The sequence below is a fragment of the Chenopodium quinoa genome, unplaced genomic scaffold, assembly GCF_001683475.1.
Source record: "Chenopodium quinoa cultivar QQ74 unplaced genomic scaffold, ASM168347v1, whole genome shotgun sequence".
Lineage (NCBI taxonomy): Eukaryota > Viridiplantae > Streptophyta > Magnoliopsida > Caryophyllales > Amaranthaceae > Chenopodium > Chenopodium quinoa.
Genome location: NW_018743669.1, coordinates 2265804 through 2409982, shown reverse-complemented (window position 1 = coordinate 2409982; position 144179 = coordinate 2265804). Strand labels below are relative to the sequence as shown.

The following is a 144179-nucleotide window of genomic DNA, read 5'->3' as shown; positions in this document are numbered from 1 at the left end:
AAATGTTCGTGGTAGGCTTTAGTTCACAAAATCGGTGCAAGTTGCGAATTAGTAAACTGACCGTTTTAAGGCAAATTGAATGGTTCCACCCACCTAATTGGACTCCCGAAGGGTATTCGAGATCATGGTAAACATCTCGGCAATTTTTATTTCCGGGCAAAAAAAGGTTAAAAAATTCCAAAATTGAAGGCTATTATCCACGCTTTTTGAGGAATTTTTGAGGTTCTTGGGGCCGGTGGTGAAAAGTGTTGAGACCCTAGGGGATACAAGTTAGGGTCATATAATGCCGTTTGGAACCATATATTCCCATTAAATGATGTCATAAATGTCTGTGGTAGGCTTCAGTTCACAAAATCGGTGCAAGTTGCAAATTGGTAAACTGACCGTTTTAAGGCAAATTGGATAGTTCCACCCACCTAAGTAGACTCCCCGAGGGTATTAGGGACCATGGTTACATCTCGGTAATTTTTATTTACAAAAGAAAAAAGTTAAAAAAATTCCAAAATTGAAGGCTATTATCCACGCTTTTTGAGGAATTTTTGAGGTTATTGGGCCGGTGCCGAAAAGAGTTGAGACCCTAGGGGATACATGTTAGGTTCATATAATGTTGTTTGGAACCATGTATGACCATTAAATGATGTCATAAATGTCCGTGGTAGGCTTCAGTTCACAAAATCGGTGCAAGTTGCGAATTGGTAAACTGACTGTTTTAAGGCAAATTGGATGGTTCCACCCACCTAATTGGACTCCTGGAGGGTATTAGGGACCATGGTAAACATGTCGGCATTTTTTATTTTCGGGCAAAAAAAGGTCAAAAAATTCCAAAATTGAAGGCTAATTATCCACGCTTTTTGTGGAATTTTTGAGGTTCTTGGGGCTAGTGGCAAAAAGTGTTGAGACCCTAGGGGATACATGTTAGGGTCATATAATGCCGTTTGGAACCATATATGTCCATTAAATGATGTCATAAATGTCCGTGGTAAGCTTTAGTTCACAAAATCGGTGCAAGTTGCGAATTGGTAAACTGACTATTTTAAGGCAAATTTGATGGTTCCACCCACTTAATTGGACTCCCGGAGGGTATTTGTAACACCCCCAAATTACTCTCTAATATATTCCAACTTTAGGGAGTAACATGAGAATATTATCGCCACGTGATTACGTAATGCTTAATAGAGTTTTGCAGCGGAAAATAGTACTTAACTTTCATTAATAATAATAGTAATAATAATAGTTTGATACACTTTCAAAATAGCTACAGCACTAATACTAAGTATACTAAATTAAACTAGGTGATCACCGCCCATCATTCCCAATGCAGCATATAGTTCACGTTGTCCGATCGCCATCACCTATCTACTTATCTTAATGATAAGTAGGGCCAAGCCAAAACAAAACAAATACGTATTAGCCAAAATGCTAAGTACATACAAATCCTAGACATGTAAAATGAATTTAATTAATTAAACATGCTTTTGAAGAGATTTAACTTTAATTAATCATAATTTATCCAAACCATTCCTGAATAGAAATTCATGTATAAAAACTTGTCAGAAAAACCAATTTCCAAAATAACCAACTTTCCAAATATAATTCCGAATAGGATGGATCAGTCCATATTTTCATAAATCATTTTCCCATCTAAGTGTGCACACCCCCCAAGCTAGTAACTCCTTTACATAGTGCTATCAAGGGGAAAGACTAGGTCATACAAAGTCCATAGTCTTCAACTTACTCCGCGTAGTGGGAGTTAAAAAAATCCAAAGATCCTAGGAATAAATCCTGATAAATAAATTTCCAATATCCCATACTCGGGATAAATTAAAACAATAAAACTTCCTTCTTGAATATCAATACAAGTCTATAATCAACCATATAAAATATTTTAATATTTGAGATTAAACGATTAAAACATGCTTCACCGAAATATATTTCACAATTAAACATTGTTCGAAATCACTTAACATGTAAAACACGTTGCATATAAAAGCCACCTTTTAAAAGATCTAGCCACGTGTACGTACCTTGGTCTTTGCAAAACAAACACGGGGTTCCTAGTTATGAACCGGAAATACCTCCTACAACAAACCAATAATCCTAATCAAATACTTTTCAACCCATAGATACAAGGATTTTGACTATCAACTTTGACTAGTTGTGCATGAACAACTTATTATTATAACCCTTTTATAAAATTAACACTTGTATTTATAAAATAATCTTTAATAATTCATAATAATAATAATAATAATGATAATAATAATAATAATAATAATAATAATAATAATAATAATAATAATAATAATAATAATAATATAGGAAGTAGTAGTAATACGTAGATGTAGTTGTAGTAGTACTACTACTACTAGTAGTAGTAGTAGTAGTAGTAGTAGTAGTAGTAGTAGTAGTAGTAGTAGTTGAGAGTAATAGTAGTAGTAGTATTACAAGTACTTAGTAGTAGTACTAAAATGAGAAATATATGGCTTACTTACGGTGCAACGCAAGGAAGGAGGTGGCGGCAAGGTGGTGGCCAAATGGTGGTAATAAGGTGGCGGCGAGGAGGTGCTCGTGAGGAGCTCAAGACTACAAAATGAAAGCTTAAAAAGGAGGTGAGAATGGAGGAGGAAGGAGAAAGGAGAAGGAAAGTAAGAAGAGAGGTAGGAGGTGTGATGGAATAGCTCATGTTTCATGGCTATATATAGCCCCAACTCAGGCACTATTCCAACCGATTTCATAAATGTTGTCAACCCAATTAATGCGGCTAACCTAATAAATGCTGCTGGCCTAATAAATGCAGCTGACCCAATAAATGCTGCTGACCCAATAAATGCAGCCGACCTAATAAATGTTGTGGATATGAGTAGTAAGGGTTGACCTTGGTTACGGGAGGAGGGATAGTTTGGTACTTGGTAGTTTGACTCGGAAGTAAAATACTGAAGGCTGAAATTCCGACAACTTTGAGTCGACTCATGTAATTACAACGCGTAATAAAATTATATTTTTGTAAAATCATATATGGACTTAAATAAATATTTTTTTGTATAATAAAATATTTCGGAAAAATCCATAATTAATAATTAGTAAATGGCTTAAAAATACGGGGTATTACAGTCTACCCCCCTTAAAAGAAGTTTCGACCTCGAAACTTGAGTAAAAAGTTGGTTAAATAATCCAAGTTAATATAAATTGACTCATGCACAACTTATAATGACTCGAAATGACTCAACTATGACTCAGGCACAACACATAGTAACTCAAGATGACTCAAAACTAACCTAAAAGGGAAAAAGCGCGAAACTCTATTGCATTCTACCCCCCTTAAAAAGAGTTACGCCCCCGTAACTCGACTACTAACCTCAGAAAATAACTCCGGATATCTTTTCCTCATATCTGCTTCGGCTTCCCAAGTAGCTTCCTCGGTTTTATGGTTTGACCATAGAACCTTGACTATCTTAACATCCTTGTTCCTAGTGCTTCTCACTTTACTATCCAAAATCTTCACATGTCTTTCCTCATAAGTCAAGTTCTCGTCCATCTCGATGGTTTCAGGCTGTAAAAGATGGGAAACATCTGGTATGTACTTTCGAATTTGGCTCACACGGAACACATTGTGAACTTTTTCTAGCTCGTTAGGCAAATCCAACTTGTATGCTACCTTTCCCACCTTTTGGATGATCTCGTAGGGTCCAATGTACTTCGGGCTTAGCTTTCTTCTCTTCCCAAACCTCATTACTCCCTTCATCGGAGATATTTTCAATAAAACTTTCTCACCTACTTCGTATTCCTCATCCCTTCTCTTCAAATCTTCATAGCTCTTTTGACGATCTTGTGCGGCTTTTATTTTCTCTTGAATCATCTTTACTTGTTTCACCGTCTCTTCGATCATCTCTGGCCCGAGTGTAACTGTCTCACTTATGTCGTTCCAACATATTGGGCTTCTACACTTCCGCCCATACAAAGCCTCGAATGGCGCCATCCTAATGCTTGCATGATAACTGTTGTTGTAGGAAAATTCTATCAAGTCCAAATGATCTTCCCATGAACCCTGGTACTCCCTAACACATGATCTCAACATGTCCTCTAATGTCTTTATTGTTCTCTCTGTTTGACCATCGATTGTGGGGTGGAATGCAGTGCTCATCAACAACTTAGTACCCATAGCCTTTTGTAAACTCTGCCAAAAGTTGGATAAGAACCTTGAGTCTCTATCCGAGATGATGTCCTTCGGCACACCATGGTATTTCACCACAAATTTCACATACGCTCTTCCCAATTGATCCATCGACCATGTACTCCTCATGGGTATGAACGTTGCACACTTCGTTAATCGATCCACTATGACCCAAATTGTATCATTTCCCGCTCGAGTCTTAGGTAAGGCTCCCACGAAATCCATAGATATTGAATCCCACTTCCAACTAGGCACCTCCATGGATTGAACTGTTCCTTGGGGTCTCTTATGCTCGATTTTGACCTTTTGACAAGTCAAACATCTAGCCACAAATTCTGCCACTTCCCTTTTCATATTTGGCCACCACAATGTCTTTTTCATGTCCTTATACAACTTATCCCCTCTGGGATGCATTGAATAAGGAGAACTATGAGCTTCCTCCATCAATTTCTGCTTAAGATCACTTCAATTCTGAGGGACACACCATCTCCCTTTAAACCTCATGCTTACATCATCGGCTATTTAAAAGTCCAATACTTGCCCTTCCTCGATCTTCTCTTTAATCTTGTTTAACTTTTCATCTCCGGGCTGACTTTCCCAAATTTCATCATAGATTGACGGTCTTCTCAACAAGGCACTCAAGATCTTCTTAACTTCTCCTTGTTCCAATACCTCCAAATTCATCTTTTGGAATTCCACACACAATTGATCTGGTAGAATCATTGCATTAACTGCATGTCTTGACTTCCTACTTAGTGCATCAGCTACAACATTCGCCTTCCCTTCATGATACTGAATCTCTAAGTCGTAATCCTTAATTAACTCTAACCATCGTCGGTGTCTCATGTTCAACTCCTTTTGAGTGAATATGTACTTCAAAGTCTTGTGATCGGTGAAAATCCTACATGTCACTCCATACAAGTAGTGTCTCCAAATATTCAATGCAAACACAATTGCGGCTAACTCTAAGTCATGGGTTGGATAATTCACCTCATAAGGCTTCAACTGTCTCGAGGCATAAGCAATCACCTTCCGATTTTGCATCAACACACAACCTAACCCGAACTTTGACGCATCACTATACACCTCATACTGCTCACTTCCATCAGGCAGGGCTAATGATAACTTGTTATTTGGCATGATTTTAGGGTACTTTTGAACCTTGTTTTCGTTATTAATCGACATAAAAGTTCATTTTTTATCCTATTTTTATGCAAATTTTGTACCATCAATGCTTCACCGGTTGTTTGTGTTTTTGATGTAATGTAGCTATTTTTAGCACTATGGACATGATCAAGCATGAGTGAGCAAGGATAAGGGCAAGCTTTGTTGATAGAGCCATGGAGGAAGAAGGAGGAATGCTTTAAAGGGAAATGAAAAGCTTTTGGAGAACCTTGAAAGGTCGTTTGCGTAAGCGTCAACTTCAACCAACCATAACTTTTTATCTTATCAACCTTTTGAAGCGATTCAAATTGGAGATTAAATTTCGTCTCAAGAGCTTTCCAACGACTGGTCACAAGTCCATTTCCGACAAGAAACGTAGAAGTTACAGCTTCCCAAAGTTAAGCAGTCTAGGCAGGGCATCCTGCACGGACGTGCAAGATGATAGCACGACCGTGCAAGTCTGCACGACCGTGCCAAAAGCTGCACGTCCGTGCAGACCTTGGCAGAAGCTTCTGCCTCCATTTTGGCCCTCCTGCACGTCCGTGCCAAACTTGGCACGGCCGTGCTTAGCCTTGCACGTCCGTGCCAAATCTGGCACGCCCGTGTAGACCTGCAGTCGAACTCCTTCCTTGTTTTCTCCGTCCTTTTTATTTGGGGGTCATATAAATACCCCTTTAGAGCTCATTTGTACGGGGATGCAGTTTTTTTAGAGCTTTCCTCTTAGTTTGTAGTCTTAGAACATTAAATTCTCAAATCATTAGTTAGTTCTTAATTTTTAGCTTGGAAGCATTCAAATTCAATCATTGTAGAAGACAAAATCCACCATTGTTGCTCACTTTGAAGCTTCATAGTAACCATTTCTTACTCATCTTTACTTTGTTGTTGATTACTTTCTTAATTCTTGCATGCTTAGATTGTTAATTAGCTTAATCCTTAGTTTGAACTTGTTCATGAATTGCTTGAAACCTCTAATTGCTTTAACCTCCATGGATTGTGAGTAGTCTAAATTATAGGGTTTGGGTAAAACCCTCAATGTAGTCACTAATTACTTGTTGCATGTGCTAATTTGGTTGTTGTGGGATGATGATTAGTTGAGCTTAAGTGGTTTAATTGCTTAGTTCTTGTATATGGCCATTGCTAGAACTATTTATCCAAGCTTTCTCAACGAAGGATCGAGAGATGAACTTGAGTTAGCTCCCTTATGCTTAATTGACCTGAAATGCCATGAGAATAGGGATTACCGGTCAAGGGAATGTTTATGTCATCGTGATTATGCTTTAACACTTGTTTTATGCTATGTAACCACGAGAGTAGGTTGTATTCACGATTCAAGTAATCCCTCTAGCTTGAGAGAGTAGTTGGGTGCTTTAGATGACTTCCCCTAATTTGTCCCATTAATTTACCTTGATTGTAGCATGCTAATTGTGATTTGTGATGAAGTTGAGTGGTATAACCCGATCCCTAGATTCCTCTTAATATTGTTAATCTCCTCTTAGCTTTAGTTGAGTTGAATTAGAAGAAGTTACTCAAAACCAACCCAATTTAGAATTCATTTAGCTTATTTAAATGGTAGTACTCGGCGTTTGATTCAACACCTCTCTTGGGTTCGACCCTTTCTTACCCTTACTATTGTTAGTGAGACCAAGATAGGAATCATTATCTTTGGTAGGATCGACGACGGCCTATCAAATTTTGGCGCCGTTGCCGGGGAGGAAAAGTCACATTGAATGTATTATTGTTGAATGAGACTAGATGTGTGTATATGTATAGTAGTTTTCTTACCTTAATTTTTGTTTATGTGTGTTTAACTTGTGATAGTCATTGCTAACGTTTTTCTTAGCTTTGTTTGACTTTGCATGACACGAAAGAGTAAGCAATCTCCGCTTATTCCCGTTGATCCAGAGATAAATAGGACTTTGAGAAACGTGAGGAGACTCTTGCAAGGCACACCCGAGTTTTCCATTGTATATTCAGATTTCGATCCGAAAGAGGTTTTTGGAGCTAACGAAGAAGATAACATGGGAGAGAATCCTCCTCAACCATTGTTAAGAGACTATGACCACCCCAATGCATTCCAACTTCGGAGTGGCATACGTCTTCCCACCACGAATGCAAACAACTTTGAGCTTTCACCTCAACTCATCTGCATGATTCAAAGCGATCAATTTGGGGGTAGTCCTTATGAGTGTCCTTTTGGTCATTTGGACAACTTTCTTGAATTGTGTACAACTATCAAGCAAAACAACATTTCGGAAGAGTTTATTCGGATGCACATGTTTCAATTCTCCCTTCGAGACAAAGCAAAGCATTGGTTGAGAACGGTTGAAGAGGGATCGTTGAGTACTTGGGATGAGGTGACTAGAGCTTTTCTTGGGAAGTATTGCCCTCCCGAGAAAACCGCAGAATTAAGACGGAAGATCACAAACTTCCACCAAGAGGTTGATGAAACTTTGAGTGAAGCATGAGAGCAGTTCAAATATTATACTAGAGCATGCCCTCACCACGGTTTCACCTCATGGATCATAGTGCAAAGCTTCTATGATGGTCTTACTCCTACCTCAAGGGCCAACCTTGATTCGGGAGCCGGGGGTAGCCTTAAAAAGCTATCGGTTGACGAGGCCTACAAAATGATTGAGGAAGTGGCTAAGCATTATGCTTATGGAGGTGATAAAAGGCAAGGTCAACCCAAGAAGGGCGGTAAGCATGATCTTGAAGCAATAGATCTTATTGCTTCAAAGGTTGATATGTTAGCTCGAAAGCTAGATCAAGTGAACAATGTGCCCGGTAGCTCCTCCCCACAAGTCATGTCTTGTGAGACTTGTGGAGGAAATGACCACTTGGCATCCTATTGCAACACTACAACGGAGCATGTGGCTTCACTTGGTAGGAATGATCCTTACTCCCAAACTTTTAACCAAGGTTGGAAACAACATCCAAATTTTGGGTGGAAACAACCCAATCAAGCTCCCCCTCCTCAAAACTATTACAACCAAGCTCCTCCTTACAATCAACCCCCTCCACAACAACAAGCTCCCTATCGCCACCCCAATCAAAGAGACAATGTCCAACAAAGACCCCAATACAATCAAGCCCCTCCTCCTCCAAAATCCAACATTGAATCCGTTTTGGAAACCTTCATGACCCAACAAATCAAAATCAATGGGGAAGTTAGTAGCTCAATTCAACAACTCCAAGCACACAACAAGATGATTGAAAGTCAATTATCTCAAATTGCACAACAAGTTGGGTGCACCTCTAACCTCGGTGGTCAATTTCCAAGCACAACGGTAATGAATCCAAAAGAGCAAGCGAAATCAATCACCTTGATTATGGAAGGGGGGTATGAAACTCCAATTATGAGAGAAAATGTTGCCAAAAAGGGAGATGAGGGAGATAGTTGGGTAGATGAAAGTGAGTTTGAAAATGAAGTGAGTGAGGAGGCGAGAGGAAGGTCAAAAATGAGTGATGAGGGTGCCTCAAAGAGAGATGAGGGAGAAGTGAAGAGTCAAGCTCCATTGAGAGCATATGAGCCTCATATTCCAATCCCTCATAGAATGATAGAGAAGAAGCTAAATGAGAAACTTTCTAAGTTCCTTGATGAAATGGAAGGACTTCAATCAAACATTCCACTTCTCCATGCTTTGTCTCAAATGCCTACATATGCAAAGTTTTTGAAAAATATTCTTTCTAACAAGAGTAGGCTTGAGGAGAGTGATTATATCTCTCTTCCAACGGAGATAAGTGCTATTCCTCAAAATGAGCTTCCCGAGAAGTTTGGTGACCCCGGTAGTTTTGCTATACCGGTTAAGGTTGGAGATCTTGAATCAACAAATGCTTTGTGTGATCTTGGGGCTAGTGTTAGCCTTATGCCTCTCTCTATGGCAAAAAGATTAAATCTTGGGGAGATTAGCCCCACCAAAATGTCAATCCAACTAGCCGACCGCTCGGTTAAAGTCCCATTGGGAGTCTTGAAGGACATCCCAATTCAAGTGGGGAAGGTTCTTATGCCTTGTGATTTTGTAATCATGGAGATGGATGAGGATTTCAAAATTCCTCTCATATTGGGTAGGCCCTTTTTGAAAACCGCGGGTGTTAATATTGACATGAAACAAGGGCGGCTTACCTTACATGTTGGGCATGAAAGAATCTCTTTCTCATTTCCGAAAACGTTGAATAACCCCATGGTTAAACAAGTTCATCGGGTTGATGTTTTGGTTAATATTTTGAAAGAAGACATGGAGGAGTCACAAGATGAATCGAATCATGCTCCGGTGGTGAAAAGGCAAGAGAGGGACAAGAAGAAAAAGAAAAACAAGATCAAGTTGATAGACAAGATGTTTGGTTGCATTTATAGTGATGATAGCAATGTGATTATTTTGCCTAAGGAAAATGGCAAGTGTGTGGGAACAATGAGATGGGTCAAAAAGGTGTGCCTTGACCCTCCCTAATTTTGGATAGCGCAATGTCGTCAAGCTAGTGACGTTAAAGAAGCGCTTCCGGGAGGCAACCCGAATATTTTTGTAGTGGATTAACTTAAAAAAAAAAAAAAAAAAAAGAAGAAGAAAAAAAAAACAGCACAAAGTGCATGTCTTCTAACAACAACCAACAGGAACAAAGGTACCAAGGAGGTTCAAGCGTCGAAGAAGACCCGATCCTTGAGTTAGTCTTCTTTCTCCTTTTTTTTTTATGAGCTTTTATTTCTTAACATTGAGGACAATATTTATGATACCTTGGGGGGAGTCATTTGCATGCCTTCTTGACATGTTGGTTTGTTTGGTTGCGTTTGTTTTGGTTGTTTCATTTCCATAATATCCAAGGCCCTTAATCCAATTTAGCTTCCTTGAAATCCAAACCTCTTGTCATGTGAATATTAGTGTTCCCTCTCTAGTTATTAATGTGAATATTTTCGTTTTCTCTTAAAAAAAAAATGATGAAAAAATTGAAAAATGAAAAAAAAAAAATTTGCCCAAGGTTGAGACTCAAATGACAATGCTTATATGTTTTTCTTGCTTGACTCTTGAGCGATGAGTACTAGTTCTCTTAGAAGGGTGTATGCAAGAGATGGGGTCATTTAGAGGTCTATTAATCTTGATTGCATTAGTGTATATGAAATGAAAGCCAATGAATGCTCAATTGCACACCCAGTATAGGATATTGTCTAATTCGCTCAAGTAGGATATGTTATTGCGGTCCCTTGTGCCCTTAATGTGCCTCCTTTCCTCCCCGAAATGAAACTCTATTAGGGAATTGGTTATATTTGTATCATGTGTAATAAGTGGCATAATAAGTCACATGTTCTTAATAAAAGAAAGAGCCGCTCACAGTTAAAAGAGGCGAGAGCATTGAAAGTTGAAAAAAAAAAGAAGAAAAGAAGAGCATAGAACAATGAATAAAAAGGGAGACTCTCGAAAATTATCAAAATTTTCTTCTTTAGAGGTCAACTAGTGGATGCCTCCCACACCTTGTTTACATCATTGTTTCTTATGAAATTCCCGAGTTAGAGTGTTGTTAAGAGGCCTTGGGTGTGCATTTTGGTAAGTGGACTAGCATTTTGAGATTTTATAACCGAAAAAGGGCTTGTTGAAACTTTGGAATATCTAGGTGTGCTCTAATGAACTAGTAAAAGGTCTAAAGAAGTATCCTAGTGCAATCTTGCTTAGTCCTCCTCTTTACCCCCAACTCATGTGCACATTTGTATGATTGGTAATTCTTGAAAGTCGCTCATTTATCTTGCTTGCGATTTATATCTCGATGAGTTGACTTGGGTGATAATAACATCGGAACTTGTGTAGTTTGATAGTTTTGCTGTGGTTTGTGTGAGTTGTGGGTTAAGCTCAATGGAAACCCTCACAAGATAAAAACTCGTCCTCTAAGGCGACTTAGAGGTTTAAATTGCTTCTCACTTGTGCTAAAAGTGATGATGGTTGTCACCATGCGGATTTGTGTATTTATGCTTCCTCCTTGTTGCCTTTCCTTGGATTGATGTTAGCAAGTCGTTTTCCTCCTTTGATTCGACATGTTTGTTTTGCTCGAGGACGAGCAAAAGCTTAGCTTGGGGGGATTTGATAACTTGTTATTTGGCATGATTTTAGGGTACTTTTGAACCTTGTTTTCGTTATTAATCGACATAAAAGTTCATTTTTTATCCTATTTTTATGCAAATTTTGTACCATCAATGCTTCACCGGTTGTTTGTGTTTTTGATGTAATGTAGCTATTTTTAGCACTATGGACATGATCAAGCATGAGTGAGCAAGGATAAGGGCAAGCTTTGTTGATAGAGCCATGGAGGAAGAAGGAGGAATGCCTTAAAGGGAAATGAAAAGCTTTTGGAGAACCTTGAAAGGTCGTTTGCGTAAGCGTCAACTTCAACCAACCATAACTTTTTATCTTATCAACCTTTTGAAGCGATTCAAATTGGAGATTAAATTTCGTCTCAAGAGCTTTCCAACGACTGGTCACAAGTCCATTTCCGACAAGAAACGTAGAAGTTACAGCTTCCCAAAGTTAAGCAGTCTAGGCAGGGCATCCTGCACGGACGTGCAAGATGATAGCACGACCGTGCAAGTCTGCACGACCGTGCCAAAAGCTGCACGTCCGTGCAGACCTTGGCAGAAGCTTCTGCCTCCATTTTGGCCCTCCTGCACGTCCGTGCCAAACTTGGCACGGCCGTGTTTAGCCTTGCACGTCCGTGCCAAATCTGGCACGCCCGTGTAGACCTGCAGTCGAACTCCTTCCTTGTTTTCTCCGTCCTTTTTATTTGGGGGTCATATAAATACCCCTTTAGAGCTCATTTGTACGGGGATGCAGTTTTTTTAGAGCTTTCCTCTTAGTTTGTAGTCTTAGAACATTAAATTCTCAAATCATTAGTTAGTTCTTAATTTTTAGCTTGGAAGCATTCAAATTCAATCATTGTAGAAGACAAAATCCACCATTGTTGCTCACTTTGAAGCTTCATAGTAACCATTTCTTACTCATCTTTACTTTGTTGTTGATTACTTGCTTAATTCTTGCATGCTTAGATTGTTAATTAGCTTAATCCTTAGTTTGAACTTGTTCATGAATTGCTTGAAACCTCTAATTGCTTTAACCTCCATGGATTATGAGTAGTCTAAATTCTAGGGTTTGGGTAAAACCCTCAATGTAGTCACTAATACTTGTTGCATGTGCTAATTTGGTTGTTGTGGGATGATGATTAGTTGAGCTTAAGTGGTTTAATTGCTTAGTTCTTGTATATGGCCATTGCTAGAACTATTTATCCAAGCTTTCTCAACGAAGGATCGAGAGATGAACTTGAGTTAGCTCCCTTATGCTTAATTGACCCGAAATGCCATGAGAATAGGGATTACCGGTCAAGGGAATGTTTATGTCATCGTGATTATGCTTTAACACTTGTTTTATGCTATGTAACCACGAGAGTAGGTTGTATTCACGATTCAAGTAATCCCTCTAGCTTGAGAGAGTAGTTGGGTGCTTTAGATGACTTCCCCTAATTTGTCCCATTAATTTACCTTGATTGTAGCATGCTAATTGTGATTTGTGATGAAGTTGAGTGGTATAACCCGAGCCCTAGATTCCTCTTAATATTGTTAATCTTCTCTTAGCTTTAGTTGAGTTGAATTAGAAGAAGTTACTCAAAACCAACCCAATTTAGAATTCATTTAGCTTATTTAAACGGTAGTACTCGGTGGTTGATTCAACGCCTCTCTTGGGTTCGACCCTTTCTTACCCTTACTATTGTTAGTGAGACCAAGATAGGAATCATTATCTTTGGTAGGCTCGACAACGGCCTATCATCTAACACAGGTGCCGTAGTCAACTTCTCTTTTAATGTCTGAAAAGCCTTCTCACACTCTGGAGTCCACTCATACTTACATTCTTTCCTCATTAATCTCGTCATCGGCCTTGCAATTCTCGAGAAATCCTTAACAAATATCCTATAATAACCTGCTAACCCAAGAAAACTCCGAACATCTAACACACTCCTTGGGGTCGGCCATTCACTTACAGCCTTTACCTTTGCTGGATCCACCGATACTTCCTCTTTAGAAATCACGTGACCTAGGAAAGCTACCTCTTCCAACCAAAATTCGCCTTTTGAGAGTTTGGCATATAATTGATGCTCTCTTAAGGTTGCTAATACCGCCCTCAAATGGTCCTCATGCTCATCTCGATCCTTCGAGTACACCAAAATATCATCGATAAACACCACAACAAACTTATCCAAGTATGGCCTAAAAATTCGGTGCATTAAATCCATGAAAACAGCAGGTGCATTGGTTAACCCAAATGGCATTACAGTGAATTCATAGTGACCATAACGAGTCCTAAAAGCACTTTTTGCAATATCCGACTCTGCTATCCTCAAATGGTGATACCTTGACCTCAAATCAATCTTCGAAAATATTCCCGCCCCTTTCAACTGGTCAAACAAATCATCAATCCTAGGCAGCGGGTACTTATTCTTCATTGTCACATTGTTCAACTCGCGGTAATCTATGCACAACCTCAAGCTTCCATCCTTCTTCTTCACGAACAAAACTGGTGCACCCCATGGTGATGAACTAGGCCGGATATATCCTTTCTCTAACTAGTCGTCTAACTGAGTCTTCAGCTCTTTCATCTCAGCCGGGGCCATCCTATATGGAGCCTTTGAAATAGGTCATGTCCCTGGCACTAAGTCTATGGTAAATTCGAATCTCTTCAGGAAAGACATCGAGAAATTCATTTACTACTGGAATATTTTTCCTATCATCTCTATCTCCTTCTTCTATCCTTTGGACACTACACAAATAAAGTGAATATCCTTTTGCTACACACTTTTTAAGTTGCAAAGCAGATATGATCTTTAGCCCTGATTTCTTTTCCTCCCTTCGATAGGTTACCCTAACTTTTCCCGGGCCAAACAACATGACCTTTTGGGCCTCGCAATCAATTTGGGCCTTGTACTTGCCGAACCAGTCCATCCCCAAAATAACATCGAGATCTTGATTAAGTCTGACGAAAATTCTACTTTTGAAATGACAAGAGCTACACCCTGATGCATCTTAGTGAAACTCACCACTTCCCCTAACGGGTTAGCAATATCTAAGGAAACAGACACCGAAATCTCTAGCTTGAGTATATCTACTAAACTTCTAGAAGTAAAAGAGTGAGACGCCCCTGAATCAAACAAGACGTTAGTAAACATAGAACAAATAAAGAAATTGCCAATTACCACATCAGAAACAGTTGCAGCCTCACGATTGTTCATCACGAACATACGACCTTTGGGAGCGGCTCCACTATTGTTGGGTGTTGACTTAGGAATGAATCCACTGGGCTGAGCTGGCTTGGGATGGTTCTTCTCATCTTGGGGTTTACCCAACTGCTCATCAGAGACCTTCTTATAACACTCATACTCACGGTGACCTAGCTTTTGACAGTAGCGGCAAGTCACTAAAGTTCCCTCACAATCCCTTCCTAGGTGGTTCTTCGTACATCTCTTGCAAAAATAGGTTCTCTTGGGTTTGTCTCCATTCCCTCGGTTCCCATTCCCTCTTTCAAAATTACCCCTGTTGTCCCTTTTCCCATTGAAATTCCCACTCGGGTTCCCCTCAACTTTGGGTTTCTTCTCACTCCCATTGAAAGTCCCACTAGGCTTCCTATTTTCCCCGGAAAAGTTTCCCTATAGCTCTCTCCCTTTGCACCGGTAAAGGTGCTCTGCTCTCCCATAATCCAAGGGGATACATGTTAGGGCCATATAATGCCGTTTGGAACCATATATGACCATTAAATGATGTCATAAATGTCCGTGGTAGGCTTCAGTTTAAACAATCGTTGCAAGTTGCGAATTGGTAAATTAACTGTTTTAATGCAAATTGGATGGTTCTACCCACCTAATTGGACTCCCGGAGGGTATTAGGGACCATGGAAAACATCTCGGCAATTTATATTTCCGAGCAAGAAAAGGTTAAAGAATTCCAAAATTGAAGGCTATTATCCACGCTTTTTAAGGAATTTTTGAGGTTCTTGGGGCCGGTGGAGAAAAGTATTAAGACCCTAGGGATACATGTTAGGGTAATATATTACCGTTTGGAACCATATATGACCATTAAATGATGTCATAAATGTCCGTGGTAGGCTTCAATTCACAAAATCAATGCAAGTTGCGAATTGGTAAACTGACTATTTTAAGGCAAATTGGATGGTTTCACCCACCTAATTGGACTCCCGGAGAGTATTAGGGACCATGGTAAACATCTCGGCAATTTTTTATTTCCGGGCAAAAAAAGGTTAAAGAATTCCAAAATTGAAGGCTATTATCTACGCTTTTTAAGGAATTTTTGAGGTTTTTGGGGCCGGTGGCTAAAATTGTTGAGACCCTAAGGGATACATGTTAGGGTCATATATTGTCGTTTGGAACCATATATAAACATTAAATGATGTCATAAATTTCCGTGGTAGGCTTCAGTTCACAAAATCGGTGCAAGTTGCGAATTGGTAAACTGACTATTTTAAGGCAAATTGGATGGTTTCACCCACCTAATTGGACTCCCGGAGAGTATTAGGGACCATGGTAAACATCTCGGCAATTTTTTATTTCCGGGCAAAAAAAGGTTAAAAATTCAAAAATTGAAGGCTTATCCACGCGTTTTGAGGAATTTTAGAGGTTATTAGGGCCGGTAGCGAAAAGTGTTGAGATCCTAGGGGATACATGTTGGGGTCATATATTTCCGTTTGGAACCATTTATGACCATTAAATGATGTCCTAAATGTCCGTGGTAGGCTTCAATTCACAAAATCGGTGCAAGTTGCGAATTGGTAAATTAAATGTTTTAATGCAAATTGGAAGGTTCTACCCACCTAATTGGACTCACGGAGGGTATTAGGGACCATGGTAAACATCTCGGCAATTTTTTTTTTCGGGCAAAAAAAGGTCCAAAAATTCAAAAATTGAAGAATATTATCCACGTTTTTTGAGGAATTTTAAAGGTTATTGGCGCCGGTGGAAAAAAGTGTTGAGACCCTATCAGATACATATTAGGGTCATATAATGTCGTTTGGAACAATAATATGACCATTAAATGATGTCATCAATGTCCGCGGTAGGCTTCAGTTCACAAAATCGGTGCAAGTTGCGAATTAGTAAATTAACTGTTTTAATGCAAATTGGATGGTTCTACCCACTTAACTGGACTCACGGAGGGTATTAGGGACCATGGTAAACATCTCGGCAATTTTTATTTTCGGGCGAAAAAAGGTCCAAAAATTCCAAAATCATAGGATATTATCCACGTTTTTTGAGGAATTTTAAAGGTTATTGGGGCCGGTGGCGAAAAGTGTTGAGACCCTAGGAGATACATGTTAGGGTCATATAATTTCGTTTAGAACCATAATATGACCATTAAATGATGTCATCAATGTCCGCGGTAGGCTTCAGTTCACAAAATCGATGCAAGTTGCGAATTGGTAAATTAACTGTTTTAAGGAAAATTAGATGGTTCCACCCATCTAATTTGAATCCTGGAGGGTATTAGGGACCATGGTAAACATCTCGGCTATTTTTATTTCCGGGCAAAAAAAGGTTAATAAATTCCAAAATTGAAGGCTATTATCCACGCTTTTTGAGAAGTTTTAGAGGTTCTTGGGGCTGGTGGTGAAAAGTGTTGAAACCCTAGGGGATACATGTTAGGGTCATAAAATGCCATTTGGAACCATATATGCCATTAAATAATGTCATAAAAGTCTGTGGTAGGCTTCAGTTCACAAAATCGGTGCAAGTTGCGAATTGTTAAACTGATTGTTTTAAGACAAATTGGATGGTTCCACCCACCTAATTGGACTCCGGGAGGGTATTAGGGATCATGATAAACATCTCGGCAATTTTTATTTCCTGGCAAAAAAAGGTCAAAAAATTCCTAAATTGTACGCTATTTATTATCCACGCTCTTTAGGGAATTTTTGTGGTTCTTGAGGCCAGTGGCTAAAAGTGTTGAGACCCTTGGGGATACATGTTAAGGTCATATATTTCCGTTTGGAACCATATATGGCCATTAAATGATGTCATAAATTTTCGTGGTAGGCTTTAGTTCACAAAATTGGTGCAAGTTGCGAATTGGTAAATTAACTGTTTTAAGGCAAATTGGATGGTTCCACCCACCTAATTGGACTCCCGGAGGGTATTAGGGACCATGGTATACATCTCGGAAATTTTTATTTTTGGGCAAAAAAAGGTCAAAAAATTCCAAAATTGAAGGCTCTTATCCACGCTTTTTGAGGAATTTTTGAGGTTCTTAGGGCTGGTGGCGAAAAGTGTTGAGACCCTAGGGGATACATGTTAGGGTCATATAATTCCGTTTGGAACCATATATGACCATTAAATGATGTCATAAATGTCCGTGGTAGGCTTCAGTTCACAAAATCGGTGCAATTTGCGAATTGGTAAATTAACTGTTTTAATGCAAATTGGATGGTTCCACCCACCTAATTGGACTCACGGAGGGCATTAGGGACCATGGTAAACATCTCGGCAATTTTTAGTTTTGGGCAAAATAAAGGTCCAAAAATTCCAAAATTAAAGGATATTATCCATGCTTTTTGAGGAATTTTAAAGGTTATTTGGGCCGGTGGCGAAAAGTGTTGAGACCCTAGGAGATACATGTTAGGGTCATATAATACCGTTTGGAACCATATATGACCATTAAATGATGTCTTAAATGTCCGCGGTAGGCTTCAGTTCACAAAATCGGTGCAAGTTACGAATTGGTAAATTAACTGTTTTAATGAAAATTGGATTGTGTTCCCCCATATTTTAAAAATATATTATAAATGAAATTATATATTATTTATAATATTTATTTGTATTTTTACGGAATTTAATTTCAAAAGTTTCAATTTTTAATTTGGGTCGAAAATTATTTTGGTACAAATTTTTATACATACCTTCATTTTATAATTCATGTCCAAATAAACAAAGCCAAACTCATCTTACTTACTTAATTGGCCCATTAATTTTATGAGGCCCAATCTTATTATTTACCCTACACCACACTCTCTCCTATAAATACCCCATACATCACCAAATTTTTCCCCACACAAAAAGGAGGTGATTATTCCCTAGGAGACTTTTAAGTGATTAAAAGTGGCACAAAGGATTGTTTACACGAGGTACGTACATGTCTACTTCGTTGTAAGTAGTATCATGTTTAGGTACCAAAGAAAAGAACTTAGTTTCATTATTAGAGAACACTTGGATGAATATTGTTTGGTTATACATTTAATTAATTCATGTGCTTATGTTTATGAGACATGTTTTGGCGAATTGATTATGTTTGTATGGAATTATGGATGCAAGCATGTTGAATTATATTGGATTAATTGTTTGTATGGAATGTTGATACAAGCATATTTTTATTGGATTGGTTTGTTAACCAAATTTGGATTATTAAAGGACTGGAATTGAATGGTTTAAGTGGAATGAATTTATTAATTATTCCACAAGGTTGTTATTTATTTTATTTATTAATCAAGCATGACTTGTTAGTATGTTGAGTAAAAGTTGATTAAGCCGAAAATGGCTAGGTGAGTTGACTATGTTCAACAATTTGGATAATTTGGAAGTTTAATGAAATTAAAGGTCAATTTGTGATGTGATCACCATTGTCCTAAATAAGATTAAAAGTAAATTGATGTATGATTTTTATGTATGGTCTATTTGATTGAGTCGGCTATTAATTAAAATTGTAATCACGTAAAGTGAAACATGGATGAGCAATAAAACTCTAGAAAGCGTGCACTTCTAGAGTATTGACAATTATGGGTTGGGGTACACGGTGGTAGCCCGTGGCTTTCCGAGGCTTGTTTGATCAACATGTCCTCTTTTCTTTTGGTATTTACATTTTATTTTACAATGAAAGTTAGATGGGATCCTAGACTAACTTTGTGATCTGAGAATGGAGTCGCGCCCATTCTTGCATCGCACTAAACTTTTATTTTAAATGCTTATTCGGGACCTAAATGATTTGGTGGATTGGACAACCTCGTCTATTGCTTACTCCAAATTAAATTAATTAAATTAAATATAAAGAGTCGAGTGTTTAGAATTGGTTAGAAAGTATGTTAAGTCGATTGAATTGTTTAAGTGTTGAGTCTTGATTAATGAATTCGAGTTGTATATTTATTTACTTTAATTAATTGAGCATGCTAGGTTTTGTGCGTTGTAGCTTGTATGTACTCAGCTTTGCTGATTGCGTGCTTTTGTGTGTTTTCTTTTGGTCATGGCCTTCGCCTTTCAATGACTCTGTGATGATCCAATTATTACACTTGTATTATTGGGGAGCAGTATTGCACAAGTTAGCTTGATGATGTGAAGTTCGGGGATTTGACATAGGCATTGTCAAGGGATTGGTGTGATTGAGAGTATTCGTTCTTTGTGTTGAACTTATTTATGTTTTGCTATTTCATTTATGTTTTGGGATTTTGAATATTGGTTTGGTTTTAATAAGGGCCTTTATGGTTCCAATTTGTAAGCTTTGACATATTGGTTTTCTAAATTATATTATTTTAATATTTAAGTTGGATTTCCGCTGCAATACTTTGATAAAGCCTTAACGTTTTAACACGTGGCGGTAACATGCCAATGGTTCTCCTCTATTTTTATTTAAAGTAAGTGGTTTGGAAATGGGAGAATTATTGGGGTGTTACATGGATGGTTCTACCCACCTAATTGGAATCATGGAGGGTATTAAGGACCATGGTAAACATCTCAACAATTTTTATTTTCGAGCAAAAAAAGGTCCAAAAATTCCAAAATTGAAGGATATTATCCACGCTTTTTGAGAAATTTTAGAGGTTATTGGGGCCGGTGGCGAAAAGTGTTGATACCCTAGGAGATACATGTTAGGGTCATATAATGCCGTTTAGAACCATATATGACCATTAAATTATGTCATAAACGTCCGTGTTAGGCTTCTGTTCACAAAATCGGTGCAAGTTGCGAATTGGTAAACTGACCGTTTTAAGGAAAATTGGATGGTTCCACCCACCCAATTGGACTCCCGGAGGGTATTAGGAACCATAGTAAACATCTCGGAAATTTTTATTTCTGGGCAAAAAAGATTAAAAAATTCCAAAATTGAAGGCTATTATCCACGCTTTTTGAGGAATTTTAGAGGTTATTGGTGCCGGTGGCGAAAAGTGTTGAAACCGTAGGGGATACATGTTAGGATCATATAATGCCGTTTGGAACTATATATAACCATTAAATGATATCATAAATGTCCGTGGTAGGCTTCATTTCACAAAATCGGTGCAAGTAGCAAATTGGTAAACTGACCGTTTAAAGGCAAATTGGATGGTTCCACCCACCTAAGTGGACTCCCCGAGGGTATTAGAGACCATGGTAAACATCTCGGTAATTTTTATTTCCAAAAGAAAAAAACTCCAAAAAATTCCAAAATTGAAGACTATTACCGATGCTTTTTGAGAAATTTTTGAGGTTATTGGGGCTGGTGGCGAAAAATGTTAAAGACCCTAGGGGATACATGTTAGGGTCATATAATGTCGTTTGGAACCATATATGACAATTAAATGATGTCATAAATGTCCGTGGTAGGCTTCAGTTCACAAAATCGGTGCAAGTTGCGAATTGGTAAACTGACTGTTTTATGGCTAATTTTATGGTTCCACCCACCTAATTAGGCTCCCGGAGGCCGGGTATTAGGGACCACGGTAAATATCTCGGCAATTTTTATTTCCGGGCAAAAAATGTTCAAAAATTCCAAAACTGAAGGTTATTATTATCCACGCTTTTTGAGGAATTTTTGAGGTTCTTGGGGCCGGTGGTGAAAAGTGTTGAGACCCTAGGGGATACATTTTAGGGTCATATAATGTCGTTTGGAACCATATATGACCATTAAATGATGTCATAAATGTCCGTGGTAGGCTTCAGTTCACAAAATCGGTGTTAGTTGTGAATTGGTAAATTAACTGTTTTAATGCAAATTGGTTGGTTCTACCCACCTAATTGGACTCCCGCAAGGTATTAGGGACCATGGTAAAAATCTCAGCAATTTTTATTTTCAGGCAAAAAAAGGTCAAAAAATTCCAAAATTGAAGGCTATTATCCACACTTTTACAGGAATTTTAGAGTTTATTGGGGCCGGTGGCGAAAGTGTTGAGACCCTAGGGGATACATGTTAGGGCCATATAATGTCGTTCGGACCCATATATGACCATTAAATGATGTCATAAATGTCCGTGGTAAGCTTCAATTCACAAAATTAGTACAAGTTGCGAATTTGTAAACTAGCCCTTTTAAGGCAAATTGGATGGCTCCACCCACCTAATTGGACTCCTCGAGGGTATTAGGGACCATAGTAAACATCTCGACAATTTTTATTTCCGAGTAAAAAAAGGTTAAAAACTTCCAAAATTGAAGGTTATTATCCACGCTTTTTGAGGAATTTTTGAGGTTACTAGGCCGGTGGCGAAAAGTGTTGAGACCCTAGGGGTTACATGTTAGGGTCATATAATGTCGTTTGAAACCATATATGACCATTAAATGATGTCATAAATGTTTGTGGAAGGCTTCAGTTCACAAAATCGTTGCAAGTTATTAATTTGTAAATAAACTGTTTTAATGCAAATTGGACGGTTCTACCCACCTAATTGGACTCCTGGAGGAAGTTAAGGACAATGGTAAACATCTCGGCAATTTTTATTTTCGGGCAAAATAAGGTTAAAAAATTCCATAATTGAAAGCTATTATCCACGCTTTTTGAGGAATTTTTAGGTTATTAGGGCCGGTGGCGAAAAGTGTTGAGACCCTAGAGGATACATGTTAGGGTCATATAAGGCCATTTGGAACCATATATGACCATTAAATAATGTGTTGAGACCCTAGGGGATACATGTTAGGGTAATATAATGCCGTTTGGAACCATACATGACCATTAAATGATTTCATAAATGTCCATGGTAGGCTTTAGTTCACAAAATCGGTGCAAGTTGCAAATTGGTAAACCGACTGTTTTAAGGCAAGTTGGATGGTTCCACTCATCTAATAGGAATCCCGGAGGATATTAGGGACCATGGTACAAATATCGGCAATTTTAATTTCCGGGCAAAAAAATGTTAAAAAAATTTCAATATTGAAGGTTATTATCCACGCTTTTTGAGAAATTTTTGAGGTTCTTGGGGCCGGTGGTGAAAATTGTTGAGACCATAGGGGATACATGTTAGGGTAATATATTGCCGTTTGGAACCATATATGACCATTAAATGATGTCATAAATGTTTGTGGTAGGCTTCGGTTCACAAAATCATTGCAAGTTTCGAATTGGTAAACCGACTGTTTTAAGGCAAATTGGATGGTTCCACCCACCTAATTGAACTCCCGGAGATATTAGGGACCATGGTAAACATTTCGGCAATTTATATTTCCGGGCAAAAAAAGGTTAAAAAATTCCAAAATTGAAGGCTATTATCCACACTTTTTGAGGAATTTTTGAGATTCTTGGGGCCGGTGGTGAAAAGTGTTGAGACCCTAGGGGATACATGTTAGGGTCATATAATGTCGTTTGGAACCATATATGACCATTAAATGATGTCATAAATGTCCGTGGTAGGCTTCAGTTCATAAAATCGGTATAAGTTTCGAATTGGTAAACTAACCGTTTTAAGGCAAATTGGATGGTTCCACCTACCTAATTGGACTCCCGGAGGGTATTAGGGACCATGGTAAACATCTCGGAAATTTTTATTTTCGGGCAAAAAAAGGTCCAAAAATTCCAAAATTGAAGACTATTATCCACGATTTTTGAGGAATTTTTGAGGTTCTTAGGCTAGTGGCGAAAAAGTGTTGAGACCCTAGGGGATACATGTTAGGGTAATATAATGCCGTTTGGAACCATATATGACCATTAAATGATTTGATAAATGTCCATGGTAGGCTTTAGTTCACAAAATCGGTGCAAGTTGCAAATTGGTAAACTGACAGTTTTAAGGCAAATTGGATGGTTCCAGTCATCTAATTGGAATCCCGGAGGATATTAGGGACCATGGTAAAAATCTCGGCAATTTTAATTTCCGGGCAAAAGAATGTTAAAAACATTTCAATATTGAAGGTTATTATCCACGCTTTTTGAGAAATTTTTGAGGTTCTTGGGGCCGGTGGTGAAAAGTGTTGAGACCCTAGGGGATACATGTTAGGGTCATATATTGCCGTTTGGAACCGTATATGACCATTAAATGATGTCATAATGTTTGTGGTAGGCTTCGGTTCACAAAATCAGTGCAAGTTTTGAATTGGAAACCGACTGTTTTAAGGCAAATTGGATGGTTCCACCCACCTAATTGAACTCCCGGAGATATTAGGGACCATGGTAAACATCTCGGCAATTTATATTGCCGGGCAAAAAAAGGTTAAAAAACTCCAAAATTGAAGGCTATTATCCACGCTTTTTGAGGAATTTTTGAGGTTTTTGGGGCCGGTGGTGAAAAGTGTTGAGACCCTAGGGGATACATGTTAGGGTGATATAATGCCGTTTGGAACCATATATGACCATTAAATGATGTCATAAATGTCCGTGGTAGGCTTCAGTTCATAAAATCGGTATAAGTTGCGAATTGGTAAACTGACCGTTTTAAGGCAAATTGGATGGTTCCACCCACCTAATTGGAATCCCCGGGGGTATTAGGGACCATGGTAAACATCTCGACAACTTTTATTTCCGAAAAAAAAAGTCAAAAAAATTCCAAAATTGAAGGCTATTATCCACGCTTTTTGAGGAATTTTTAAGGTTATTGGGGCCGGTGGCTGTAGGGAATATTTCAAGCGTTAATCCCCTACCTTAAACCCCACTGTGATCATACACTAAAGTACGGTGGCATCCAGAGGGAAAGAAGATAGAGCAAAAGAGTCGCCAACAAGTTTTTTTACGAACTTGTAAACCGTTCACGAGGTGAAGGTTACACCCCTTAATGATCTAAGAGATCGTTATCTCCATAAGGTCTTGAACCAAATAAGGGTTCGGGGATGAAGTTACAAATCCTACCTAAAAGAGATTGAACTGCCCTAATAGGCCTCTACTTTATTCTGATCGTATTCATGTGCGCTTTCTAACTAACATGCAAGCATCAGGATTAACCCTAAACCTGTTTATCTATGTTGGTTGAATATTAATGCACAAATAAATCTATTATTGGCGACCACTTGAATTATAATCATAATTAACCCTAAACAAGATTATTAATTATCTTATTAAGCGTGATTACAAGTATCAATTCTCTTTAAACATGTATAAAAGGCGTGATCAAGCAATAAAAATAAATATCAAGCAACATAATAATAATCATAATAATAATCAAAACAATAATCATAATAATAATAATAACTAAAATAATCATAATCATCAAAAAAATAATCATCATAATAACAATTATAATAATCATAATCATAATAATCATTTAAAGCATAATAAAAATAGCAAGTTCCTAGGCATGATACTAACAAGCTAGATTAATAACAAACCCTAGCATGTCACTAAGCATATAAAAATCAGAGCTTTAACCCTAACATGATACTAACAATCATAAATATTAGGAAGAACATAGGAAGCATCATACTTGATATTAAAGTTACCCAAGACATGATACTAGAAATATCATAATAACATCATAATATCAATAAAAACCATTAAAGCCCTTACTTTGATGCCTCATACCTCTTTCTAATAACAAAATACACACGTTAGTAACTTCAAGGAAAATAATAAACAAAACAAAACAATTAAATAATTGAAATAGAGATTCGGGACCAAACCCTCAAAGATTAAACCTTTCATGCCTAGGGCGAAGGCAACTTCGAATATGGCTAGGTGTATCTAGATTTGATGAATACAGAATATTGTATTTGAGAGAAGCTAGTTTAGAAAAAGAGAGAGAGAGAGTGATCAAGAAAATCTTGATGAGAGTTGGTATGTGATTATAGAAGAGAATGAGAGAGAATTGATGATTGTTGATGAAAACTGATTATCGAAAACGGAGTTTTACAACGTTATTTATAAAGAAAATAAGCCAAAAAGATAAAATATCAAAACAGAATTCTGGCGCAGATAAAACAGAGTTGGCGCCAACGCTGGCTATTAGCGCCAGGCGCCAAGCGTAGCGCCAGGCGCTATAGCTGGCGTTTTGCGCTGTTCTGGAAATTCACGCGTTTTCTTAAAATCAGATAAAAATTGCCTTACAAGAGGATAAAATCGTATCTTTCCTCAAAAATGCTCTTTGGTTTTAATTAAAACTCTGAAAAGTCAACAAAAGTCAATTTATTAATGCTAATTGAATTAAGAATGAAAAGAACCTTCTAGAAGAATCTAGTAGACTAAAACCATTCCTAATTGCATTAGGAAAGATAAATCTATATTAGGCCCTCCCCTAGATCATTGAACCGCATATAACGCTCAAACCAGACCCAGTTCAGTAAATTGGCCATAACTTCCTCAATATTCATCGGAATTGGGCTTATAATATATCGTTGGAAAGTTCTTTTCAATCCCCATCCTACTAAACTACTATTGGACCCATATTATGGACCAACCAAACTGGATTGGCTGTTTTCTTAAAATAAGTTTTCAAAAATAGAGAGAAGAGAAAAGAAATTAAAACTATCTACAACACTAGACTTTCCACACTTTCACTTCATTCGATTATGATTCAACGCGAAAGGTACTCATCACCGGGTTTGGTTTTGGGGAGACACCAATGGATGTCTACAGAAGCCCCCACTTTGACTGAGTTTGGAGAAACACAAGTTTCGAAAACATAAGTCAAAGTATCGAAAGGGACGGAGAATGATGCAGAACGTTCTGCGATCCTAAATCACTCTTGTAACGCCGATACCAACAAAACTAGCATTAGCTAAATAGATAAAAGAGTTAAAAAACACGTATCTTGCACCGTCGAGCACACGTCTCTGAAGGTAACCGATTTTCTGCCTCATTCTGTTGTTTTGATGACAGCTTACCAAGAGAATGCCATCCCGCTTGAAAACCGCTACGCTTGTAACTGCTTCCAATATAGAAGATTGCTTCACTTGAAACGATCCTCTTCCGCTTTAATAATATTCCACGTCCAAGGGAATACTATCGAAGATTGCTCCGCTTGAAACAATCCCCTTCCGCTTTATGACCATCTTTCACTTATAAAAGGGAACATGATCGAAGACAACTTCGCTTGAAATCACCTTCAGTTGCTTTTTGACAACTTTCCACAATCTAGGGAACGCCATCCTGCTGTTTTGATGTTCACCCATCTCTGACTAAAGAGCTTCTCTTTTTTTTTGGATATGTTTCACGCGCCTCTGAACAATAGAGCTTGAAATACATGTTCACACGCCTCTGAACAAAGAGCTTATTTTTTTTTTTTAATATGAACTTCTGAATGATATGTCCACGCGTCTCTAAACAAAGAGCTTCGATGATATGTCCACGCGTCTCTGAACAAAGGAGCTTTGAATGATATGCCCACGCGTCTCTGGAGCAAAAGAGCTTGATGGAAATGTTCACGCGTCTCTAAACAAAATAACATTTGAAAGGAATGTCCACGCGTCTCTGAACAAAAGAGCTTTAAATAAATGTCCACGCGTCTCTGAACAAAAGAGCTTTGATGATATGCCCACGCGTCTCTGAACAATAGAGCTTTGATGATATGTCCACGCGTCTCTGAACAATAGAGCTTGAATGAAATGTCCACGCGTCTCTGAACAAAAGAGCTTTAAATGATATGTCCACGCGTCTCTGAACAATAGAGCTTTGATAATATGCCCACGCGTCTCTGGAGCAAAGAGCTTGGATTAATATGTCCACGCGTCTTTGAACAAAAGAGCTTCGAATGATATGTCCACACGTCTCTGAACAATAGAGCTTTGATAATATGCCCACGCGTCTCTGGAGCAAAGAGCTTTGATGATTGAATGTTTGTTGCGATAATATTCCGAAGAAAAATTTCCGAAGACCAATGCTTGCCGATCTCTAAAGCTCGCTTGAACTTTGCTTCCGCTAAAACCAGTATGTCGGTGTCTCCATGACGAGCCAATTCTTAGGCGCTTTAAGCTAAGTGAGACGATCTTTCGTCAGGTCGATCACTTATTGCGACTGTAATCAAACCGACTACTTAATCATGTCAAATTTCTTATAGGGGCTAACTGGTGTACCAAGGAACCCGAAATTGTTGTATGAGATCGAAATCACATTTCTGAGAGGCTTCGAGCTCTGTCGCTGCTGAAATATCTCTGGCGCCAAGAATTGATTCTGTCGCCAGACGCTGGGATCTAACGCCAAGCGCTGAAATTTATTTCCATACGCTAGATGTTGTCGTCTGGCGCTGGAGTAGGGTCTTCCCTATTCTACTGCACCTGCATTTATTTTTTACTATAGAACTTTGCTATTCTCTTTAATTATCTTAGGGTTGACCTAAGGTTTAGCGTTGCTTGACTCATTGACTTGACACGACTCAAGGTATAAACTTGACTCTCTGTGATTGACTCGAGGTTGACTCGACTCGAAGTGAAATGACACGTGTGACCCGTGACCCGTGTGTGCATTGTATTATGATTGTGCGACTCAAAAATGCTAAAAAGAAAAAAAATTCCGTCATCTTTGTGGAGGGTACCGACTTTCTCTCGAAAAAGAAAGACGCGAAAAAAGAATCAAAGGTTTTGAAGGTGCATGTTGAATGAGCTTAGCCAAATGTTGTTTGATACTATCTCTCAAGGTGCAAGGATTAATCCATCCTAGGCTATCTCAATGGTTGACTCAATGATAAAAGTATTTGGGTAACTTAGGCACGGAGGTTAAGCACTTCATACTTCGATGCAATGATGATTATGATTGATGAGTGATTTGATATGACAAGGCATGCTTCAGTGTTATGTTAAGATTTCATGACAAAGGGTTCCTACGGGAAGTATATTCGGTCATGTATCTGTGATTTGTGTGATAGTGACGCTAAAGTTAGGCTGCAAGGGCTAAGTGTGTGGAAAGATATTATTTTTTAGAAGATTCAAATAATGGTGACTCTTAGGCCAAGTAAGCTAATGATGTAGGGATCAAGCCCCCAAGTCTAGCTGTAAATGAATAAGGATGAGCATTGGAGATCCTTTGATATGACCATGATGTGTGAGTGCATTTTTATTACGGCCGCACCTCGATGTGAGGTTGCCTACGTATCCGTTAGGAATCAGGCCGAACGTAGCTCTAGCCGAACCTCGCACAAGTGTGTGCATACCTCAAAAAGGTCTTTTTAAGGGTTGTAACGTGGTTAGGCTAAAGGTTTGAAGAAGAAGGGGATAAAGGCTCAAGACCCTAGATAAGCCCCCAAGGTGTGCAACCTCGCTTTTGAATCTTTATATTTTTATGCTTGAGTTTCTACGATTTTTTAGCTCTTTTTTTTTGCTTTAGCATTTATTTTATTTTAATAAGTGTGGGCAATCCCAGTCGTGCGATCTATCACTCACTTGGCATTCATGTTTCTCAAGCACGATACCGAGCACTCGATAAGAGACGCAATTTGAGACGTGTTCATATCAAAGACATTGGAACACTTGCCTTTTTTTTGTACACTTTTATTTATTTTTTGCTTATTTTATTTATTTTAATCTTTTGAAATCACTCAAGCTTTTGAGATTGCATAAGTTACACACCATCCCATCCCAAGGTTAGGTAGATGTAGGTTGAAAAATGAAAGGCCTACCATTAGACGAGGCTCAAAGTGGTTAATGAAGAAAGGATTGCATATTTGAAAGGCGAAAGGAGATATGATGTGGCTACAAGAGGTGCCTCAAATCATTGGTACACCTTGTCCTTAGTTCGACATGGATTTTTTTTTTTTTTTGATGCAATACAATGAAATGATCATATGTAAGAAATAAATGCTCATTTTATTAAAAGAAAAGAAAGAATCTACAAAATTAATCTAAAGGAAAAGAAAGGTGCCTATGCTAGACTTATTGGGGAAAGGGTAAATAAAGAAAAAAGAAAAAATATGTCATGAAATCTCGTCGTTGATGCTCGCCTCTTGTCTTGTGTTGTTTGCTTTATCATCACTCGCTTTTCTTGTTAACTGGAGGTATGGGAAGCTTGTTATTATCAATTAAATGTTGGATAGCCTCCTTTAGCTTCCAACAGCTCTCGGTTGCATGACCCCTACCTTGATGGTACTTGCAGCGCACATTTGGATTCCAACTAGGCACTCTCTTCTCCAGAGGAGGATCTTGAAGAGGTCTAATAGGAGTAATGAGTCCCTTAGCATGGAGTCGATCGAAAGCATCATCGTAGCTAATTCCAATAGGGGTAAAATCCCTTTTTTGTTGCTTTCTAAATCCTAAGATCTCATTAAGGTCGAAAGTACCAACACTGTTGCTAGAGTAGGTGTTTTCGAAAGAAGAAGGATAGTCGTTCTTCTTTCCTTTACAACCACTGTTACCATCGTTACTTATCTTGGCCTTCTTGTCGCGCGGAGGAACATGAAGGAGATTTGAATCGATGAAGTCTTGAACACGATCCTTGAGGGCGAGAAACTTTTTAGTAGTGTGACCGCGACCTTTACGGTATCGACAATAAGAATTTAGATCCCAATTGGGAAAACGTTTTTCATGTGGAAGGTCTTGACTGGGACCAATGGAGTGAATATGGCCTTGATCATGAAGACAGTCAAAAGCTTCATTGTAAGTTCTTCCTATTGGTGTGTATTCTTCAATGAACCGTTTTGCTCGTGGCTTAGGAGCATTGAATTCTTCATTAAACTCTTGGCGAGAATTTTGTTCGATGGCCATCACCCGATTTGCTAATCCTTCTACCACGTTCAAGAGCATGGCAACGACATCTTGCAATTTTTTAACGTCCTCTTTTATACTTGACGAGTCTTCCCTGGTATTATCTAAGAAAAGACTTTCATTCCCCCCCCCAGTCATGGCCACTTCATCGAGAGAGGTTATATAAGTTGTCTCGATCATGGGCTCACCTACAGGTGTGATAAGAAGTGATGGATCGAAGGATGTTTGATCATCTTCGATGGCTAGAATCTCAGAAGTTTCATTGTTATCGATCAGGTCCTGAATAGCTTCTTTGAGTTTCCAACACTCCTCAGTGTCGTGACCCTTTCCTTGGTGATATTTGCAATGCTTATTGGGGTCCCACTTAGGTTGCTTCTGGAAGTGGATCTTTGACGGGTCCTATGGGCATGACTAGTCCTTTGTGATGTAAATTCTCGAAAGCTATTTCATAACTCATACCAAGTGGATTGAACACCCTTTTTCACCTTTGGATACGTGATTTAGAGGCGTTCGTGGCATGTACCTCATTAATGGGAGAGGAAGAATAAGGATGGTCGTTCTTCTTTCCTCTCGCACTATTATATTTAAGAAGGTCATCTTCAATGTCAATGCCTACATTATAGATAGCCTTGAAAGTATTCAAGTTGTGTTGGTACTTTAAGTGCTTTGAATACTTCCCGTGGAGATTCTTGATAAACATCCTCACAGATTCTTTTTCGGCAGGAGCCTTGACCATATTAGCGGAAGTTTCCCTTCATTTGTTGAAGAAAGAAATGAACCCTTTGTTTTCATTTTGTTTTAACATCTCAAGTTGTCTGTGGTCTGTTTCGTCTTGGATGTTGCACTTATATCTATCTATGAAAGCGTTTGCTATGGACTCCCAGGTGGTGGTTTTTTCTTTGTCAAGGGAAAAGAACCATTGTTGACAAACGGTCTCGAGAGATAGTGAGAACAGAGAGGGGAAAACCTTTTTATCGATACCCTTAATGCCCATTATAGTTTCAAAATCTCTTAGGTGAAAGTAAGGGTTATCTGTTGCCTTGAATTTAGGGATGTCAGTGGCGTTGAACTTATGCGGAAGAAGTTCCTTGTCCAGCGAGACCCCTTGTGAACTCATGCCATGAAATTTATAGTCACTAGATAGCTTTCTCAAACTTTCTTGCATGAGGTTCATTTGTTGTTGCTTCATAGGGTCATCAATTTTGAGGGTTAAAGCCTTTAACACCTCAGTCACGTCATTCAATTGATTCCTAAGTTCATTGACCTCTTCTTGACTTGCCATTATCTTTTTAACCTTCCTCTTTTGACGAATTGGTTTATCAAAAAGTGAAACTTGAATAAAGAGGTTGTACTTGATTAATCACCCTTCTCTCCTCGACCAAGTAATGTGGAAAAGGAATTTGGGGATATTCATTGTTAATTATTTGACTCAAATTTTATTCAACATGCAATGGATGGAGGAAGTGAAGAAAGATTGGAATAGAATATAAAGAAAAAAAAATGTAGATGGAGGGATATGAAGAATTAGGAGTAGAATGTACCCCCAACTTAAATGACGGAAAGACTGACTCATGCATGAACCTAAGACATGGTCATGGTGCTATGTACTCAAAGTGTGTGCTAAGACTAGTGATTGTAGGTGACATGTTAAGACTCGTGTTATGACCATGTGGCTAGACTATGTGACTAGACTCAATTAATGACTTAACAAAGTGTTATTGACCGCGGAATTTAACCAAATTAATTAGTAAACTGGTTAATTAGACACTAGGTATGACTCATTCAATAATCCGAACTGTCGGCGAAACGACAGGACTGGCGTCGCACTGTGTAGTGTAGCGCCAGACGATAGAGTTGTCGCCAGGATCCACACTCCACAGAGTGGCGCTACAGTCCAGACTTTGGCGCCAATGCTAGAGCTTCAATCTGAGACTGTTTTCGGTGTTATTAATCAACAGGGGTATGCCTAAAGTCGTACTAGGTCAATTCTGATTAAAAAAAATAGACTTTCTTTACTCAAATTAATTAATTAATTAATTAATTAGGAAAAGTTCTTTAAGTCATTAATTTATTTAATCTCAACACAAGTCAAACGAACGGTTAAGAAATCATAGTATATGCACAACAAATAATGCACAATTAGTCAAGTAGGCACAATATGATGCAATGAGTTTGCAACCTAACCATGGCTCTAGTTCTCTAACGTTCGGGATATGGTTTAGTCAATAGAGGGTCCATGGTTAATTGTCCGGATGCACCGCGCGGAAGCCTAACCGTGAATTCCCAGAGGGTTTGGTGAATTCAACATTCTCGGATGTACCCTTTGTTGCTCAGAGCGTTCAATCAGGTAGATGGAGCATGAATTCCCAGAGGGTTATGTCCATATGTAGAACACATATGGGTTTCAGAAAAGTGAGAAAAACTCAATCAGGAAGTAGGATCGAGCAAACAATGCGAAAAACTGGTCGAAATTAGAACTCATATTTCTGGCTCGGTATTGGAAGAATTTGGCGCCAGCAAACAGAGCTTGGCGCCAGGTTTTAGCTGTAGCGACTGGCGACAAGCCTGTCGTCTGGCGCTATAGTTAAATGTCTGGCGCCAATGCTCTGTTCGCTGACGTTAATTCCTACATGTCTCAGCAGCTTTCTGTAATCGATAAAATTTTCCGGTTTTGCGCAGTGTTATTTCGGTCCTAGTTGTGAAAGATATTTCTCAAATTTCCTACGTGTAAAATCCTATGTTTTAACTCATTACGGATAGTCTTTCCAATGAGATCTTTTTTTTTATGCATATGACAATAATGTTGATCAAAATTACGCACATGAAATACTTAGAACGTTTCGAGTCTCATCCACTCATTCTAAATCATTGCCGAAACAAATTCAGGAATTAAAATAGAAATCCTCCCCAGTGGAGTCGCCAAAAACTGTAGGGAATATTTCAAGCGTTAATCCCCTAGCTTGAACCCCACTGTAATCATACACTAAAGTACGGTGGCATCCAACGGGAAAGAAGATAGAGCAAAAGAGTCGCCAACAAGTTTTTTTAGGAACTTGTAAACCGTTCACGAGGTGAAGGTTACACCCCTTAACGATCCAAGAGATCATTAACTCCATAAGGTCTTGAACCAAATAAGGGTTCGGGGATGAAGGTACAAATCCAACCTAAAAGAGATTGAACCTGCCCTAATAATAGGCCTCTACTTTATTCTGATCGTATTCATGTGCGCTTTCTAACTAACATGCAAGCATTAGGATTAACCCTAAACCTGTTTATCTATGTTGATTGAATATTAATGCACAAATAAATCTATTATTGGAGATCACTTGAATTATAATCATAATTAACACTAAACAAGATTATTAATTATCTTATTAAGCGTGATTACAAGTATCAATTCTCTTTAAACATGTATAAAAGGCGTGATCAAGCAATAAAAATAAATATCAAGCAACATAATAATAATCATAATAATAATCAAAACAATAATCATAATAATAATAATAACTAAAATAATCATAATCATCAAAAAAATAATCATCATAATAACAATTATAATAATCATAATCATAATAATCATTTAAAGCATAATAAAAATAGCAAGTTCCTAGGCATGATACTAACAAGCTAGATTAATAACAAACCCTAGCATGTCACTAAGCATATAAAAATCAGAGCTTTAACCCTAACATGATACTAACAATCATAAATATTAGGAAGAACATAGGAAGCATCATACTTGATATTAAAGTTACCCTAGACATGATACTAGAAATATCATAATAACATCATAATATCAATAAAAACCATTAAAGCCCTTACTTTGATGCCTCATACCTCTTTCTAATAACAAAATACACACGTTAGTAACTTCAAGGAAAATAATAAACAAAACAAAACAATTAAATAATTGAAATAGAGATTCGGGACCAAACCCTCAATGATTAAACCTTTCATGTCTAGGGCGAAGGCAACTTCAAATATGGCTAGGTGTATCTAGATCTAATGAATACAGAATATTGTATTTGAGAGAAGCTAGTTTAGAAAAAGAGAGAGAGAGAGTGATCAAGAAAATCTTGATGAGAGTTAGTATGTGATTATAGAAGAGAATGAGAGAGAATTGATGATTGTTCATGAAAACTGATTATCGAAAATGGAGTTTTACAACGTTATTTATAAAGAAAATCAGCAAAAATGATAAAATATCAAAACAGAGTTCTGGCGCAGATAAAATAGAGTTGGCGCCAACGCTGGCTATTGGCGTCAGGCGCCAAGCGTAGCGCCAGGCGCTACAGCTGGCGTTTGGCGCTGATCTGGAAATTCACGCGTTTTCTTAAAATCAAATAAAAATTGTAGTACAAGAGGATAAAATCGTATCTTTCCTCAAAAATGCTCTTTGATTTTAATTAAAACTCTGAAAAGTCAACAAAAGTCAATTTATCAATGCTAATTGAATTAGGAATGAAAAGAACCTTCTAGAAGAATCTAGAAGACTAAAATCATTCCTCATTGTATTAGGAATGATAAATCTATATTAGGCCCTCCCCTAGATCATTGGGCCGCATATAAAGCTCAAACTAGGCCTAGTTCAGTAAATTGGCCATAACTTCCTCAATATTCATCGGAATTAGGCTTATAATATATCGTTGGAAAGGTCTTTTCAAGCCCCATCCAACTACACTACTATTGGACCCATATCATAGACCAACCAAAGTGGATTGGCTGTTTTCTTAAAATAAGTTTTCAAAAACAGAGAGAAGAGAAAAGAAATTAAAACTATCCGCAACACTAGACTTTCCACACTTTAACTTCATTCGATTATGATTCGACGCGAAAGATACTCATCACTGGGTTTGGTTTTGAGGAGACACAAATAAGTGTCTACACTGGCGAAAAGTGTTAAGACCCTAGGGGATACATGTTAGGGTCATATAATGTCGTTTGGAACCATATATGACCATTAAATGATGTCATAAATATCCGTGGTAGGCTTCAATTCACAAAATCGGTGCAAGTTGCAAATTGGTAAACTAACTGTTTTAATGCAAATTGGATGGTTCTACCCACCTGATTGGACTTCCGGGGGGTATTAGGGACCATGGTAAACATCTCGGCAATTTTTTTTCGGACGAAAAAAGGTCAAAAATTCCGAAATTGAAGGTTATTATCCACGCTTTTTGAGGAATTTCTTAGATTAGGGGGCCCGGTGGCGAAAAGTGTTGATACTCTAGGGAATAATCTTAGGGTCATAAAATGTCGTTTGGAACCATATATGACCATTAAATGATCTCATAAATATCCGTGGTAGGCTTGAGTTCACAAAATCGATGCAAGTTGCGAATTGCTAAATTGATCGTTTCAAGGAAAATGGGATGATTCCACACACCCAATTGGACTTCCCAAGGATATTAAGGACCATGGTAAACATCTAGAAATTCTTTTTTCCGAAAGAAATAAGTCAAAAAATTCCAAAATTAAAGGCTATTATCCACACTTTTTGAGGAATTTTTAAGGTTATTGGGGCCGGTAGCGAAAAGTATTGAGACCCTAGGGGATACATCTTATGGTCATATAATGCCGTTTGGAACCATATATGACCATTAAATGATATCATAAATGTCCGTGGTAGGTTTCAATTCACAAAATCGGTGCAAGTTGCGAATTGGTAAATTAACTGTTTTAATGGAAATTGGATGGTTCTACCCACCTAATTGGACTCGCGGAGGGTATTAGGGACCATGGTAAAAATATCGGCAATTTTTAATTCCAGGCAAAAAAGGTTAAAAAATTCCAAAATTGAAGGCTATTATCCACGCTTTTTGAGGAATTTTAGAGGTTATTGGGGCCGGTGGCGAAAAGTGTTGAGACCCTAGGGGATACATGTTAGGGTCATATAATGTCGTTTGAAACCATATATGACCATTAAATGATATCATAAATGTCCGTGGTAGGCTTCGGTTCACTTAATCGGTGCAAGTTGTGAATTGGTAAATTAACTGTTTTAATGCAAACTGGATGGTTCTACCCACCTAATTGGACTCCCGGAGGGTATTAGGGACCACAGTAAACATCTCGGCAATTTTTATTTCCGGGCAAAAAGAGGTAAAAAAATTCCAAAATTGAAGGCTATTATTCACGCTTTTTGGGGAATTTTAGAGGTTATTGGGGCCGGTGGCGAAAAATTTTGAGACCTTAGGGGATACATGTTAGAGTCATATAATGTCGTTTGGAATCATATATGACTATTAAATGATGTTATAAATATCCGTGGTAGGCTTCAGTTCACAAAATCGGTGCAAGTTGCGAATTAGTAAATTAACTGTTTTAATGCAAATTAGATGGTTCTACCCACCTAATTGGACTTCCAGAGGGTATTAGGGACCATGGTAAACATCTCGGAAATTTCTATTTTCGGGCAAAAAAAGGTTAAAAAAATTCCAAAATTGTAGGCTATTATCCACGCTTTTTGTGGAATTTTAGAGGTTATTAGGGCCAGTGGCGAAAAGTGTTGAGAACCTAGGGGATACAAGTTAGGGTCATATAATGCCATTTGGAACCATATATGACCATTAAATGATGTCTTATATGTCCGTGGTAGGCTTTAGTTCACAAAATCGGTGCAAGTTGTGAATTGGTAAACTGACTGTTTTAAGGCAAATTGGATGGTTCCACCCACCAAATTGGACTCCCCGAGGGTATTAGGGATTTAGGGACCATGGTAAACGTCTCGGCAATTTTTATTTCCGAACGAAAAAAGGTTAAAAAATTCCAAAATTGAAGGCCACCTAACATGATGGTTCTACCCACCTAACTGGACTCACGGAGGGTATTAGGAACCATGGTCAACATCTCTGAAATTTTTATTTTCGGGCAAAAAAAGGTCCAAAAATTCAAAAATTGAAGGCTATTATCCACGTTTTTTGAGGAATTTTAGAGGTTATTGGGGCCGGTGGCAAAAGGTGATGATACCCTAGGGGATACATGTTAGGGTCATATAATGTCGTTTGGAACCATATATGACCATTAAATAATGTCATAAATGTCCGTGGTGGGCTTCAGTTCATAAAATCGGCGCAAGTTGCGAAGTGGTAAACTGACCGTTTTAAGGCAAATTGGATGGTTTCACCCACCTAATTGGACTCCCGGAGGGTATTAGGGAGGGGTGTTCAAATCCGGGTACCCGGGTTTTCAGGTACTTGTTAGCGTGTCCCATGTCCCGACCTGAATAATCCGGGTACCCGGGTTTCGGGTACCCAAATTATTCGGGTCGGGACATGGGTACCCGGAACTGTTTTTCTTTTAATTAACTTTTTACTTAATATTATGTATTTAACTATTTATCCCTGCTGTAATTTAATTTATTTTAATAAAATAACCTGCTGCATTTTTTTTGTAAAAATTCTAGATTTTCAGATTTTATTTTTTGTAAAAATCTGCTGCATTTTTTTGTAAAAACCTGCTGCCTGTTTTTCCAGAATTACCATGCATGTAATTCTTTAAAGTGTAGCCCATGAAATCAGCCTTGAGTACCTGCTACATTTAAGTAACCTAGTAACCTGTTTTAACATATTAAAATACAAGTCTTAACATGATTAAAGTACTAATTAAAAGCTAAAGTTTAGGGGAAGTCATTAGTTACATAATTCCAAACATACAAATTACAAAGTACAATAATATAACAAAGCCACAATGCAAATTAAATAAGCTTGGAGGTCATGTTTCATTCACTTGTGAGATCCGAAACTTTATTTGTTTCATTTGAATTTGTCACCATCATGTCATCTGAATCTGACATTTTCTGGTAAAAAAACAAACATACATACACTGTGAGACAAATCAGTCCATTCATTTTAGAACTGAAAATGACATTGTATACTAATCACTTAATCTGTCAATGCCTAAATACCGAATTGATAATCTACATATTATCTTGAAACTAAAATAATTCAGGTCGACATGATAATTTAATCATCAAATAATGAAATAATTAAAAAAAATCATACCAATCATACTGTTAAACCTGTTAATTAATGGATAACTATTACCACTTTAATATAATTACAGCTTTAAGATTTGCTTACTACTAAATTACTAATTACTATGAGACTTCAAAAAAGTTGGAATTTTGAATATTCAGACTTCTATTGACTATTGTACATGTTTTCTTCTAGTTTTCTTCTAATCACCATAATACACTATCAAATAAAAATAAGGATTTAAAAGAATTCGAGCATGTATGAATTTGTCATCTAATTAATCACCATAATACACTATCAATTATCACAAAATACACTATCAATTGGATTACCACAAATTACAACGAAATTAAAATAGCATGAGAACAGAAATTACCTAGACTGAAGCCTTGAACTCGCTTGAAGGGCTTGAACGCCTTGAAGAGTTGAAGCCTTGAACAAGTGAAGGGCAAGAAGAACTGAAGAAGAAGGCAAGAATAAGCAGAAAGAGAGAGAGACGGGCAGGAAGAGAGAGAGAGGAAGGAGGAAGTGGCGGAGAGAGAGAGAGGGGAAAGAAGCCAGAACCCTAATTTCGTGAAAATTAGGCTAGGGGCTGGGCTTTGGCCTTTGGGGTCTGACTGTCTGACGTGGTGAGGAGTTTGAGTGGGTTATTATTTTATTTATTTTTTAAAAAATTTAAAATTCGGGTAATCGGGTACCCGTTTTTGAAAAAAATCGGCCAATGTCCCGACCCTAATTGAAGGCAGTTTTCCTGGGTCGGGTACCCGACCCGAAAAAACAGGTTCTTTTAAAAAAATTCCAGTCGGGTATTTGCCGGGACAGCAGGTCAGCGGGTCGGGACATTCGGACGAGTTTTTTTGAACACCGCTAGTATTAGAGACCATGGTAAACATCTCGGCAATTTTTATTTCCGGGCAAAAAAAAAGTTAAAAAATTCCAAAATTGAAGGCTATTATCTACGCTTTTTGAGGAATTTTTGAGGTTATTGGGGCCGGTGGCGAAAAGTGTTGAGACCCTAGGGGATACATGTTAGGGTCATATAATGCCGTTTGAAACCATATATGACCATTAAATGATGTCATAAATGTCCGTGGTAGGCTTCAATTCACAAAATCGGTGCAAGTTGCGAATTAGTAAACTGACTGTTTTAAGGCAAATTGGATGGTTCCACCTACCTAATTGGACTCCCGGAGGGTATTAGGGACCATGGTAAACATCTCGGAAATTTTTATTTCCGGGGAAAAAAGAGTCAAAAAATTTCAAAATTGAAGGCTATTATCCGTGCTTTTTGAGGAATTTTTTAGATTACAGGCCCGGTGGCAAAAAGTGTTGAGACTCTAGGGAATAATCTTAGGGTCATATAATGTCGTTTGGAACCATATATGACCATAAAATGATGTCATAAATGTCCGTGGTAGACTTCAGTTCACAAAATCGGTACATGTTGCGAATTGGTAAACTGACTGTTTTAAGGCAAATTGGATGGTTCCACCCACCTAGGAAGAAACCCCACGCCCAAAGAAGAACCCCACGCCCAAGGTGAAACACCACGTCTATCCTGATACCCCACGCCCAAGATGAAACCCCACGCATAAGATAAAACCCCACGCCCTTCGCCAAAGCTCAAACCCCACACCCAATAAAGAATCCTACGCCCATCATGAAACCCCATGCCTAGGAGAAACCCCACGCTTAATGTATCAACCTTACGCCGAAGCTCACCCCATGCCCTAGGAAGAAACCCCACGCCCAAGCTCAAACCCCACGCCCAAGGAAGAACCCTACGCCCTAGGGTAAACCCCACGCCTTAGGAAGAAACCCCACGCCCAAGTTCAAACTCCACGCCCAAGGAAGAACCCCATGCCCTAGGGTAAACCCCACACCTAATGTATAAACCCTCCGCCCAAAACTCAAACCCCAAGCCTAAGCTTAAACCCTACGCTCTAGGAAGAAACCCCACGCCCAAGGAGAAACCCCACGCCTATCCTGATACTCCACGCCCAAGATGAAACCCCACGCCTTGATAAAACCCCAGGCCCTAGGAAGAAACCCCACACCTTAAACCCCACGCCGAAGCTCAAACCCCACGCACAAGGAAGAAACCCACGCCCATCATGAAACCCCACGCCCTAGGAGAAACCCCACGCCGAAGCTCAAACCCACGCCCAAGGAAGAACCCACGCCCATCATGAAACCCCACGCCTAATGTATCAACCCTACGCCTAAAACTCAAACCCCATGCCGAAGCTCACCCCGCGCCATAGGAAGAAACCCCACGCCCGTCATGAATTCCCTCGCCCTAGGAGAAACCCCCCGTCTACTGTATCAACCCTACGCATAAAACTCAAACCCCACGCCTACTGTATCAACCCCACGCCCAATGAATGACCCCACGCCCTATAAATTAACCCCATGCCCAACGAAGAAACTCCACGCCCAAGGTCAATTCCCACGCCCAAGCTCAAACTCCACGCCCAAGATGAAACCCCACGCCCAATTAACTCCAACCCCACGCCTAATCTCATACCCCATGCCCTAGGAAGAAACCCCACGCTGTTACTCAAACCCCAAGCCTAAAGAGAGGACCCCATGCCCAAGGAAGAACCCCACGCCTAAGAGGACCCCACGCCCAACGAATAACCCCACGCCCATCCCACGCCTAATGTATCAACCCTACGCCCATCCTGAAACCCCACGCCTAAGCTCAAAAACCACGCTTAAAGAGGGACCCCACGACTAAGGAAGAACCCCACTCCCAAGGAAGACACCCTACGCCTATCTTGAAACCCCACGCCCTAGAAAGAAACTCCACGCCCGAGGTTAAACCCTACGCCCAAACTCCAACCCCACGCCTAATCTCATACCCCACGCCGTTACTCAAACCCCAACCCTAAATAGAGGACCCCACGCCCAAGGAAGAACCCCACGCCTAAGAGGGACCCCACGCCCAAAGAATAACCCCACGCCCATCCTGATACCCCACGCCTAATGTATCTACCCTACGCCCATCCTGAAACCCCACGCCTAAGCTCAAAACCCATGCTTAAAGAGGGACCCCCCGACCAAGGAAGAGCCCCACTCCCAAGGAAGAAACCCCACGCCCATCTTGAAACCCCACGCCCAAGGAAGAACCCCACGCCCAAGGAGAAACCCTAAACGAACCAACCCCATGCCCTAGGACCAACCCCACGCCAAACCAACCGACCCTACGCCCAACTAATAAGCCCCACGCCTTAGGGAGGACCCCATGCCCAAGGAACACCACGCTAATATAGGGGCGGGGCCAACGCCCAAGGAAACCCCACGCTTATAGACGGACCCCACGCCTAAGGAAACCCCACGCTCATAGTGGGACCCTACGCAATACTTCTTTTGGGGTGCTCAAAGTTTCCGAGGATAGTAATCTTCATGCCCTAGTTGAACAGAACAATATCTTTTGGTCATCAAATATATCTAACGATCAGGAAAATAATTCAGTAGCTCAGCTTTTAGATATTCTATTTTCAAATGCTATTGGGGAGATAATCTAGCAGAGTTTGGAACATCCTTCACACAGCTTTTAGATATTCTGCTTTCATATGCTATTGGGGAGACAATCTAGCAGAGTTTGGAACATCCTTCACACTCATTGTTGCCATCAATGCACGTTGATTTGCATAGTAGCTCAGCTTTTAGATATTGGAAATCTTATTCTTCTTTCAAATGCTACTAGGGAGACAATCTGGCAGAGTTTGGAACTTCAGCTTAGGTACTCTTCCTCGAAACCTTCCTGAATTTTTCACTTTAGATGGTGATCCCAACTATAAGATCAAACTCAATTTTCCTCCAATGTGTCTGCAAATTCCTGACTGACTATAAAAGGTAATAACTCGGGTTATTACCTTGTCTCTAACAAGGTGATTCCTTATTGATTGGAAAATCCTAAGTGGAATAGCCAGTTGTGACCCAATTGATAATTTTTTTCTTCCTCAACTCTTTAATATCTTCCATTGTGCGACGTGCGCCAGATGACGAGAACGGACACAACTCGTGGTACGATGTTGCTCGTTGGGCCTCTCGGGGGAGTGGGGATGGGGGTTCGAGCGAGCCTGATGTCCCCGTAAGGGCGTTTCAGGTCTACCGAGGGTTTGAACTCCTTTCTTTTGCGATCACTAGCGTTTGTTATGCCCTAGCGTTTGGTTTACTTCTGCGGTTCTGCCCTAGCATTTGTTATGCTACAAAAAATACATTAGCCACCCATCAGGGGAGGATGAGCGTCAGTCATCCAACAATATAACACCATCGTTTTTACACAGCTTCTGCTGAGATACAGTGGAAGAGTTACTGATATAACTTTGAAACCTAAAAACAATTTACTGATTTTGAGCCTTTGAATATATACAGTTATATACAGGGATTAAATTTATCATTGAATTAACCAAATTCACTTATTGCAGTTTTTCAAATTGAATTGAAGGGCTAAAAATACACATAAGTGTTGAATTGGAGTATGAAAAATAAGATCTTACCTTCTTGAATTTGGGAGCAAACGAAGAAGGTCGTCGTTGAGTTGATCAGATTAGCAGAGAAGGGAAGGAGAGAGACAGAGAAAAGTTAGGGTTTGATTTGGGATATGTGATTGGGAAAGTTAGGGTTCACTCCTTTTACAATCCTGATTCTACCTCCACCATTTGGCTGCCGCTCACTCCTTTTGTGATTGTTATTATCCTAATCAATTTCCATGAATTTTATGCAATTATGCATTTTAGAATTTTAGTATCATTCTCTAGACGTATGTTCTGTATGCATCTTTCAGATGCTTGATTGTTCTTGAATTTATAGTATAACAACGTAACAAGCTACTTCGTATGTAATAAATCATTTGGTGTGACGTACATTCTACCTCCCTTGATTTACAACATGAAACATTTTAACACTGATATTTCTCAGGAAAATATAGTTATGAAAGAAAGGGTCACATTAACAATATGATCTCATTAGCTGGATACTAGATCTCTCCTGCTAGTGTTCATAGATTGTAATAAAAAAGACTCAGGTCATATCCTACGCAATGTGGCTAATCTAACGGCCATCAGCCTCTCCCGATACTAACTGCTGTTGGATAGTATTTGTCATGCGGCCTCATGCTTTGCCATTAGCTTAGTACTATTATGTGTTGACACTTGTACCAAATTTGCTGGGGTTATGGCAATACGGCAGATGGCTCAACAGCTCGAGGTCGTGCAATTGATGCAAGGTCGACCAAGGCAACAATTTCAGTAGCTAGTTTTAACATAATTCGCAATACTTACGAAGAACATCCATACAGTATATTGATTCCCGATGAAACAGAGATGGAAGTAAATTGCCCGGAGAGCAGATCTCTTGCATAAAAAAAAATACACAAGTATGTCGTGAAGCTTTAAAACATCAATTTTTTTGTTCGCTCACTGTCAAGTCTTCTCATGTCTCAAAGATAAAAAGAAATGACAAGGTTACCTGCAAGAATGATCCAGGAGTTCATATATGTGCTATACAGTGCAGCATATTAGTACATTGGCAGCAGTAAAATTTAACCTTATTTTTATCCGTATCATTGTTATGTACAATAACATGCTGCATCCAAAGAATGGTAGAAAAAATAAACAAAGAAACATATTTGGGTTCTCTCAAAAATTCCACAAAAGGGGGAACATGATTCCTTTTCTTCTAAAAACACAAAAGAAAAGACCGTGAAGAATGATTACTATGGACAGAATGCTGCAGGAGTCCTGCATACACAGTATCAGTAACTTACCAGCATGAATGTGAAACTAACTCATGAATTCCGAGAGGAGTCCTCAATCATCATGCCTTTAAGACTTCGAGCCAACCAGATGGCAGTCTCCCTTGGGGAAACCTTATCTTTGCCAAAGGGCTTTAAGACAACCGCAAGCTCATCGAGTCTACTTTGCTCCAATAATTCAGCCGACAATTCAAGTAGTCCTTCAAGAGCCTCCGCCCTCTGTCTAAAAGACTTAACATCCATGACTTCCTTAAATGGAGAGTCTCCTTCCTTTGCACCTGATTGGGACTTCACTTGCGGTGGAGTATCTGAGTTTGCCACAGTGGGTTCAGAAAGACCTAGTCTTATTGGGGAATCTGATCTTGGAGTCACAGTCCATGAGCAATTCGAGGGCTGCAAAGAAACAGGAGCAGTCACATTGCTCGTTTCTCTCTCTTCCCTAGTAACATTGACAAGTGTGCCGACATCCATCTTTCTTTCAACAGTTTCAATAAATGGCTGCTCACTTCCTCCCTGGAAACTACCATGCCGAGTGACATGTACAACATCCTCAAAAACTGGAGGTATACAGGGAGCAGGAGCTTTTTCAGGTGATGTATTTTGGTTGGATGAAGATATAGTTTTATTTGAAGCTACTTTATCTTTTCCCTCTGTTGACAAGAATTCCTTTACTGTGAATTTGTCATCACCTTGTGATGGAGACACAGGATTAGAGCTAGGCATAGGATCTGATCTACCACCAGACCTGCTGGGAGAAAAGTAATCTTTATATACTGAAATTTCTTCAGGACTCCTATATGGGTTCGTTAATGATGTATTAGCTTCACTACCCACATTATCAGAAGGCCCAGAATCAACATCCAAAACATCCTGAGAACTCCGACATGGACGTTTTAATGATGCATGAGCTTTAATACCTACGTCACCAGAACCAACATTTTGATACTCAGGGTTTGCATCTGAGCCTTTGGCATCAGTTATATATGACGAGGGCTTAATAAGTCCACAGGCATCTCTTGATAAATTCTTGTCTGTGCCAGAAGGAGAGCCAGAAGGAAAGGAAAATGTCTCAACAAAGCATAATTCAGCCTCACCATCATGTAGTTGATATTTCCCAGCAACATTGTCTGACATCTCAGGATACATATGGGATGAAGATGCATTGCTTGGACGACGTAAGTCTAATTCAACACGCTTTTTTATCCCATAATCACAAATACCCTTTCCTGAGTTATTCTCAGGAATCTCAGGGAACAAATAGGAAGCAGAAGCATTGCTTGGCTGATGCGAATCATACAGTTGGGGAAGGTTCACTGCCTTGCTAAAATTATTTTCAGGCATCTTGTGGTGCATAACAGATGCAAAAGCACTGCTTGGGCGATGCAATTCAAACTGTTCAGCCTCAGTCACTGTAGGTTGATGATGAGTTGCATTGCTGTACGAAATGGCTGCAGATGCACTGCTAGGCCTATGGGAGCCACACTGTTCAGATTCTTCAGAGTGGCTTATTACCTCATAATCATGGGTAGTCTGCTCCAATAAACTCTGGAAGGGGGCTGTCGCATCATCAGAGAGTTCAAATGCTTGCATGGACACAGAGGAAGAGACAGAATTGCTGCTATCAGCTCGTGTTACTCTTCGAGGCACCTTTAAACCTCTTCCTGATTCATGCTTTGTAACCTCTGGAGCATGAGTTGAAGAGGTCTTGCTCACCAAACCAATGCTCTCAGATTCCTGAGCCATTTCACCAGTATCCACCTTAATGGAATCAGTTACTGCATTTGGAATTTCTTGACTTGCTTGCTTTATTCTCCCTGGAAAGGAAGACCGTCTAACTACATTGGTAGGAGGAGTTTTTTGCCTTGGCCTAGAAGCAATTCCTTCTTCAGCAGCTTGTTTGATGGATCCGGGAGAAGAAACTACTTCATGTCTGGGCTTAGTCTTAGGTGAGGATTCAATAACGGGCGACTGCAAAAACAATATCAACCAAATATTAGCAAATTATGCAACTAAACTATTACTCATATACACCCTTTCATTCAGAGAGAGAGAGAGAGAGAGAGAGAGAGCTCTAAGTGACCTAAATTATTGGCCAAAAACAATGAAGCAAAACTATAGGTTAAACAAAAATAAATACCATTTAGTTTTCACTAATTGAACTAAAATAACCCACATCTCATTTGAGAATGCAGATTCCAAAGAAAAGTATGCCATCTTCCCTGTCTCTTCATCTCTCATGTGAGATTAGAGTAAACTTTTTTATGGACTTTCCATTCTCAGGTGAGATGTAGGATTTTTTCAGTTTCATTGCCTGAATTCTAGTTTACTTTCATATGCTGTATAGTTAGGGTTATCAATCATATTTAGTCAGTACAAAATCTTTTTTGGGTAATTTTTATTATACAAGACAATTTTATCATTTTGGACCTGATGTCTCAGAGATGAAGCATGAACTCTTTTCATAGAATCTGGACTGGTCCTTGCTGGCACAACCGAATTAAAATCAGCAGGTTTGACAGTAGGAGGAACAATAGTGGGCTTGGAGACTTTAGGTGATGCTTCAATGTTAGTTCTTTGCACAGTTCTTCCTCTGTTGCTTCGCATAGGAGAGCTGTTCTCTCTAGTTTTACCTTCCCTGAGGTTCATAAGTATATTTTTTATGATCTTTGGTTGCTTTATCTCACTGCTGGATTTTGGCTCAGTATTAGCAGATTTCTTGTCTTGTTCATGCACACTGACCACACATTCAGCAACACATTGCTCTGCATCACTTTGAGCTGGATGCTCATAATCTACATCATCATCAGATGCAATATCTGTCTCAGTAGCCTTGTTCTCACAGTAAACCATGACTGGAATGTTCTTCTCAGTTGATACAGAACTATCTTTATCACTGCAAGAACTGCTACTGTTTTGGCTCTCAATCATGGGTTTCCTTGCTTCACGAAGTTTCCCAGGAGATGGAAAATTAGAGGATCTGTATTGGTTGACATAAGGCTGTAAGTAAGGGTTCTTCAGAATCTCGGATGCCTGCGTCAAATCAAGTACATCATTAAAAAGAAAAGAGAGAAGCCCCTAGATGCCAAATACAACTTTTTTTTTTACCACAGATGAAATGAAAAAAGAGAAAAAAATTCCGTACACTTGGGCGGTGCTCAGGATTTTTGCGTAGCATTCCCTTGATCAGAGTCTTCCTGCAAGTACAATACAAAGATCCGCAGATAAGATATTAAGATAGTATGGTGAAGATTGACAGTAGAAAAAATAATGCTTTATATGAATACACGGCCAAATATGATTATTTGAAGGGAAAAAAAAAAAGGCCAGGATCCAATAGATCATCAACTCAGACAAAATTTCTCTAAGATCTTTCAAAATTAAAATTTCATAATTATTTAGAAATTAGCTATACACATATATTGTTCAATATGGCACCAAATGAGTGATCAAGGATGTAATGACTGGAAGTTTGGGCAGATAATCAAAGAAAGAAGAAGATGAAGTTAATTGATTGAAACAAGAATTTTAAAAAAAAAAATACACAATTCATTTCAAGATTCCTTTCCTTAATCTCTAATGCCTTCTATATATAGACTAACTGATTCCCTTCTCTAATTGTTCAAGTTACCTCTAACGGCTCTAACAGTTCTAACTAAATTATAATGGCAATTCCTGAGGTGCCCTTCCTCTTAATGCATTACACAAGACTAATAGTAAGGAGAGTGAAAAGTGAAAACAAGTGATTATTGATTGAAATGAAACAATTCATTGGGGTTGACACGTGAATAAGATACAAAGCTTGAGATAAGCACAGAAAAAAGAAAAGGCAGGGTATGTACAACAATGGGTTTATAGGCAAATTTGGATATAATACATAGATCCCCAATATATTTCTGAAGTAAAAACACATAATCACATATCACATATTGATAACTGAGAATATTTACACATTGTTTGGGTAGCAAAATATAAGATAAGGGAAGGGAAAGGAATGGGAGGAGGAAGCTGGAGCTCCATTTTCCCTCCAAATCTCACCAATTTTGAAGGGACGGTTTTTACTCAACTCCCTCCCTCTCCTAATCTCTTATCCAAACAAGGGAACTTGTACCCGTCCCACCCTTTCTCTCTACCTCTTATTCAAACAAGTGCTAAGTCCAATCTAAAGTGAGTTTTGTAAAAAAAGAAAATACAAGTCCTGAAGTTTGAAAATCATCAGGAAAATTTTCCCACAGCCAAAGCAGTAGTTTTGTATTCTCAATGGTTACAAACCCCACTAGAACTTATTTTTATTTTTATTTTTGTTTGTGTGACACAAAACCCATTGGAACTTTGAGTATGCAATACATATTCCTAAATGATAACACACACAAGCAAAAAAAAAAAAAAAAAAAAAAAAAAAAAAAAAAAAAATTAGCTAATTCTCATCAAACTTGGTGGTTATAAAGCTCTCATCTACCTGCAGGGATATGGGATGAAAAAGCTTATGAAGAGGACAAAGCATTAACGTGCCAGCAATATTATTAACAGGTTCAACAAACTTCTGATTAAATCAACAAAATCCAATAATCATACAAACACAACAGCAATAACTTACATTGAAGGAGAGTAACAAGAAGGCAAGGGACCCATAGAAGATCGATTTATCTTGCTAATTAATCCTGCCATATCCTGTAATAAAGTGGTTTAATGTTGTGTTTCAATTATGAAACAGAAAAGGAGAGCTAATATGAAACATCTTAGCAGAACAACATGCGACACATTAAGGTAAAAGAAATACTCACAAAAGCTTTAAACGCCGGTCGATGAGCTGCCATCTCGTACATACAGCAGCCTAATCAAGATAACATCAATTAAACCATATTTTTATGCAGCTAGAAGTCCACATACTAACAGGTAACAGCCCAATAAAAACATACCTAAGGACCAAATATCAGATTTAAAGCCATAAGGTATGTCTGCCAGAAGTTCAGGACACATGTAATTAGGAGTTCCAACCACCTAAAGCACAGATAGGGTGAATATCAGTTTCACATCCACTTAGTGTGGTGACAGCAAAAGAGGCCAGAAATGCATGCTAAAGAGTGAGGCCAAAGGCCACACTTCTTTCTGCCCTCTGCCCTCTGCCCCCTCCCCTTTGATGTTTCAAAAAAAAATGAAAGGAAAACTGTCTCATTCCCGCCGTGACAAAATTGAAAAGGAGAACACAGCAAGAAAAGCAATAGACAGCATAGCAAGAATCATTTATCAGTGCAGAACAGACTTTTAGGATGGTGAGTTCAAGGTCCAGCACTACTTACAGATGAAGCTAGATCATCTGCCTTGAGAGTTTTAGCAAGCCCAAAATCACCTGCATTTTTCATAAGATGATTTCGACAACAATCATATACTATAAATAACAAGTACAAACCCAAGCACATTGAAATTTTTTGATTCAGCAGCAGTAATTAAGCACCTACCAAGACGAACCTCCTGATCCTTTGTCAGAAAAATATTTGAACACTGCAAAAATGGTTATACAAAGGATAAGCAGAAAAAATGGCAGTTAACAGCAAGAGAACTTGATGCCAAGTAAAACAAAAAAAAATCCAGTAATGGAGCAGAGTTGCATACTTTAAGGTCTCGATGAAGGACATAATTTGAATGAAGATACTCAACGGCCAATAGTAATTGTGTGAACCACTTGAGAAGTTTCTAAACAAAGATAACAATTTTCAATCAAATTAGTTGTTGAAGTCCAAAATTGAAAACTGAAATAGTGGATTAGAAATTAGATGATCGATATACCTCTTCAGGAAAAGAAGTACCATTAGCCTTTTTCATCAACTCAGCCCTGAAACAGATTCAATCATCAACAACAAAGAACCACCCATAAAACAAAAAATCCAAAACTTTATAAAATTAGTTGCAATCTATATATACTCACATGTCTCCACCTTCGCAATAACCCGTTACAATGCAAACATAGCATCCCTGCATTAATCAAATCCACTTTAATTAACATTGCATTCATCAAATCCCAAAATTAGAAACAAGGAAAAATCCTGGAAATCTTAACCAACCTTTTCAACCCAAGCTTCTTTGAATTCAACAATGTAAGGGTGTTGAATTCGTGCAATTAGTGACATCTACAGTTTACCAAATTAGAAAGATTAAAACCACTAATATTAAACATAATAGTAGTAATAGTATAGTATTAGTGAAATTAACCTCTTGATGAGCGGATCGACGACATCGCTCAGTTTGGCGAGCGAGTCTAATCTTCTTCAAAACGTATCTGCAGAAACCCAGAAATTAAGCAATTGAACGACCAACAAAGATATACTCCGAACAAAGAAAGAGAGAAATGCATACTTCTTCTTCTCTGATTTATGATTGACAAGAATGGCGGCTCCGAAAGCACCGCGACCAATCTGCTCCATGATCTCGTACTGATCCATTCTCGATTCCATTTGTAGTAAACCCTAAATAAGATCCCCTCACACTCATTCACCCTCTTCTTCGAACAATTCAATTCAAATCAAATCAAAACTCCATTGTTACTATAGTTGAAGCTCCACCTCTGGATTGCACAGTCCATTGCAGAACAAAGTGGGTAGTAATTAGAAGTGGGAAAACGAATGAATTTGTTGAATTTGTTTGAAACGAGTAACGGATGCTATAGCAGCAAATGAGTGATGCTACTGAGGATAATTAATTAAGGAATTCCCAGAAAGAATTGGAAGTTGAACAAGTAGTAATCTGGGTTCGATGTGCTTGCATTTCATTGCTCTTTTCGTCTTCTCTCTCTTTCCTTTCCCAGCATACACCCTCTTTCTTCATCAATTCAACCTCACTTATTAAAAAATCTCATACAAGTTTAATAATTCAAAAAAAAAAAAATCAATTATCATACTCATATTTATTTCACTGACTTTAAGACCAGTGGTATTTAATAAAGTTCAACTGTACCCATTTACACAGTAACCCAGTATTTTATTATTACTTGTATTACTAAACAGTGTTTGTTGATCAGGGTTAAGACTTAAGTCCAACTACTAAACCATAATGGTTGGGCTAGGGAATAGGGAGTGTACCCTCTCCTCAAAGGCTCAAACAAATTAGGTAGACTCTATACTTGGAAATTTGCATTTAATTGGGATAAAATACACAATTAAATCAAATCCATAGTTGGTGTGAAATTTAAATGAATCTCATGACTTTAACACTACATTTCCACTTCATTATCAATCTAGGCAATTTTATCCCCTCAAAAAAAACAAAAAAAAAATAAAAAAAATCTAGGCAATTTTATCTATTTGTTTGTTGTACTTTGTGAATATACAAAATTAATATATACGGAGTAATTTTTTATCTTACGATTTAAAAAATATATGTATAAGATACAATCAATTGTATAAATTGTCATATTTTTAAGATTCTAAGTTTGATCAATGAATGGTAGTAAAATCACAAGTCTACCACTCTAGCATTTTTGTGTGTGCAGTGTGGATATTGTTCACTAAAACATATCCAAATAACTAAGGTGATTTCTCAAATACACCATATATTATATCTCCCATACAATCTAAACTTCTAATTATAAATACCTATATTAGTTACATGCACGAATGCGTGCTATGTTATTCATTATCATTGGAATAATTGACATTTTTACGCACTATGAGCATGTTTGGTTAGAGTATTTTTTTGGTAGGAATGGATTTAATTAAACCATTACTATTATTTAAGGGTAATGGTTTCCACAAGTTGTTACTTCTCTAAATGTTAGGGTAACAATTACCCTTACCTTCATCAAATAAAAAGAAAATGAGCTATGGTTAAGTAATTCTTTTTCATGTTTAAACCAAACAAATGAAAAGATAAGTGTTAAATAATTCCTTTTCTCACTCTAAGTATTTGTTTTCTTTTCACTCTATTTTCAATATCTATGTCAAACGCTCCCTACACGGCTACACATCCACATCGGCTTGCAAAGTCACATGAGCAAAACAATACTTTAAAAATACCCTTTAGCTAGCTGCATCAAATGCCTGCAAATACTTGGTATACAGGTTTTGTTTGATATCTTTTGCCGGGGATTATATTGTTTACAAAGTTCAAGGATCTAGGATCTTTTACCAAAATGGCTAGTTTGACAAAAGTATTTACCAAAACGGCTAATTATAAAATTTAATTTCCAAACTAGCTAAATTTATTGATTTGAAAGGATATTATTTATTTCTTATTATTTCCATTGAACCGGTTCGGTTCACTCCGGTTCGATTCACCTTCTTCTTTCTTTTTAGTTTTTTTTTTATTTTGTTTTTTGGGTTTTATTTTTATTTCCTTAAAGATTTTGTTAAGTTGAAAAATTTAAGCAGCTGATTCGTGATATATTAACGTAAACAGTTGTAAGAACCCTAATTTCAATCAAAAAAACATAAAAGCCCTAATTTTTCATCTTGATCAAATCAATCATAAAAATTTGGAATCTCAAGTAATATTGTTCTATCAAGACTACCACAAATTTATACGACGATAAGAGATTTCAAGGTATTGTTCATTTTTTCATGTATATTAATGTCGGCTAATATGAATTTTTTTTTTTTTAATGTGTATGATAAATAAAATTTACATATATTTATGTGATTATAATGGCAGATCAGACAATGGATATGTTCAATGTGTAAAGGTGTAGGACACAATTCAAGGACTTGTGCTAAAAAGAGGAGATATGAAGGGGAGTAATACAGGTATGTAAGAGTGGGTTTTTGTTCAAATTTATAAGCTATATATATTTATCTTATTACTACGTATTTTAGAGGTATATGCATAATTATTAATACACTATTACCTTCTATTTGCAGCTTGATTTGGATGCCTTTTCTCTTAGAAGAAACTTTGATGTTCGCTGTTTTTGGAGCAAATAAAATGATTCTATGGTCTAGAGTTGTATAACTCTAGTTATTTATAATCAAGACTTGATTGTTCCTTTAGACCTTAATATATTTCTATCTTTATGTGCTAAAAAAATAGTTGTATATTTTTGTTTTTTATTTTTTTCTTTTGTTGATTCGAAGTTTGGATCAATTTTTTGAGTAGTTTATTTTGTGTAAGTTTTTTTAAAATTGAGAATTGCTGCATATATATTATGTTAATTGTTATTGTTCAAATTAATAGGATATTTTAAACTATGGCATTAGAATTTTAATAAAACCAAAATAAAAATTAAAAAAAGCAACTAATTCTTTTTAAATAAAAACCAAAAAAAGAAAGAAAGAAAGAAGGTGAACCGAATCGAAGTTAACCGAACCGGTTCAATGGAAATAATAAGAAATAAATAATATCCTTTCAAATCAATAAATTTAGCTAGTTTGGGAATTAAATTTTATAATTAGCCGTTTCGGTAAATACTTTTGTCAAACTAGCCGTTTTGGTAAAAGATCCAAGGATCTATGATATACTCCTCACACTATCTTGGATTTTGAAACCTTAAATGTTCCTACCTGCTAGGACAATTACTGTAATTTCTACCGTAATCCCTTTTTCTTTACTTGTTAAGTCCGTATATATATTGTATTTAGTTTGGTTAACGGGCTACGTTAAGGCCCTTACTTTAGGTTGTATAAATACCGTGATTACTCGTCAATACAAACCAAGGATTCACATTCTTGACATGGTATCGGAGCCAAAACACTCCAAAAACCCTAAAACCTAAATTTTTGTCATTAAAATAAGTATCTTATCTATTCTTCCAAGTTTGGCCCTATAGAGTACTCGAGAACATATAATCATACTTGTATAACAACGTACATAAAAAGTCAAAATAATATACGAATAATATAACTTGAGATAATAGATCCATGGAGTATATCTTATATACTCTGTAGTAGTTATGCATAGAGATAATTCACAATCCCATCATACAATACATATATTAACAATCCCATCATGCAATATAATGTATTTACTAAATACGGAGTACAAGTAATTGATACGGGTACTTGTGATTCAAAAGAAGATCCATGTAATAATTGAAGACTACAAGTAGTGTATGCATGCATGGCATGTATGGACGTATGGTAGCTAGTATCATCATAACTAAGACAAGAAGGTATCCATGTAAGTGAAGACGAGCTGAGGAGGGAAAAGTAGGTTTTCATTTTAGGTATGAGTAGAGCGTATCAAGTAGTTTATAGTATTTTTGTGAAGCAAATCAGGACATTAGGATAGTATCAAATATGTACGGTCACTGGTCGGTCGACAGTCGTCAGTCCTCTCTTCTTTATAAAGAGAGTTAACATGTTGTGTAGCTGTTAATGTTTACTGGCCCATTGCCCATGTGACCTGCACATGTCTTTTAGTCGTCTTGCATTATATTTATATGCATAACATAATCTTAGCTAACTGCTTATTTATTACCATTTTTCTGCCTTACCCAGCCACTCATCACATCCATCTTCATTATCACATGCGTTTTTATTATTTCACGCCCACGTTTTTACTACATGCCCCTTTTACATTTTTCCAAACTTTGGTCCAACCTTTTCTACTATGTAGACACGTAGTATTCTATGGCTTACGATTCATTGTTTGATAATATACTTTATACTTTATAGTTCTAGGTACTCGTTTTCTTTCATCTCTTACATGCATTTATTCATGTATAGCGTGAATTTGAAAAAAAGTGTTACAAGGTTAGTGTTACGGTTAATATTCAAATGCGAAAAACACATTACTTGTAATTGGGTTACTCAAAAAATAACTATTCAATTTGATCTGATTGAATTGATACTAAAGCAAGTGCCTCTTTGCCTTAGACAATAAGACAAATAGAGAAAATATGAAAGAGAGAAATGACGTAATGTAATGAGATGTTACAATAATACAATGAGAACAAATGAGTTTTAAAAATAAGAACCTAATACATGGGGTGAATCAAACAAGCAACACATACGTATAATCATATATTATGAAACATATATATAAAATATACTTCGTGTTATTAGATATCGTCTTCCCTACATGAAGTAAATACAATATAAAGGGCTACACACATTTATTACTCCTTAATATCGTCCTAATAACAATATCAATAATCTTGATGAGATATACACATACAAAAGAAAAATATAATTATGGTATTTTGGTTCTTGCAAGCAACCCATAATTAAGGTTTGGAGCTTATAAAGTTATAACTTGGTAATATAAGTATCATTTGTGTGTATGAAAGGTTAGACACTAGCTTAGTTTAATAGTACATACGTACTTTATTTCATTGTGTATCATTATGAAGTAAGTAAATGCTACATTGGTGGTCCAATACTCCAATATAAGATTTGTATGTACTACGTATGTGCAAGACAGAAGGGAAGTATAACGTAATAATTTATGGCAGTTTCTAGCAAGTAATATAATTAACAACAACGTATGAGGAAATCAGGGACTACTTCTTCATTTCATAGTCGATTATTTGCACCTAACATGCATTTTAAACATAATTAAGTCATACTTGTACTACACATTATTAACCTGAATTGAAGATTATAAATTAAAAATCATAGACAGAAAAGATAAGATATCAATATCCAGGATTTGGACAGGTAGGAAAAATATCCCAACAATGATTGGGATTTAAGTAATTACAATAACACGTTATTATTCAGATTAATTAACGTTACACAATATATATTCAGCACTAATGAACAAAAAGGCAGTTAATATTTTTGCTTTAACAAACTGTTTCTTAACAGCGCTACGTGACCCATTACGTTGGCTCATAATTAACATCAATTATTAGTCTCTCTCATTACTTTTATTTATAATATGATTCTATTATATATGCTCATTGCTTATTGCCGACACTACTTAAATGTTGATGACATACTTGTAATAGTTGTATACTTGTATGAATAATATGCCAAGTGTAATTATTTGTACCACTAGCTAGTGGCTAAGTTTTCTTTGATTGGGCAGCCTCGTTGAGTTTCTGTAACCCAATATATGGTGATAAACTGATAATAGCCAAATCGCCCCATATTTTTAAATGTGACAGTCGGTTGCTCATGGGCTGGCTTAACCCATGCACACTTTTCATATAAGCTTTGAAATTTTAATACTTTTTTCTCCAAATATTGTACTTGTGTATTAAAGATTAGCTCTCCGTTGTAGTCTAGTTGGTCAGGATACTCGGCTCTCACCCGAGAGACCCGGGTTCAAGTCCCGGCAACGGAATTTTTTGAAATACTAGGTTTTTTTTTTTTTTTTTTTTTTTTTTTTTTTTTTTTTTTGGAAATAATGTTAAAATCTTCGTTGAAAGCTAAAATGGTCAAATATTAAGTTCAGTGGATAACCTCTCACCCAATTTGATAAAAGATAAAAGAGTATTCTTAAACACAAAATTGAATACGAGTTACTTTTTACAAATCATATACTTGTAATACACTTCGTATTTAGGAGAATGTAATAAGCTTGGGTAAGAGACATGTGCACGAAAATAATACAAACAAAAAGTGCCACAAGCCTTCAACTTTTATTAAGAAGTGGCATTCCTTGGTTATGTAGGACTATAGGAGCCTAAAATAAATGTTAGCATTGCATAGCCACATATTACAATTTTCTGTTAGTAAATTAGTAATGCCTGATTAGCAAGGCTATTAAGGTTGTGTGTTATACTTCGTATTTAGAAGAGATTTGAACACTCCATAGATGTTTAAATTAAGCCTTTTTTTTAGTTTACATCAAATTGTTTAATTTCTTGAGTGTAATGAGTTCATGCATGACGCCAGCCAATGACTCCACATCAATCAGTTTCCCTTTTACTTAGTCTTTTTGTTACTCCATTAATATCAATTCCATTGCCACTATCAACACCAATGATTCAAACTCATCACATCATCCATATTTAATCGCTACCATCTTTAATTTCAATTGCATATAACATTTTCAGCAGTAAATCCTCTGCAAAACATAGCTTCTCACCTTATGTAATTAGTCAACCTATTCATGAGTTTGATACTCGTTTTACATTTTTTATTTTAAATGCCAAATATTCTATTTCTATAGGATAAATTACAAGGATATCTCTTTTTTCCGTCACAAAATTATGATCTTTACATACAAGTTACTCTGTAGTTTTGAACTTGAATATGATGATTTTTGTACTCAGTTTATATTTTAATAAGTGTTACACTTTGACCAGTACATAGTCTTAGGCAATTTAATTAACTTAAATAAAATAAGAGGTAGTAGGGTAGTTGGAGTATTAAAAAAAAAAAAAAAAGATAGTGGGATTGATAGTCTATTGAAAAGAAAAAGTTTTTTCTCTTCAGATTATTTTCAGTTCATTTCAGTTCTTAATTTTGTTCTCTCGTACTATATTCAGTTCAGTTCAGTTCAATTTCAATAAGTTCAGTTAAGTCAATCAAAACAGGCTTAATGAACGTGAGAGGAAATATATAACAAAAAAAGTAGTAGTGAGTTTAGGTGGGGATCATGAGAGGAGATATATATAATTTTTGCCAAAAAAAGAAGTGTAATACTTATTAAAATACGACCGAATTTAATAAGTGTAACATTTATTAAAACACGGAGAAAGTAACACTTTTATATCTCTTAGCTACCCTTACATATTTACTTTTGCACACAATTATCTTTCATCTGTGTACATTTTTTTACAACCATTTGAGTACATTTTTAATACACAACCTTTAACATCACTTAAGTTATTATTATTTTTTTCATACGTAAACTTCATTGAGAAAAATAACTAATTCAAAAAATAAATTAAAAAAAAATATTGCTACTTTAGTATGTAATCAAATTTGGAGTTATATTAATCGGCGGCTTATCACTACATATAATCTTCGTATGTCTCACCTTAAATTGTACTCCCTCCACCCCTAAATTATATTTCTATTTCTATCATTTATTCCTCACATAATAGAGGAAAATAGAAAGGTAATTTAGGGACGGAGGGAGTACCAAATATGCTAATTTGGCTACATTACTAAATTCAATGCTTAAGCATTTATTATTATACTCCCTCTATTCCATTAAACCTATTGTAGACAGGTTCTATTTTTCCATTAAAATTGTCCACAAATCTATATTTTTAAACCTTTATTCGGCGTGTATTTCTTACTTAATAATCCAAGTGCTTTGAATAAGCAAACTATGACTAAAGTAAGGCCAGGGGTAGTTAAAATTGGCCATAATATTTTACTGAAAGAAAATTACAAATTAAGAAAGAAAAAAAGATAAACAAGTCGTGGAACGTCATTAAAAAAAGATGTAAAAAACAGTGACTATAATATTATGGCCATGGGCACCAAAAGGAGAAGGATCCAGGAAAAGTCTTAATGTAGAAGCTGAGCAGAGGATCTGAGTTACCCTGAACAAACAGAGAGAGAGAGAGAGAGAGAGAGAGAGAGTCAATCACCAAATTAAAACAGCCCAACTCCAACTGTTTTATCAAATCTTTTCAACTTCTTTCTGCCATAAAATCCCTGCACCCCAAAACCCTCATCATTTGCTGATGTCATCTTCTCTCATAACTACTTTTCATCTACTGTACCTCACTAGCTGCCCATCATTAATTATGTGGCTGAGGAGTATGTATGTATCAACACGCTCTTCAACTCACGTGACCACCTTCTTATTTTAAGCCCATTCATCTAATGAATATGGACGTTCACTAATAAATTGTGTTTAGGAACATATTGTAAGATGTTTATATACAGATATACATTTTCACTTCATACATACGAAGTACAACATTACCTATATCAACTTATCAAGGCTACAAATGCCAAGATTATGCCCATATATATCAAGGTTATATAATTGGCCATGATATTTGTTTGATGTTGCTTAATGAATTTACAAGATTTACGTGGCTAAATAAGGCTGGAAAACAAGTTACACTGAATAGTTTACACTATTATCCTAATTAATACAACATATGATCAAAATGTATGAACATATGATTTAGATAATGAATAGTAGAGTCGTATATATGTAATCTAGCTAGATTGTCGTTCTCCAGACTCCACCTGGATTTTATTAAACGAGAATCGAGGAGGGAGATAGATTTTAAAACAGGTATGACGGCTATGCTCAGTGATCGTACGGTGACGTATAAATGTCAATCTAGATATGGAGTTTATTGCATGCAGATTCAGATATCACATATCCCTTCTTTTTGTAAAATTACTTCCCTCATTTTATCAATTTCATTTTTCATTTTTCTGTAAAGTAAAAATTCCTACAACTATTCAGATATGGCCGCACTATGCAATCATTGTATCATACACGTTGTAGTACTCACATTGTAGTATTAATCTTGTTGTACTCTATGTTTATTACTTCCTCCGTTTTTCAATAATTGCAACACATCCTTTTTCACAGTATTTTAAAAAAGTGGGTCTCATATTATTTTAAACACTTCATATGAAGGAGAGAGATTGTTAAGAGTATAAATAAATGGGCCATGAAATTATTATAAGGGAAATAGTATAACTTTTGATATACAATACTTTCCAATTATAGTATTTTGCAACTATTATGACATTTTCATTTTAGAGTAGTGTTGCAATTATAAAGAAACGGAGGAAATATTTATTAATTAATTAGAGTAATGCTTCTAAGATGCACAATATATAAATCAAATTATTATTTATGTAGAAAAAAAATATATATACTTGTACAAATATTTTTGAAACTAAATAAACACTAATGACACATTCAAAAATATATAAACTACGGAAAATATTTATCATATTTAAAATATGATCAATTATTTGGAATCAATACACATGAAATAATATAGATATAAGTAATAATATATATGAAGTATACAGTAAAAGATATGGAATATATGTGAATCACAAATAAATATACTTCGTAGTTTTTTAAGAAAGTGAATCACAAACAAATATTTTCTTAGGAAAGTAAATCTTGATGACTGTTTTAGTTTTATGTTATGTTATTGAACTATTGATTATTGATTTTTAGCAATTTTCAATTCCCACATGTACATTTACTTAGATATAGAAATTCCTATAAAAAGTTACTTTTCACGTTGTAAATCAAACAACTTACTAAAAAAATCCCATAAATATAAAGTAACCAATATTAATCCTGCATGTGAATTTCTACTTTCTTTATTAAGTGAACATTACCTTGGTATTAATAACTAGCCCTAATAGAATCCCACCCACAGGCCACAGCACCCTCACTCCCTATATATATATTGAATGTCGGAGGCAAAGTTAAGCTTACCATCCACCCTAACTAATTAGTTAAGCTGCTTTTTCTCTGTTTTCTTTTTCTTAAAGTTTATTGAAAACTAAGATGGCTACTACTAGCACTACTATTGCTCTCAGTTTGCTTCTACTTTCTGGCCTTTTCCTCATCGATTTGCCTTCTGCTTCTGCTCTCGGTATCTCTTTCTCTCTCTTGTTAAATATATTTCTTCAATTTGTTTTGCAATTATACATCAAACATATTACATATACATACATTAATATAAATAAATGATATGCTACTAAAATATATAAATTGTGTATTGTTTGCAACAATAATGCAGATTGTACACCCGGATATGAATGCAACTTTGCTCAAATGGCTGTTGATGCTCGCCTTGATCTTCATCTTCCTAACAGAAAGGTCACTGCCTAAGTATCACACGTACTATTTATCATATTACCACAATATTCTTCTTCCAAAACTAAATAAATTAAGAAATTGAATTTGCATGTAGTGTTGATTGTTTTTTTTAATGCAGTTTCTGATGAGACATGAGCTTATCAAAAGCCCAACAAAGGCCCAACTATGGTGATGAATTGAGGACAGTCCCTGGTGGACCAGACCCAATACACCACCAAGGCAGTCCTCAAAGAAGGCCCAGGAACAGTCCATGATCTTCTTCTTTTATAAGGGACCTCATCAAACTTCTACATTTTGGGTTTAATTTTGAAGTTGAAAATAGTATTATATACTCCTCTAGTAGCTAAGGATCGGACCAGGATGTTTCGTTTGTGCCATGTCAACTTTTTGTCTACTAATTTTCATCCTTTTCTTGGTTAATGCTTTAATTTGTCTTTTTCAATATATAACAATAGAAATTTTCTGTTAATTTTCTATTAGTACGTAATTACGTATCCTTATAATGTCATTGTATGAAAAGCAATTATGTTATACTTCGTATTATATTAAACTTCCATATAATATCCCTTTTTTTGATAATTTAAGGACAATGCTTGAGTTTAAATCAGAGACCACTTGAGATTAAATAGTGAAAATTTTGGGTATGATGCATGGCTTAATTGTAAATAAAATGGAGAAAACGTAAAGGAAGAAAAAAAGAAAGAGTGTTGCATGGAATAGGAAAGGTGATATGAAATGAATGATAAAAAAAGGAGTTTTGAGTGAAGGAGTGAACTGGACTGCAGGTATCAAATGGAGGTAGAAATTTTGAAAGGTTTAATTTGTTGGAGGAATCTCTAATAATTAAAACTCTGATCCAGGCCAGTGTATTAACATCTCTTAATTATTACGTCATATTTGTACAGCTAACATTACCTTTCAAGTCACATTGAAGTTTGACATATCCATATTGGACATGATATTTCTACATTATTTAACATTTGTAACTTGTAAACTGCACCACACCTAACAACTTAAACCAAGTACTTGTATGTTACTTTAATCTATATATGTGAGTACATGACTATGTATGATTGATTGTATATTTGTATGAATGCATGATCATATGATTCGTATTATCTCCATTCTACAAAATTCCTATATATGGACTTCAATTCATATTGCAGTTTAATTCCTATATATGAACTTCAATTCATATTGCAGTTTTCCCTCACAAAATTTCATCTAATGTAATTTCTTGGAAGTTGATCAATAATATCTTGCTCGGCACACTATCTAACTTTGATGAGCATATTACCTTTAAATGTTATTAGTCCGAGCCCCCTTTCTACTTAATAGGGAGTACTGATTAAGGGTTTTAACCGCAAATTGTACCCATACTTACTAGTTTTAAGATTAAAGTAATTTTTATAAATTTTCACATAACAAAATAGAAACATTGATTTTCCTCAAAGAAAAAAAAAAAAAAAATTAGTCTCAGGGGTGTGGAGTACCTAACATAACAGTCTTGTAATTGGGTAAATTGGCGGGAAACAAAGAAAGATAGGCAGTAGCAATTGAGAAAGGCAATAGCCGCAGCAAAGGAAGAAGAAATGGGTCTTCCTCGAGACATTCCTTCCTACGCTTCGCTACTGGAACAATGTTGCAACACCAAGAACCTCCATAAACTCAGAATACTCCATTCCCAAACTATCAAACTCGGCTTTTCTCACAATGACTTCATTCGAGCAAAGCTCGTCTCTTCTTACTCCGCCTCTTCTCAAATGTCCGATGCTCAACTTATATTCTCTTTTACAAACCGTAAATCCACCTTTCTCTACAACACCATTATCAGAGGTTACTCTTCCACCAATCAATTCCATCTTTCTCTCGCTTCTTTCCATCAAATGCTTCAATCACGCAAATCAATTGACCTCAACACCCTTCCCGCTGTTCTTAAATCCGTCGCCGCCCTTTCTTTTCTAAGACTTGGCCGCCGACTCAACACTTTTGTATTGGTACATGGGTTCAGTTTCGATCTTGCTCATTGCAATGCCTTGATCACAATGTATGGTAAATGCGGTGACTTGCAGTCTGCGCGTAAGGTGTTTGATAAAATGCCTGAAAGGAACTTGATTACTTGGTGTGCCATGATGGGTGCTTACGGAATGCATGGGGACGCTGATGAGGTGTTTTGGTTGTTTGATAGGATGTTGGATTCCGTTGTTCGGCCTGATGGAGCGACGTTTACCACAGTGCTTACGGCATGTAGTCATGGAGGAAGAGTAGAGAAGGGGGAGGAATATTTTGAGATGATGGTTAACAGGTTTGAGTTGAGGCCAACCAAGGAACATTGTACTTGTATGGTTGATATGTTGGGTAGAGCTGGCAGAATTGAACAAGCCAAAGGGGTTGTTGAGAGTATGGAGATGGAGCCTGATGCTGGTTTATGGAGGGCTTTTCTTGCAGCCTGCAAAATCCATGGAAAATATGAGATTACAGTCAGAGGTAAACATTGGACGCTACAAGATTAGTGTGATTACTAACTACACCTTAGTTGTTTTGCTGTTAATGTTTCTCAGAAGAGGGTAGTTGATAGGTTATCCAATTTCCATTGTGTGTACTGTAACTATTTTTGGTGTGAAAAATTTGCTAGACATGGTATTTGCTAAAGAGTATGTTGGAAAATATGTATAAGATTGTACAAAATCAAAAGCAAGTTATCAATACAATCTGGATTAAATAAAATGATGTGTCAAACCAATGCAAGAATTTATGAAATAATCCTGGTATTGGAGTTGAGATCACCTTATAATTCTGGTTTTGAAGCTTCTCGAACATATCCATAATTCTCCAGTTCATATGACAGAAGCTTTAGAATTTCATAGATAGAATCTGTCTCCGAATGAGACTTGTTACTGGCCATGAATTCATGAATACTACCCTCTATTTCAATTGAGCTTACTCCAGGTCTCTTTTGTATCCCACGAGTTTTCATTTTTCTTCGAACCTTGTTTGCACCCTCCCAACTTCCAATAGCAGCATACATATTTGCAAGCATCACATAGTTTGAATCAGAGCTTGGATCCAACTCAACTATATATTTCATGACCACCTCTGCTAAGCCAATGTCCCCACAATCTCTACACGCTGCCAATAATGATCCTAAGACCACTTCATTAGGCTTCATTGGCATGTTTTTTATGACATTTAACGCATTCTCTAACCTCCCTGCACGGCTGTAGAGATCAACTAAGCAACCATAATGCTCAATTCGAGGAGAAAGATTGTAAACTCTTTGCATGTCTTCAAAGTAAATGAGCCCTTGATCTACAAGACCAGCATGACTGCAAGCAGTAAGAGCACCGGTGAAGCTTACTCCATCAGGCTTGAATCCTTCTATCTGCATTGTTTCAAAAAGCTTTAATGCCTCTTCAGCATGACCATTAGCAGCAAATCCACCTAGCATCGTATTCCATGATACCAAAGTACGAGTTGGCATATTGTCAAAAACTTGATGAGCAAAATCTACACGGCCACATCGTGAATACATCTCTATCAAAGTGTTACAAAGACGAATGTTATCCTTAAACTCCTTCCCCATGACAAACCTATGAATCCACAACCCTAAAGTAAGCGCGCCTAAATTAGCACACGCAGAAAGCACGGCAATAATGGTTACATAATCTGGGTCAACCCCAGAAAGTAGCATCTGATAGAAGCAGTCCAAAGCCTTGTCATCAAGACCCTTCTTCACAAAGCCACCAATTAAGACGGTCCAAGAAACCACGTCTTTAATAGGCATTTCATCGAACAGTTGGAGTGCATCATCAACCTTGCCATTCTTCATATAGCAATCAATCATAGTATTCCAAGACAGAGAATTTTTATCAAAAATCTCATCAAAACAGAGTCTTGCGAAATGAACAAAGCCACATTTAGAATACATATCAACGAGGGCAGTACCAACCTTGACGTTAAGGCTATTAAGGGCCAATTTTCGAAGATAGGCATGAATTGGAAGAGCAAAGTGTTTAGCTTGAGAAGGGTAATGGGCAATGGCAGAGAGAAGAGTGATGAATGTAATATGATTAGGGTGAATTCCAGAAAGTCGCATTCGATTGAATTCATTGAATGCTGCAGAAAGGTTGCCGTTTTTGGAATGGCGAGCAATGGAAGTAGTCCATGGAATAATGGGGACAACCTGTTTGTGGGATTGCCTAAGAGAGATGTTGTTATGCTTTGGAGTCAGACTTTGGGTTGAATTTGAAGGCCGAATTGGCGGGTGTTGATGTTGCTGGAGTTGTAATTGGACTTGGAATTGACTTGGAGTGCCTCTGCTAAACCCCATTTCGTAGACTCCTATAATTTGTTCAAAAATACTGACTATATGAGCTAAACTAAAGTTTGAATTATTTCAAAATAACTCATACTTTAGATTATTATGAGTTTATGCACTTATGACAACACCCAGTAAATGTTTTTTTTTTTTTTTTTTTTTTTACCAAAAGAAAAAGGATTTTATTATTAATAAAAGATAGTCAAACGGCACTTACAAACCATTCTTAGAAAATCTAAAATTCCAATTCAAGTACTCCGTACAAATCACCTTAGAACTAGTTGCATCGCAGATTCGATCAACAATCGCCTTAACAATACAAGTACATCGCAGATTATATACATTAACTTTTTATTAAAAAAAATACTAATACTTTGTATATTGTTTTTATCAAGTATCAACCCATCATTTAATATAAACAGTAAAACATCATTCAATTCACTCTTGGTAATTCTAATGAAAACAGACTCCATTGAAAAATAAACCAAAGGTAATGAAACTCCTCAAAATTATAGTATTATTATTATTATCATTATATTAATTTGTACAGACAATGAATCACAGGACTGATATTTTACTACCAAATCCGAGGGGGTTTCTTCTAGATGTACACACTAAGAAAAACAAAAAAATTTAATCAGCCAGATAAAAGCACAAAAATTCTGAACACCAAAATGTGTCAGATTGTGATACTACTCCAAAGAGAGGAGAAACTTCCATATAATTTAATGGAGCAAACTTATTTGCCTGATGTATAAAGGATTTTCTCTAAAATTTAGACTTATCGGGCATCCGCTGAAGTGAAAGAGTCTGCAAATCCAGTAGGCCTCGCAGGTATACTTCCCCTGCTATCATCCATGCTTGCACTGCTATTCCCCTTGCTTTTATCTGCTTCATTTTGCCATCCCTTTAACATCTCTCTCAGAGGCAGATTGTAATCAATCCCTGAGTAATCCTCAACATCTTCATTAAACGGCTTCCATTTGTCTACTAGTGATGCAAGCACACTCACAGCATGCCCCATATCTGGCCGATGGTTCGGGTCTCTTGCAGTGCAGTGCCTGCAAGATCAGCTATTATGCTTATGCTTTCGATAGCATCTTCTTTGATGTCCAGAGCTGAATCAATTGAGGGCATTAATGTCTCTTGGCTTGATTTTATTCTCCAAAACCACTCGGCTAAATACCGGCTCTCTTCAGAACGTTCCTCATCAAGTGCCATCAATCCAGTTAATAGTTCCATTAGTACTACCCCAAAGCTGAAGACATCAATTTTAGTTGAAACCTTCCCTGTGACTGGGTTGGAAATGACAAGAAGCAAAAAGGTTGGTAAAAATATCTCAAGGCCAAATAATACGGAGTAGTATGATTCAAAAAGTCAACCAGCAACATTTATAATTAGATTGACAAAACACCAGAGAATATAACTAGTAACTTTTAAGGTCAGCTACAATTATACACCCCACAGTAGCAATGTATCTTCAAAGAATGTGCATTTTTTCCACAGAATTGCATAATCAAATGAATATATACAACAAATGCTAAGTCCAAACAGTACCAACAGAACCATTTATATTCGGAAAATCTAATGAAGACTTGAGTATATGTGCAACCATTTTTACTGAAGAATGATGACATAATTTATGCAACATACTTTTGCACCTTTAAACTCTACCAATGTCATTACTGTGTTGCATATAATGTTGATAAAAACAAAATGAAAATACGGCTTTGTATTAAAATGATAAATTAAGACAGGCATAATAATTCATACAATGAATGCAACATACCAGCATATTCAGGAGCAAGGTACCCAAAAGTTCCTGCAAGTCTGGTTGCAACAGATTTCTCTCTATCAGGAGCAAGTTTCACCAACCCAAAGTCAGAAACTTTCGCCCTAAACTCGTCATCCAAGAGAATATTGGAAGATTTGAGGTCACGGTGTATGAAGCTTTGATGTGCTAAGGTGTGAAGATATTCCATCCCTCTTGCAACGTCCAAAGCAATAACAAGCCTCCTTTTCCAAGACAGAGGTTCCAAATTAAGATTTTTCCAATGGAACAGATGCCTGCTTAGAGCCCCATGAGGCATGTACTCATAAACCAAAAGCCTTTCATTGCCTTCCGTGGAGTAACCAAAAAGAGACACTAAATGGCGATGCCTAACCTTAGACAAGACTGCAATTTCAGACTGAAATTCATCCAATTGTTTGCTGTTAATCACCCCAGCCTCCATTCTCTTAACTGCTATTATAGTCCCATCTTCAAGTTCTCCCTTGTAAACTACTCCAAACCCACCACGACCAAGTTGATTTTCCGGAGCAAAATCATTGGTCACTTTACGAAGAACCTGAACTGAAATAACCAAATTTCCAGATTCTATTACATGAGAATTAGAATTTTCCATTGGGCTACTGTTTCTACTCCCAGAACTACTACCAGTTTTGGTAAATAAGCTTCCAGTGTTGTTACTCGAGACTGCAACCTTAACCATATTGTCTGGATCATATGGGTCCTTTGGATGAACAACCACAGAACAAGGTGCCTCAACAGTAGCATTATTCTTCTTACAACAGAATACATACATCAGGATCAAAAGAAGAATAACCACAACAGCAGCAGCAATAGCAGCAAATACAATAATGAAGGCAACTCTTTTTGATTTTTGAGGTTTGGTTTGTTCTTTCGAGGAAGCACTTGAACTTTGCTTCGAGGCAACACCAGGGGAATGTTTTTTTACAGGTGCAGGTGCTCTCACACTTCCTTGAGACAAGCCAGGGGATGGAGTTGGTAAAGGGGAATCAGCCACTGGTGGACTACTAAGGGGTGGTGGATGATCAATAGGAGAAGGAGATTTCCCACTATGGTTAGAAATAAGAGAAGGATTTCCATCAATATCTACCTGAACACCAGCATGGAATTTCGGCAAGGGAGGTTTGAAATTGTTTTGGGAGACATCTAACAATGTCAAAGACTTTAACTGAGTAATGTTGGCAGGAATTTGACCAGTGAGATGGTTTCTTGCCAATCTAATTTGACGCAAAGAATCCAAGGTAGCAACAGAAGGACTAAGAGTGCCACTAAGATTTCGATTAGGCAAATTAAGAGCTACAACTTCAGAATCAGAATTGCAGGTGACACCTAACCAAGACCCTTTACAAGGATCATTACCAGACCATTGAGAAGCAAGAGAAACAGGATAATTGATATCAGCAAGAAAATCTAAAAGAGCATTCACATTTGGTGCACATAGTAGTCCAGGTGTTGATTGACAAAACGAATTCGAGTCATAAGAAACATTACCAGACTTGAACTTGGGGATAGGACCCATTAACATGTTGTTATTCAAATCCAACCTCTCCAACTCCAATGAAGCCAAACTTTGAGGGATTCGACCGACGAGCTGATTCCCATTGAGATCAACATCTTTTAGTGAGATTAAAGTACCAATACCCTCTGGAATAGTACCAGTGAAGTGATTCCCATGAAGCCAAAGTTGAGTAAGATAAGTCATTGAAGCAATGACATCAATGGGCCCACTCATTCCTCCACCTTCCTGATCATTCAACCATAGAATCTGCAACATGGAATTGTTGAAACTCATGGGAATAACTCCAGATAGCTTATTATAAGAAAGCCTCAAAGCAGTAAGAGAAGGCAATGAACCAAGAAATTGAGGCAATGGACCAACCAAATTACAATTAGTCAATGAAAAATTAACCAAGTTGGTTAATTGAGCCACATTAGGAGGCAATGACCAGCCTTTTGTTGCATTAAGAGGGTTATTATCTAATTCTAAAACCCTAACACTAGTGAGACCCTCAAAGAAATCAGAAGGAATTTCATCAAAATTGTTGAAATCCAAGTATGCAAATTCCAAGTCTGACAACCCATTAAAAGTTGGCAATTTCCCATGAAATTGGTTCCTTTGAAGACCCAAATTGGAGATTTTGGAAAGCTGGTTGAATTCAGCAGGAAGAGTACCCTTAAGACCCAAACTCTGAACTTGAATTTGAGTGACCCGATTACCCGAACAAAACACATGTTTCCATTTGGAGCCACATGGATCATCATCCTTTGGCCATTCAAGGAGCTGTGGATTTTGCAGACCTTTTCTGAAATCATTCAGAATTCTCAGATCATTTGGATCAGTCACACACCAAACCACATGGTCCAAACAAAAACCCAACAATGCCAGCCACAGAAATAATAAATTCTGTTGCTTTTGAATCATCATCATCATCAACATAAATTGGTTTGCACAAATGAATTACATCAATGGCCAAAAATGAAAACACATTTTGGAGGATTCAATGTATGTTTGAGGATTTAAAAGAAGTGTAATGGGGGATGAACTTAGTGTTACGTAAGGAATTATGAAAAGAAAGATTAGATTCAGACAGAAAAAGGAAGAAGAACCCTAAATTGATTAAGTTTCTTAAATGGGAAAATACAGAATTGAATTGGGTGTTAAGAGTGTCAACAGGAAACTGTAGAAGAAGAGTGAATTTTGGTTGGGAAAATGCCGTACAAATGGATTTGTGTACAGTTTCAGACTTTGAGAGTGTGTGTTGTGTAAACTCAACTGTAATAGAGTGAGATTGTTAATTACTGTGATTAAATTAAATAAATAATAATCACGGAAAAAGCCATATTTGGTGGGGATAACTGTCGCTATTATTATACTACGTAAAAAAAAAAAGGACCCTGAGAAAATGCCGCTTGCTGAGGGTAAATCAGGAATAAATACAAGAAACAAACAATGTTGCACCTTTGTTTTGTTGTGCTCAAGAAGCTTCTCACCGACACACGTCATGCCTCTCTTCAGTTTCATCCTACATTCCATTCCAACTGTTCTTATGTATGCTCCACTTCTAGCACACAATTTGGACTATGTTTTTTTATTTAACCATTTTTCCAACCATTATCAAAGGAGTAAAAAAAATCAACCTAACTCATCCTTCAATTTTAGAAATCAATGAGAAAAATTGTTGTTTCGGGGTTTTTTGATGTGTCCTGCGGGAGAGTTACAATTCCAAGAATGCCCTTCGACGCCTGTGCCTGCAAGATCACGAAGACTCCTGGGGGTAGGAGCTCCGCCTCCGACGATCAAGTTAGTAAAGATACGGGAGGTAGAATGCACGTAATGTAGAAGTTACTTCTCGCGTAATGGGAGAATTCTGCAATTAATATTGCTCGGGGTAAGTGTTTTTCTTTTTGAGGAGTATTCAATGTGAACAACAAATGTTCCAAACCCCATTAATGAGGGTCCTTCCACTATTTATAGTGGGGAAGGGATGGTTCCCCTTTTAGGGTTTAGAGGACACGTGTCAGCAGAGGATTGGAGCCCTGCTGACCAACGGCTGGATGCCACGTGTCACTAGGCCATTGGGCCACGTGTTTAGGGTATTTTCACCCCAAACATTTGCCCCTCACTGGTGCTGACGTGGCAGGGTGCCACGTGGCGCCGGTGAAAGGGTTTTTTTTTTTTTTATTTTTTATTTTTTTTTAACTCTTCAGATTCCTTTTGAAGGATGGAAAAGCAGAAGGCGAAGAGTCACGACTTTTCACCTTCTGGGACAAATTCTATAAATAGGAGAAGATGTCCCCCGAGCTCTCATTTACAAACTTTGCCAAATTTCTGAAGATTTGAGAGCAGCCGGCAATTTGAGAGTTGAGAACATTCGGAGTTGAGATTCGTTGAGAGCAACCGGTCTACAGACCGTCTGGGTCGTTGCAAGCTAGCCAAAGATTTTCGAGAGGGTAATCAGAGAAACCCAGCCGGATTTTGAACCGCCTGCGTCTTCGCAAGCATCCCAGAGAATTTCCAGATCTTCTTCTAGGTACCGTCTCTATTCTTTCTAGCTTTTTCATGAATTTCCGTTTGAGTCTTTTACTCGCATTTTTGTTCATTGGTCCCATAAGTAGATGGACCCCTTATACCCATACCCGGAACCTAGCTGTGAACTCAGCCGGTTTATTAGTACGGCTGAGTCTAGAACTGGGTCTGCCGCCTCTGTTCTTTGGGACAACCCTTTTTCAACACCCATATCGACCGACTCTGTGTCTGTGCAGGACACAATGGCCAGAATCCGGTCTACTGCCAGAGATCCCAACTACAGAAGTGGGAGCTCAGATGAGCAGCCGCCTGAGGTCCCAGCTTCAGGCGGTGAAGTAGAGCATGGAGAGGTAGAGCAGAGAGGCTCACCCGGGGGCGCTCCTAGCACCCCGGGTGATAGCATTTTAAACGAAGAGAGTGCTCCCCTCCAGGAGACCAGAGAGCAGGTAGGCTCTGTGATAGGCTTATCGCGTACCTAACAAAAATAACCTAACTATTCCTTCTAACTATGTAGTAGGGCAAGTAAGGATCGAATCCCAAGAGACTATGGTTCATTCAATTAATCAGACTCAATTAATCACTAAGCACGTCACCAATCAATAATGGATGATAATAATCAACTAATATATTAAATAACACAATTAACTAGAGGAAATATTAATCAATAAACTAAAGCATCCAAGATCAAGCATTACCACGATTATGATTGATAAACTAATAAATCTACCCCCAATATATAAATCAATTGACAAGAAGAAAAGCAATCCCTAATAATAATACCAAAGGTCTCTTCCAAGTTATCAATGGCTTCCCAAATTAACTATCAAGCCTACTTCCGTGGAATCAAGCGAATAAGGGACATTAAACACCATGCCTAGATTCCTAATTATTCAATCATCTACTTCCGTGATGATCTTCAAACCCTTAATTGGAATAACCTAATCCCGTTAATACCCAACTTCCGTTGCAATAAGAACAAAGGGATGATAACAATACTAATTATTCCTAATCTAGTATTGGCATAAACACAATCAATTAAGCATGTCAATTGGGATTATTATTGGGGAATTTAAAGTTTTAATTCATGCATCAATCATAATTGGGCTACCCTAGATCTTGGAATAGAAAATCTACTCACACATATTGAAAGAAACAATAACAATCATGAATATGGAAAACATAATTGAAAAGCAATTATAATTGAAAGAGAATGAAGTAGAAGTGAATACCAAGGATTCTTCAATTGAAAGGAATTAAATTGTTGAAAAACAATGCTCAAATCTAATGGAAAGAATTAAAATTGCTTCAAAGTAATAAACTAGAACTCTAGAGAGAGAAAGAGGAATAATGGAAAACTTAAAACTTCTTTCTAATGAAGATTACAAGGGGTATTTATACCCTTAATGACCTAAAAATAAGAAAATAATAATACGGAGTGTCGCATAACTGTGCCCGGTCCAACCGGGCAAGCACCTCCCGATCGGGCGGTGAGAGTACGGAGTTGCTTTCCTTCGTAGCACTTCTTCCACCACGTGCCCGGTCCAACCGGGCTGACCTTGCCCGATCGGGCGCGTGGGGCGGTCTTCATAAATTGCTTTCTACCTTAGAAAATACCAAAAATCATCGAACTCCTATGTGCCCGGTCCAACCGGGCGGACCATGCCCGATCGGGCACGTAGAGGCTGCAGCAAATAGTTTGTATTTAACTCATCTTAAATCAGTCATAACTTCATATCCGGAGCTCTGTTTGAGGCGTGTAATATATCGTTGGGAAGGTCTTCAAGTCTACTTTCCAATGCAATTTGAATCACTCCATTATCATTTGTATATCAAAAGTTATGAGCATAATAGTGAACAGGTGTCATATTTGTCAAGTATTTCATCAACGTTTTGCTTCATTTTCACTCAAGTTCGTCTCGAACACATGATTTGATATTCTTAAGCAATATGTTTTCATACTCCATGATTATTATACTCAATATTAGCCAACCATACTCCATTTGCATATAAATCACCTGAAATTCATCAAAACACACAAACGAAGAGTAGTAGAGCACAACTTAAGCAAATAATGCAAATATGCACCAAAGATCTCTAATTTTGTAATAAAATGAGCTTAGATACCCACCTAAAACATGTGCAAAATAGGACTTATCAAATTCCCCCAAGCTAAACTCTTGCTTGTCCTCAAGCAAGACAATTAACAATAATCAACAACAATCAACAACCAAACAACATGCTTCACCCCATAATGCAAAATCAAACAAGGATTCAAAATCGAAATCAAACGAGCATGCATCCTAATCAACCAATCAAATTACTCAAACCGTCGATCCACCTAATTAATCGTCAAATGAGACCAACCATTTATAATTCAAGAATCGAAGACTAGAGTATCTCACATCGGTGGTCACTCAACACACTTTTTATGTGGCGAGCTAAAAATGAGCTCGATCTCTCACCATCCCCACCAACAATGCAATCCCCCCATCTCACAACACTCGCGTGTTTAGAGGGTTATAATAACGCTCAACCTAGTCAATGTCGACTTGAAATGCAACATATACTCCAGCATTTTGACAAAAGACTCAATTCACATGAACGCAATGCTATGCACGAAGATCGGAAGGACTTTGTGAAGCTTGTAACGTAGGTCGGGAATAAGAATGGGTAGGACAATAATTTGGGGAATGAGAGCTATAATAGTCTAACCGGGGGGAACTATCAAATGCGATGAGTCACACCTCGATTCATCAACTTCGATCAATGAAACACAAACCCAATTACAATGAAAACACAACCATCATCTCATCCACCTACATTCTCAACTCTTCAACCTTCTTTTACTTGTTTGCTTCATTTCTTTATTTTTTTTTTTTTATCTTTTTATTTTTTTTATTTCAATCCAACAATTTTTCATTTGAAACTTTTTCCAAATATTTTTCTTTCTTTTCTTTATTTCTCTCTTTCTTTTTCAAGAAATGTTACTTTTTTTTTTTCAAGTAATTCAATCAAACCTCCTTTTCTCACTTTTTCTCTTCTTCTTCCTTTTCTTTTCAATATTTTCGCATCAATTGCAACTTGAAACAGAATCACGCAAAAATACCGCATAAAATAGCTCCCCCAAGCTAGACTTGGGAAAAGTAATCAAATTGGGGCCAAGGGGTAATTTTTGTGGAGTTAATGAAAAATATAGTCAAGCTACAACATGGGTAAGCAAGAAGGGAACTGATGTTCTAATTTTGTCTGGAGGCTACCTAATGAACATGGCCTTCGTCATTTCAATGTGCACGTGCAATGCATTACGACACACTACTAAGAGTCTAAAGTCAAAACTAAGATCAATGCTACACCAGGAACTAAACACACACAAGAATGAATATATAAGGCTCAAGCCTCACGGTTAACACAGTCAAGCTCCTGAATCATACATAGTTAAATAACCTTGACTCCTACTAGGGATCAACAAATTCAAGGTCAAATCATGATCTTTTAGTCCACTATGCAAGTCTTTCAATCGAAAATAAATCAAAACCTTTTGGCATAAAGGATAGGGGCACAGGGAAGTAGTTCAATGGTCGTTGGCCGTTCATTATCATGATTCTTTTATTTTTCATTTCTTTTTCCAGAAAAAAGCATTAAACCTTACTGCTAGTGAAAACACACTAAAGTAGAAAGAGAGAGTGAAAGATGTACCTTGTGTACACAAGAACTTCCCCCCAAGCTAAATCAGACAATGTCCTCATTGTCTTAAAGGGAAACTTGTAGTCAAACCTCATCTTCATCATCACCCAAAATAATGTCACCAAAGCCTCGAGGATTGCAATGCATCTCTTTGGAACAAAATTGAGCAAAAACGAAACAAAGTGTTAGTGGGAAAAAGAATAAAATTGAGTCATGTGCACTGTTTTGATCATAACTTTTGATGTATAAAATATAATGCAGTGATTCTAATTGCATTGGAAAGTATACTTAAAGATCTTTCCAACGATAGGTCACATAAAAAAAATCCGATAATTAACCAGAAAGTTATGGCCTGTCGAAATTGAGCAGTTTTGCTGATCCATACGCGCGCCCGATCGGGCGAGCTCTTCCTGATCGAACTCGAACGCAGTCCAGCGAATTCTTCTCCTTTTAAATCAGCCTTTTAGATCAAAATCTGCACCAAGAGAACTCCCACAAGCATAAGATGTACTCTCCTTACCTCTCTAAGAATCAAAGAAAAATGAAAACACACAAAAATTAGAAAAGACTAAAATAAAAATAATGAAATACGGGTTGCCTCCCGCAAAGCGCTAGTTTATCAAGGTCTTAAGCTTGACCATTCTCCTTCCATCAGAAGAATTTAACGCCTTGAGTAACTTATCATACGCTCCTGCAAACATTTCATTAAGCACTATATAGGGCTCAATTGCAAGCACAGTAATCCTTACATAGAAAAGATTAGGAGCACACAAAGATAACTCAAGGTAAAAAGAAAAATCAAAAGAAAAAGATGAAGATACACCACAACCTTCTGCTTCCTCCGCTAAAAATTTAGAATTAATAGAACGAACATGGAGGTAGTCTTGTTCTTTATCATCACCCAATAACGTCTCTATTATTTTACGCTCACGAATAAGTTCATTAGCAAAAGAAAAAGAATTTTCAACCATTGGTTCTACAACCAATGACTTTTCAACCAATGGTTCTACAACTAATGATTCTTCTTCTATTGGAACCAATGATACCTCAACCACTGATTCTATAACCAATGACTCTTTAACCATCGGTTTTTCAACAAATGATTCTTCCTCCGACGTATTATACAAATTATGATAATATTCATCATGAATCCTCCAATAAATTTCATTTAGAACAAACCGTTTTTTAGAATAATCATATATGAATGGAAAGATTCTAAAATCATCCGGAGCTCGAACAAAATACTCACTATAAGGGCAATCAGGGTTTTCATGATAAAGATAATAACAAGAACAATGGCCAGATGCAAGACGTGACAATAAATCATCCATCTCCAAGGCATGTATATCATCAACTCATAAGAGAAAAAGAAGTTAATAATAGCCAAAGCAACAAACCAAAATCTTAGCAAAAACGAATCACAAATAATTAGATGAAAACCGTTAGTCCCCGGCAACGGCGCCAGAATTTGATAGGCTTATCGCGTACCTAACAAAAATAACCTAACTATTCCTTCTAACTATGTAGTAGGGCAAGTAAGGATCGAATCCCAAGAGACTATGGTTCATTCAATTAATCAGACTCAATTAATCACTAAGCACGTCACCAATCAATAATGGATGATAATAATCAACTAATATATTAAATAACACAATTAACTAGAGGAAATATTAATCAATAAACTAAAGCATCCAAGATCAAGCATTACCACGATTATGATTGATAAACTAATAAATCTACCCCCAATATATAAATCAATTGACAAGAAGAAAAGCAATCCCTAATAATAATACCAAAGGTCTCTTCCAAGTTATCAATGGCTTCCCAAATTAACTATCAAGCCTACTTCCGTGGAATCAAGCGAATAAGGGACATTAAACACCATGCCTAGATTCCTAATTATTCAATCATCTACTTCCGTGATGATCTTCAAACCCTTAATTGGAATAACCTAATCCCGTTAATACCCAACTTCCGTTGCAATAAGAACAAAGGGATGATAACAATACTAATTATTCCTAATCTAGTATTGGCATAAACACAATCAATTAAGCATGTCAATTGGGATTATTATTGGGGAATTTAAAGTTTTAATTCATGCATCAATCATAATTGGGCTACCCTAGATCTTGGAATAGAAAATCTACTCACACATATTGAAAGAAACAATAACAATCATGAATATGGAAAACATAATTGAAAAGCAATTATAATTGAAAGAGAATGAAGTAGAAGTGAATACCAAGGATTCTTCAATTGAAAGGAATTAAATTGTTGAAAAACAATGCTCAAATCTAATGGAAAGAATTAAAATTGCTTCAAAGTAATAAACTAGAACTCTAGAGAGAGAAAGAGGAATAATGGAAAACTTAAAACTTCTTTCTAATGAAGATTACAAGGGGTATTTATACCCTTAATGACCTAAAAATAAGAAAATAATAATACGGAGTGTCGCATAACTGTGCCCGGTCCAACCGGGCAAGCACCTCCCGATCGGGCGGTGAGAGTACGGAGTTGCTTTCCTTCGTAGCACTTCTTCCACCACGTGCCCGGTCCAACCGGGCTGACCTTGCCCGATCGGGCGCGTGGGGCGGTCTTCATAAATTGCTTTCTACCTTAGAAAATACCAAAAATCATCGAACTCCTATGTGCCCGGTCCAACCGGGCGGACCATGCCCGATCGGGCACGTAGAGGCTGCAGCAAATAGTTTGTATTTAACTCATCTTAAATCAGTCATAACTTCATATCCGGAGCTCTGTTTGAGGCGTGTAATATATCGTTGGGAAGGTCTTCAAGTCTACTTTCCAATGCAATTTGAATCACTCCATTATCATTTGTATATCAAAAGTTATGAGCATAATAGTGAACAGGTGTCATATTTGTCAAGTATTTCATCAACGTTTTGCTTCATTTTCACTCAAGTTCGTCTCGAACACATGATTTGATATTCTTAAGCAATATGTTTTCATACTCCATGATTATTATACTCAATATTAGCCAACCATACTCCATTTGCATATAAATCACCTGAAATTCATCAAAACACACAAACGAAGAGTAGTAGAGCACAACTTAAGCAAATAATGCAAATATGCACCAAAGATCTCTAATTTTGTAATAAAATGAGCTTAGATACCCACCTAAAACATGTGCAAAATAGGACTTATCACTCTGATAAGGAGGTCTCCAACTCCCCAGCCGGCTCTGATGCCGGTCACGTTCAAAGTAGCAGTAGCAGCTACTTAACCGAATCTGAGGATAGCGAGGAGGCGGAGAGGCCTTCTTGGGATAATAGGAACGATCCTCTCATGATCGTCGTCTCCTCCAAGGACCGTGAGCTCATGCGGGCTGCGCTGCCAGATTTTATCAAACGGCGGCCGCTGGGTGGTGACTATACAATAAAAGTCCCGGCTGCTCTGGGAACAATATGGTGGGAGGATGGACAACCGAACGCGAACGCTTGGTTCGGGTGCTACGAGGCGGCCTTCGTGGCCGGAGTCCGCTTCCCTCTCCACGACACAATAAAAGCCATACTTAGGGGGTATGGCCTAGGTCTCTGGCAATTAACCCCCAACTCATGGGTAAATATTTTAGGGTATATCGCCGCCTGCGAGATGCAGGGCCTCAACCCCGGCTGGGAGGCGTTTGCCCACATGCATTACTTGAGTAGGAGCCCAGGCGGCTGGAGAGCCTGGTATACCTTGACCACCCAGCCCAAATACCTTATGACCTTGGACAAGCCATCCAAATGGTCGGACTGGAAGCACCGGTTCTACTTGGTTAAGGCCCCAACTACGGCAGAGAACAGAGAATTCCGGATCTACAACCGGAAACCAGAACTCTTGGGGACCAAGTGCTGCCTGCCCCCTGTCCCGGAGGATGATAGAGAGACCATCCTTGACTCCGGGTTTTTTGAGTTAGTTCCTGACACCCTCTCATCCGGAGAGATAGTAAGGGTACCTAGAAACTGGGTGCCCAAACATGAATTTTTTAGGGACGAATGCTTCTTGTCCGCTTGTGGCCTAAGCAGCATGTTTAAAAAACGTATGTATTCGGAACTCAGCCGGTTTCTTTCGAACCGGATGCTTTTATTTCCTTGCTTATTTATTATTCTAACCGTGTGCCTTCCTCTGCAGAAGAAGCCAAGAAAATGCTGCCCACTGAGAAGACACCGGCTAGGTCGGCTGCCGACATCCGGAAAGCCAATCTCGAGAAAAAACTTGCTGCCCAGGCGGCGAAGAAGGTATAACCGTCTGATCCTTCTCGTTTATTTCAATCCTTTTATCCCATAACTTATATTTTTCTCGTTTACAGGACGGGAAGCAGATGCCCCGGTCCCTTCAAAAACAGGTCAGGCCTCCGCCGACCCAACAAGAGTCTGCATCCAAGGTGCAGAAGACAGCCGACCGGCAAACTACCGGCGGCAAATCAATAAGGGTCCCAGACGGGCCTGGATCTGCGGATGTGCTTTCTGCCATCCCATTGAGGACCGCAACCGGTCCCTCTGAAGGCCGTTCGGGCCGCCAAGGTAACTTCGACCTTACACTGCTTGATCTGCCCATGCGGGTCAAGTCTTATTCACAGTCTCGATCGCAGCCGGGGGATTCTCCAATCAGCCGGCAATCTATAGGCAGAGCATATGCGAGTTCCTCACCGTCTGTTTCTGGTGCAGATAATTCTCCCCGCTGGCCGGACGGGGCACAATATGCCCGGGCCATGCTGAAAGCCGTCCCCAGGGACGAAAAGGAGGCGATCCCTGGGATCAACTCCTTTAATGCCGACCGGGTGCTGGTCGACCTGGCCGACGTATGCTCCAACAACCATGCGGTAATTTTCTTGACGTGCATTTTTAAGTATGCAGTATTAACCGGCTGTATTTTTGCAGGCTATGCTGCGCGTAGAGGGGCTCAAACGAGCTTATACCCGCAAGTCTGAGGAGGTAAGGAGAAGCAAACGGGCTGTTGATGACGCCCATAATGTTGCTGACTACTCTTTGTACATGAATGGCTTAGAATCTAAATCTATACGCATGGAACAGGCGGAGAATACCAAAGCCCTCCAACAGCAGATTGATCAGCTGAAAAACCAAGTTGACCAACTGCAGGCGTCCCTAGATGATGCCAATAAAAAGTTGGAGGAACAGACTGAGCCCCTCCAACGGCTGAGCAAGGCGGAGACTGAAAATGGCCGCCTTGCCAAAGAGAATGAGCGCCTGCGCAAAGAGGCGACTGCTGCCAATGAGAACTTCAAGGCCACCTTGGAGTCGGAGCAGGAGAGGCTCATTGAAGAGAATGAGCATGACTGTGCAAACCGGATGCAACGGGCGTTTTCCCTCATCCACCCGGAGGCGGACTTCACCGTCTGGGAACTCGCCTTCAAATATTCTGATCTTGCCATTCTGGCCGAGGAGGCGAACGAGCCGGGGCCCGGACCCTATGACGCTTGGGTTAGGGAGGAGATTGCGCGACGGCAGGCGGAGGCTGCTGAAGAGGAAGAAGTCGTTCCTGAAGCCGACGCAGCCGCTCACCCAGATCCAACCCAGAACCAACCGGAATAGGACCGGCTCACTGTTCGCCTGGAGTAGCAACTACTTCCCGGCCTGCGAGCCTAGCATTATCTTGTAATAGCGCCGGATGAGATGGGCTAAACTGTAATAATTTTTATTTTGAATATAAACATTTTCACCGGCTGAGCCGGCTTTTGAATGCTTTTTATGTTTCTGCACTCCAATATTAGAATTCTTGTTATTTTTTATACATATTTCTGCGAGGATAACCAAGAAGACCCCACCGGTAACACTGCCGTCTGGGTCTTCACAAACTAGGCGAAGAAATTTGCAAGGGTTGCCAAGAAGACCCCACCGGTAACACTGCCGTCTGGGTCTTCGCAAACTAGGCGAAGAAATTTGCAAGGGTTGCCAAGAAGACCCCACCGGTAACACTGCCGTCTGGGTCTTCGCAAACTAGGCGAAGAAATTTGCAAGGGTTGCCAAGAAGACCCCACCGGTAACACTGCCGTCTGGGTCTTCGCAAACTAGGCGAAGAAATTTGCAAGGGTTGCCAAGAAGACCCCACCGGTAACACTGCCGTCTGGGTCTTCGCAAACTAGGCGAAGAAATTTGCAAGGGTTGCCAAGAAGACCCCACCGGTAACTCTGCCGTCTGGGTCTTCGCAAACTAGGCGAAGAAATTTGCAAGGGTTGCCAAGAAGACCCCACCGGTAACACTGCCGTCTCGGTCTTCGCAAACTAGGCGAAGAAATTTGCAAGGGTTGCCAAGAAGACCCCACCGGTAACACTGCCGTCTGGGTCTTCGCAAACTAGGCGAAGAAATTTTGACCCAAAACCAAACCGGATGGCGTCTGGGTAATTGCCCCTGGATAGCGGTCTGGGTCTTTGCAAGCCAGGGACTATCCATATGATATAGCTCGAATATACACTAAGTGCCAACATTAGATTCGGGAGCCAGTCGGTTTATACTGAATTACCGGTCGGGACTTCGCAAAAGAATCACGCCAGATTAGGATGTCCATTCACCGGTTGGGCTTTTGCAAGCATACCCCTGAATGAATTATGGCCTAGACCAAATGTTTAGGCCTGCTCTTAGAGAGTCAGGCGTCGGTACTGAGTACCGGCTGTCCTTCCAAAAAGTGAGCCGGCTGCAAGTTTGGGGTTGCTAGCCTGCCTTTTTTGGTGCGAAGGATCGTCAGGCGGATTTGACCGCCTGTGTGATCGCTTAGAACAATTTACCACCCAAATGGGAGATGTTCTCTTCGATGAATTCACCCGTAGGGGTGTCACCGGATGATTTTAGGCCTGCTCTTAGAGAGTCAGGCGGATTTGTCCAAAAAGTGAGCCGGCTGCAAGTTTGGGGTTGCTAGCCTGCCCTTTTTTGGTGCGTAGGATCGTCAGGCGGATTTGTCCGCCTGTGTGATCTCTTAGAACAATTTACCACCCAAATGGGAGATGTTCTCTTCGATGAATTCACCCGTATGGGTGTCACCGGATGAAAAAATTAGTTACTGGTGCCGCTTGTGGTAGGCACAAGACATGGCGGTTGTATACAAAATTGAATGTAATTCTCATTAATCATTTGAAAATTTTCAAAAGATGTACAATGCTTAGAAGTAGTATTTTTTGAGGTTATCTACATTCCAAGTTCTAGGCAACTTTCTTCCGTCTGGAGTTTCCAGGCGGTAAGTGCCGTCTCGTACTTCTTCAAAGATCCGGTAGGGTCCCTCCCAATTTGGGGTTAATTTGCCTTGTTCATTGGCCCTACCGGTTGCCTCCATTTTGCGAAGCACAAAATCTCCTTCTTTCAAAGGTCTTTTACGAACCCGCTTGTTGTAGGCTCTAGTCATACGCAGACGGTAGATCTCATGACGCAAGGCAGCATTCCCCCTTCGCTCTGGAAGAGCGTCTAATGCTAACCGCATGGCTTCCCAGTTAGCCTCCTCATCATATAACATAATGCGTAGAGTAGGCTCATAATGTTCAATGGGAAGAACTGCTTCAGTGCCGTATGTCATGAGAAATGGGGTCTCACCGGTTGCCCCCTTTTCGGTTGTCCGGATAGCCCAAAGGACATGAGGTAATTCCTCTGCCCATAGTCCACCGGCTCTTTCTACTTTCTTCTTTATCCCGTCTGAGATCAACTTGTTAAAAGCCTCAACTTGACCGTTTGCCTGAGGACGGCCAACGGATGCAAAACAATGGGAAATTCCTTGGTCTCCCAACCAGGTCTTCAGGACAGGCGTTTCGAACTGCGGTCCGTTGTCGAAAACCATGGACATTGGAACCCCGAACCGGGTGATGACGTTTCTCCAGATGAAAGAAATCACGTCTTTCGTTTTAATCCCTTTCACCGCCTCTGCCTCAACCCATTTGGTGAAGTAGTCTACTGCTACAAGAATGTAGCGGCGGCCGCCTGATGCAGGCGTATAAGGTCCCAAAATGTCCATGCCCCATTTAGCAAACGGAACCGGCCTATGGATTGCCGTGAGTTCTGTTGCCGGTTGATGTATCAACTTAGCGAATTTTTGGCACTTGTCGCATCTCTTTACTAGATCCATGGCATCCGCTTCAAGAGTGGGCCAGAAGTACCCTTGCCGTCTGGTTCTTCTGGCCAGGGACCTGCCGCCAATATGCGAGGCACAAAACCCCGCGTGCAGATCTTCCAAAACTTCTCTCCCCCTATCCGGGGTTACACATTTCAAAAACGGCTGCAGGTATCCCTTCCGGAGGAGTTCCCCTTGATGCATAAAAAAACTTGAAGCACGCTTCTTGAGCGCTGATGCTTCTGAAGGGTCATCCGGCAAGGTACCATCCGTCAAAAAGGACCGGATGGGATCCATCCAGGTAGCAGTTCTGTCCAAGACTCCAATGGGGTCATTCTGAATACTTCGTTTTTCAATGACTTCCCAAAAGACCGTCCTAGGAGCATCACCGGAGGCTGATGATGTCAACTTTGAGAGGGCATCCGCCTGATTGTTTTCAGACCGGGGCACCTGTCGCAGATGGAATTCATCGAAGGACCCAGCCTCCTCTTTGACCGCCTGCAAATATTTGATCATAGCCGGATGGGTGGCTTCGTAGTCACCAAAGTACTGGCTAACTATCAGCTGTGAATCTGAGCAGGCGTCGACCTTTCTTGCACCGGCTGCCTTACACATGCGCAATCCGGCTAGCAGGGCTTCATACTCTGCCTCATTGTTGGAGGCTTGGAACTTAAACCGTAGTGCATATTCAAACTTATCCCCTTCCGGGGAATGACAGATAACACCTGCACCACAGCCGTTCATCGTAGAGCTGCCGTCTACAAATAACTTCTAGACCTGATCAGGGTTTTCCGGGTGCACCGGCCTAGTCATCTCGACAATAAAGTCGGCAAACGCCTGACCTTTCACTGCCCGCCTGGGTTCAAAAGTTATCTCAAGGCCTTGTATTTCAACAGCCCACTTGATCATTCTACCGGATGACTCTATAGCAGTCATCGTACGCTTGAGCGGCTGATCTGTGTATACCACAACCGGATGTGCCAAAAAATAAGGCTTCAACCGCTTGACTGCTACGAATAAGGCCAACCCAAATTTTTCGATCATGGGGTACCGGAGCTCAGCATTTTTTAAGACATGGCTGATGAAGTACACCGGCAGCTGAATGCCGTCTCTCTCAGCGAGGAGAACGGCACTAAGGGCGTGATCAGAGACGGCTAGGTACATGTACAGAACCTCCCGGGGTAGGGGGCTCACTAGCCTTGGCAAAGAATGCAAGTGCTGCTTAAGCCTCTGGAATGCCGCCTCTGCTTCTTCACCCCATTCAAACCTTGACCTCTTCCTGATTGCCTGAAAGAAATAGAGGCACTTGTCACCTGACCGGCTGAGGAACCTCCCCAATGCCGCCAGACAACCGGTCAACTTCTGGACTTCTTTTACAGTGCGGGGAGACTTCATGTCAATTACCGCCTGTATTTTTTCCGGATTAGCTTCGATGCCTCTTTGGTCAATCAAGAATCCGAGAAACTTCCCAGACTCAACACCAAATACGCATTTCTTTGGGTTAAGCATGACCCGGTGCCGCCTGAGTGTGGTGAAGGTTTCTCGCAGGTCTGCTAGGTGATCCGTCTGTAGCTTGGATTTGACTATCATGTCATCGATATACGCCTCTACATTCCTGCCAATCTGGTTGATAAAAACGGTGTTTATCATGCGCTGGAATGTAGCCGGTGCATTCTTCAACCCAAACGGCATCACCGTATAGCAGAATAACCCCTGATCAGTGACAAAAGCCGTCTTCTCCTGATCTTTCTTCCAGAGAGGTATTTGATGGAAGCCGGAATAAGCATCCATAAAGCTCATTAGCGCATGGCCGGCTGTTGAGTCGACTAGGCTGTCAATCTTTGGAAGCGGGTAGCTATCTTTTGGGCATGCTTTGTTCAGATCTGTGTAATCCACACAAATCCGCCAAGTACCGTTCGGCTTCTTTACTAGAACGACATTTGCCACCCAATCCGGGTAGTAGCATTGCCTAATGAACCCAGCATCCAACAGCTTTTTGACCTCAGCCGCTGCCGCTTGATATCTTTCTCCACCATGATCCCTCTTTTTCTGCCTAACCGGCTGCTTTTTGGGATCTACGGCTAGCTTGTGGACAGCAAGATCCGGGCTGACGCCTGGCATCTCTTCCACTTCAAAGGCAAAGATGTCTTTGAATTCCTTCAGCAGCTGGAGCAAACCTTCTCCCAACCGTTCGAAGGCTACCGTCCCGACCTTGACTGTTCTTTCAGGACGGCTGTCATCTAGGATGACATCAAGGCAGTCACCAGCCGGCTGAGGTCGTTGGTCATCTGACCTTTCCCCGGCTAGTGATTGTTATTTCTCCTTTTTGACGGGTGCCAGTTGGTCCGCCTTTCTTTTCATACCGGCTGCCCTTGGAGCCGGGACTGCTGGATCGCAGTTATCAATATCTATGGGATCGCCCTGGCCGGCTGCACCCACAGTTGTCTTGACGTCAGAGAGATAACACTCTCTTGCCGTCTTCTGGTCCCCGCTTAGGGCACCGACTGTACCATCATCCTTTTGAAATTTGACCAACATGAGGGACGGGATGATGACAACCTTAGATGCGTTGAGGGTAGGACGGCCAAATATCATGTTGTAGGCGGACAGCTCCTCCACAACTAAAAACTTGACTATCATGTGGCGTCCTTGCCCCTTTTCACCCAGCCGGATCGGAATATCTATGCTTCCGACCGGATGCACTACTCCACCCCCAAAACCGACTAGTGGGTGAGGAGCCTGGTGCATGTTACCGGATGTGTACTTGAGCTTGGTCAAGCACTGATAACTGATTAGGTCAGACGAGCTCCCGGTGTCTATTAGGATCCGGCCAACCTTCTGGTTGGCAACCTTGCATTCGATGACGATGGGGTCATCATGAGGCCGCCTGACCTTGCCCCGGTCCTTTTCAGAAATAAGGACCTCAGGGAAGATGTCTTTCGACGCCTGACCCTCATCCACTGAGTTGACCAGCTTCCTGATGTTGTCTTTGGTGCCCCGGATGGTGGGACCCCCTCCGGCAAAACCGTATGCTATGGTGAAGATGGTCTCTTCATCCGTCTCGGAGTTTACTGGGCCGGTTTTTGCCGCCTGCCCTTTCTTGGCCTGGGTATTACCCTTAGCCTTGGGTATATAGGATTTTAGGGCCCCCTCATCTGCCAGACGGTCCAATAGCCGCCTGAGGCTATAGCAGCCATTGGTGTCGTGGCCAACATCCTCGTGGTATTGGCAATACTTGCTCTTGTCCCGTTTATTCACGGGGCTTTTCATTTCAGCCGGTTTGTCGAGAGACATCCGGTCTTTGATTTCCAGGAGGATGGTGGAGCAATCTTTTGTGAACTCGTATTTGGGGACATATGGTTCTGACTTCCGCCTGATCTTCTGGGCCGGCTGTCCTGATCGGTCAGCTGCCCAGACCCCTTTTCTCTTTTCTTCCTTTCTTGCCGGCTGATGCTGTTGCCGGCTCTCTTTTTTGTCAGACTTTTTATAATCTGACGGCTGCTTGACAGCACAAAGCTCCGTCGCCTGTATATAGGCTTCAGCTTCAATTAACGCCTCTTGGAGGGTAGCAACCCTCTTCCGGACGAGGTCAAACTTAAAGGTCGACCCATCCTTCAGACCTCGGAAGAAGTCTGTATAGGCCACTTCGTCTGATAGTCCTGGAATCTGAATTCTCATCAGATTGAACCGTCTGACGTACGACCGGAGGCCCTCGCGGTCGCCCTGCTGTATTGCCCCTAGGTCGAGGCTAGTCTTTTTGGCAGGAATATTCATTGAGAAATTTGACGTAAACAAGTACGCCAAAGTTCGAAAGCTGTTGATGCAACCGGCTGGTAGGTTACCAAACCACCGCTGGGCTATGCCCTTGAGGGTAGCCGGGAAGCATCGACACCAGACGACATCATCTAACCCCTGGAGGTACATGAGGTTAGAGTAGGCCATTAGATGGTCTTCTGGGTTGGTGGTGCCATCATAGGCCCCCACTAAAACATTCTTGATCTTAGGCGGCTGTGCCGCCTGGGTTATCTCTGGTGAGAACGCCGTTGGCTGTTCCCCCAAATTTAGCAGGCGCAGCTGCCAGTCCGTGGGTTGGAACGGCTGCTGCGCTTGCCCACCGAAAAGACCCGGTGACATGAAAGGGGATCCACCCAACCCATTCGGTGTGCCGAATAGGCCAGGCTGGATCACTTTGGGTCCAGACCGGGCAGAAGCTTCGTCCGTCTGGCTCCTAAGGTTCGTTCCCGTACGCCTGTGTGAGACGTCATGGAAACTGTCCGGGAAGGTCGACGTTGAGGCCGACGCAGACGCCTGACCTCGCTTCTCTTGGAGAAATGTGCGGGCGTCTGAGAATGTTTTCTTGGAGCCATCCGGCTGTACGTGCCGGATGGCCTTTCGCAGCTCCCCTTGAGGAAAACGGAGTCTGCTTGGATCAAACCTTAAGCCCTCCCCCTCCTTTGGCTTGGGATGAGGGGTAGGAACTCGTTCTTTGACCGCCTTCTTTCCAGAAGGCTTCTTGGCCGGCTGACCCTTCTTTGGAGTAGCTGACCGGATGAGGCTCTTGATCTCACCCTTGAAACTATTCATGAAAGACATGAGTTCGTTTCTTGTAACGGGGGCTGAGCCTTCCACCGTTTGGGCAATTCCAGCCGGTTGCCCGGCTGGGTTGTTGGGAGCAGCTTGGCTGATTTCCCGTTCTCTTCTATCTTTAGCACGAAGGTGCTTCGTTCTGAAAGACCCATCCGGGGCCACATATGTTTCAATTTCGTCGCCACTTTCATGGTCCGTCTGGACCTCAGGCTCGACCACAGGCCGTTTGCCCTGATTCGGTGACACAGTATCAGAAGTCATCTTAGAAGTACTCTCCCCACAGACGGCGCCAAATGTTTCGGGGTTTTTTGATGTGTCCTGCGGGAGAGTTACAATTCCAAGAATGCCCTTCGACGCCTGTGCCTGCAAGATCACGAAGACTCCTGGGGGTAGGAGCTCCGCCTCCGACGATCAAGTTAGTAAAGATACGGGAGGTAGAATGCACGTAATGTAGAAGTTACTTCTCGCGTAATGGGAGAATTCTGCAATTAATATTGCTCGGGGTAAGTGTTTTTCTTTTTGAGGAGTATTCAATGTGAACAACAAATGTTCCAAACCCCATTAATGAGGGTCCTTCCACTATTTATAGTGGGGAAGGGATGGTTCCCCTTTTAGGGTTTAGAGGACACGTGTCAGCAGAGGATTGGAGCCCTGCTGACCAACGGCTGGATGCCACGTGTCACTAGGCCATTGGGCCACGTGTTTAGGGTATTTTTACCCCAAACAATTGTAATCTTTAGTATGATTTGATGCTATAATCTTCAAGTCTTAAAATCTTACCACAATTCAAAGTCATATAATTTTATTTATTTTTATTTTTTTTTTGACAAATTTTACTTGTTCCATCCCATCTATTGCATCTGTCAATTTTTACCAATTGATTTCAACAAATTAAAAAGGAGTGTGGGTTCCATCTTAGGAGAAAAAAATATTAAAACAAAATTATCAAAAAATGCTATTTTACCAATTATTTTCAACAAATTAAAAAGAAAATTTTGTAGTATGGGACTTTTACGGGTGTGACTTATCAAATCAAATTCAACAAGAACAAAAATTAGATTGTGACACTCACAAATCTCACAATAATGATAGTGTATTGGTATTGACTTATTGGATCTAATTCTTTTGATTTGAATGCAAACTGATACAGAATTAAAGAGCAATTTAATGATTTATGCACTTATTACAGTGAATACTGATTGGATGCTTCAATCAATGGACTTACTGTGTTAGATGACACACTATTGTGACCTTAGGTACGACACTAACAATTTTCTTTTTTCTTTTTTTTTAAAAAAAAAAATGGTATGGGTATAAGGTGAGTATGGCAATTATTGAGTGCAAATCTTAGCTAGAGCTCTGTACTGCATTTTTTTTTCATAAAAAGATACGACAAGACATGACCAAACATAACAGAGCATAGCAAATTAAAATTAGTGTCTTGGCAAGTAGTTTTGACACGGCTAATGCAGAAGGTATATGGGCTTAGATTGTGCTTGAGACAATATTTTAAAAGGCACTTTAGTATACGGTTGACTCGGTTCAACCCCAGATCACGAAACACAACCCGATGACTTCTTTAGGATTATCAATTAAAACTCCTCATTCTTGATCTCCCTATCCTAACTACTACATCATCGAATAGTGAGAACTTCATAAATAAAGGGCAAATTACAACCTAAAAGATCTTTAAAAAAAAAAAAAGCACTACATCATCTATATGTATGAGCATATAGAGACACTACTCAATAAAAAATTGAAGCAAGTTGATATGGGGAATCAGGTATGGGATTTGTTGTAGAATAATGGAATATAAGATCCTATCTTTGTCATTGATTCCCGCTGCTCAGCTTCTTTTTGGTGAGGCAATTAAATAAGGGTATTGCCTTCTTTGTAAACAGAAAGTTGGTCACGTAATCTAATACTAGTACTTGCCTGAGTTGGTTTTGTGATATGATGATATCTCACTTTTGTTGTTTGTCTTGATTGCGGTCTCTTTCATCTTCGGTCACGCCTAATATATCCCCTTTTTCTCATCAAAAGGATTAGGATTTACTCTATTAAAGTTGAACTCATAGATTAAAGTCTTAAGTTGGAGCTAAACATTCAAATTCATGCATTTTCATTAGTCCTACTCCTACACCAATCTTTCGTATTCACACCATTTTGTGCTAGACAAATACTCCATATGGATAAATGCTTTAATAGGCTAATAATAAACCAACACTGTAAGATCGATATGGATCCCGGTCAAATCAATCAAGTTTGAAATTTCCTAAAACACGTCAAGATTATTGATCATGCAAACATCTAAAACTGAAGAAGCACAGCAGACAGTACATGTTCACAACCACAAGATTTGCAATGCAAAGTATAGTCATATTCAAATTTAGAGGGACAAGAATTTGGGATGTGTGGGTTAAACTTCGTTGGCAGCGCTACGTACAAACAAGAACCAATCTCAACTCCCATTCCTTGATTCCCTCTATCAAATTTGACCACATAATAAGTTAGACAAAATGTGCTAATCAACAAATTCAAAATTATTTTAAAATTCAACATTATTATTTTTTTTCATCGAGCAAAAAACCAATGATAAAGACCCCATTTTGCCTCCCTACCTTTCAAATTTTCAATTATGCTTTTTTTCCCCCCCTTGAAAAGTTTCAGGCCCATCTCTGTCTGCTAATCAATTTGTTGAATCATCATTTTTAGATTTCAAAGAATAATGCTAATTGATCGATAACCAGATATTTAAAATGTAAAGAGAGAAAAAGATACGCCTACTTGCTGCAAAAAAAAATCAGGCTTTTATTTCACGACGAATTCGGAGGTCCTTTATGAATCTCACCATCATCTGCAGTACAAGTGATTACTTATAATATAACACCAATGTAATAGTATAATTACAAACAGTTACAACACTCACAAGGCTATACACATCATAATATCACCATTAACCCCACAATTTATTTGCTCAATAACACACGAGTTGTCTCACATTAGAAAAAACACAAATTTTAGGGTGTATAACACAACTACTGCACCAGTAATCCTCAAAATTAAAGTTAACACTTACATGTAGTATTCACATGGTCTGTAGAAGTAGAGGTAATTAAAACATTGAAGAAGGAAGCAGCTTCAATTTTGCTCCTTGATGATTTCTCTCAGAAATGGAACATTTATTGTGTAATATTTCTTCATCCTATCGACGACCTTCTTAGTGAAATCAGCATCCTCTGGGTAGTACGCAATAGGATCAGATAATAGTGGGAGTTGAACATTCAGCACACCTTCAAGTGTTGCATGAAGACAATAGGCTGCATAAGTAATATGATAACCACCTTCCTGAACTATGAGAAGTTGGCCATTGCAGTGCATATTGGCTAGGCCTCGAACTATTCTTCCTAATGCTCTGTATCCATCCATTGTCAAGCACTGCCTTCCATTTGGGTCAAACTATGTATACAGAAGAATTGCCTTTATGAGATACTGATTTACTTCACATTTATTAACAATTTTAATGTCTGCCTAAAGCAAAAGCTGAAATAATGGATTTCAGCAGAGCTAAGGAATATGAAGTTGATGGATCCCACACAACAACTAAAATTAAAGAAATCCTTTGATCCTAAAAAATATATCTTCTGAATCTGATGACAATGAGAAACATCTAAGAACTGTTCAACACTAAAGTGAGTATTGCTAAGCCAAAAGCAATATTAAGTAGTCTGCTGATAAGCACAATTTTAGGAGAACAGGGAGAGGAAACAAACTGTTAAACCTAGCGAGCGTTATAAGCATAAGACTTTTTCCCCCTCCCCAATATCAACCAGTATCTCACATGACTGCCATGATCCTTTCATTACTAAGCTAAGCAGTTTTCAAACGAACCCATACATCTCAATTTGACCCTACTGTTTTACTTGAAGATGATATAAGTTGGAGGAGTCAAAAGGTAAGCAAAGAAATGCAATACCCATGGCACTCAGCAATGAACTTCAAGAAAATAGCGAGGAACAAGAAAATATAGCAATCTTGATAAATTACAAGTTAAACAGTGAAGATTGAAGACACAAGAGATAGAAATACAGGCTCTTCCCATCCAGTCCCGAAAACAGTATATTCTTGACAACTACCAGAGTTTCTCTGCCTTTAAGTCTACAACATCACAGTTCAGCAACTTTTGAGACCAGAGCAACAACTATCACAACAACATTGCTGCTAGTACACATTTTTCAGAATATTAATTGAAGGGCTTAAGTGAAACCCTGAAAAGTGCTAATTCTAATTGGCTTTCCAGTCTTTACAAGACCTTTGACAGATCCTAGTTCATATAACCAGGGTTCCAGCATCTCTACTGGTTCGGCCAAAATGTGTTCCACTATCAATATTTCATAAATAACCTACCCTCCACTCCTCAAATTTTAAACCTTGACTCATAAGGGCAAAGACTGAAAATCCTTGTTCTCCCTAAGCCAGGGAAGCTGCTTTACGTTATTAGTTATCTTTACTATTGATTGTTCTACTTAAACCAATGATTCAAGAATAGTGGCAGTTTCACATTATGTAAATAATAACTTGAAGCATAACGCTGTAATGTAAGTTATCTCCCGACTCTTTTGTACAGTGCTTATATTACTACTGTAATTTTGACTAATTGAGAAGTCATGAACCAAAACATAACTAGGCAAGCAGCAGCAGTAGTAGTGCAGGACTATAATCGATCAAGGGGGTTCATATACACAATCTCATGAACATTAAATTCTACACTATAGGAGGAACTACATGAGGATCAAAGAACAACTCTACCAATTGAACATACTTCAGTCCCCCTAAATACATGATCAACATCATCAAGATGCTAAATCCTTCTCGGAGTCTAGATACTCTAGTGGACAGTGTCATAGACTCATAGCAAACAAGGATACATATAATTTCAACAAATGATGTGGATTCTTAAGTCAAAATGTCAGTCAAAAGCATCATCATATATATATCTACAAATCCAAAATAAAAATACTTACTGCACTGGAGTCCTGTCCAACAACCAAGACAATCATATCCGGTTCAAACTTGCGAATAGCTGGAACAACAAGCTCCTTCACAGCATACGCATAACCGCGATCTCCACTTCCATTAGGCAATGGTATATTAATATTATATCCAAACCCCTCTCCTTCACCAAGCTCATCAATAGTACCCTTTTGTGGATGTGAAGGACCCCATGAACCATGATTCATATGAAGCGAAGTAGTAAGAACTCGATTGGAACGATAGAAGCCTTCAGCAGTCCCATTTCCATAATGAACATCAATGTCAATAACAGCCACTTTAGAACAACCAGAATCTAATGCAAATTGAACGGCGAGACCGGCATTGTTAAGGAAGCAATATCCGTCTGCTTGAGTGGGTTGAGCATGATGACCAGGTGGCCTGACTAAGGCATAGGCAATGTTACCATGTCCGTCTAATATAAATCTCATAGCAGAAAGAGTAGTGCCAGCAGCAAGAAGAGCAGCTTCCCAAGAACCAGGGTTTAGAAATGTTCCACCACACAACATCTTCCCTCCAGCTTTATCTGCTTCTTCCAATTCCTTGATATATTCTACAATGCACTCACTTTAAACCCCATATCAGTAATCCATCTAACTAGTTCATTAACAACTAAGAACCCTAGAAATTAAATCTTTGAAGTATTTTCAAATCATACTATTACAAGACTCTATCTTTAATTACAAAAATGTCAAATTTGTAATGAATTTATAGACATACAGAGTTAGATTAAGAATAAATTAAACATAAACAGCCAACAAAAAACTACTAAATACAATAAAATGAAGAAGAAAATAAAAAATTAACCTGGAGAATGGAAAGAAAGAAGTTGAGGAAGAGAAGCAGGAGATCCATGATGCCAAGAAATGGAAGGAGAAATGGGGCCCCGTTTAAGGATGGAAACCATGTTTCGGATCCTATCACCATTTTCAGGGTGATTTTCAAGGACATCAAGAAAACCCGGGTCTTCCCCGGAATCGAACACACCCCGACCCGTATTGTGCTTTAACATTCCCTCTTCCCAGAACACGTGAATTTTCTCTGCTTCTGCCATGGGAGAGCAACAGCAGAAAGGTTGACAACAATTTTTGGGGATTCTATGATTCTATCTACGTTTATGTCAATTGAATTTGTTTGTAATTTGATTGACTTTTTGGAGATTTTAAGGGTTGGGTTGGGTTGGGTTGGGTTGGGCTTGTATGGTCGTATGGACTGTGATTATCTATCCCTACCCCCTAGAGTAGGGAGCTCTACCTACACCCCCTATTAAAACACTAGGTTTAATCATCTTATCTTCATACCCATTGGCCATTGCCTACTAACTGATTTTAATCATTTTACCCCTATATATATATATATATATATATATATATATATATATATATATATATATATATATATATATATATATATATATAACTTCTATTTGCATTTTCTCTCTCCTCACCCATTTCTTAGCCATTTTCTATCTCCTCACCTAAACATGGGCACGGGTCGTGCCGGCACGCGGGCGGCACAGCACGGAACGGCGGCCCACCTGTGGGCCGTGGGCCGTGCCGTGAACAAATTTCTGGAATTTGGCATGGGCACGGCACGTGGCACGCCGGGCGGCACGCTGGCCGACACGTGGGCCGGCACGCTGGCACGGCCCGGCACGGCCCGTGCCAAATTACCGTTGGAAAACTAGCCGTTTTTGGCCGTTTTCCAACAGCTAGCTAGTTTTCCACCCCATTTCCCACCCAAATTCCCTATTAATACCTCATATTTTCCTCCAAAATTTTCACAATTCATCAACTCATCTCTTCTCTCTTATTCTCTAATTTTCTTACTCCCAAATTCTCAATTCTCAAATTCCTACAAATCCTACAATCTTGCTCTCTTTTGTGAAAAAAAAAAAAAAAAAATTCCTACTCTCTTATAAATTTTACATTTTTACTATTATTACTTTTATTAGTCTACTACCAAAAAAAAAAAAATTGTTATATTTACATTCGGGAAATTATAAGTTCGGGAAATTATAAATTTGGGAAAGCATTGAAGCGTCATTGTAAGATCTAACTTAACTTTATTTTAATTTGTTATTGTTATTGTTAGTTGTTAATCTTGTTATTATTATTATTATTATTATTATTATTATTATTATTATTATTATTATTATTATTATTATTATTATTATTATTGTATTCTTGGAAGTTGGAACTACTTAATTATATAAAAACTACTTTCTATTTTAATTGTGGGTTATTTGGATTGTTGAAATCTGTCTAAGGCGGGACTTGGGCTCTGGACAACGTCGCTCCTAACCTCTCCTACCTGGGATCTCATTGATCCAAGTAATCTACTATTATTATAATTATTTTTAAAAATTTAATTTATATAAAAACTACTTACTAATTCTTATTGTTATTGTTATTATTATTGTTGTTAATTGTTATTATTATTGTTATTGTTACTTTGTTATTGTTATTTGTATTATTATTATTATTGTTATTGTTACTTTTATTGTTATTATTATTAATTAATCATGGCATCAAACCCAAACGCTTCCTCCTCCTCTAGAAAAGCAAAGTCAAAACGTAGGGAATCACCAAACCCAAACACTTCAATGCCTATGCCCCCCCCCCTAACATGCCCTTTCCAAACACTTCCACCCCTTTCTTTCATCCCCAAAACACGGGAGGGCAAAAACAAATGGATGATATGGCTCCTTGGACCCAATTTCAACAAACCCAATTTCAACAACATGAATTTCCTTTTCCTCCTCCTTCCCAAGGTAGCCAAACACAAGCCTCCGGGTCGAGTGAACCATCCACCCAAATGCCCAACACCCAAAATCCTAACATATTAGAGTGGTGTACTGAAGAGGATTTTGCTCAAACCAAAAGAAAGAGTGAAGTTTGGTCACATTATCAATTAAGTAAAAATGGACAAAAAGCCAAGTGTCGGACTTGTGGTAAAATTTTCTCGGCCGATACCAAGGGAGGGACGGGACACCTTAGTAGACATACAAAAAAATGTGGTGGACCATCTAGTGATCCAACCCAACCCAAAATTTCTCAATTCCATCCACAAGGCTTCATTTACAATTACGAGAGAGATAGGGATGAACTTGGGAGAATGATTGTACATGCGGAACAACCTTTTCTTTTCGCCGAAAATGATGCCTTCAACAACTATATTAACCGAGCACTACAACCAAAACACAAAAAAAATCTCCCGAAAAACCGTTCGATCTGCTGCCATGAAGACTTATCTAGAGTACAAATTGAAATTAGTAAATGAATTAGCTAATCTTCCTAGTAGAGTTTCTTTAACCGCCGATGCATGGGATGGTGGATACGGACTTCACTATTTATGTGTTACTTGTCATTGGTTAGATAATGAGTGATTGTTACAAAAACGCATCATTCATTTCAAAATGCTTGAATACCCTCATACCGGTCTTAACATTTCACATCATTTAATGGAAGTCATTGATGCATATAGTCTTAGGGATAAAATCATGTCTATGACTTTCGATAATGCAACTTCTATGACATATAGTGCGAATTTGGTCAAATCCCAATTGACCAATTTTATATTAGATGGAGATGCACTTCATGTTAGATGCATTTGTCATATTCTTAACTTGTATGTGAAGGATGGAACACAAGCAATTGGTCCATTTTATCACAAAATAAGGAATGCTATTATGTCTATTAATAGCTCTAACATGAGATATCAAGAATGGAAAGGTTTTTGCTGGCAACAACGGATAAAAACCATAAAAATAGCACCGGATTGTCCAACTAGGTGGAACTCCACCTATGAAATGTTGAGTCGGGCAATCGAGTACAAGGTTCATTTAACACTTTTTTATAATATGAAATTTCCACAATGTGCTTTACTAGAAGATGATTGGGTTAATTGTGAAAAATATATGCAGTTTTTACAATTACTATATGGTATGACACATTGTTTTTCTTATGTATATAATCCTTGTTCTCATTCTTTTCTTAGCAATGCATGTTTACTTGCACAATTTTTTGCGGAACACCGATCTCAACATGTTTATCGTGGATATCTTCCATCCATGGAGGAAAAATGGCGTAAATATTACACCGATATTCCTATGATTTATATTTTTGCTTCTATTTTAGATCCTAGGCAAAAATATGATGGCACCTTTTTATTAATTGATATTTATTACAGTAACATGAATTTTGAAGATGATGTTGAAACTTTTAAAAATAAGGTGACTAATGATTTTTTTTTATATAGAGTTTATGAAAGTAAATATGGAACCGTGTCTCGATTTGCCCCTTCTCAAACATCCAAAAATGTAAGTAAACGGGCCAAAGGTTTATTTGCACAAGCTGCTAACATGATGTCCAAGTTTTCAGGTACGGAATCATCATCAAGTAAGAGAACACAAAGCGATGTTTCGGAGTTGCAAATGTACTTAAGTTACGACTTCATGAAAGGCATGAACGATGAAGAGAAGTTTGGCCTCGACATCCTCGATTGGTGGAAATCACAAACCGTGAAACATCCAATTTTGTCGGCAATGGCTCGTGATATTTTTGCTATCCAAGTCTCCTCCGTTGCCTCCGAAAGAGCTTTTAGTGCGTCGGGACGAGTTTTAGACGATAGAAGAACAAGACTAAAACCCAAAACACTTGAAATGTGTGTTTGCTTCAAGGATTGGTTGGATGCCGAAACTCGTTCTCAAGATCGTACTTATGCACAAAACGACGACGATGAAGGAACGTCGACTTCTTTTAGTTCTCATACTTCTCAATCAACTCAATTGGCGGATGAACTTGAACCTCTAGGAGACGAAGACGAAGACGAAGATGAAGACGAAGGCGAAGACGAAGATGACCAATAATAATTACATGATTACATATTTACATTATACACTATTGCATTCTTTTTGTATTATCGAACTTCGTATTCCGTATAATAAATGAAGTTATTCAATATTCATACACTATTGTACGATTTTAATTATCATTACTTATTTTGTATTATTGAATTATCGTACATTCGTACCGGCTACCGTCATATAATAAAATAAGTTATTCTTCAATTTTTTGTGTTTTCGGATTATCGCACTCGTATTTTTTTTTATTATATGCATTGTTGTTTTTTGCTAAATTAATAAAATTGTTTTTATTTGTTTAAATAAACTTAAACATAATTATTAATTAGATAAATAATTTATATAACCTAAATTAAAATAAAGTTGTTCAAAAAATGAAAACAAAATATATTAACATTAACATTAACATAAATTAATCACATATATTAAGTTGTACTAAAAAAATATATATCGTTTAATTCGTTTTTTTTTCATTTATTAAAAAAAAAGGTGGCACGGTTTGGCCCGCGGCCCGGCACGGCACGGCCCGCAAGGCACGTGGGCCGTGCCGTGCCGTGCCGTGGGCTGGGGTGTGCCAATTTCAGGCACGGCACGGCACGGCACGGCCAGGCACAGCCCGCGGCGGCACGAGCACGACCCGTGCCCATGTTTATCCTCACCTATTTCTTAGCCATTTTCTCTCTCATCAAAAGCTTTAATGGCAAAATTGTTACAAAATTATCACAAGAACTTGTTCAATCACTTTGAAATTCATCAAAACAAAGGAGAAATTTGAAAAGAGTAAGTTATTTTTTTCAAGTTTGGAACGAAAAAGAGTATAAACCCAAGATTTTACTAATTTTTTTGTAGCGATTGTATTTCAAGAACATAATGGAAAAATCAACCATGAAAAATGTATCAAGGTAAGTATTATAATATAGTTCTTGTAATATTTGTTCAAAAATTAGTAAATTAAATCAATACATTTTTATTTTTATTTCTTATTTTTTTTATTTAATTTTTTTTTATTTTTTTTATTTTTTTTGCAAAACAAAGGAACAATTTCAAAGAAGAAAACAAGAATTCTGGAGAAATGTAAGTATTAATAAATTTAGTTTGTAGTGATCCTTTTTTTTTTTTTTAATGTTCATTTTCATTTTGATAAATGTTCATTTATATATTAGTATACAACCATTAACATATCAATAGATAAATAATATATATAAATATTCATTAATAACATGCATTCATTCTTTATCATAGTTTGGAGTGACAAAATATTTGATAATTGTTTATTTTTATTTTGGTAGATGTTCAATTACATAATAGTATATGGTCATTCACAATTTCACATACTAGCATACAATTATTAAAATTTTGATGATGTATGTTCATGTTTTTGTCATCTTCTTTAAATATTGCAAATTCATTTCAATTTTGAATTTCAATATATGTCTTTTCTTATGTGAACATATGGTCAATCACATATTCATAGCTTCAAGGGTGTTTATTTATGTATATCTTTTATGCATATGTTCATCGATTATGATCTTTCATGGTCATTTTCAAACTAATATATGTTCATGTATATATCAATAGATGTTCATATCCATGTTGAATTACGTAAATATGTTCATTTTTGTATTAATAGTTGTTCATTTTCATATTAATAGACGATCATTTCCACACTAACATATGTTCATTTATATATTAATTAATATATGCTCATTTATATTCTAATAGATGTTAATTTTCATATTAACCATTTTATACTCATCCATGTTTATATTCATATGGAAATTGGTTCATTTTCAACATTTTTTTTTGCTCAAATCTAATACAATATTTTTTTATCAGTTAAAAAAGAATCGTACATAAAGTGAGTTAGACCGCACAATAGCAAGGAAAAAAGGAATAAGGCAAAAAGGAGGAAACCAAGAAGGCATAGAGTCGCCAAGCGACATGAACCAATATCACAAGCTTGAATTTTTCGGTTTGGATCAAGAAGTTTATTGTGTTTGATAATACATGTGAAATTGTATTGTACAGGGTATTTTGATTTTTACCACCTTCAAATAACCAAATAATTGAATTTACCACCTCCAAAAAAAAAAGATTTACTTTACCACCTCATAAAAAAATTAAACATCAGTTTTACCACCAATCACCTCCAACTAACGGATTCCGTCCAAAAATCCGTTAGTGGGGCCTACCTTGCACACGTGTCGCCATATTATTGGTTAAGTTTTAAAAAAATAAATAAAAAAAACAAAATAAAAAATAAAAAATCCCCATCAAGCAACCGATGGTTGCTGCCACCGTCGGGACCCCCACCGCCGGACCGGCTACAACCAGCCCCACCACCTAACCGTTACAACCAGCCCCCACCACCTAACCGCTACCAGCCACCGTCGGGACCCACAACCACCACACCGATTTCGACCTCAAAACCCTAGCCACCACCTAACAGCTACGACCAACCCCACCACCTAACCGCTACCACCGCACCGCACACCACAGCCGCGCCGATTTCGACCCCCTTTCCACCAATTTCCGACCTCAAAACCCTAGTCAACACCTAATAGCTACGACCAACCCACCACCTAATCGCTACCACCGCACCGCACACCACAACCGCACCGATTTCTACCCCTTTCCACCAATTTCCGACCTCAAAACCCTAGCCACCACCTAACAGCTACGACCAACCCCACCACCATCCAAACCCAGACCAGAAACAACCACCACCCAGACTCGAAACCACCCCGACTCAAAACCACCACCACCCACCAGAAACCACGCCAGCCAGACGCGAAACCATCGCGACTCGAAACCACCACCACCCAGACGCGAAACCCACACGAAATTCCGACCAATCGAGGTAGTTGATTTCGTTGCTGGTTGGTTGACATGGAAGATCGGGGAAGATGAAGAAGAAACGTCAAAAATGTGGGCCCTACTAACGGATTCATGGACGGAATCTGGTAGTTGGTGGTAAAATCGATTTTTTGGAAATTTTGGTGGTGGTAAAGTAAATCTTTTTTTTTTGGAGGTGGTAAATTCAATTATTTGGTTATTTGAAGGTGGTAAAAATCAAAATACCCTTAATTTAATATCCAATTGTTCAATTTTTTGGTGGTATACAATTTCATTTGATTTTATTAAGAAGGAAATGAACTTTTTCCCCTTGAGTACTACTATAAATAGTCATCTAGAAACACAAATACAAAAATATAATAATTCGAATATATCATGTCGTATTTGCATATAATTAAACATTTAATAATTATTCTACAGAAATGAACATTTAATAATACAAAAGTGAACATTGGCAATGATGAAAATGAACATTTTATAGGTGATTCAGAACTGAAAAAACAACCAAAATGACGCCATTTGGAAGTTATGGGGGTGCAAACAGCTTTACCTACCCCGGAATGTAGGCAAAAATTTGTATATGGACTGAGGTTCCGAGGGTGTTTAAATTGGGCCAAATGTTTTGGGACATTTCTCAACACTGAAAAGCAACGTAGCAATGACGTCAAATACTATCAACAATCAATCAATATTAATTCATACAAGTGTGTTTAGACTTTAGAGGTTGGAACTTGGAACTTGGAAGTGGAAAATTGAAAGGACATTAAATATCAAGTAAATGGAATATGAATCAGTCCATCAAATACACAACTAACCACTTATTAGCGGGTTTTTGTTTGTTTTAATTTCTCTAATCATCAATTGATTTTGAGATTAAACTTCATATTAGACAAAAATTTAATAACTTTTCTCTTCATTAATCTACACGACCTATGCCATATTAACAAAGTCACATAGTATCATAACTTATGTGTGAAAGTCAAACAATAAAAAATTATGAGATGAAACCTCTTACTAAAATAAAAGTGATAATTCAATCTCTTTATTCTTTAAGGGCACTCCTCTTAATGGTCACATCCCAAACTCATTTACGCTTTTTTTGGATAACAAAGAAGGAAGGTAAAAAAGAGGAGGGAAAATCGAGGAAGGGAAGGGAAAAGAAAGGGAGGGGGAGGTGAGCTCTATTTTCCCTCCAAATCTTTCCAATTTTGGAGAGATTATGCTTATTAAAGAGAGAGGGAAAATGGATCTCTCCCTCTCCTTCCCTTTCCTTCCCCCAATCTTTTACCCAAACAAGAGTATTTGTCCCCCTCCATTTCTCTTCTCTTCTTTTCCTTTCCATTTCTTTCTATCCAAACAAAGTGTTAAAGAAGTCAACATCCATTATTAGTGTTGTAATATAGAGAATTTACTTTTAAGGTAAAAATAAAAGGGAGTACCAAGTTGGCAATTGGAAGAATTGTGAAAAATAATAACCAATGTCTATTTGCAATAATATAATCAAGTCAAATTAAAATCTAACTCTATTATATTGATTTTTGACACTATTTTTAGTATCCTTCTCTTTTCTTTATTTTAAAAATATATACTCCTTCTATTTCTTAATGTTTGGTGGGTGAAGGGGGGGGGGGGGAGGTTTCAACGGTGTCAATGGTTCTAAAGGATAATTAATTTGGTGACAGGCAGGAGTGGATCGGTGGCTAGATCGACGTAGATAGTGGTGATAAGAGCGAGGACATAGGTAATAAATGGGTATCATTTGTAGGCTATATATTTATAGGCTTGTTTCCAAAAATAAGGCTTTGAGATTTACATAAATACTATCTGTTTTTCTTAAAATCTTTTATTAACATTTCTACCAAATAACTTCAATTGTTCAATGGTGAAAGGTCTACATAGCTCATGCGGTTAGAACACTCTTTCCAATTCCAGGAAATCTAGTAATCAATTCTCATCACTTGTTATTGTGGCTCTTTAAACCCTTTAAGAAAAATAGAGGGAAAAAAAAATCATGATTGACTCCTATTCTCTTATGGAAATTCATTGATTTTATTTATTTATTTATTTATTGTTAAGAAAATCCTAGTTATCATCTACGAAATAATTAGTTACAACATAAAATATCCATGACCTCATTTGATTGTCGGCCATCGGTGATTTGTCGATTGTCTTCATATATCGAAGCAATATAAAATCTTCCTCTATTGACTTAAATTGAAAGTTGGAATTGGGTGGTTTAACAATTTATCTTCGATTATTGTCAAATTAAATCAATTCGGTAAATACCATTATCTATTGAGAATGACATAAAATCTCAAATTGAATGGTGTCATAATCAGCCAGGAAGAATGGTTAAAAAATAGATAAACACTAGGCCCATGTATATATTAATTAAGTCACAGATGTTTGAAAATTTAGGTTTATTTCTCTTTTAATCAGAAAAAGACGAGTACATTGGCCTCATTACATTGGCCTCATTTGTCCTATGTCATTCGTTGTACTTACAAGTACACAAGGCCGTTCATTATCAACTTTATAATCACATTTCCACCACTATGAATCCATGATTACAACAAATTAGTTTTTAATGAAAATTAATATTATATACTATTAAAACATCTTTCTAGAAGAAAATAGAGCTATTGTATAATTACCAATCAGCTTTTTTTTTTTATATAGTTTGATTCTCTATAATAAATGAAAATGGAAATAAATGAAATAAGAGAACAAGATAGATAAAATTTACATAGAAAAATATAACTTACTCAAATTGTTTGCCACACACATTATGTATAACAAATGTTTTCTTTATTTTCTTTTTAAGTTGTCATCCATCTTTCCTTATCCAACACTTTTTTTTTTTTTGATGTGGTCAGTTACACCGTGCAACAAGCTGACACACATGAGAACACTGACCGGCTAACCACTAACTGATCGAGTATCTCTTGGCTGAATAACTGATCAATTCAACCGAATAACCCTAGACCGAGTAAGTCATTAACTACAACATCACAATCCCCGAAGGAGTGGCCCCATGAAATTTTTGTTAGATCTCTATCTTTCTTTCTCTATATTCAATTACTCATGCAAACAAAATTTACCTATGAACAAAGATAATACTATTACCATTTACAGAACTTTTAAATTATTACAGAACAAAATTATTCGCTACACAATTCATATCCATGCATCCAAATTCCAAAGGCAAAATTAAATTATGAAAGTATTATACTCCGTAAGTGCGCGTACGTAGCACAAATAACTTTTTTTTTGTGTTTTATGACAGGAAGTCGATACCAAATCAAATACGGAGTACTGTATTAGAAAATAAAGGAGGCGGACTATATATAATTAATTAATTATGTATGGGCTTGCAGTCCCAAAAAATCACTTGATTACTTCTCTTCATTATTATAATAAATTGTTGGTATATTTAATTTGGTACCTTTAAAAACTCAAAATAAAGCAAAGATAATAGGTAGGTATAAGTCACTTTATGGATGATAATTGATAAGAGGTAGTGGTATGGAGCCTGGTTGAAATGTGGTCTGGTGCTAATAACCTTTTTTTACATTAGTGGACTCTTGGTGATTATATTAATCAGACATCAATTTTTGTCGATTTTTACTTTCTCTCCCCGCATACAAAGTGTAAGACAACAAAAAAAAAATTCATTTAATATTGACATATAATTATCCTAACCATACATTAATTGTTTTACTTCAAGTAGGTAATACGAAGTAAGTGTTTTCGCTTTCACCAATTTTAACTATATCACGTACGTCTTATTTTATCTGGATTTTAATAGATCTACTACGTATTACACTTTATATAAGTGTTACTATTATTTTTCAGCTTAAAAAACACTAATTTTTAAGGACCCTAGAGAGAAAAGGGACTGAGAAAAAGGAAAAGGGGCTTACAGAATTTGAAGAACCTTGGAGAATAGTTATAGATTATATATATTTTTTAATTAAATCCAAATATCTAACTTGTACTGTTATTGACCTTATTGAAAGGTAATTACCAATATTATTTAATCTAATTTATCTTATCATAACTTATTAATCTTATTTTTATCTTGTCTAAGTTTATTAACCCTTACATTACTTATCTAAATTTTTTATCTCTTATCTTACTCCGTATTTTATAAGAACGTATTAAATCTAAAATTAGTGATGAAAACAAATGCCTAATATTAAGAGAAAGTTATCGTGAAATTAAACATTAAAACTTGTATGCTTTACAGTATAATTTCGGCAAAAATCTCACTATCACATGGGAAAGTTCCAGACAACCTTCGTTGTAGAGGTTTTATAAGTTTCGCCTACCATGCATAAATGCATTCATGCATGCTCCTTGAAGCCCAAAGGACTAAAACCCACAAAATTCCATGCACCATAAATTAAGCTCATCTTATATTAAATTACCCTACATCTTGTCCATTACTATGTTTATGTTAAATGAATGTTCCCTGAATAAATAGTTGAAAGAATAAGATCAAAGGTTTTGATTATGAATAATCGGTGTTCCAATCCCACAATAATTATGATTATAATAGAAACATAATAATGTACTTTAAATTCAAAGTGTTCAAATATGTAAGCGTACATTCATACATGCGTTACTATATGAGTTTTTATTGTTCATGTGTGTAATTATACAAATTATGGTCTATTCTGAATTATTTGTAGCCTATATATTACGGAGTATTCCGTAATATGTAAGTATATAACTGGATAGTGGATACACTTTGGCAAAATAGGAAAAATAAACGAACCGGATAACTGACAATTTACACAGCTACAATACTTACGTACATCTAGATAGTACGGAGGAAGAATATAATATGCATACAAGTTTATTTTTATTTTTAGTGAGAAGTCTTGGTTTGGGATTGAGCTGGTGAAGTTGTAAGTTTGTGAACAGGAATAACTTTATGATTGTGAATATCAGTGACATCCCCAACAACAACTATCTGGGATAGCTCGCGCTCTTTTTCAGGGCAGACTATTTCACTGCCCATGCTCGCCATGGAAGCTAACTCATGTACCGCCTCTATTATGCTCTCTACACAATCAACGATATCGATTAGTATCGATGCTACCGTTACTGCTGGTAATACATCTAAGAGATTGCATTTTTCCCATAAACTTGTGTCTTGTAACAACCTTTTTAGCTCTTTTGCTGCTTCTTTTGTTTCGGCTAATTGTGTCTTTGGTGTTGATGTCTTCCTCATCTTTTTAAACCCTTTAGCTGCCTCCTTTAGTACTTTGCCTAATTCGCTGCTTAATTTTTTGCATCTTTCTTTCATCATCTCTTCGATTTCCTCTGGTGTCTGCATCTAACAAAAATCAACATATATTGTGTTAGCACGTCGATCTATTTGTTTAACAAGCTAAGGATATATAGAGATTTCGTGCTTAAAATTGTTACATACTTGTAGGATGTTGGGGTTAAGGTAGTTATTGAGAGCATCAATACTATAGGCGCACTTTCGAATTAAGGCTCCAACTTTAAGGTATTGCTTCCATGGATGACGGAATTTGAACTTGCCATGGCTAGGCTCCCAAAATGCAAAGTTTGCCTAGAATATGATATTTGAATTAGTACATAGAATAGTTGGTTAAATATTTAGGCTCAAAAAGACAAACAATATAAGCTTACCATTGTCTCTTCGGTGCTTTTGGTACCTAGTACACTTTTGTATTGTTGACGAAAAGACTTCTCTTCTTTTGACTTTTCGTCCTTTGTTGTCATATATTCACTTCCGAATCCTGTGGATTTTTACCATTTGAGGGTGATCTGATGAGCTAATAAAGAACCACTACATAATTTAATCTCGAAAAGGTGAAAGAAAGTGTAATAGGTTTTCTTTATGAAAATTTTAATGAAATGGTAAGTTGTAGCTTATAGATCGTGGTATTACTAATTAATCTAGCTATATGATAGTTACATGCACTAAAGTTAGTTAATTCAAGTAATTATAAGAAGCAGATCGAAAAATAAAAGTTGTACCTTCTAAGAAGTTGCCAAGTTTTTCCATGTTGGAAGCAATGAGATTGTGGAGTTCAGCTCCGGTCCAAACAGGGGAAATAAGTATGCAAATAAGCATGGCAATGCAACTTCCTATGATGATCGTGACCAGCCTTTGTTGGGCTATCTTAATCACCTCATCATCTCGATATCCCGATACCGCCACCAAAGCGAAGGTTAGGATGAAGATCATCAGTCCATAGTCATATTTTGCCTTCAACTTTGGAAAGAATCTCATGAATGTCAGTATAGAAGCTGCAGCCAAACCATTTTTATTCTTTAGTGACAAACTTCAATTCTATTAGTTGTATATATAATGTGTATTTCATAGTATGGATATTTACTATATACGTACCAACTATGAAGCCAAAGAGAGAAAGTAAAATAGGTTCCCCTGTCTCCCTGAAAGATCAGCCAAGTAATGGGCTACCACCCCTAAAAACCCTGCCACACAAGTGGAGATCATCCTATTTAAACCTTTTCCCAAGGTTGCTCCTGCATGCCCACACAAAAATGCAAAATTAACAATGCAACGTAATTATAATTAAGTTTGTTAAAGATACTAATTAGTTGTTACGTACAAATAATTATTAGTATAAATTATTACCTACTGTAAATTCAAATACAACTACAACCGTTATAACAGCCCACATAGCTGAGACACCAAAACCATTATAAAGAGCTTGGAAGTAATAGAACAAGGAAACAACTGTAATAGCAAATCCGACTTTTAAGGCATGAAAAATCTTTCTAGGATCATCTTGCCCTAACTTTTTGGCCTCGAGGGCAAAGTTGACAACATTGTCCTTTAAGCTCTTAGGCAAGGACGTTAGAAATTGGCATGCCCGGGTACAACCACCTTTTGTTTCATTATTTGGAGATGAAACAACATTCATGGTGGCCATTTGGGTAGAATTGAAATTCTTTAATTTTTTTTTTGGTTAAATTATATTTTGGAAAGGAGGTTGTAATTGAGAGGTGGAAGTTGGACAACATCAGCACAAGTCATTGGCTGTATTTATAGGGCCATACGATCGATAGAATGCAAAATGATATTTACATGAGCTATAACATAAAATAAAATAAAGTAATGAAAGGAGGGTACAAATGTACAAAAATTATATTATAATGCATAATAATAAAGCACTAAGTGGTGTCGCTTTGAAAGTACTCCGTAAATAGAAAGCGTGTGTAAATGGCGTAAGACAGGAACAGAGGGAGGTGATCGGTAAGTGCTTAAGTGGTGTGTACTGTTACTGTAGTGACCTGAGATAATTTGTGGCCGCTCAATGTCTTTATTTACACGGGGCGTGCTCTACAGGAATTCCTAGCTGAGGATAATAGCTTTTTAATTTTTTATAAATCTTTTTTTATATATATAAATTATATATGTCACGTGACACTTTTCTCATGCGCTAGAAACATGTCACATCATTCATAATGAAGTTTTTATAGTGTTTGAACTCTTGACCAATCGAAATTGAGTTAATTGTCTTTTATTTATGCTATAAATATTTAATTAACTCAATTTAAATTTATCTATACTCGTAACTTTGATAGCTAGGAATGTTTTATTTTGTATTTTTTTCCCCATTAGTTCCTTTATATAATAAGAAACTTAAGGAGTACAAAATATACAATATGATGTTTAAAGTATCGCTCGGATCACATACTTATTATTATTCTTATTATTATAAATCAAAATTGAGTACTAGTAGGGTGGGTCAAAAAGAAATTAAAGGTGCAGCCTTATGGTGGATCATAGATTGTCAGCCGTTAATTAGTAGCCAAAGTGCAACTAAAAAATAGGGTTAGTGTGTTGATCGTAAAAGGCTGCAGACATTATAATGACATTAAAATTCTTTGATATTGCTAGAATATGCGATATACTTCCTATTATTATAAGAACTATTCCTCATATATTGAGACAGAAACTAAACTCAATGTCATGTTATGATTATTTGACAAGCTTTTAATACAAATATTAAGGTAATAAAAATTGAGCATATATAAATTGAGATGTTACTTGTAACACTTTTTTGTTCATTTGTCTTATCAAATCATCTCTGTTTATACAATTGTATATAATATCAATTCTGATCCTGATAAAGGCAGCTCATCTTGAAGTTGCAATGCCACGTTTTTGAAATAATAGAATGTATATATAGTTAAGATGAACCCATTTTAAGCCCTGATGAAATCATATATATTAGGCAATTTTTTAGGATTGGTCATGAAAAATTGAAAATGCATGCCCCTCCTATGGTAAATTAAAATTGTAATTTGAAGTCAAAAAAAGATGCGTATACAATTGTACCAAGGTGCATGTATGATATTTAAAGTGAAATTGTAATGATTAAAGGTAAGTCCGTGATATTATGGGCGTCATTAGGAGTAATGGGCTCAAGTAACTAGTGTAAGCTAAGATTAGCTCACTATATAATGGGATGATATAGTAACAATAATGTTATACTAATACATGGATCGAAACTGCATTGGGCCTAAATTGTGTGTATGCATGTTTGGTTGATGCTATGCACAAGTATTTCAGGGTGATGAGTTGAAGACTATGTTTATATTATACTAATCTTATGTCTTCATGCAATAACTTAAACCCAAGATAATTTAATTTGTAACTAACTTGATGAATAAAGAGATCGATGTCGTCATTCATTTTACAATTCACAACTAATTAGTAATTACACACTAAACTCGCAACAGATTTTTGAAGGATGATATATTTTTTAGTCTCCTGCTTCAATTGTTATTGCCGTGTGGGAGCAATTCACAACTTTGGCATCACTAGGATTCTGTTCTTGTCCCTCACTTGCTACGAAAACCGGTTTTCCCAATTCTTGATCAACACTTTTTGACTCAAGTTGTGTTTTTTCTAGCTTAGTCGTCCTGAAATGTGCCAAGGAAGCAAGTTGAGTGGTGCACTTTGCTATTTTTTCGGTACAAATAAGAATATCTGTTAGTATGGATATGATTGTTGTAGCTGAAATGACATGGAGCAGTTGCAGCTCATAGTCTTCCCATAATGTAGTTGATTTCAACAATTCGTGCAAGCTTTTCATTTCTTCTTTGGATTTTGCAACATTAACTTTGCAACAAGAAGGCCGGGTCATAGTCTTCAATGCAATTGCTTGATCTTTTAGTGTTTTGCTTGCTTCTAACGCCATTCGATTACAAGTTGCACGGAATTCATGTTGAGAATTGGGTGATGTCTGCCAGAAATTACAAGTTAAGGACTATCAGATCACAAAATCAAACATAGCATGAATTTGTTAGTATTGTAGCTGGCCTGGCCTGGCCGCAGCAGCAGCATATATATGAGGTACACAAATAATGTAATGTATCATATTGTTATTGATGTTTCATGAGATGTAAACGAGAAAGTATGTATGACAATAGAAAATAGATATATACCTTAACATTTGCATTAAGGCGCGCATCAAGGGCATCAATCTTGTAGGCACATTCTCGAGAAAGAGCTCCTAGCTGTAGGTATAGTTTCCATGGATGCTTGAACCTAAAGCAACCATGAGTTGGCTCCCACTTTGCAAAATTAGCCTGTTGACATTTACGTAATAGTAACTTATATTAGGATATTAATTAACATATGAAGAAGTGTAGCTAGCAGTTGTATGCATGTAGTTGTGTTTGATAAAGTACCGAGGTTTCCTCATTGCCCTTTGTGTTGAAAACACTCTTGTAACTTCGAAGTCTTGATACATTAATTTCATTTGCAGTACAATTCTCTTTCATTTTGAAGTAAGCATTTCCATACTCTGAAATTATGTGTCACTAATATTAATCAAGTAGCCACACATACATTATTAGCTAGCTTAGATCAGACAAAAAAAAAAAAAAAAAAAAAAAAAAACACTAAAAAGAGAGGAGATGACATTAATTACGTACCATCTAAAGAATTGGCAAGTTTGTCGAAGTTGTTTGCAATTAAGTTATGAAGATCTTCACCGGCCCAAACAGGGAAAACAAGTATAGAAACAAGAAGAGAACCAAAAACTCCAATTAAAATTGTAGCCCATCTATCGCGAGCCAGGTCTATAATTTCCTCAACACGAAATCCAGAGATGGAGATGAATGAAAAGGTCAATATGAATATGAGGAAACCATAATCATATCTTGCTTTGATCTTTGGGTAAAATCGTGCATACGTCGACAAAGAAGCTGCATTATTAACATCAACTTGCATTATATTGTTACCTTCATATACATTATTGAAATTGATCTCTATGTATGTTAACTAAATAAGTAGATTTTACCTTGAAGGAAAACAAAGAAGCTGATGAGAAAGGGTTCAGCAATATGACCAGATTGAGTAGCCAAGCTATGTAGGCCAACTGCTAGTGCCCCTCCTATTAATGTTGCCATTGTCCTGTTCAAACCTTTGTACAATGTGGCTCCTGCATGCAATTCATCAGTCAAATAATTAATCTTCATTACTAAATAAAAACAAGTAAAGAAGGCATAATGTTGAGAGTTTATTACCAACAGAGAACTCGAAAACGACGACAACAGTAAGGACAGCCCATAAGGCAGTGGTGCCTAAGTCTTGGTAAATTGACTGAAAATAGTAAAAGAGAGATACTAAGGTCACTGCTAATCCAACTTTCATAGAATGAATCACTCTCCTTGGATCATCTTGCCCTATCTTTAAAACACACTTTGTAACCTCTTTTACTATGTTACCCATTATATTACAAATAGCTTAGATAATTATAAACAAACAAGAACAAGTGTAATTGTTGAAGAACAAGTGCAGTACTGTTGGGGATATATATACAGTGGTGAGTGGTTCATTTAATCTTAATTAGCTACTAGTTCAGTGCAACCGCGTGGGGGCCGGGCTGCTTGTATCTTGTTTGACTAAATATCTTTTTAGCTAAATTAGTGTTTGATATTTAGTTAGTGTGGTCTTAAAGTTTCAAATTTAGTATTAGTGCGATTTAAAGTTTTAAGGATTACTGGTTTACAGACTACTATATTAGCTTTAATGCTCTCTTTCATACGCTACACATTATACTATTAGTGATTTCATTCATTTTAGTATTTAGGTTCATTATAAATACTTTCTTATTATTATATTTCATTTTAATATCACATTTCACGTGCTATTATCAAGTTACTATAATGACTACCGTTTTATTGTAGATGGGAAATGATTTAGCTTATATTCTTACCTTTTTTTTTTCTTTTTTTTTCTTTTTTTTTGAAACAAAGCCATTTATATTATTCTTACTTTGTATGTACATAATTTTAATGTTAAGATATTACATTATGATACTAGTGCATTCTCTTTATCTTACATAAATAAATAAGTTTGAAGACTTTATCAAGCTTAATTAAGATATCGATCAATATAATATAAAATCAAGGACGATTAGTTTCAATCTGTCGTTCAGTTTAGTGCAGATAAGATTAACAAGAAATAATACACTTAATTATAAGGTTATCTAATTTGATAGAAAAAAACAAATTATACCAGCCTGGCTTACAAGTAGTGGCAACTCCACACATGCACTGAGGCATCTCCTCCGTCTGATTATATAGTGCATTATACTTGTAAGCATTTTTTAAGGTTACACTTCTTCAATTTTTTAATTACTACGTACTTCCTATTGTGTCTTTTATAGTTCCATCTAGAAGGTTGACCATTGACCAGTGAAAGATCAACTGCACTTAGCAAGTGGACGTCTGAGATACTAACAATCTTGTTGGGCTAAAATTGGCCCATGACTACGACATTGTTATTTTAGATGAACTACTACAAGAGGGGGGTGAATGGTAGTAGGTTCCAATCGCTGAACTTATGCGGAAATTAAAAACAAAACGTAAAGGAACTTAAAGCACACAACAAGTTTTACGAGGAAACCATCCAGTGCCTAACTGGAAGTAAAACCTCGGCTCTATTGGGACTTATAAACAAATTCCACTATAATAGGCAACTCTCCTAGTACAACCTATTACACAGACCTTTGCTTTGCAAGTTCCACCACGGACACTTGACTATATGATAGGACACCTCCTACCAGACCTAAGACACCTCTCAGGACCCTTTTTCTCCCTTAACCCAGGACACTTCCTTGGTGACCCAGACACCTCTCAGGTTCCTTTCACTCACTGTGCAACCCAAGACACACTCGGGGTGACTAACTACCACTCGAATTTTACGAGATTTCAAACTCATCACAAACGTGAATTTAAGAGAATTCACAATCTCACCCCAAAATACAAAACACTCAAAACCATTTTTCCCATTACAAGATCTCATTGAATATCCCTAAATACATATCTATGAATAAAGAGATAAAACTAATATGTTGGATACTCGAGACCTGTCTGGAACTCACTAGACGTACTGTAACCAAAACCTGATAGGAACTTTGACCAGGAGAACTGACTTAGCTTCGTGGTGAAGGATAAAACCATTAAGCACGACCACTACACTTCGTCAGCCTCAACTTTGAATGAATACATATGAGCATATTTATAATACACTCGAATTATTCATTTTATCTTAAAAAAGATAGATTTTCTGAAAAGATAAGTTTAAAAGATATTTTCTAAAAATCAGTTTTCCGAAAATATATCTTTTTGTTAAGGATAAAATCTATTATGAATAATAAGATATAATCAACATAAAATCAGATTTTATTCCAATCTTATCTTTTTGTTTAAAAATACTCTTTAAACAAAATTATCTTTTTCCAAAAGGGATTTATTAGAAGATAAATATCTTTATTCAGTAAAACCAAATCCCTAAAAGATATGCACGTATAAGGTAAATATATATCATTAAAACCGACTTTTAGCGACGTGCATACTTAAGTTCCTATTAGGTTCGTGAACTCTGACAGTCTCTGAGTTCCTGACAAGTCAGTCACTCTAATTTCATTGACTGTTTGGAGTTCACCTTGGTTCTATATAGACTTGTTCCAGACCGACTTTTATGTCCAACATACTTACATGAATCCTAGAGCAATATACTTCTATTTCTCTATCTTCATGTTGCTTCTCTGAAACTCTTGTTCTGGAATCCTGTAGTCTTGATATATTCTGGATCTTAGGGTTTGCCCCAGCATTACACCGGAACCAGGTCGTTACAACCCGTTGATATGTTCCTGTCAGGAAACGCTTTTGCCCCAGCATTACACCGGAACCAGGTCATTACAACCCGTGGTATGTTCCTGTCAGGGAACACCTTGAAGTTCCATTTCTGGAACTCTTCTTCTAACTTTACTTGTATCCTCATGGATCTTCTAAAGTTCCTTGTTTCAGTTCCTTCTTCAACTCCTAGAGTTTACTAAACCTGCAAACATCACAACACTAGAAAATCCTTATTAGATGGAAGTTTGCTCAATCATAACTACCATCATCAAAACCTCATAAGGGTCAACAAGTTGCCCCCTTTTTGATGATGACAAACCGAGCAAACTTCTGAGGATAACAAAGTAACTCAGAAGGTTAGTTTTTTCATTTATAAAAACAATAAAGAAAACTAAGCTAAATTAAAAGACTCCTACACATACATGACCTACATTTGCATAGGATACTAACCTTATGAAGCTAACGTATGCAAACACATATTTACATAGTTACCTTCATGGTTCCTTAGCCATCATCATGCTTATCAACCATAACACTTATCATTGTTCTTGTTCCTCTATTGCTTATCATATATTACTCAAGTTCCTTACATATATACCTGTCATTACTCAGGTTCCTTGTACCCTGTTCCAAGCATAACTTGTTCTTTCTATGCACAACTAAACAAACACGTTAGATAGATAATCATCATTAGTTTACAATCATCAAAACCTAATTACTCAACAGACATGTTTTTGGCCCAAAACCATTCACAATTCAGGCAACAAGCTAAGGATAACATGAATACATAAATAACATGATACTATATGATCTAATATAGACACATCATATATGACCATTAAAGTGATGATTAAATCTGAAGTATTCAAGTAATAATCAACTGATCATGTTATTCCACATTATTGATTGATTAGTCTTAGAGCTTTCAATTCGGATAAACAGGTCGGTTTGGGTCGGATAAAAGTAGGTCGGGTCGGGTCGGGTTAATAACATGTCGGGTTACATTTGGGTCGGGTGAACAATAAGTCGAGTTTAATTCGGGTTTTCACGGGTTAAAATGGGTTAGGTAATTCTCGGGTTCGAGTCGGGTTCGGTTCAAGTCAATAATTTGCGGGTTAGAATCAGGTTGGGTTATTCTCGGGTTTGAGTCGGGTTCGGTCCAAGTCAATAATTTGCGGGTTAGAATCAGGTCGGGTCATTCTCAGGTTTTAGTCGGGTTTGGTTCAAGTAAATAATTTGCGGATTTTAATCAGGTCGGGTCATTTTCAAATCGGGTCATTCTCGGGTTCAAGTCAGGTTCGGTTCAAGTCAATAATTTGCGGGTTATAATCAAGTTGGGTCATTTCCAAGTTTGTTCATTCACGGATTCAAGTCGGATTATGTTCAAGTCAATAATTTGCAGACTACAATCAGGTCGGGTTATCCACGCTTTTTGAGAAATTTTGTAGGTTTCGGTTCCCGATGTCGGAAAGACTTGAGATTTTATGGGATATATCTCGCGGTCATATAATTTCGTTTGGAACCATATATGATCATTATATGTTGTCATAAATGTTCGTAGTAGGCTTGAGTTATTGATAACGGTACAAATTGTAAAGCAGTAAATTGGTCGTTTAAAGTCAAATTGGATGGTTCCACCCAACCAATTGGACTCCCAGAAGGTATTAGGGACCAGGTACACATTTCACCGATTTTTATTTTCGGGCAAAAAAAGTCAAAAAATTCCAAAATTGAAGGCAAATATCCACGCTTTTTGAGAAATTTTGTAGGTTTCGGGACCCAGAGTCAAAAAGAAATGAGATTTTAGGGGATACATTTCGGGGTCATATAATGTCGTTTGAAACCATATATGATCATTATATGTTGTCATAAATGTTTGTGGTAGGCTTGACTTAATGAAATAGGTGCAAGTATTAAACTGGTAAATAGGTCGTTTAAAGGCAAGATAGATGGTTACACCCACCCAATTGGACTTCCGGAGGGTATTAGGAACCATGGTAAACATTTCAGCAATTATTATTTCCGAGGGCGAAAAAAGTCAAAAAATTCCAAAATTGCAGACTAATATCCACGCCTTTTGAAAAATTTCGTAGATTTCGGGACTCGGTATCGAAAAGAAATGATATTTTAGGGGATACACCTCGAGGTCATATAATACCGTTTGGAACCATAAATGATCATTATATGTTCTCATAAATGTTCGTGGTAGGCTTGAGTAAATGGAATCGATGCAAGTTGTAAACCGGTAAATTGGCCATTTAAAGGCAAATTGGATGGTTCCACCCATCCAATTGGACTCCTGGATGGTATTATGGACCACGGTGAAAATTTCAGCAATTTTTTTTCCGGGCGAAAAAAAGTCGAAAAATTCCAAAATTAAAGGCTAATATCCACGCTTTTTGAGAAATTTTGGAGATTTCAGGGCAAGGTGTCGAAAAGAAATGATATTTTAGGGTACACATCTTGGGGTCATATAATGTCGTTTGGAACCATAAATTATCATTATATGTTGTCATAAATATTCGTGGTAGGCTTGAGTAAATGAAATCAGTGCAAGTTGTAAACCGATAAATTGGTCGTTTCAAGGCAAATTGGATGGTTCCACCCATCCAATTGGACTCCAGGAGGGTGTTAGGGACCATGGTAAAATTTCGGCAATTTTTATTTGCGGCCGGGAAAAAGTCAAAAAATTCCAAAATTGAAGACTAATATCCACGTTTTTTGAGAAATTTTGGTGGTTTCGGGTCCCGGTGTCGAAAAGGCTTGAGATTTTAGGAGATACATCTCGGGGTCAAATTATGCCGTTTGGAACCATATATGATCATTATATGTTATCATAAATGTTCGTGGTAGGCTTGAATTAATGAAATCGTTGCAAGTTGTAAACCGGAAATTGGTCGTTTAAAGGCGAATTGGATGGTTCCACCCACCCAATTGGACTCCCAAATGTGTTAGGATCATGGTAAACATTTTTGCAATTTTTATTTTCATGCGGAAAAAATTAAAAAAAAAAATCCAAAATAAAAGGCTAATATTCACATTTTTTGAGAAATTTTGGAGGTTTTGGGACCCGGTGTCAAAAATCATGAAATTCTAGGAGATATATCTTGAGATCATATAATACCGTTTGGAACCATATATGATCATTATTTTTTGTTATAAATGTTCATGGTAGACTTTGATTAATAAAATCGGTGCAAGTTGTAAAACGGTAAATTGGTCGTTTAAAATCAAGTTGTAAAACGGTAAATTGGTCCCGGAGAGTGTTAGGGACCATGGTAAACATTTCGACAATTTATATTTCCAGGCGAAAAAAAGTAAAAAAAAAAACCGAAAATTGAAGACTAATATTCATGATTTTTAAGAAATTTCGAGGGTTTCAGGGCCTGATGTCGAAAAGAAATGAGATTTTAGGGGATACATCTTGGGATCATATAATGTCGTTTGGAACCATAAATAATCATTATATGTTGTCATAAATGTTCGTGGTAGGCTTGAGTTAATGATATCGGTGCAAATTATTAACTGGTAAATTGGTCGTTTAAAGGCAAGTTGGATGGTTCCACCCTCCTAATTGGACTCACGGAGGGTATTAGGGACCTTGATAAACACCTCGGAAATTTTTATTTCCGAGTGAAAAAAAGTAAAAAAATTCCAAATTTGAAAACTAATATCCACGATTTTTGAAAAATTATAGACGTTTCCGTGGCCAATGTCGAAAAAGGCTTGAGATTTTAGGTGATACATCTCGGGGTCATATAAGGCAGTTCGGAACCATATATGATCATTTTATGTTGTCATAAATGTTCGTGGTAGACTTGAGTTAATGAAATCGGAGCAAGATATAAGTCGGTAAATTGGCCGTTCAAAGGCAAATAGAATTATTCCACTCACTCCATTGGACTCCCAAAGGCTATTAGGAACCATGGTAAACATTTTGACAATTTTTATTTCCAGGCGAAAAAAGTTAAAAAAAAATCACAAAATTGAAGGCTAATATCCATGATTTTTGAGAAATTTCAAAGGTTTCGGGCCCGGTGTCAAAAATAAATGATATTTTAGGGTATACATCTCGGAGTCTTATAATGTCGTTTGGAACCATAAATAATCATATATGTTGTCATAAATGTTCGTGAAATGCTTGAGTCAATGAAATCGGTGCTGGTAGAAAACCGGTAAATTGGCCATTTAAAGTCAATTTGGATGGTTCCACCCACCCAACTGGACTCCCGGGGGTTATTAGGGATTATGGTAAACTTTTCGTCAATTTTTATTTACGGGCGAAAAAAAGTAAAAAAATTCAAAAATTAAAGGCATTATCCACGCTTTTTGAAAAATTTTGGAGGTTTTCGGGTATGCTGTTGAAAAGGTTTCAGATTTTAGGGGATACATCTCGGTGTCATATAATAATGTCGTTTGGAACTGTATATTATCATTATATGTTGTCATAAATGTTCGTGGTAGGCTTGATTAATTAAATCGGTGCAAGTTGTAAACCGGTAAATTGGTCGTTTAAAGGCAAATTGGATGATTCCACCCACCCAATTGGACTCCTAGAGGGTATTAGGGACCACGGTAAACATTTCGGAAATTTTTTATTTCTGGGCGAAAAAAGGTCAAAAATTTCCAAACTTGAAGGCTAATTATCCACACCTTTTGAGAAATTTTGGAGGTTTTGAGCTCGGTGTCAAAAAGTTTTGAAATTTTAGGGGATATATCTCAGGGTCATATAATGACGTTTGGAACCATATATGATCATTATATGTTGTCATAAATGTTCGTGGTGGAATTGAAATAATGTAATCAGTGCAAGTTGTAAATCGCTAAATTGACAGTTTAAAGGCAAATTGGATGGTTCCACTCACCCAATGGAACTCCCAAAGGATATTAAGGAACATGTTAAACATTTCAGCAATATTTATTTCCGAGCGAAAAAAAATAAAAAAATTCCAAAATGGAAGGCTAATTATCTACGCTTTTTGAGAAATTTTGAAGGTTTCGGGGCCCGGTGTTGAAAAGGTTTGAGATTTTAGGAGATACATCTCGGGGTCATATAATGTCGTTTGGAACCATATATGATCATTATATGTTGTCTAAATGTTCGTGGTAGGCTTGAATTAATGAAATTGATGCAAGTTGTAAACCGGTAAATGGGTCGTTTAAAGGCAAATTGGATGGTTCCACCCGCCCAAATGGAGTCCTAGAGGGTATTAGAAACCTTGGTAAAAATTTCGGCAATTTTTATTTTCGGGCCAAAAAAGTCAAAAAATTTTAAAATGGCTAATATCAACACTTTTTGAGAAATTTTGGAGGTTTTAGGGACCGGTATCGAAAAGTTTTGAAATTCTAGGAGATATATATTGGGGTCATATTTTGCCGTTTGGAACCATATATGATCATTATATGTTTTCATAAATGTTCGTAATATGCTTGAGTTAATTAAATCGGTGCAAGTTGTAAACCGTTAAATTGGTTGTTTAAAGGCAACTTGGATGGTTACACCTACCCAATTGGACTCCAAAAGGGTATTAGGGCCATGGTAAACATTTCTGCAATATTTATTTCCAGGCAAAAAAAAAGTAAAAAAATTCCTAAATTGAAGGCTAATTATCCATGCTTTTTGAGAAATTTCGAAGGTTTCGGAGCCCGGTGTTGAAAAGAAATGAGATTTTAAGGGATATATCTTAAGGTCATATAATGTCGTTGGGAACCATAAATGATCAGTATATGTTGTCATAAATGTTCGTGGTAGGCTTGAGTTAGTGAAATCGGTGCAAGTTGTAAATTGTTAAATTTTTCGTTTAAAGGCAAATTGAATGGTTCCACCCACCTAATGGGACTCCCGGATAGTATTAGGAACCATGGTAAACTTTTCGTCAATTTTTATTTCCGGGCGAAAAAAAGTAAAAAAATTCAAAAATTAAAGGCTAAATCCACGCTTTTTGAAAATTTTTGGAGGTTTTCCGGTCTGGTGTCGAAAAGGCTTGAGATTATAGGGGATACTTCTCGGGGTCATAAAATGTCGTTTGGAACTGTATATGATCATTATATGTTGTCATAAATGTTCGTGGTAGACTTGTATTAATGAAATCGGTGCAAGTTATAAATCGGTAAATTGGTCGTTTTAAGGAAAATTGGATGGTTCCACCCACCTTATTGGACTCCCAGAGGATATTAGGGACCATGGTAAACATTTCAGCAATTTTTATTTCCGGGCGAAAAAAAGTCAAAAAAATCCAAAATTGATGGCTAAAATCCACACTTTTTGAGAAATTTTGGATGTTTCAGGGCCCGGTGTCGAAAAATCTTGAAATTCTAGGGAATATAATGACGTTTGGAATCATATATGATCATTATTTGTTGTTATAAATGTTCGTGGTAGGTTTGTGTTAATGAACTCAGTGCAAGTTGTAAATCGGTAAATTGGTCGTATTAGGGACTCCGATCCTAGAGAGTATTAGGGACCATGGTAAACATTTTGGCAATTTTTATTTTCGGTCGAAAAAAGTCAAAAATTTCAAAATTAAATGCTAATATCCACGCTTTTTGAAAAATTTTGGAGGTTTCGGGTAGAGATGTCAATTCGGGTAAACGGGTTGGGTTTGGGTCTATAAGAGTGGATCGGGTCAACTCGGGTCGGGTTAATTCGGATTAATTCCATAACCTATTCGTGTCAGGTTTGGGTTGGGTCATGCTTGACTCGGGTCATGCGGGTCTTACTTCTTATCGGGTTTAGTTTGGGTTAATAACAGGTCGGGTTACATTCGGGTCTGGTGAACAATAGGTCGGGTTTATTTCGGTTTTTCACGGGTTAGGGTAATTCTCGATTTCGAGTCGGGTTTGGTTCAAGTCAATAATTTGCGGGTTAGAATCAGTTCGGGTCATTCTCGGGTTTGAGTCAGGTTCGATTCAAGTCAATAATTTGCGGGTTATAATAAGGTCGGGTCATTTTCAAGTTGGGTCATTCTCGGGTTCAAGTCGGGTTTGGTTCAAGTCAATTCAATAATCTGCGGGTTATAATTAGGTTGGGTCATTTCCAAGTCGGGTCATTCTCGAATTCAAGTCGGGTTATGTTCAAGTCAATAATTTGCAGGTTACAATCAGGTCGGGTCATTTCCAAGTCAGGTCATATTCGGGTTCAACTAACTATAAATAGATAATTATCATTTTTATCAAGCTAATTATTTCCTTTGACTATAATATGTATGAAAATATATTAGGGAACTATAGTCTATAATTTAGGAAGATAATTATCTCCTTTGACCATATAACAAATATATACTATATTTAACTCTTAAATTTGAGGATGATGCTTTTTTCTTTTGTTGGCCTGGACCGACTTGGTCCCTCAACAAAATGCTTTAATTAACAATAATAAGATGGTCTAAATTGCATTTAAGGTGATTTGAAATCGGGTCAGGAATAATTTGGGTTGAATTTTGGTTGGGTCAATAACAAGTCGTGTTGATTTCGAGTCGGGTTAGTAACAGATCGGGTTGAATGTTTGGGTCAGGTTAGTAATAGGTCTGGTAAAATTTGGGTCAAGTTAATAACAAGTCGAGTTGATTTCGGGTCGGGTTTGTAACAGGTTGGGTTAAATTCGGTTCGGGTTAGGAACGGGTTGGTTTGAATTCAGGTCAGGTTAGTAACAAGTCGGGTTAAATTCGGGTTTTGACGGGTTAAAACGGGTTTGAATCAATTTCGGTTCAAGTCGGGTTCGGTTCAGGTCAATAATTTACGGGTTACATTCAGGTCGGGTCATCTCCAGGTCAGTTTATGTTTGGATTTGGGTCTCACATGCTCGGGTCAACTCGGGTCTATGGTTGGTTTCAGGTACGGTCAGGTTTGATTTGGGTCACCATTTTTTCAGGTTTAGATGGGTCGGTTAATAATCGGATTCTAATCGATATTTCGGGTCGGGTCAACTTTTTACAACTCTAATTAGTCTGCAGCATTATATATTCATATTATAGATTCTAAAGAAAATTAATTAGTCTGCAATGTAACATGATCAGACCAACAATTAGTTCAAAATTTTTGTAGAAGACTATGCCTACCCAATTTAAACAAATGAGCAGAGTCTATATATTACTCAGCATTTTGTTGAGCCATAGCTAAGGAAGGTGGATCCCTTGGTACTGAGACCCTCGGAGAAGAAGTTGGTGACGGGATCTCAATTAGTATCACATGATTATTAGCAACACAACGCCTTTTAGTGGATCCTTGATTCGTCAACTTGGCCTTTTCAATTTGAGGAGAAACCTTAACATCCTTAACATCCTTGAATTTAGCAAGGGATGCAAGCTCTTGGACCGCCTCAGCAATATCCTCGGTGCATGAGACAACATCTGCTAGCAGATTAGCAACTGTGGCTGCAGGTGTTACATCTGAAAGGTTAAGGTTTTTCCATATGTTTGATTTTAACATGAGGTTGAGATTTTCAGCTGCTTGTTTGGCTTTTTGGAGGTGAGGTTTTGCCTTGGAGGGCTTATTCATTTTCTTAATAGCTATTGAAAGTTCGTTCAATGCATTGCCTGATTCTGCACTAATCTTCATGCAAGGTTCTTGGAATTTTGCCTTCACTTCATTTGATGCCTGGACTTGAGAATATAGCAACCCATGGAGGGCTTCGGCCCTGCAGGCACAATGTCTAGCTAACTCTCCAATTTTTTGGTATTGAGTCCATGGATGCCCACGCTTGAACCGTCCATGGCGGAACTCCCATCTTGCATAATTTAGCTGTATGCATCAATATATTAACAATCTTTGTAAGTGGGAAATTAAGAGAACTCCATAATTTAAGACAAAGAAGGTAGATGTGCAGAGAGAAACATACCAAAGTATCTATGTTGTTTTTGGAATTGAGTACATTATTAATTGCATCAATTGATGTTTTATACTCATCATCTGAGTTTATATCCGATGAAGTATTGAAGTATTCAAGCCCAAATCCTGTGATGAACCAAATGATTTAATCATTTATACTCTAGGTAAAATTAACAAGTGTAGCGATATGCCTTAAAAGAAAAGCTCAATCATGCATGGAATTAACTATTGTAGTCATAAACTTAATTACTATGTATTTGGAAAGGTTAACAGTTTAACACCAATAAGTCCTCTGATCTGAAGATAGAAAGGCATGCATACATATAGTAAAAGTAGATCATATTTACTTTTGTGAAAGGAAAATCCTAAATTAACTTTATTGTAATAGACTTAAACTATTATTTATATTCTATCCTTAACTAAGAGAAGATCATTTGTTCATAGAATTAATTAAACTATAATGACGCTAGGTAAATGGGAGCATGAGTCAATTGTTAAGTACGAGTATAATAAAAGCTATTGTGATGTTTTTAATATTAAAAGGCCAGGTATTTGTATGATGTATTTAATATAAGATTCAAGAGTAGGTGGATGATTCACTAAATTAACGACAAAGCATCCAACACCTCAGATCATGAAGATGCAAGATAAGACACTACTCTTATTTGAGTTTATAATGGCTTATCATTTCATTTGTGAAAGTGATATCCATTTACCACTCACTGCTTTTTATTATGCATGTCCTTTTCAACTCTTGGACACTTTTTACTAATAATTCATTTTCCAATAAAGTAATGTAACTCATACAATCAACCAAAAACTATCAATAGAAAATACATCTTATTTTAATTTAGTTACATTATTACCAAGATAATATCATAATGGGAAATTAAGTAATTAACCATATATTATATAGATAAAAAGAAATGTAATTGTAGAAAAGAAAAAAAAGAAGAAGAAATTACCTTGAAAGAAAAGGGAAAGCGTGAGAATGTTGGTGGAAACAAGGTTGTGAAGGTCAGTGCCAGCCCAAGCAGGGCATATAACAACACACACAATAGCAGCAGTTGAGCTTCCTATTAGAATGGAACTAATCCTTATGTGCGCCATTTCTATTACCTCTTCGTTTCGGTACCCGGATACGCATATCAAACAGAATGTTAATATGAATACCAATAGTCCGTAATCAAATCTCGCCTTCATCTTTGGGAAAAATCTCATAAACGTCATTAATCCAGCTGCATAAATACATGCAAAAATTACATATTTACATGTATAAAAGAATTACAAGAGTTCATCCTAATAATAATACTTAAATACATATGTTATTATTACCTGTGATGAAGACGAATAGCCCAAGAAGAAAAGGCTCTACAAATTTATTTCCTGAAAGAGTTGATAGTTTATGGGCACCAAATCCGGACATCCCTCCAATAATAGTGGCCAAGGCTCTATTAACCCCTTTGCCAAGCGTAGCACCAACAGAGAACTCAAAGACGACGACAGCAGTTAGAACAGCCCACATTGCATTGACGCCGAACCCTTGATAGAGAGGATCAAAGTAGTAGAAGAGGGAGACTAAAGTGATGGCAAAACCAACTTTGATGGAGTGAATAATCCTTCTAGGATCATCTTTCGCAAGCTTCTTTGTTAATTGACTGATATGACTAATATCAGTCTTAATCTTGTCATACTTGGACATCAACATCTTATATTATTGCTCCTTCCTTCCTTCCTTCTTTAATTGATGGTAATCTCTCTTGAAATAATAATAATAGTACAGACAACTGATTTCTAATCTAGATTCTAGACAATTAGTTTATTAATAGGAGTTAATCTGCCAAGTGAATGACAGATGCTCATGTGCTAAGCTAGTTAACTTGGAATGATTGGCCACTACTTACTTTAAAAAAAGAGAGATATTTTATTTGGACACTTCCAGTATGAATTTCAACTCTTTTCCTGACGAACGTATATGGAGTAACTTTTAAAGTTGTGGTTGCTAATTAGTTTGATTCATTAGCTACAGTTTTGAACGACTGAATTCCGGCTAAACAATTGTCGTTTAGGTGGGTCTGTTTGCACGAAGTAAATAAGAAAGTTGATAGTAGGTGGTGTGTAGGTCAAATATGTTGTATAGTTTGGAAAAGTTAAAAATAAATTTGTGCCAAAACGCGGAGAAGTATCCAGATTGATTATTTCTTCTGGTAGATAGCTTGGAAGGTTAGCCTCAGCGCACCGCGTGTCACTTCCTTTTCATGTATTCTCTGGTTAGCCTAATTTCGTTTTTTCAAAAGACTATTGGATTTTTCAAACGTACAATTTGGTGACCTTCATTGAATTTTAATTAGAAAGGGCCAATAGGCATAATGCCTCATTTTTACAGTAGAAACATCTAATTCTGGAAATTGCCAAAGACCAAAGTAAATCCATGCAACACAACGCCAAGCCAAGGCATCACATTCACAAGTCTCATATTACGAAAGGAGGTGTACGTTGTAACCAACTAAAAATTGATGGTGTCACAAGAATAAAGGCTGTGCACAAAATCAATACAAGAGAGCTGAGAGGGTGTCACAAACTCCGAGATTGTAGGGTAGGGTACCATCCCATGGTGTCCAAGAGTCAAGTTTGTTACGAAGCAGAATTTTCACCAAAATTCCATTCCAGGTGAGGTCTGAGATGGTTTCTTTAGTTACATCATAAAGTCATAATCATGAATTGCAGCTATTCATTGCGAGTTCAATGTTTGGTACCAAGAAAGATGTTAATTGAACTCATAGAGTCAACTGCTGACGAAATTAATACTTAGAATGTAGCGTACGAATTAAGTTCCAGGGGTTGTATAAAATAATTACATACTCGTACCATCTATCTACGTATAAACTATATTATTTGAGATAGAAATTCTTACTCAACAAAATTAGATGTCAATTAATGGTATTAATATGATTATGCTTAACATTTCTAAATTTAACTTTATAAGCAGCTCTTAGATCCACATGTATTAATTTTCTTAATTGATCATACATACAATAAAAAGACGAAAACATATGAAAATTCCTTGCCTTAGAAAAACCAAAAACACATATTCTTCCGAATTGCATTTGGACAATAGATCTCTACAAGATCATACATAAAATTTACTGGAATTTCAGATGACTATCCAAGTACACATGGTTGAAGCCAACTTAATAAACACACTAATCTTCAAACCTTAGTTTATAAAACCCCCTTTCCAACCCAACCTTCTGTGTAATTCTATACAATTATCGCACTTTACCCCTTATAATATACCTCCAAATAGTTAATCTCTCCCTTCACATCTATATCTATACCTACTTAAACCCAAATTAGAAACACCAAGAATACCAAGGAAGCCAATGTCCATAGGAAATACCCTATATAGAGATGTCATACATATTCAGAGGTCAACGACTACTACCTACACAACCCAAATTAAAATCCTCCATATGTACTTTCTACTCCTCCCACGCAAGGACATTGGATTTGTCGGTCATAGCAAGTTAGACATCTTGCTCTCAACATATCCATTCTCAAAAGACTACTTCATATAGATGGCTCACCGCAACATCCCCCTCAAATGACTACTTCATACATGGCTCCGCAACATATTCACTTTCAAAAGACTACATAGATGGCTCACCGCAAACTATCGGAGCGGGAATGGACACAGGAAGAACTGCCATATTATCATCAATAGTGCCATGAACTGAACTTGCGCTGCCTTTCAGAGTTTGTTCCAGTAAATGGACTAGTGAGATAAATACTTCCATCCTCGTGACATCCCTGTTTGCCTACAAGCAAACATGTAACCACATAAATGAAGATGATTGTCATTTTCTCTGGAATATGATGCTTGCATTACAATGTGAAATCAAGTGCCCTAGAGAAGGTCTATGTGCTTAAGAATTACCTCAACAGCAAAGCGTGCCCATATCTTATCATTACGAGCCTCCATTATACCCTTTAAAATGGTCAGCCCCAGTCCTCTAATAATATCGGCTATCTCCAAGAAAAAACCCCGTTCTTCACAAAGCATCTGAGAAAATATATAATCATTGCATGATTGCTAAATCCATCTCCAAAGGAATAGGAATCACCGCATGTCTCTCTAAAAAACAAGATATTACCTCTATAAGCAATTGTCGAGGCAGATTTAAATCTTCAACCACTATTGGGCAAACCAGAGATTGGGAACCAAGCTCAAAGGCCCAGGTTGCACTGCTTTGAAATTCATCCTTTAAAGGCATTCCACCTTCCTTTTTAGCAATCTGCAAGAACAAGATAGAGGACTAGAACACTTTGCAGCTCTAAAATTCTGTGCTTTAGAATTAAATTTAGAACAAGCACTAACTGCCTATTCAAATGGCTATACTGAATTCAAATGTGAACTGTGACTGATTGTAAAACCAGAAGTTATGTAAGAATGATCATCTCTACCTTGGACTCCACTGTTTGTTTTAGTTTGTCAGCATGCTTAGTGACACTCTGCAGGAAAAGCATGTGCTTAATGGTACGTTCCAGCAATGCATCTATACTACACTGCACAACATAGACATAAAATGGTGTCAATATCTTTCTTAATAACTGCAAAACCATTAAGAGGACAGCTAACAAAAAAAATTACCTTAGCCCCATTTGGCACTATCTCACGGAGTTCCTTCACACGATCTTGGATCATCTGCCGATCCTTAGGCCTTGGTCTAGGATTCTCCCCAGGTTTAAGTCTTTTTTGATTTGATTTTCCTCCATCAGACTTCTTTGAATTTGCAGTAGAAACACTAGTACTAGGCCCTTGTTCAATCCAGGAGCTAATTTGTGATCCATATGTACAGCTTCCATCATCATTCTTACCACTTGCAGACCTTACAGAATTGCCTACTGGTTCAACTATTCTACTTACAGGCTTAGTAAGCCCAAATAGCTGGCCCTGCATCCTATCAGATATATTAAACAGTCCAGATAGGTTAGAATTGTTGTGAGGAGTACTAGGAACAGAGGAACTACTGATCTTCGATACAGTAGTCTTGCAGGAAGCATCATCATCTGAGATCTGCTTGGTAACAGAGCCAGCACCAGATATCACAGCATCCAAAAGGTGATCTGAACCAGATGAAGAGAAAACGACACTTTCAGAGATTCCTTCATAATCTGAATACACCTCAGAACCCAAACTTTGCTGGTTTACAGATTTTGGCAAATCCTTAGTTTGATTTTCTGAAATTGCACAGGAGCTGTTAGGAAGATTAATAGTGTTACCATTCAACAATTTGTTCTTTAAATCCACTCCTAGTACATCAAATAAGTCATCTCCTGCTGATGACTGAAGAAAAATATCCTCAAGCACAGAGTTAACTGATGGTTGTACAAAATTTCCAATACAAATATTATCATGAGTAAAACCACCAGATTGATGCACTTTTCTAGGATGAGTTTCCAGGACTTCACAACAATCACTCAGTTTCCCATGGTTATACGTAGCTCTAAGCGCACTATCTTTGGTGTAATTTCCATGATTAAGAACACCTATTAACTTACTAGGAGTACTCGTATTTTCGGACTTTAACAAATTAGCCACATCCTTGATAGAAGAATCAGTGTCCTGAACAACCATATTGGCACAAGGTGATGTTTGAAACGAATGGCCACCATCAATATCAATATCCAATTTGTTTGATGCTGACAAAGGGGCATCACTCTGATTTAAAGCCGCATGATGGCGTTCATTAGGGATAAACACAGATGTTGAAGTTTTATATTTCCCTTTTACTGAACCTTCATGTGAGACAACCAGCTGCTTTGACGATGAGGGATGCCAACAACTGACAGTTGACTGAGGACAACTGATCCCTAACCCTGGGTTATTGGAAGAAGACTGGTTCATCGCTAAATCAGATTTCAAAGGCATTACCACTCCTTGTTTGCTTCTGTTTGATACAGGAAGGACATTGGAATGAACAATAGGAGTAACCATTGAGGCATCATGAACTCCTTTGGCCTTGCATGAATCTTGAATCGGGTTAGGCATCGTAAATATTGAACCACTAACTTGCAGGTTATCTTGAAACTGAGTAAGAAGACAATTGGACGATTGATTGACAAGCCCATGAATCTCAGATGAGTTTCTCTGCAAATTGAAACCTCCTGCAGCTATATCATGAGAGTTTATCTGTGTTGGTTGTCTGTGTAGATTGATGGGGTTAGCTATTGCATCAGCAACTGGCAGCCCCAACATGGATGCAGCATCTTTTGCAAAATAGTTATCAGAGATAAATGCACTAGGAATACATCCCAATTGAAGAAGAAAACTCCTCACATCATGCACAAATCCAACATTCTCCATTATCTGAAGCAAAAGGTATCAGGAAAAAATCAATTTTAACCAGGAATTGTGGAACAATACATTATTCAACAAGAAAGGGAGTAGGGACAACTAGTAGTCTAGTATACAAACAAAATGATGATGACACAGTACCTTCAAGTTTTTAACAACCACTGAATTTAAAGATGATCCAGCATATATCCTATTGAACATGGTTTTTTTGAGATTACATGACATTTAAGAAATATTGAAATTAAAACATCCAATTAAGGAAGATGTACCATAATTTCAAGGAAGGGTGTAGCATGAATTTATGTTAAAAGGTAGGTGAAAGTGTAGATTAGTGCATTGAGAGATAAGTGGGTTATATCCAGTTCAGAGTGCATTATGCTCACGTAATTAGTAGTGAAACATCTGATAAGGAATCTGAGGAATAAAATTATTTGACACGTCATTGTATCAGGATGACAAGATTAGACTCGTCCTGAATAGCCAGCAAACAACCTGCATGCTCAGACTCTGCAAGTTGTATCAGGATCCGAATCTATTATTCTATTGGGACATCTATGAAAACAAAAAATAAGCTCTTGTGGATATAATTCCTGAAAGGCAAGCGATATACACGATAGATCCAACTTCCTAGACTGAAAGGTGAGCTGTGGCCTACGTTACTTGCCTGGGCCCACAACTTGCCAAGTAAGTAAGAAACCCAGCTTTCTCCTTCATAGCTTTTAAGGCCTTTTAATTTTTATACTAAATTTTTAACAAACCTGAAGTAAAAAATAGCAGGGGCTTTGGTTTCAGAATCAAACACGTGAAATAAAATTTCAGCAAAAGAAGGTATGAGCATCAATATGTAGCAAAGCTCTTGAACTACTTCGGCAAATTGAGGAAGATGACACTACATCTTACAGAATTAACTTATTGCTAACACTAAGTTTTACCAAGGAAGAGTGAATGATATAAATAGTCTTTGATAAACACTCTAGACTTAATGAACTTCTGGCATTCAGAACGCATTAGACGACTCAATACATCTCCGATCTTTCTGTGAAGATCAAGCCAATAATAAATTATGCTGCTAAGTGCCTTTGAGTGATGTGTTTTCCATGAGAAATACACAAGATAGTGAATAAAATGTAGGAAAGATAGACTATGAACTACAAAGAGAGCACTTGCAAAAGAAAATGAACAATTGCATTTTCTTCATCCAAATAGATGATGCAAACTTACAGTTAATGATGAACCAAGCTGAACTACTCCATGTGGAATCACCGGAATGACAGCGATTGTCTGCAATACAGATATACATCTAAGTAACAACAGCAATATAAAAGCAGTAACAGCTGGGGTAAAAGAAGCCAAACACTGTTGAAGATTGAGCCTTACTTTCATGCCAGCAGAAAATTGGAGATGAACCTCATTAAGAACCTGAAGATAACAGGAAAAATCGAGTTAGATATTGCTCAATAAAAAGTCAACCATCTCTCTTACCCACACTGTTACTGAAATGGGAATGTTATTTAATAAAGAACATAACCACGTCATTTTTCAGCTTTTTTTTTAAAGCAACATATTCATAAGCGCATACCCGGTAAGCAATCAACTTTCACTAGATGAGTAAAATAGAAATTCAACTTCTTAAGTTAAAGCTGGGAATGTCTCCATATAAAATTACTGATGTTTCATCATGAGCATTAACACGAAGGTTAGTGAGCTTCTTACAGAAACGTACACTACGACCTATGTAGGAATCATTAAGAGGATTAGAAACAAGCCACCGTTTTATTTTGAGGAAAAATCAATCACCCGTGATTTCAATCATGGGAAGAAGGGGAAGAAATGTAATATCTCCTATGTACCTCAGCTGGGCGAGCAATTTCATTATACATTCCAGAGACAATCCATTGATGATTCCCTGTAAACGCAGCCCGGCCAACCAATCTAAAGAATCCATGGATAAAAATTACTGTAGTTAGGAAAAAAAAATAAAGAAGCCAAACAAAGGTTTTCTTCTTTAACTTGACAAAACGTCATACTCGCATAGTCACAACTGTCATACTGTAGTGTAGATAATTAAGCCAAGAAAAGGAAAAAATAACAAGCAGGGCATACCCTTCTCCCACCACATTAACATGGTTAGACATCATCATCCTATCCATAAGCAAATGAACTTTGTCACCCAGTTGTGTGTCGTTATTAAAGCCTTCCAGTTTCTGCAAATTTATTTCCTGGTTACCCATACTTGGGTTGGAGGGCACACTGGGAGATGATCCATAATAGCTCTCTTCCCAAATCAGTAGCCTGCCCATTCATAATTTTCATTATCTTAGCAAAACAGTTACTAATTAAATTAACCACCCAAACACCAATAGTATCTTCAACAGTTCAACTTATTAGCAACATGGACAAGGCAGGAGGAAATTAAATACAGATGAAGAAATCGAAAGCTAGTAGAGCACTAGAGTAGTAGTAGTCACAATAAACCTAATTTAAATTCATAGGGCTTGTTCGTGATCGTTGTATTTTGGATGCTGGAAAAAGTAGCTTCCGGTCAGTTTTCAAAATTAACATGACTTATACAACGATGGTTAATATAAAGTTCATTATGCAATTCATACAATAGAAAAACACTTTTGAAAAGGCAAAATTTAAAACTAAAAACAGAAATACGGAGTAGAACTAAAACAGTTATAAGATTCTGAAAGACAATAAAGAAGAAACCGAGAATATAAGAAAGTCCAAAACAAAGAATCAAAATTCATCTGAAAACTCAAGGCCAAGGAAAAAGTACAAAGACTGGCATTCAATTACTAATTTCATCACATTTGACCCTAATAAACCAAACATAACCATTCATACTCACTTTTTATTCTTCTTTGTTTTTTTTTTCAGTAAACTAATCGCACCAAAAACAACACTACAATTTAATAAATAAACAACACTAAGAAATCAAGTTGAATGAAAATAGTGGTATTATTTTGGCGCCATAAAATTGAAATAAATAAAGTGAAAGCAAAAACTTACTTAGGATTTTGACAACCGATTTTCCAGAAAACAGCATAGGACCACTCATTAACGCCACATAAAGCCTTAAGTGCTTCTTTCAACAAGTAACCCATCGTTTTCGGTCACCAATTATCTCAACAAAACGATGCGTTTTAACACCAATAATAACCTCTTTTTTCCAGAAACAAAAAACAAAACGTAGTACCGTAGATTTGTTACTGGGAGAAATCGAACAAGAGAAAAAGAAATGAATAGAGATCGTAATACATTTTTTTTATAATTAATTTTTTCGATGAGACGAACCCTAACTTCCGCGGCACGAGCCTCTCCCCGCTTGTTTAGTTCTCAATCCCCCACACCTTTTCCTCAATGGATCCAAGTTTTCAACGATCATGCTTCTCATATCCATCCTACGATGGAGATTTAGACACGTAGGAGAGAGAAATTGACACCCCCTCAAACAACCACAACCACAACAAGAGCACACTCTCTCTCTCTCTTAAGAGACTTGAGAGAGTGAAGTGTCTAAGAAGAAAGAGTGAAAGTATGAGAGTAATTAAGAAACAAAAAGGTGAGAAACTAGTCTACACTATACCACTAGCTTTAAGCTCGTAATCAAACACAATGACCTCCATTACCGGGAAATTAGGGTTAAAAGGCGGTTTAACGGCGAGAAAAGTGGTTTTCCGGTGAGGTTGAAAGTTAGATTGAGATGTTGAGAGTGAAAGAGAGAGTGAAGTAAGCACAAGAGGAGTAGTCCGTATAATGAAAAGGAATGGAGGAAGAATAAAGAGAAAAGAAAAGGGGGGCAGGAAAGGAGGGAGAAATTACAGAAAAGCCACTCCGTGAATTTTGTCGTAAGGGGATAGGAGTAGGACGGGGTATTGCTGTCGAAAGAGATGACGTGAGAAGAGGACAGAAATGCCCTCGTGAAATGGGCTAAATTACAATTACTCTGAGAAAGATGGTGGGAAGTGAAGTAGCAGCTTTTTGGAAGAGAGAGAATGAAATAAGCATGTGATAGTGTCGGGACAACCCCAAATCTTAAGTGTCTCGCGTGTCCCACTATCATCTCTTCATTTTTGCATTTTGTGTATCCGTAATTCCTAATTTCTTCTAATACTAACTCATTTGTACGGTGTATTTTGTTAATCTCAGGATTATTGTTTTATTCAGGGTCTGCTCTCATTGAGTGAACTCAGCTGAATTGAACTGAGCTGAACTGAATTGAAATGAACTGAAATGAATATTTTATAAGAGAAGGAAATTAGGAGCTGAACTGAACTGAACTGAAATGAACTGAGCTGAACTGAACTGAATTTCAACGTAAGAGAATAGGCCCTCAATACTCTTTTCTCGTATAGTCTTCAGATTTCATTTAAAGGGCTTGTTCACTTTAACTTAATTTCAATAATTTCTTTCTCTCGTAAAATGTCTATTTCAGCCCTATTTAGGGCCCGTTCTCTTACGTTGAAATTCAGTTCAGTTCAGCTCCTAATTTCCTTCTCTTATAAAATATTCATTTCAGTCAGTTCAGCTCAATTCAGTTCAGTTCAACTTAGTTCAGTTCAGTTCAGCTCAGAAATGAGAACAGACCCTTAGTTTAGTTCAGTTCAATAAATATAAACAGACTCTAAGTGTTACTATTTAATTTACTCTCCTTTACTTACGTATAAGTATTTGAATTTATCAGTCTTTTAATTGCTTACTTATAATGTGCTTAAATGTAACTTAAAGATGGACGATAATGTATGATTTTTGATAAGTTATGTAACTTTGATGGGTTTATCAAAAAATATAAAGTTAAACATTTATACTGTATTAAAGATCGCGATATATGCATGAGTGTATTAAGCTATTCAGTAACTGATCCTTTATATGGAGATTACAAGTAATAACGATTTGGTACAGGTGGTTTGTGTGCAATTATATGGTAACATTTAATAAAGCTAAATTGAATGACATTATACTTGCTGACAAATCGACAAACTTTGTGCCTCCGCCATCGTTATTATTGAGCTTATACTGTCATCAATAGTTTTCATATCAATTGATGACAGAGAAATTAGTGTACATCTTAAATTAAATAAGCTTTCATTGCCTTCCAATTCACATTAAATTTCTATAATTAGCACACCTTAAAACACAAATTCTTAATGGCTTCAACCATAAAATGTTTTTAACATAAGTAATTCAAGGTTATACCATCATCTAAGAATTGGTAATCAATTTGCATAGTATGATGAAATGGGGCTTACTTAATCTTTTGGATGTTTATCATTGTAGGCTAGAGAAAAACATGATTATCCCTAACCATAAACATAATAGATAAAAGATTAAGTTTGCATGCGCTAAACCAAAGTTCAAGGGCGGAATAAGATATGTTAAATAAACAAAAATAAAATAATTAAGGTGTATTCGAAGAACACTCATATCATGGGCAGTTGTTCCATTATTCTTTTTCACTGCTCAATAAATAAAAATTTGTTGGTACGACCAAAACTTGCTGACATGATAGTCATTGTTGGTTCAATACTTTTATCCTCAATTATTATTACTCCGTATTGTTTTACAAACAGCAACATTCCCTTAGATAATCATCAAATCCTTTCTTAGGTGGCTGTGTTTTACGGAGTTTTGAATATTCACGTCCTTGTATTCTAATACCCTATATTCCCTCATTATCAATTACAGTATCAACAACCATTACACATTTACAGTTAATTATTTATTACCAATATTATTTTTGGAATAAGGGCTGGATACACGTACTAGATTTTAATCTTACTACATCCGTTTCATATTAGTTGCAACTTTAGAATATTTTATGTCATAAATAATACTCTAAAATTGCAACTAATACGAAACGAATGTAGTATATTAATACATAAGTAGAAGATTGAGCTTTTCCCTTGCCGGAAAAAATGACTTCGGCCATCCCATCTTATAATATTAGATACGGGCTATTATTTTATCTGACCTAAAAAAAATGAAATGCGGGCTATTATTTTAATAGGAAATGTTTTTTCTCATATTAAAAAAAAATAAAAATAAAAAGGGACTACGGCATAAAAAGATGGAGCCATAGTTGGAGACACATGAGTTTGTGCTGCTTTTTTGTGGGTTGGTACAATATAGTATTTCCTTTATTTATTTAATTTTACCTCTTTCTTGTTTTTTATCTGCTGTAATAATAGTGTGTTTTGTGGGGAACCGGGTAAAAAAATTCCTATCTCTCCAATTACAATACTCGTAGTATATAGAGTACATTTTTCATGTTTCATCCTTAAAGAAAATGTGTTACTAGTGTACGACTAATAGTTTTTTCATAATACCCAGTAAGATAATTGTCCAACCCCTAAAGTTAAAGCAACAAGATATTTGTATAACTAAACTGATAAAATATTCAAAACTTACACTTTATATATAGTATATATTATGTTTATTTAATTTATACAATTATTATTAACTATATATCCGTGCATAATTTATCTAAAATGCATTCCATGCATAATTAAGAAAAGACAGAATGTATATAGCTCCTACTATGTATATACATGCATTATTACGTGTTACTAGTAATATATTTCATGCACACAATAAAATTATCTAGTTTTATTGACTAATGACTAATCACTTGCCTGATGCCTTTGCTGTTGACCTAATGTTCATTGTATACTTGACTAGGACTAGTCTAGGATTACTAAAATCATGTGTCTATTTACCAATAACAACATACATATCAAATGGTCTTATGTTAGTTATCTTTACAGTTAACCCTCCCCTTATGTTTCCTATTCGCAGCAAATTGATCCAATAATATTCACATAACTTCAAGTAGAAGCATTAAAAGACACGGTCAAGTATGAATTCAATTACTATACTAGTTAGACACTAGAATGAGAAGTATCAAGAGTAATTATAATAAATCAGCAGCTTTTTAAAAGCAGCTTGTATCTTTTTTTTTTTTTGAAAAAAAAAATAAAAAAAACTCATGAGTAGCTAGGTAAAGGAATGAATGCAACAAGGGTCCGCCATCATTATCCAAAGTAAGCATTAGATTACTCCTTACAAGGCATACCACACTATATTACTCGTACTATACAGATGTGGTGAGACTATAATGAGCTGCCTTTCCTTGAGGTGTGAATATCATGCCTTTTTAGGACAAACAAACTATATAAGCCCATTGATATTTTCCCATTGCATGCCAATATTAAATGATAGGTCACCCGTTATTTGGTTCTAAGCGCACCCAGGTTCAATCCTTGCATGCTAGTATAATTATAATTTTTTTTTGATAATCATCATCGGTTTTTAAGGCTCCGTTTGGCATATGTTATGAGCCTATGAGGGATATGGATTGTGACAAAATAGAGAGTTGGTGAAAGAGATTAATAAATTAGCGATCAAATTAGCAATAATAGTTATGGTTACGCCAAAGATAAGCTCATCAGCAAACATACATTATCTTAATGATTAAACAGCCACGCAATACTTTCAAAATAAAACATGTTAGAAAAACAAAGGCCAGGCCACTAAAATCTCATGAATATGATGAGATGATATGACGGAAAGCCAATAAAAAAGGTGGCAAGAGAAATATTGCAAAGGGACAAAAGGCGCATGATGATCTTGACCGGCCATTAAATTTTGGTAATGCAAAATTCACTGTTTACATACTTGTATTACAGAATTATACTGAAAAAGCAAAAATTAAGGGACAGAGGGAATACAAATTATTTCCTATCTTGTCTGTCTTTTTAATATTGCTCCAAGTTTCTTTCAATATTTATTTGCTTATTTTGAGTTTGTATATTAATATTGTATTATAAATTAAATGACCATAAAAGACTATTACTCTATTCTTACACACACAACACTTAACTCAATACCCCAGTATATTTTATTTTTTTATTTTTATCAAATCTATTCAGTTAAAGCTTTAAAAAGATATTGTATTTATAATACAGATCGATAAATAAAATACTTAACTATTGATCAATAAAGGCATAAAGACACATCCCGCTAACATACATAAGCTATTATCTTCAATTGCTACCTAAATCCGTCTTGGGATCTTCTATTTCTTCATTATGTCTTTTGCATATACTATATATATATTAATATATATAGACATTATTATTATCACTATACCATTTATTTTCCATAGAAATTCTCCCATAAAATCGGATTTCAAAGATGATGGAAAAAGATTGTAAGAGAGTGGCATTGGTTAATTATGAGTAATAAATGATGATCAAGGGAGACAGTTGGATTGTCATTATATGATTGTTATTGAGTTAGACAAAAGCATCGTATCACCTTTTGGATTTGTACTTATCCAATTCTTTGCTTTTTTGTTTGGTTACGATTTTCACTATTGCTTTCGGACCGAAAGCCTACTTAATCAAAATTCAATTCAGACTTAAACGTACGGCATTTTTTTTGCTTAGTCTATCATCTACACATAGTACTTGTATACGTACTTTTACATGTAATTTTAATTGCTACAGATATATTAATACAACCTCTCTTACGGAGTTTTCCCTCCGTTTTTAAATACTAGCTACATCCAATTTTTATTTCCGGCAAAAAAAAGTCAAAAAATTCAAAAATTAAAAGCTAATATCCATGCATTTGAAATTTTTTTTGAGGTTTCCAGACCTGGTGTTGAAAAGGCTTGAGAGTTTAGAGGATACATCGATCTCGGGGTCATATAATGACGTTTGGAACCATATATGATCATTATATGTTGCCATAAATGTTTGTTGTAGGCTTGAAGTAATGAAATCGGTGCAAGTTGTAAACCGGTAAATTGACCGTTTAAATGCAAATTGGATGATTCCACCCACCCAATTTGACTCCCGAGGGGTATTAGATATCATGGTAAATATTTTGGCAATTTTTATTTCCGTATGAAAAAAAGTCAAAAAATTAAAAAATTAAAGGCTAATATCCATGTTTTTTGAGAAATTTCGAAGGTTTCGGGACCAATGTAAAAAAGAGAGAGAGAGAGAGAGAGAGAGAGAGAGAGAGAGAGAGAGAGAGAGAGAGAATTTATAAGATACATATCGGGGTCAGGGTCAGGTGTCGAAAAAGCTTGATATTTTAAGGGATACATCTCAGGGTCATATAATTTCGTTTGGAACCATATATGATCATTAAATGTTGTCATAAATGTTCGTGCTAGGCTTGAATTAATAAAATCGATGCAAGTTGTAAACCGGTAAATTGGTCATTTAAACGCAAATTGGTAGTTCCACCAACCCAATCAGACTCCCAGTGGGTATTAGGGACCATGGTAAACATTTCGGCAATTTTTATTTCCGGATGGAAAAATGTCAAAAAAATTCCAAAATTAAAGGCTAAAACCGGTAAATTTGGTAAACATTCCAAAAATTTCAACTTTTTGAGATATTTTGGAGGTTTCGAGGCTCAATTTTAAAAAGTCTTGAAATTTTAGGGGATATATCTTGGGGTGACATAATGCAGTTTAGAACCATATATGATCATTATTTATTGTTATAAATATTCGTGGTAGGCATGAGTTATTGAAATCGATGCGCAAGTTGTAAAACAGTAAATTAGTCGTTTAAAGGCAAATTGGATGGTTCCACCCACCGAATTGGACTCCCGAAGGATATTAGTGACCATGGTAAATATTTTGAAAATTTTAATTTCCGAGCGAAAAAAAATAAAAAAAAATTCCAAAATTGAAGGCTTAATATCCACGCTTTTTGAGAAATTTTAGAGGTTTCGGGGCCCGGTGTCGAAAAGACATGAGATTTTAGAGGATACATCTCGGGGTCATATAATGTTGTTTGGACCCATATATGATCATTATATGGTTTCATAAATGTTCGTGGTAGGCTTGAGTAAATGAAATCGGTACAAGTTGTAAACCGGTAAACTAACCGTTTAAATGCAAATTGGAAGGTTCCACCCACCCAACTTGAATCCCAGAGGGTATTAAGGACCATGGTAAACATTTCGGCAATTTTTATTTCCGGGCGAAAAAAAAAGTAAAAAAAGTTTAACAATTGAAGGCTAATTATCCACGTTTTTTTTAGAATTTTCGAAGGTTTCGGGGCCCGATATCGAAAAGAAATGAGATTTCTGGGGATACATCTCGGAGTAATATAATGACATTTGGAACCATAAATAATCATTATATGTTGTCATAAATGTTCGTGGTTGGCTTGAGTTAATGAAATCGGTGTAAGTTGTAAACCGGCAAAATTGGTCGTTTAAAGGCAAATAAGATGGTTCCACCCACTTAATTGGAATCCCAGAGGATATTCAGCACCATGGTAAACATTTCGGCATTTTTTATTTTCGGGCGAAAAAAAGTGGAAAAAAAAAACTCCAAAATTGAAGGCAATATCCATGCTTTTTGAGAAATTTCGAAGTTTTCGGGGCCCAGTGTCGAAAAAGAAACGAAATTTTAGGGGATACATTTCGGGGTCATATAATGTCATTTGGAACCATATATGATCATTATATGTTGTCATAAATGTTCGTGGTAGGGTTGCCTTAATGAAATCGGTGCTAGTTGTAAATCAATAAATTGGTCGTTTAATGGCAAATTGGATGGTTCCTCCCACCCAATTGGAATCCCAGAGGGTATTAAGGACCATGGTAAAACTTTCGGGAATTTTTAATTTCGGGCGAAAAAAAAGTCAATAAATTCAAAAATTGAAGGCTAATATCCACACTTTTTGAAAAAAATTGGAGGTTTCCCTTTCGAAAAGAATTGAGATTATAGGGGATACATCTCGGGGTCATATAATGCCGTTTGGAACCATATATGATCATTATATATTCTCATAAATGTTCGTGATAGGCTTGAATTAATGAAATCGGTGCAAGTTGTAAACCGGTAAATTGGCCGTTTAACGGCAAATTTGATGGTTCCAGTCACCCAATTAGACTCCCAGAGGGCATTAGAGACCATAGTAAACATTTCGGAAATTTTTATTTATGGGTGAAAAAAAAGTGAAAAAGTTCCAAAATTAAAGGCATTATCCACACTTTTTGAGAATTTTTGAGGTTTCGAGACCCGTTGTCGAAAAGTCTTGAAATTCTAGGGGATATATCATGGGGTCATATAATGTCGTTTGGAACTATCTATGATCATTATTTGTTGTTATAAATGTTCATGGTAGGCTTGAACTAATGTAATCGGTGCAAGTTGTAAGCCGGTAAATTGATCGTTTAAAGGAAAATTGGATGGTTCCGCCCATCCAATTGTCTCCCGGAGAGTATTAGTGATCATGGTAAACATTTCGGAAATTATTATTTCTGGGCGAAAAAAAGTAAAAAAAAAAAAAATCTAAAATTGGAGGCTAATATTTCTTTTTGAGAAATTTCGAAGGTTTCGGGTCTCGGTGTCGAAAAGAAATGAGATTTTAGGGGATACAGTTCGGGGTCATATAACGCCGTTTGGAACGATATATGATCATTATATGTTGTCATAAATGTTCGTGGTAGGCTTGACTTAATGAAATCGGTGCTAGTTGTAAATCGATAAATTGGCCGTTTAAAGGCAAATTTGATGGTTCCTCCCACCCAATTGAACTCCCAGAGGGTATTAAGGACCATGGTAAAACTTTCTGCAATTTTTATTTCCAGGCGAAAAAAGTCAATAAATTCAAAAATTGAAGGCTAATATCCACGCTTTTTGAAAATTTTTGGAGGTTTCCGAGCCCGGTGTCGAAAAGAATTGAGATTTTAAGGGATACATCTCGGGGTCATATAATGCCGTTTGGAACCATATATGATCATTATATGTGGTCATAAATGTTCGTGGTAGGCTTGAATTAATTAAATCGGTGCAAGTTGTTAATCGGTAAATTGGTCGTTTAAAGGCAAATTGGATGGTTCCACCCACCCAATTGAACTCCCAGAGGGTATTAAGGACCATGGTAAAACTTTCTGCAATTTTTATTTCCAGGCGAAAAAAGTCAATAAATTCAAAAATTGAAGGCTTAATATCCACGTTTTTTGAAAATTTTTGGAGGTTTCCGAGCCCGGTGTCGAAAAGAATTGAGATTTTAAGGGATACATCTCGGGGTCATATAATGCCGTTTGGAACCATATATGATCATTATATGTGGTCATAAATGTTCGTGGTAGGCTTGAATTAATTAAATCGGTGCAAGTTGTTAATCGGTAAATTGGTCGTTTAAAGGCAAATTGGATGGTTCCACCCACCCAATTGGACTCCAAGAGGGTATTCAAGACCATGGTAATCATTTCGACAATTTTTATTTCCAGGCAAAAAAAAATTCTAAAATTGAAGGCTAATATCCATGCTTTTTGAGAAATTTCGAAGGTTTCAGGCCGGTGTCTAAAAGAAATGGATTTTAGGGGATATACCTCGGAGGTCATATAATGCTTTTGGGAACCATAAATAATCATTATATGTTGTCATAAATATTAGTGGTAGGCTTGAGTTAATGAAATCGGTGCAAGTTGTAAACCGGTAAATTGGTCGTTTAAAGGCAAGTTGAATGGTTCCACCCACCCAATTGGACTCTGGGAGGATATTAGGGACCATAGTAAAAATTTCGGCAATTTTAATATCCGGGGAAAAAAAGTAAAAAAAAATATTCCAAAATCGATGTCTAATATCCATGCTTTTTGATAAATTTCGAAGGTTTGGGGCCCAGTGTCGAAAAGAAACGAGATTTTAAGGGAACGATCTCGGGGTCATATAATTCCGTTTAAAATAATAAATAATCAGTATATGTTGTCATAAATCTTTGTGGTAGGCTTAAGTTAATGAAATCGGTGCAAATTGTAAGCCGGTAAATTGGCCTTTTAAAAGCAAGTTGGATGGTTCCACCCACCCAATTGGACTCCTAGAGGGTATTAGGGATCATGGCAAATATTTCGGCAATTTTTATATCCGAGCGATAAATAATAATAATAATAATAATAATAATAATAATAATAATAATAATAATAATAATAATAATAATAATAATAATAATAATAATAATAATAATAATAATAATAATAATAATAATAATTCCAAAATAGAAGTTTAATATTCCTGCTTTTTGAGAAAATTCGAAGGTTTCGGGCCTGGTGTCGAAAAGAAATGAGATTTTAGGAGATACATCTCGGGGTCATATAATGTTGTTTGGAATCATAAATAATCGTTGTATGTTGTCATAAATGTTCGTGAAAGACTTGATTTAATGAAATCGGTGCAAGCTGCAAACAGGTAAATTGGCCGTTTAAAGGCAAGTTGGATGGTTCCACCCACCCAATTGAACTCTCGGAGGGTATTCGGTACCATGGTAAATAATTCGACAATTTTTTATCCGGGCGAAAAAAAAGTCAAAAAATTCAAAAATTAAAATCTAATATCCACGCTTTTTGAGAAATTTTGAAGGTTTCGGGGCCTGGTGTCGAAAAGGTTTGAGATTTTAGGGGATACATCTCGAGCTCATATAATGTAGCTGGAACCATATTTATGTTGTATAAATGTTCGTGGTAGGCTTGAGTTATTAATAACGGTGCAAACTGTTAACCGGTAAATTGGTCTTTTAAAGTCAAATTGGATGGTTCCACCCACCCAATTGGGCTCGCAGAGAAGGTATTAGGGACTAGGTACACATTTCACCAATTTTAATTTACGGGCAAAAAAGGCCAAAAATTTCCAAAATTAAAGAGTAATATGCACACTTTTTGAGAAATTTTGAAGGATTCGGGGCCTGGTATCGAAAAATCTTGAAATTTTAGGGGATATATCTCGGGATCATATAATGCTGTTTGGAACCATAAATAATCATTATATGTTGTTATAAATGTTCATGGTAGGCTTGAGTTAATGAAATCGGTGAAAGTTGTAAACCGGTAAATTGGTCGTTTAAAGGCAAATTGGATGGTTCCACCCAGCTAATTGGACTCCTAGAGGATATTAGGGACCATGGTGTATAAATGAGGGACAAAGCGAGTACAACACATAATATCGAGAACCAACAATAAAAGGACAATATGATATTGAATCATTTGAATGCATCCACTGATCCACCATTGTACTTGGTATATAAATACTACCTCCGTTACAGGTTATGTGCAACGATTTGACATAAAGCAGAAAGAGAAAATGTCTAATCGATGCACATAACCTGTAACAGAGGTAGTATATACTTCGTGAGCGTGAGTTTTTTTTTTTTTTTTTTTTTTTTTTTTTTTTTTTTTTTTTTTTGAGGGGAAGTTGGAATTTATTTACCTTTATTTTGGATATAAGTTGAGATCATATAAAAACCAGATTACGAGATAGTGCAAGGCTGCAAGCAATATATACTACGTAGTAGTGGTAAACTGGTAACATAATTTCATAGCTTTGTTACACTCATAATACTACGTATGATTTTATAGTATGAGGTCCAGCTGATAACTTAAACCAAGCTGCAAATTCTGCGTTGTAATTGGGCTTTGGGCCACAAACAACAATCTTGATGGGTACGGTAATATTGGCAAATATCTTTGGGCCCAAATTATTACCTCAATTAAAATGGGCTATTTGGCTTTTGCTGGGCCACAGTTCAGTTTTAAGTTGCTATTTTCGTTGTGTTTGGTGCATTTGTCAATTTTTTCTTTTTTACATATTTTTTAGTACAAAGAGTACTTAATAAATAAATAACAAATTACAATATAAGAGAACTAAACAAAGAAACTAAAAACAACCAAACACACCTAGCTAAACACATGCACTTTAAGAAATACCTTGTGTATAATGGCTGAGCCAATACACTCAAACCAACCTAAATACAAAGTATGCCACTTACCGGTTCATTTGTCACTTGTGACCACTATAATCGATTTATTTGTTATGATTCTTTTGAACAAGGTAGCAACTATTTTTTTGAACAAGATATATGTAAATGCCATCTCATACCAAAAACTTTTGTATACATCTAATGTACAATAATACTACTATACATCGGGCTAACTTTTGTTAAATTTAAGGTAACATTTACACTTTTTTGGGTAACTTTTACCAATAAAGCATAAATAATTTTTATTTATACGGTATATACTAGATAACTTTTATATATCAAAGGATAATTTTTACCATCCCATTTTAAGATAACTTTATAGTGGATGTATTTTTTAAAATGTTTATAATCTCATATTGTCTTTGGCTCATTAATCTTTAGATTCTTTACCATAACATTTCATTCGTTCATTTGCAACAAAAAACAAAACAAACAAACAAAAATAAGAAGAAAAAAAAATCTCATCCCTGATTTACTTGTTCAAAATAAGAAATTTTTTCATCATACTGGGCTACATATTAAAAAAAAACATATTCTAAAAGACTTCAAGTCCAACAATTAATGATTGCTTTAGAGTTATATATATATATAGATGCCAAACTTTAACATATATGCGAAGTACTTCCTATTAATTTATACTAGTAACATCGAGCATAGCTCATACTCCATAGTAACTATTTACCCCCCCCCCACACACACACACACACACAAAAAAAAAATGTATAACAAGTTTTTTTATCATAGGGCTTTTAAAATCAGCCTTAAGATTTTTTTTTTAAAAAATAAAATAATTTTAGCTAATTAATAAACGCCCTAGATTATTCCATTTCCATGAACAAAATCAACTAATAAATAGGGCATTATTTGGACATTACCTGTAAAGCGGATATAAACCAAAAAAAAAAACCCAATTTTTTTGTTTCAAAATCTAGACTCTAATATACGTACTTCGTATTGTATTAACCTGCAATATATACACTAACTATGATTGATTACACAGCCTTTAAAGATAACATAGCCTTTTAAAAAGGTTAGGCATCATAGTATGACGATAAGCTATTTTAACACTTAACCATGTCATTAGCACTTTAAAAAATACTTAATTTATTGAGTTGTTGATGACTTGATTTGCATGAGCTGCCATTGTGACGCGTTACATCTTCACAAATCATTTAAAGTTGTGCATATTCTTATTATAATATTAGAATAATATAAAAAATAATAATTGTTGTTGGACCGATCGTA

The 144179-nt window shown here is 37.2% G+C and overlaps 9 protein-coding genes, 1 long non-coding RNA gene, 1 other non-coding gene and 2 pseudogenes across 13 annotated transcripts; 3 read left to right on the top strand and 10 right to left on the bottom strand.

Annotated features, from left to right (window-relative positions):
- Window positions 1-37667: 37667 nt before the first annotated feature.
- On the bottom strand, window positions 37668-38735 carry LOC110683298. The gene is made up of 2 exons (XR_002503594.1): window positions 38498-38735; window positions 37668-37943 (listed from the first exon to the last, which is right to left on the bottom strand). It is a non-coding gene; the product is annotated as an uncharacterized LOC110683298 (long non-coding RNA).
- Window positions 38736-43008: 4273 nt separating this feature from the next.
- Window positions 43009-51141, bottom strand: LOC110683578 (serine/threonine-protein kinase Nek5-like). 2 transcript variants are annotated; one of them, XM_021859980.1, is made up of 15 exons: window positions 50237-51141; window positions 50093-50159; window positions 49945-50010; window positions 49809-49855; window positions 49670-49715; window positions 49496-49576; window positions 49342-49384; window positions 49183-49232; window positions 48802-48883; window positions 48667-48716; window positions 48480-48553; window positions 47028-47079; window positions 46313-46915; window positions 43898-45853; window positions 43009-43599 (listed from the first exon to the last, which is right to left on the bottom strand). In XM_021859980.1, exons 1-14 carry the CDS (start codon window positions 50332-50334, stop codon window positions 43919-43921), a joined length of 3294 nt encoding a protein of 1097 aa, XP_021715672.1. In that variant the 5' UTR covers window positions 50335-51141; the 3' UTR covers window positions 43009-43599; window positions 43898-43918. The 2 variants fall into 2 exon arrangements, with proteins under 2 accessions (XP_021715672.1, XP_021715671.1); XM_021859979.1 differs by lacking the exon at window positions 43009-43599 and having other exon boundaries at window positions 43601-45853.
- A 4884-nt stretch (window positions 51142-56025) lies between these two features.
- TRNAE-CUC lies at window positions 56026-56098 on the top strand. The gene has a single exon. It is a non-coding gene; the product is annotated as a tRNA-Glu (tRNA).
- Window positions 56099-62577: 6479 nt separating this feature from the next.
- LOC110683326 (putative pentatricopeptide repeat-containing protein At3g11460, mitochondrial) lies at window positions 62578-63208 on the top strand. Its single transcript, XM_021859671.1, has 2 exons — window positions 62578-63019; window positions 63168-63208. Exons 1-2 carry the CDS (start codon window positions 62578-62580, stop codon window positions 63206-63208), a joined length of 483 nt encoding a protein of 160 aa, XP_021715363.1.
- Window positions 62886-65256, bottom strand: LOC110683577 (pentatricopeptide repeat-containing protein At1g05750, chloroplastic-like). Its single transcript, XM_021859978.1, has 2 exons — window positions 63320-65256; window positions 62886-62981 (listed from the first exon to the last, which is right to left on the bottom strand). Exon 1 carries the CDS (start codon window positions 64860-64862, stop codon window positions 63321-63323), a length of 1542 nt encoding a protein of 513 aa, XP_021715670.1. The 5' UTR covers window positions 64863-65256; the 3' UTR covers window positions 62886-62981; window position 63320.
- Window positions 65257-65341: 85 nt separating this feature from the next.
- Window positions 65342-69715, bottom strand: LOC110683576 (annotated as a pseudogene).
- Window positions 69716-74480: 4765 nt separating this feature from the next.
- LOC110683575 lies at window positions 74481-75823 on the bottom strand. Its single transcript, XM_021859977.1, has 2 exons — window positions 74710-75823; window positions 74481-74520 (listed from the first exon to the last, which is right to left on the bottom strand). Exon 1 carries the CDS (start codon window positions 75700-75702, stop codon window positions 74983-74985), a length of 720 nt encoding a protein of 239 aa, XP_021715669.1. The 5' UTR covers window positions 75703-75823; the 3' UTR covers window positions 74481-74520; window positions 74710-74982.
- A 2587-nt stretch (window positions 75824-78410) lies between these two features.
- Window positions 78411-88212, top strand: LOC110683325. Its single transcript, XM_021859670.1, has 5 exons — window positions 78411-78615; window positions 78687-78900; window positions 79045-79178; window positions 79258-79649; window positions 88164-88212. The coding sequence occupies exons 1-5, from the start codon at window positions 78523-78525 to the stop codon at window positions 88210-88212; spliced, it is 882 nt and encodes a 293-aa protein (XP_021715362.1). The 5' UTR covers window positions 78411-78522.
- A 1588-nt stretch (window positions 88213-89800) lies between these two features.
- LOC110683574 (histone deacetylase 8-like) lies at window positions 89801-93348 on the bottom strand. Its single transcript, XM_021859976.1, has 3 exons — window positions 92873-93348; window positions 92038-92618; window positions 89801-90472 (listed from the first exon to the last, which is right to left on the bottom strand). Exons 1-3 carry the CDS (start codon window positions 93117-93119, stop codon window positions 90155-90157), a joined length of 1146 nt encoding a protein of 381 aa, XP_021715668.1. The 5' UTR covers window positions 93120-93348; the 3' UTR covers window positions 89801-90154.
- An 11027-nt stretch (window positions 93349-104375) lies between these two features.
- On the bottom strand, window positions 104376-106901 carry LOC110683573 (annotated as a pseudogene).
- A 1574-nt stretch (window positions 106902-108475) lies between these two features.
- On the bottom strand, window positions 108476-110608 carry LOC110683297 (aluminum-activated malate transporter 2-like). Its single transcript, XM_021859646.1, has 6 exons — window positions 110337-110608; window positions 110111-110251; window positions 109743-110015; window positions 109497-109612; window positions 109251-109394; window positions 108476-109048 (listed from the first exon to the last, which is right to left on the bottom strand). The coding sequence occupies exons 1-6, from the start codon at window positions 110539-110541 to the stop codon at window positions 108566-108568; spliced, it is 1362 nt and encodes a 453-aa protein (XP_021715338.1). The 5' UTR covers window positions 110542-110608; the 3' UTR covers window positions 108476-108565.
- A 10117-nt stretch (window positions 110609-120725) lies between these two features.
- On the bottom strand, window positions 120726-123973 carry LOC110683572 (aluminum-activated malate transporter 2-like). The gene is made up of 4 exons (XM_021859975.1): window positions 123117-123973; window positions 122747-123019; window positions 121792-121907; window positions 120726-121694 (listed from the first exon to the last, which is right to left on the bottom strand). The coding sequence occupies exons 1-4, from the start codon at window positions 123487-123489 to the stop codon at window positions 121044-121046; spliced, it is 1413 nt and encodes a 470-aa protein (XP_021715667.1). The 5' UTR covers window positions 123490-123973; the 3' UTR covers window positions 120726-121043.
- A 780-nt stretch (window positions 123974-124753) lies between these two features.
- On the bottom strand, window positions 124754-132164 carry LOC110683571 (transcription factor LHW-like). 2 transcript variants are annotated; one of them, XM_021859974.1, is made up of 10 exons: window positions 131155-132148; window positions 130243-130431; window positions 129990-130071; window positions 129517-129558; window positions 129361-129420; window positions 126433-128151; window positions 126246-126347; window positions 125936-126076; window positions 125719-125844; window positions 124754-125599 (listed from the first exon to the last, which is right to left on the bottom strand). In XM_021859974.1, the coding sequence occupies exons 1-10, from the start codon at window positions 131247-131249 to the stop codon at window positions 125432-125434; spliced, it is 2724 nt and encodes a 907-aa protein (XP_021715666.1). In that variant the 5' UTR covers window positions 131250-132148; the 3' UTR covers window positions 124754-125431. The 2 variants fall into 2 exon arrangements, 1 of the variants encoding a protein (XP_021715666.1); XR_002503627.1 differs by lacking the exons at window positions 124754-125599; window positions 125719-125844 and having other exon boundaries at window positions 126246-126342; window positions 131155-132164.
- Window positions 132165-144179: the final 12015 nt, after the last annotated feature.

Excerpts from the sequence above, each read along its gene's own strand:
- LOC110683571 (XM_021859974.1), bottom strand. The coding sequence starts at position 131,249 with ATGGGTTACTTGTTGAAAGAAGCACTTAAGGCTTTATGTGGCGTTAAT. Across the intron at positions 130,072-130,242 it reads GTTAATGTGGTGGGAGAAGG|ATTGGTTGGCCGGGCTGCGT; the intron begins GTATGCCCTGCT and ends TGGATTCTTTAG. Across the intron at positions 128,152-129,360 it reads AGCTTGGTTCATCATTAACT|ATAATGGAGAATGTTGGATT; the intron begins GTAAGTTTGCAT and ends CTTTTGCTTCAG.
- LOC110683577 (XM_021859978.1), bottom strand. The coding sequence starts at position 64,862 with ATGGGGTTTAGCAGAGGCACTCCAAGTCAATTCCAAGTCCAATTACAA.
- LOC110683574 (XM_021859976.1), bottom strand. The coding sequence starts at position 93,119 with ATGGCAGAAGCAGAGAAAATTCACGTGTTCTGGGAAGAGGGAATGTTA. Across the intron at positions 92,619-92,872 it reads TCTTTCTTTCCATTCTCCAG|AATATATCAAGGAATTGGAA; the intron begins GTTAATTTTTTA and ends AGTGCATTGTAG. Across the intron at positions 90,473-92,037 it reads TTGGACAGGACTCCAGTGCA|TTTGACCCAAATGGAAGGCA; the intron begins GTAAGTATTTTT and ends CTGTATACATAG.
- LOC110683297 (XM_021859646.1), bottom strand. The coding sequence starts at position 110,541 with ATGGGTAACATAGTAAAAGAGGTTACAAAGTGTGTTTTAAAGATAGGG. Across the intron at positions 110,252-110,336 it reads CGTTTTCGAGTTCTCTGTTG|GAGCCACATTGTACAAAGGT; the intron begins GTAATAAACTCT and ends AATTGCATGCAG. Across the intron at positions 109,613-109,742 it reads ACTTGCCAATTCTTTAGATG|AGTATGGAAATGCTTACTTC; the intron begins GTACGTAATTAA and ends ACATAATTTCAG.
- LOC110683575 (XM_021859977.1), bottom strand. The coding sequence starts at position 75,702 with ATGGATGATTTATTGTCACGTCTTGCATCTGGCCATTGTTCTTGTTAT.
- LOC110683325 (XM_021859670.1), top strand. The coding sequence starts at position 78,523 with ATGCTGCCCACTGAGAAGACACCGGCTAGGTCGGCTGCCGACATCCGG. Across the intron at positions 78,616-78,686 it reads CTGCCCAGGCGGCGAAGAAG|GACGGGAAGCAGATGCCCCG; the intron begins GTATAACCGTCT and ends TCTCGTTTACAG. Across the intron at positions 78,901-79,044 it reads AGGCCGTTCGGGCCGCCAAG|ATAATTCTCCCCGCTGGCCG; the intron begins GTAACTTCGACC and ends TTTCTGGTGCAG.
- LOC110683572 (XM_021859975.1), bottom strand. The coding sequence starts at position 123,489 with ATGTTGATGTCCAAGTATGACAAGATTAAGACTGATATTAGTCATATC. Across the intron at positions 123,020-123,116 it reads GCTATTCGTCTTCATCACAG|CTGGATTAATGACGTTTATG; the intron begins GTAATAATAACA and ends GTATTTATGCAG. Across the intron at positions 121,695-121,791 it reads AAAACAACATAGATACTTTG|CTAAATTATGCAAGATGGGA; the intron begins GTATGTTTCTCT and ends TGATGCATACAG.
- LOC110683326 (XM_021859671.1), top strand. The coding sequence starts at position 62,578 with ATGTATGGTAAATGCGGTGACTTGCAGTCTGCGCGTAAGGTGTTTGAT. Across the intron at positions 63,020-63,167 it reads ATATGAGATTACAGTCAGAG|ACATGGTATTTGCTAAAGAG; the intron begins GTAAACATTGGA and ends AAAATTTGCTAG.
- LOC110683578 (XM_021859980.1), bottom strand. The coding sequence starts at position 50,334 with ATGGAATCGAGAATGGATCAGTACGAGATCATGGAGCAGATTGGTCGC. Across the intron at positions 50,011-50,092 it reads GTCGATCCGCTCATCAAGAG|ATGTCACTAATTGCACGAAT; the intron begins GTTAATTTCACT and ends GGTAAACTGTAG. Across the intron at positions 48,717-48,801 it reads ATCTGATATTTGGTCCTTAG|GCTGCTGTATGTACGAGATG; the intron begins GTATGTTTTTAT and ends TATCTTGATTAG.